The sequence below is a fragment of the Pinus tabuliformis genome, chromosome 4_1 (assembly GCF_031772625.1).
Source record: "Pinus tabuliformis cultivar Carrire ecotype Pingquan chromosome 4_1, CPIR1, whole genome shotgun sequence".
Taxonomy (NCBI): domain Eukaryota; kingdom Viridiplantae; phylum Streptophyta; class Pinopsida; order Pinales; family Pinaceae; genus Pinus; species Pinus tabuliformis.
Window position 1 is genome coordinate 959,360,605 of NC_142303.1, and position 144,179 is coordinate 959,504,783.

Sequence of the window (144,179 nt, forward strand, 5' to 3'; positions counted from 1 at the left end):
AGAGGTTGAGAAAAGCCATACTGGCAGGCTGATTGTAAGTCCTGGATGGGACAAAGTAGCCATATGAGGTGCACCAACATCTCCCCAAGAGGAGAAAGGACTAGGATTCCCCCAGAGGGGAAATCCTTGGTTGGTGGACTCCATTTTCTCAACCTAAGACCAATGAGGGAACAGTGACGTTATTCCGATTAAAATAAATTTTATGACGCTTTGACACAACTTGATTTTTCAATTTTTAAGAGTCGAGAAAAAGCTAAAGATGACTCTAGTCGCCTTCGATTTTTAATGAGCCTGAAGTGACAAGTGCTCAGATGGACCTTTTCTTTTAAGGAGTCTGAAAAGGAACGAAAGTGACTACTTTGGAAATCTAGACAGAGGGATTACCAACCAATCGAAAAACTGCAGAATACTTTTTACGGTACGACAGTCAATCTTCCTGAATGTTGTGTTCAGTGCATTGCGATCGATAGGGCAGCATACACAGCTTCCTAAGGATAAAGGATGTAGCCTATTGTGGTCTCCCAATATATACTCGACGGTACGTGGGAGCACAAGTCCGTACTGGCACTTATCGTCTCAAAGAGGAGGAATCACACAACCTACAATGAAAGCGATAGTTACCAGGCTTTACGACGCCAGAATACATCTCTAGCCTAAACTTCTAAATGTTGTGCGTTAGGTTCCAAAGCATTTTTATGTTCATTGAAGTTTATTTTACAGTTGATCTTTCTTAAGAAGTTTGCCTTTAAGGTTCACTGCATGATGTAGATAGACAAATCCTAAACATGCAATCTAAGATGATAAATAGTCGTTTACTTTCTTTTTGCAATGAAAATCCTAGCTGCTAAGGAAAGAGAAATAGAAATATTTCAAGATAGAGCAGAGAGCACACACTAGATGCACTGTTCCTAAATCAATTCTAGCATGCAGTCTAAATGCAAATGCACATGTATCTATTTTTTTTCAGTTTACTTAATGTGAGAATGACAAAAAGAAAACTAAGTACATATCTAAATTATTTTCTTTCAAAGCGACATTACTAGCAATTTTCTCTTCAAAAACGAAAGGAAGACTACAACGACACTTTGCGATTTTGAATTAAAACTACTTTCGACACTTGAAATACTAATAATTTCAAATCAAATACAATGGAAAAGTGTAATCAACTATCTAAAAGAGGAATGCTTTGCGACACTCTTTTTCTTGACTGAAAATGACACTTGCGACACTTTCAAATCAAAAGATGACAGTTCGATTAAGCTATTGTTTGCAAAGGAGAATTGTAAATGACGAAAAATACATAAAAACATTCACAATTCTTTATCAATGTAGGTTGAATAATGCAAAGGAAGAGACTTTCAACAATGATATACTGATCACAAATAGCAAAACTATTGAATAAAGCTGAAGACAATGAAGAGAAAACCAAAATCTGGAGGCAGAAACAGTCTTACCTAATCATTGCACCTGTAACACAGGGAAACAGGGATGCATCTCACCTTTAGCATCCGGGAGGTGCGATGCATCCAGACTCCCAATGAGAGACAGTGCAATGGTCCATGGATGAGACTGAGCTTGGTTTTTGCTCACAGTTTGCAGCTTAGTTCAAGGATTTACGCTGAGCTAATGATAGAAAGTAAACACAAAGTATAGGGGCTGATCTAATGAGGTTACTTGGGCTACCTCCAGGGCTCTTAGGATGTTTGCAAGTCAGTTGTTCAGTTCATAAACAAACCTGGAGATTGACTGAAGCAGCGTTGATCTACTTTGCACTTGCATAGCAAATGCAGTTTGAAGGCTAGCTGGCTTAACTTCAGGCTCCGTCTGTAGTTTATAAAGCAAACAAATAGAAACAAACAAACATACTATTCGCTCCCCAGTGGAGTCGCCATTTTTTTATTGGGAAAACTAGTGTCCATTTAGAGCTACTAGTCCCACTAAGACGGGTAGCTATCTTAGAAACAAACAATTTAAAGTCACTTGTGTTTTCCTTTATGAGAGATAGATGAGAGAGAAGCAGAGAGTACCAACCTCCGTCTTTCGCTTGGCTCCTTACTTGTTTTCTCTCTCCCTTGATAGAGCTTTCGCCACTCCTTCCTCACTTGTCTCGCTTCAAAGAACACCTATAGAGTCAAAGCAGCAAAATACCATCAAAGCATATAGATCTATAACCATAAACAATATAGAATCAGATGTATATTAACCATACAAATGCATACACAAATACAAGATTCAGAGATATACAAGTATATGGAGGAAAACTCAAATAGCTTTATTGATAGAAGTAGTAGAAGAAAGGATTACAACCCATTGGTCTGACCCAGTGCCATCCTCCCAGCATGAAAGCCCTCTTCACCTCATGAAAAGCTTAGATCACCCAACAATACAATGTTGCATAGAGAAACCAATAGCACTTCCTTACAAAATACAAAATTCAAGCCTCTAGATCTCTGGGATGAGGGATCCATATATAGATATTTGCAGGTGCGTGAGTTAGCTTTTGGGATTTTGATTAGTGCCATCCCACTGATAGTTCTTGGTTCCACTTGGAGATTTAATGATCTCTTACTCATCCCTGTGCGAATTCAGAGAGGCAAGTGTCAAATGAGTAGTTTCTAGAAGATTCTCTGGGTTTCCACCTAGCAAACTGCTTCTACCATTTGTCTGCTCTCTCTCATCACACCCTACAGAAGGGATTTCCAGTATGCATCACACTTTTTGCATGTAGCAGGTGAGATGCATCACACTTTTTGCATGTAGCAGGTGAGATGCATCACACCCTTAGCACTGAGCAGTCTGTATGGTCTAGTTTTGACCAGTTCTGAGTAGTTTTTCAGGGAGAACTTCTGGGAGATGATGTAATCCGCTGACGTTGTTCCTTTAGGGTATGAAACAACACTTTTAGGGGCTTAAAAGCCCTTGGTTTATGGACATATGAGATTGGGGTTGTAGTGCCCAAATATTTCTATAACAGTTATGACAAATCCATTGAGTGCTTGGATGACAATGGAGAACATAAAGTCTTATAGGGTAAGAAGAAGGCAAAATCAATCAGAATGGTTATAGCTATACAAGAAAATTGCAGTCACACAAAAGGGTGCGTGTAATTTGTAGTGAACATTTCTAGTGATAAAGGTAAGGAGGATGAGGATGTGGAGGTATTGAGTAGGTAAAAGATATTGCAGGAGTTTCAGGATGTGTTTCCAGTAGAGATTTCAAAGTTTCCGCCTCACAGAGAAGTATATTTTTCTATTGAGTTGGTACAAGGGGTAACATTAGCATCAAAGGCACCATACTGAATGAACACTCCATAGTTAGTAGAGTTGAAGTTACAGTTGAAGGAAATGCTTGACAAGGGATACATTAGTCCAAGTGTATCACCATGGGGTGCACTGATATTGTCTGTAAAGAAGAAGGATGGTACTCTTAGGTTATACATCGATTATAGGGAGTTGAACAAAGTGACCATCAAGAACATGTATCCATTGTCGAGGATTGATGATTTGTTTGATCAATTGAAGGGATCAAAAATGTTCTCAAAAATTGATTTGAGATCCTGATATCATCAGGTACACATCAAGGAAGAGGACATATACAAGACAACTTTCCAGACTAGGTATGGGATTTATGAGTTTATTGTAGCTCCATTTGGTTTTACTAATGCTCTAGCTACTTTTATGTGCTTGATAAATAGTGTATTGCGTCCTTATTTGGACAACTTTGTTATTATATTCATTGATGACATATTGATATATTCTAAAAATGAGGAAGAGCACGTTGAGCATTTAGTAGCAGTGTTGAGATTGTTGAGAGAACATCAGTTGTATGCTAAACTTAGCAAATGCAATTTATTTCAGACATAGGTACATTACTTGGGGCATGTGGTCTCCAAGGAAGGTATAACAATGGATCCAGAGAAGATAAGGGCTATCATGGAGTGGGCAGCTACTAGAAACATGGATGAGGTGAGATCATTTATGGGGCTAGCAAGGTATTATATAAGGTTCATCAGGAATTATCTCACATTGCATATCTTATTACATCATTGTAGAGGCAAGGTAAGAAATTTGAATGGAGGTAAGAATGTGCATCAAGTTTTGGGAAATTGAAGAAGTTGTTGACAAATGCTCCAATGTCAAATATTACAGATTCAGATAAAGAGTTTGTGGTATGTACAAATGCTTGCAAGAGAGGACTTGGTGGAGTCCTTATGCATAAACGACATGTAGTATGCTATGAGTAATGGAAATTGAATGGGCATGAGCATAATTATACGACACGTGATCTTGAGTTGGCAGTGATCATCCATGCTTTGAAGATGTGGAGGCACTATCTTCTTGGAAGGAGGTTCATATTGATGCGCGATCACATTGGATTGAGAAACTTGTTTGACCAACCGAATATGAATTCCAGGCAAGCTAGATGGTTGGACACAATTAGTGAGCTTGAATTTGAGATCAGGTACATCAAGAGTAAAGAGAAAAGGGATGGAAATTCTCTTAGCAAGCGGATATAGGTGAATCATATAGCAACTATGATTTCTTATGGGATAGAATTACAGGACTAGATCTTACAGGTAGGTCAACAGAATTATAAGTACATGGAGCTTATGCATAGATTACATCAGGGTACACGTGATCAGGATGTAGAATATCATCTTACAGTAGATGTCTTGATCAAATTTAGGGACAAGATATATGTGCCAGACAGTAGTGAGCTCAAGAAGACTATCTTGAGAGAGTTTCATGCGAAACCATATTTAGGTCATCCAAGATACCAGAAGACATTGACAACAGTGAAGAAGTTTTATTATTGGACGAATCCGAAGAAGGATGTGGCAGATTTTGTGGCCAGGTGTTTGGACTGTTAGCAGGTGAAAGTAAAATGTAGGCATCCAGGTGGACTACTATAGCTGATTCTGATTCCAAAGTGGAAGTGGGAGGTCATTTCTATGGATTTCATCACAGGTTTTCTGAGGCCATATAGATAACATGATTGCATCATGGTTGTGGTGGACAGGTTGAAAAAGGTATCACACTTCATTCTAGTAAAGTCTACCTATTCAACTAATGATGTATCACAGGTCTTCATCAGAGATGTGGTCATATTACATGGTGTTCCAGGGAATATTGTGTCATACAGGGATGCTAAGTTCACTTCCAGATTCTGGAAATATTTATTTGCAGGTTTGGGTACAGAGTTGGCCTTCAATAAAACTTATCATCTGCAAACAAATGGAGATACAGAGATGGTCAACAAGATATTGGAGGACATGTTGAGGATGCATGTGATGCATCAACAAATAATATGGGTGGAGTGCCTTTCATTAGTTGAGTTTTCTTATTACAATAGGTATCATGAGTCACTAACGATGAGTTTGTTTGAAACATTTTATGGGTGGAGTTGTAATACTCTCATCAGTTGAAGTGATCCATTGAATAGGGTGTTGATTGGACCAGACATGTTGGAAAAGGTGGAATAAGAAATGAAGGTAATCAAGAAGAGTATAAAGGAAACACACGATAGGTAAAAAAATTATCTAGATCAGAGTAGGTTGTTTAAGGAGTTTCAGGTTGGGGAAAAGTGTACTTGCACATCAAGCCAAAGAATACCTCCTTGAGTATTGGATTGTGTTGCAAGCTGGCACCTCGGTTTTGTGGGCTTTTCAAGATTCTTGAAAGGATTGGACTAGTAGCCTATCGACTTGCACTACCTCTGACAATGAAATTCCATGATGTTTTCCATGTGTCATTACTTAAGAAGTGTGTTAACATGTTGATCATGCGATTGACTAGCTTATATTGCAGGTGGAAAAGGATGGAGAATTCTAGCCGGAACCAAAGTGTATATTGCAAAGAAATATGCTCATGCTCTAGAACCAAGCAATTGAGCAGGTTAAAGTGAAATGGAAGCACTTTGGGCCAGATGAAGCTACATGGGAGGTGGCGGATCAGATGCGGGCTATGTATCCTTCTCATTCGCTGGTTGAGCAAATGTTTTCGTATATGTTTTGGTGTGATGTGTTGGTATATGTATGTATGTATATGGATGTAAATACCACCATGAGATGTGTTATAAAGCTCCAATAAGCGGTATGGGTGTCATTTTGTTATGGTTATTATGTTGTAATGTGTCATATTGGTTTACTTCTCAGCAAGTTGATCATTGTAAATATTGCATCGAGATAAGATATAAAGCTCCATGGGCACTACATTTTTCTTACACCATTTCTGTTGATTGTAGTCCTTGTTGAACATAGAAGACAATGTTTCCCCAAGGCGGAGTATCTGTAACATCCTTGGTGAAAATTCCATGTAAATAAAAGTTAATAAAGGAAAAATAATAACCGTGGTCATGGGACACTTATTCCAAGCAGAATGTTGGGAAAAACATCCTAGTGTGGGTGTTCATTTGGTTTATTATGGTTAAGGAAATTGGAAAAGGCAAAGGAAAACACTTTAGAAAGGCATGAGGCATTAATTAGCATTTTATTTATGAAAATAATGGAAATTAGGGGAAACAGAAGGTGAAAGGTCATAGGTTGCATGTGACAAGGAAAATGAAGGAAAATAATGGAAAATTGAAGAAAACAGAGGCCTAATTAATAAAAAGGCTTATGAGGATCATTTTATACCTTTTGTTAGTTTAACCTTTTGTCAATTATTTTTGGAGATCTCCATCTCTTCCCTCTCTCTCACACTCTTGGACACTTAGATTTTTCTGGAAACACTTTAGCATTGGATCAAGAAAAAGAAAATAAGGCAAGAGGAAGCAAAGATCAAACAAGGAAGAGCAGGATCAAACGACTATAATGGGAATATTTGCTGGTATCGAGTTGCATGTGTGATTTCCTTCCTATTTTTGGCATGCATGGTTATGCATGTGTGTTCTTAGTTCTCTTGCTATCATTGGCATGGGTTTTTTTAGGTGTGACTGTATTCTTCCTCCTTGCCTTGCCATTTCCCGATAGCCATAGTGTAATGGGGTTCTCATGTTTTGATTAATTTGGATTTCCAGATGGATTCGAAACTGAGTGAGGTGTCTCTGAAAGAAAGAACACATTGCCTAGTGAGCCCTAAATTAGATAGTGGATTGCAGTAAAGCCTTGGCCTAGTAACCTGTGGACCAGACTATGGGTTTCGATAAAGCCAAATTTTGTGTTACCTCGGTGGGCCTAGGAATCCTCAACTAATGAATGGCGTGATATATGATAAAGCCTTGAGACGGGTGCCCTCGACCAGGCCTAGGAATACTAGCTAGTGAATGGCAGGATATATGGTAAAGCCAGAGGATGGAGTCTCAATTAGGCCTAGGGATCCTCGACCATTGTATGGAGGGGTGTATGGTAAAGCCTAAAAGCTAGGAGTCAGGAAAATTTTCATGGTGTAGGTGGAGAAATATGGGGGCATCCATGCTTGTTTGAGGCCTAGTGATCCGGTGGGGATTGCGGTAAAGCTTGGTTATATTGATGAAGTTGAGGTGGTTTAGCCTCGGGAAGCCCTAGTTGATTTTGGTTATGAGTCCCACATTCATGCTTGGAATATAGCACAAGGGTGATTGGCTGAAAGAAAGATTTGGTTAAGCCAATCTATGGTCATGTGGTTTGTGGAAGTCCTAAACCCGGCTTGCTTTTGCACGCATTAATAAGAATTCATTCTCCTTGGTATTTCCTGTGTAAATGTATTGGTTTATATGTGGATTTTATGGGTGTTGTATCCTTGTCATTTCTGTTGTTTATATGCTGGTTATGAGTATGTTTAATGACAATGATGATTTATGGCTCTCATCATGTTTTGATTTGTAAATGAATGAATAATGAATATATGACCTAATAGATGATAATGTAGCTAATTTGATAGGGTATCAATGCTTCTAGAAATTCTTAGATAAGTATGAGGCACCTATTCTCAGATTTGTTGTTATGACCTGTAAAATGCATATTTTTGACATGTTTGATGAAATGTTTGTCATGGTTAGTATAGGTCAGACCAAGTCTTTGCTCAAGTATTTGCATTAGTATCACTGTTTGATGTTATTTTTCATTTCTGGAAGTTTCATGAAGTTATTGATAGTGGCCTTAGACCTAGCCCTGAAAAAATGGCACATAATTCGGGGTCGTAGGCTCAGAACCAGCTGAAAAAGTCCACAGTCGCTGGCATGCCCTTGTTGTGGGAGTGACTAGAGGGTCCCAATCACATACATTCCCATGTCATGGGAGCGACTGAGGCTCTAAGTCAATAAAATGTTAAGTTGCCTCAGGGGTTGGTCACTTGGAAAGGTTGGTTGGATCCTGAAAGTTCTGTAACATGTGTAGAAGGTTAGGTTGGTAGTGTTTCATCTGTTCCACTTCCTTAATTTTACATGGGGTGTTGAATCAAATAATAGTATCCTCTCATCACATGTTTACCCAAGTGGATAGGTTAACTTCGGTAAATGTGGGAAGAGGGTGTTACACAAATGAGGATGTTACTTGGGAAGGAGAGAAAGTTCTACAACATCCAACATTGTAGTTGCTTGAGGACAAGCAACATTTGGGATATGAGGATTGTCATGTCCCCAATTAAAATTTTACTAAGGGAAATACTAAATTTTGTAATTTTGGTGATTAATAAATAATTTTGGCACAATAACTTAGGAAAAGTGGGTTGTAGAGGCTTATTTTTTTTTTTGGAGCAAAAGGAAGTCTCAACTTAGGAAAACGAAAAATTAAAGTGGCAATAAGTTGTGGGGGTCACTCAAAAAAGGGAAAACAAACTCCTTAGGAAAATCAGACCAGAAGGAAAAAGGGGATGAAAAAGGGGGTCGAATTGGTGGAGCCCACAAGGAAGGGGTGAAACACAGTTATAAGAGGAAGGGAAGAGCCTCATTTTTGCATCTTTGGCATTTCATTTTCAGAATTGGAGAGTTTTCTTGAACAACCTAGCCAAGCCAACCAGTGTTATTTAGCACAAGGCATTTCTAAGCGGGAATTCCAACTCTTCTCCAATGAAATTTGAGAGTCACACTAGAAGAGATATTTTGAGAAGGGTTTGGAATTTTGGCAAATTATTTGCAGGTTATATTCAGCTAGTGTGAATTTCTGGAGGACGTAGTTGGAAATTTCATGGTGCTTTGAGGAGTTGGAATTTGGTGTCTTCTAGGCTAGATATTTTGTAGGAAATTCCTTTGGGAGGGACGAGTTTCTCTTAGGATTTTTCAAGACTGATAGTGTTGAAGATTGAAGGGCCAAATTTTCTCTTTCTTGGGCCTGTTTTGTGGTTTACTGGTTGTTTCATACGAAGAGGCCGAGTATTGGTGTTTTGTGGATTATCAAAGCCGAAAATTTCCAAGAATTAGAAGAAATTTTGTTGGGGTTTGGAGGAGCTTCCCTTTGGGAAAAATGTGTATTTTGTTGCAATTTGATTTTGCAACTCATTGGGAGACTGGGAAAAGCTACTCACATATTTTGGGGCTTTAGTGACTTGTGGATTCAGCTTGAGATATTTCTTGGTTTTGTTGGACTGGGTGTGAGGAGCCTTGTCTTAACTTTTCAGAATTTTTGGAGTAGATTTGAGGGGGTCATGTTACAATTTTCCTCTAGCAACAACAACAACAATGACATAAATTTCCGGGTAGTGTGTTTGAGCAGATTGGGTTAATTTTAGCTAAGGATCTTTCTTATTTTCCCACCTGGGTATTGCATGCTTGCGGAAGAAAGCCCAAGCTCTATCATTCCACTCTATTGTATTAAGCTCCAGTTGAAAATTAACAAAATGACTCAGATTTATGGTTGCTATCACATGGGTCACTGATTTATTTCTGCTTGTGTAAATTTATGCTTGCATGTTTGAATTTCTTGTTGTAAATTAGTGCATGTATTTGATATTCATCGTATTTACTAGTTTGGGACATTACAAAATCCAGAGAAATCTTACCTAGACACCAAACAAAATTGAAATGTAAAATAATGAGACTATTAGAAATGTTATAACTCTAGGATATTTTTTTAATTGCTTTAGATTATGTGTGTGTGCACGTGCTGATAGGCATGTGTATTTTGGAATAGAGATTTCATAATTTTAATTTTATTATAAATAGGCATGTGTATTTTAGAATAGAGATTCCATAATTTTAATTTTATTATAAATAATTGTTATGCAGGTGGTAGGATTTAACCTCTATATTTTTATTTTCTTTTCAATTAGATTCATTGAGTTGAGAGGTTCATTCTATAGTTTAGTATGAGGGGATGTATAAGTTTGTCCATTCATGGGTCCATTGAGTTGACAGTGCACCTATAAAATTAAAATAAATTATGCTCTTAGCATGTTTATTTCCGCTTATATATACTTAGTACTCAAAAATACAATTTAAACAATGAAAAATTACACATTGTATTTGCACTCTAAAGAAGTATGCAGTGAAGAAATTTGATCCCTCTTTGGTTATGTTAGGTCAGTATTTAAGATGGATCTATGCTGATTAATTAAAAAATGTCATATAAACAAGTGTTATATGAAATGAGCTATGGGTTTTTTGGCAAGTGGTATTGACAATCCACCGTATTGCCTCATGCTATTGTAACAAAGCCTATTTACATATTAAGATTCTCCATGATAAATTGATGGTGAATCTTCAAGGTTAAGAATCTTGTTACGTGTTCTTGTAAAATGTATATATATTTAACTTATATAATAATTGTTTTCATCATTAATAATAAATATTATTATTTTAAATAAAATTATAATTTAGATAATTTTTATAGTTTTATACTTTTAACAACTTGAAATGTATAATAATGATGTCTATCCACATTTATCACCCATTTATTTTTTATAGATACATAAGTATATAGATAATTGAATTAAAATATTTTATTTATAAGCCATATTATTCACATTAATTTTTTTTTATTAATATATTTTTGAATACATATCAATATTACTTATGGGCCTGGAGTATGCCCTAAAACTGCTTCTCTTTGGCTAAGAGCTCGTCTTCCTCGGACATAAGGAAACAGGTTAACGGCCCAAGACCCAGAGGCATCTTGCAGGAGTGAAAGCCCCTTACGGACTACCAGCGGGTTATTCCAGGTGGCGTGGTTTTCCTTGATAACAGTGATGCGTCAACTGACATTCGCGGATAGCAGCCAGAGATGGTTGTCCTCACTGTTGGTTTGACAACTGAGTTTGATAGGCTTTTCCACCTTTTGAAAAAAAAAAATATATCAATATACTTAAACATATATAATATTATTATTATGATTCAAACATTTGAATGAATTACATGTTTCCTTTTATTATTCTAAATTCAAAAAATAATTGAATTTTTTACTTTTAATTATTTTTTTTCAACATTTAAAATAATTTATTTTAATTATATATTTTTTTCCTTTTCATTATATATATAATTTTTTTTTTTTAATATTTTAAAATAAATTAGTTAATGCTTGCTAACTTATATGCTAAGAATGTTGTTCATTTGAGTGTAAAGGCGCTGTTTGGGGAGACATTGTTATCTTCCAAGGAGCTCCAGTTGTTCTAAATCTTGTTTTAGAAACATTTTGAGCCTAAGCTCGAGGATTGTTGTTGGAGTATTATTGTATGTACTGACATGTCTTAGGTCATTGGTTATTGATAAAAAATCGCTGGAAAGTTGTACGGTATAGGTATATTTTGATTTTATATGAATAGCATGTATATGATTTTTTCCATGGATATATAGGTAAGTAGGTCATGTATCTAAATATTAAAAAATAAAAAAATTTACATCTTCTTTATATCCAAAAGTGAAAATATTACATTTTTTACTTTTAATCATTTACTCTCTTTAAAGTTGATATGAAATTATTTTTCTTCATATAGACAACCAAATAATTAATTTATGCTTGAAAGTGAGCATAAAATATTTTCATATTGATATTGTTTTATTTAGAATCTATTGGGCATAGAATAGATGTTTACAGGGTGTTTTGTTAAGGCACTCTTTGATGTAAATGTATGTTTGGCAAAAATTTAATTGGGCTGGTGTGGCCCAAGTTAGGTGCAATTCCTTGGTGACTTAGATGCCTATGAGTCAGCTCCAATCAAGCCAAAAATTCTCTGTGGGTCACCACTAGAGAAACCAAATAGGTCAACTACTCAAACCAAAAATTAATAATATAATCTTCTCAGGAATTACACAAATTAATAAAAAAAAACATTATTTTATTTAGAAAATATTTATTTTTATTTTAAAAGAAAATTGAGGAAATACACTCACCGGCCCAGCTTTCACAGTGCACGCCTTCTTCAAAATGGATCCCACTCTTACCTGCAGATGGGTCTGTCTCACATTCATCACCCTGGTCTTCAGCCCTGGCACGGTTATATACACATAAACATGGAGTTGTCTTTAAAGAGGCTTTTTGGAAGCTTTTTCGGTGGGTTTTTCCGGTTAAAATCCGGAAGCAATTTATTGAAATCCCAAATTTAATAGCTAATTTCTGCACAATCAAAGCATCCCAAGGGTTTTTCAAGGTGCTGAATCTTTTCCGCCGAATTCCATCACCAAAATCTCCAAAAAAATCACACTAAAAACAACTTCCAACGTCATGATCACTATCTACATCTCACCTTATCCGCACTTTTAGCTGATGGGTACTCATCACGATGCTGAAAAATCGCAGTCCTCTGCAGCCCAAATGGAGAAAACTGACACCCAGTTGAATATATGAGAGAAAATTATTTAAAGGCAGAAGAATATTATTTAAAGGCAATCAATCGCCGCCACTTTTGAATATAATTTTGTGAAAAAGAGGATATGACAGGACATATGGATCTGTGAGAGCTCTGTGGAAGATAGGGCCACTTCCATATTTATTAAGAAAATGCCATATTGCTTGGCTTGGAGCTGAAGCTTCAGTACCATGATGATGAACTATTGGAAAGAGAAATAAATTAGTACTGGCCGCCAGTGCACCCATCTGTCCCGAAGGCCACGCCGAGACAAAAGTGTTGTCTTTGAATTTTCTTTTATGAGTATGCAATGACAAAAAAAATAGATGGTATTTTGGTAAAGTTTATTAGAGTGATAGTGGTGGGAAATAAATGTTTTAAAAAAGGTTTACCTTCATCATGATATTGTTTTTGGTGGGAATATAAGGTTTATCTTTATAAATTATTATATTTATTATAATAAATATAATAATGTTTATCAAAAATACATTATTATATTTATTATAATGTTTATTAAAAATAAATTATTATATTTCTTTTTGGTTGATAATTTTTGTTTTATAAAAATAAATTTTATATTTATTATAATAAAAAATAATGGGTAAGAAATAATGTTTTAATTTGTTTTTCGAAATAAATAGATATATTTATTATTTTCTTTATGTTTTCTTAATGTTCATGTAAATTAGGAATAAAAGTATTGAGAATTTTCTTGAAAGTAATTATGATATTAATGTTTTTTTTAGAATATGTTGATACTAGTTTACTTTGTTTCTAACAAATCTAATCTATCCTTTTAATGTTTGTTTTTTTTTTCGAGAAATGTTGGGATTAAAAACAAATACAATAGAGAAAATTTGGGATATATTTTCAACTCCATGATACTTTTTCATCCACAAAACTTATTTGCAATATATAAGATTAATTGGCTATGGAGAGAATAAAAGGTCATTCATAAGATGGGAGCTTCTCCAATGAGACTCAATTCAATGCTTAAATTTTAATCCCTTTTCATTTTCCATGCTTCATTCAAATGCCCTTTGTAGGGCCCACACAAAACCATCTAATAAAAGAAATCACATTTCTCAAGCATGAGTAATCTGACTAAAAAAAACCTTTTCTCATTTCATTCTAATTAACATGTAGCTAGTTCTATAACCTATGAAATCTACAAATCAGACAATTCAATGCATATCGACCTTAATGATATCTTTTCGAATACTACATGAAAAAATATCTAAATCTAACAAAAAAATTGGCAAATATAACTTAAAATTTCAATGCTACTTTCACCAATCAATGCTTCAATTTGGAAACAAATACCCCCCTCCCCACCCCAACTACTAAATACAAGTTTCAATTTCAAACCATATTGATAATGTATACCTAAATTTCAATTTGAATCCATGATGATAAGGTGCCATTAATGGTTCATAAAAATGGTTCTTAATGGCACATGTCTTTATTTTATCAAGAATGCAACAAGTTCATCATTGAAAATAAGCTTTCCATTCTCATTACCGATGAATTGTTAGATTAATTACAAGGAGTGGTTTTCTTTATTAAGCTCAATCTCTATTTGTAGTGTTCCTTTCCATCAAAATTGAAACTCAACTAGGTATATAGAAAATATAACTGTAGAATAATAAAAACAAGAGATAATAAGATAAAATCTATAAAAAAACTTTTGTATATTAATAATGTCAAGAAGGATAACAATACTCACTTTCTTCTTAAGGTAGCCTGGTGACCTTTCACAAAGTAGATATCCAAATGCATAACACAAGACAAACATTACAAAGTCTCCTCTCTTTCAATATTTTTTGAATAGAAAAAATCCTTAATCACTTGTGGTCCCATCACTAATGAGTTCCAACTAACTAGTGGGCCTTATAAAGTGACAAATTTACATAAAAATAATTATCCGATACTATCCAATAGGATTTATTCAAAGAGGATGGAAACATACAATAATTAACTACTAATTAGCCTAAAGTAAGCAAGTTAGGGTAGGGTACTAACATGCTGTCCTCCATTGAAATTAGCATTTTTCTCAAGGTTGGAGATGAGGTTATTGCCATAGGATTTTGGTTATTTTCCATGTGAATTCTTTGGGTGGAATGTCTTTTCACTGGATCAATATTTCACTATTCATGCAATGGAATTGACAGTCTCTAGTATCTAATATTGCTTCGTGGTGAAACCAAATGGATCCTTTTTCATCAAGCTCCAGTAAGCAAGTTTGCACTTTACACTTGGAGTGGGTTTGGATGGTGTGATTTTATGCCGTGTTTCCAATGCATTGGATGATCTCGTAGGGTCCATAGAACTCTGGTGCTAATTTAATTTGTGGTGTTTTGCCTTTGAGTGATGTTTGTTTATAAGGTTAGAGGTGAAGGAACACTTAATCTCTTACTACATGATGTTGGTCCACTTGTTGCTTCATTCTATTTTGATCCATAACCAAATTGTCCTTTAGTATGTAGAGAATGACTTCTTGAGTGTGGTGATATGCAATACCTAAACCTTAGAAGTGTCTCATAAATGTGAAGTGAAAAATATTGGATTTTGGCCATAAATTGATTCATATGTGGTCATTTTTCTAGTTGCATGATAAAGGTATTGTACCATCATTCTATGATGGGAAACCAGTGCCCATTGGTGTGGATTTTTTAAGGGAAAGCACCTCATATAAGTTTATAGGAGCTTGGTGATTTATTTAGTTTGACTAGCATGCATTTAGGGTAATATGTAGAGCTCATTTTTAGTTGGGTACCTTATAGTTTGAACAAATCCAACCAAAATTTTCTAGTGAAGTTAGGGTCTTGATATGAGACAACGAAAGTGGGTATGCCATGACACTTAAGAATATAATAAAAGTGGACTTATATAACTAATGAGGGGGTAAACAGGTGTGCTATGGCAAACAATGAGCATATTTGGAGAGACAATTGACTGCCACCATGATTACAAATTTTTTGCTCTCCCTTTGAAGTCCCACTATAAAATCCATAACAATGCCATCCCATATGTGTGTTGGGATTGGTAGTGGTTTCTCCACCTTGTTTCTTTGGAAATTCACATGTCTCCACAAAATCTTAGATGTTATTTTTCATCTCCTCCCAAAATAACAAGTACTTAATTCATTGAACATTCATATATGTTATGAAATCTAGTCTGACTTACTATAGGTGATGAATAAAATTCTTCTAAGATTATTTTTTTTAAGGAATATTAGTGTAACAATGTGTTCTTTAAAGCAAAATGTATCTATCTACCATGTATACCCTTTTGGAGTGTTAGGATCTTACTAAAGCCACTCTTGATAGGCTTCCTTAATCCAACTTGGGATAGGTAAATATAATGCAAAGGGTGATCCATCCTCTTGAAATCACTAGCATAAGGCATCAAATGCCTCATTTCCTTTGCCATTTTTATAGATAATCTCATTATCATGCCCTAGTAACTTGGTTACTTACTTATGTTGCTCTAGTGAGAATATTTTGTGTTTAATAAATTACTTCAAACTATGATGGTTAGTCTTGACTTGGAAATGTATCCCTATGAGGCATCGATGCCATGTATCTATTACATCCAAGATGATCATCATATCTTTCCCATATGTGGATTTACCCAAATTATGGTCACATAGATACATATTAGTAAATACCAAAGGGTACCCTTCCTGCACACCACTCCCAGATCTCTACCCAAGGCATCATTCTAACACAAAATTCTTAGTAAAATTTGGCACTACTATCAATAGAGTAGTACCCATGACATCCTTTAAAGCTAAGAAGGCCTATTCAAAGGCACCATTCCAAACAAAGGCATTTCTTTTAAGTAGTATTGTTAAGGGAGAAAAGTTTTTACCACAATTTTTCACAAACTTCCTACTGTAGCCTATACGTCCTAAGAATCCATGCAGCCATACCAATATCGTAGAGTTGCATCTTTCTTGGGACTTACTCTTACTTCCTTCTAACTTACAATGTGACCCTTGAATATTGAACCTATGAAGCTCAAAAAGCACATTTAGATATTTTTATGAATATTGTGTTATTTAGGACTCACAACGCTTTGTCAACATAACCTTTGTGATATTGCCATGCTTTTTTTAGATTAGAATATGATCAAAGAATACCAACAAAAAATTCCCAGGCACTAGAAAGTTTTTTATGTGGTCATTGTTCCCAGTTTATTATAACAACAAGATAACCAATCAATTGATCAAATGTTGGTTTGAGGTTTAGCTATAGGACTTTTAATATTCCCTAAGGTGTATTGATGTGATATTTCATATATAGGTGTTGTTTGATGAGATATTAATTGAAGGGGTATTAATAGATATTACAATGGTTTTCAACCAAGTAATTCCACTTATATTTCCTACTTGTATTATGCCCCAACTATATATTTACCATTGAACGAAAAATCACATGTTATTAAAATATGTTAGAACATATCTCTTGCTTGAACATAATTTCTAATAAAATTTGGAGGCATGTTGGCTTATGAAAGAGATTTCGGATACCACTTGTAGTGTTCCTTACCCTTGAAAGTTGAAACATGACCAAGTATACAATAAATATAATTATAGAATAACTAGAAACAAGAGACAAAAAGTTGAAATTTGTAATTATACACTTGTAATGTGATAATAAAAAGAAGGAAAAGAATGTTCACTTGCCTCTTAAAGTGGGGTGACATTTCATTGAGCACAACTCCAAATGTACAACATAAGAAAAATAATATATATTGTCTTATATCTCTAGACATATTTTCACCTAAACAAAACCCTAACTACTTGTGGTCCCATCAACAATGAGAAACAACTACCTAGTGGGACTAATAAAGTGGACCCTTGTACATTAAATACCTATAAACTAGTACCCAATGGGCCTTATTCAAAGAGGATTCCCATGTACAACAATTAACTAACCCCTAGGTATCCTAAAGTAGATAGGTTAATAGAGGACCCCAAAAACATTTTATAAATCATAATATTAGAATAAGAGAAGAAGACACTCCCAAAACAATTTTTAGAACACAATAAGGTCATTATGAGTTTTTGGTGATGCCTTTTTTCCTTACTAATGCACCTTCTATATTTTAGAGCTTGATGAATATTTTTCAAGCTCTTCTTTCAAAAATTTGTGCCAATATTTTTCAATGATATACTAATTTACAAAAAATGTTTGGAATAGCATGGATATCATGATAACAATACATTTAAAAGGAACACCAAAATTATGCGAAAGCATTCCAAGTTTTCCCTTAGCATTCAAGAAGTGAAATATTTTGGGCATAAAGTATCTCAAGAGGGCATTAAGGTGGACCCTAATAAAATTAAAACTTGGTGGAATGGAAAATTCATGAAACCTTGAATAATATTATGGGAATCTTAGGATTGACATGCTACTATCATAAGTTTCTTAAGAATTATTTTGGTTTAATACTAGTGCCTTTAATAATATTATTGAAAAACATGCATTTTCTTGGACTTAGGAAGCACTCTAACATTGGCCATACCCAATTTAATTAAAATATTTATTGTGGGGTGTGATGCCTCAATGCATATCACTAATGCAATTTTATGTAAGAGGGAAGATCCCTATTGTTCAAAAGCCACTATATTAAAGGAAATAACTTACTCTAACCCATTTATGAGAAGGAAATTTTGGCCATACCACAATGTAATAAGTAATGGTACTCCTACTTAATGGGAAGATACTTCAAGGTAAAAAAATATCATGATAGCCTCAAATACTTCATAGAAAAATGTCCTTCGTTGGAGGAGAAACAAAAGTGGTTCACCAAGATGCTAGGTTATGAATTTGAATGTATCTAAAGAAAATGGATTTTTTTTGGTAATTTATGCTTTTTGAAGGAAGGAAGAGTACACTAAGTCCTTAATTTCTTTAATTTCCATTATATAAGCATTTTGGGTCGTAGAAAAAAGGATTGATGGGTAGTGGGACTATACTACATGGAAACCCATTCAACAAATATAACATGACATATGTGCATTGGATAAATTTGTGTATAAAATTGATTTTCTTTAGCATAAAGACAACCTACTTTTATATAAGAAATCCCAACTCAAACAAAAGGTCCTTTTAAAACTACATTCTTCACCTATAGGCCAACACTCATATTTATGAAAACTTATCATAGAATCGAAAATGATGTTTTCTAAGATGGTCTTCAAATTGGTGTCCAAAAACTTATGGTGGACTATTTGTTTTGCAAACAAGATAATAGAAAGATGATCAAGACCCCATGTCTTCTAAAAGCCTTAGCCATAACAAGTCAATGTTGGGAAGAGTTCCCAATGGATTTTACTATGGGTCTAACAAAGTTTGAAGGGAATATTGTTATCATGGTGACGGTGGATTGACCCACACAATATGCCCTTTTTTTCTCTCCTTCTTTCATACTTTCAAAGAAAGTATGGTATCCACAAAATACGTAGAAATAATTCATAACCTACATCTCAAACATCAAACTATTGTAAGTGACAAAGATCCAATTTTCAATAGTAACTATTGGATTTATTTTTTTCTTGTTTTTATACTCAACTAGCTCATAACTCTTTTTTATAATCCCTAATCCGATGGGAATATTGAGATTTTTAATAAATTACTGGAATAATATCAATGTACTATGCACATGATTAGTAGTCACAATGGTTCAATTGGTTACATTTGAAAGAATGATGGCACAACACTTCCTTCTATTCTTCATGAAAAATGATCAAATCTAACGTCAATAAATTGTTCACCGTCTATCGAAGGACCACTTGGTTATAACAGAAAATAGAATGAAACAATAGATAGATCAACATTACAATGAAGACACTTTGTAGTGGGAGGTTATGTATTTTGAGGTTGCAAATATACAAATATTTTTCCCTAAAGTGAAAAAGAAGGAAAATGAATTGACACCCAAGTACCAAGGTACCTATATGGTGTTTCTAAGGATTGTGGGTATGGATTTCAAGTGGGAGTTGCCTCATTCTTCACATCATAATCCCATCTACATTGTTTCATATTTAAATAAGATAATTAGTGACATGTTTTAATTTCAAATTATTCTATTAGATTTCTCAAAAGATGTGAAAAATACAATTAGAACATACAATAGTCAATGAAACATAGGTCTATAAACTAGCTGCTACAAAAATTATTGAGTATCTAAATAAATGCAAGAGCTTAATAGAATATGTGATTTGGGAAGATGATTTCTTGATACATAGCATTTTTAACTAATCAATGTTCATGAAAACACTTGTTTGAATGGGAGGATCATGTTTAGCCCTTATTGTTATCCCTCATTAATCATTGTTACATTAATTATAGTGCTATATGATTAGTATTATTATAGGATGCCTTCTAACCCTCCTCCTCTCTTATATATACATCAAGGGAGTTAATTTAAATAGTAATCTTGCATCATATATTTGGATATATCATAGTAAGAGATTTTCCTATATAGTATACATATTATTTATTCTCTCATTAATCAACATCTAGACACGAAATTACTAAATTGGTTTTTATATTTTTTAATTGGTTAATAGCACTTGGAAAGTATTCCATTTCTATTTATATGTTTCTAGTCAAAACTAATAAGAAACACATCCAACTTGATCTATTCAATGAAGTAGAGATGTATTAATAGCTACAAAATTCACCCTTTTTCTAAGAGCCTACAAATGACGAGATATATATTTTCAAAACAACCTAGATTTGTAGCTAGCTTCAATTACAAACAAATGCATTAGTACACACTAGCATGACCAAAGACACATGCAATAAAGAGACTTCTATATTAATAAGTGAATAAGTTGAAATTAAATTCTTTTAATTTCCATATCCATGTGGTATCATATTATTATGCGTGGTCAATATGAGCCTATATGTGGTAGTGATAATGCAAGAGAAAGGGAAAAAAGGGCATGTGTTGATTTTGAAGATTATAACATAACAACTAGCATGATGAGCACCAAAGAAATGGGCGTTGAAATTTGAAATTGATATGTTACTTGATACCTTATAGCTAAATTTTTGGTATCACATTATGGGGGAAAGATTGGATTTTATGCCTTTCGATACATAAAATCGACAAGAAATCAAGCCATATTAAATTTTGGGGTTTGTGACTTTCATGTATTTTGTCAATTTATGTCTTCAAGAATTGCACAACCTTCCCATGGACCCAATGTTGATGAGACAATTTCATGCTCGATGTTTTTAAAACTTTATAATCAATGTTCATGAAAACACTTGTTTGAATGGGAGGATCATGTTTAGCCCTTATTGCTATCCCTCATTAATTATCGTTATATTAATTATAGTGATATATGATTAGTATTATTACAGAATTCCTTCTAACCCTCCTCTCTTATATATACATCAAGTGGGTTAATTTAAATAATAATGTTGCATCACATATTTGGATATCTCATAATAAGAGGTTTCCCTATATATTAGACATATTATTTATTCTCTCATTAATCAACATCTAGACATGGAATTACTAAATTGGTTTTTATATTTCTTATTTGGTTAATATCACTTAGAAAGTATTCCATTTCTATTTATATGCTTCTAGTCAAAACTAATAAGAAACCCATCCAACTTGAGATATTCATTGAAGTAGAGATGTATTAATATCTACAAAATTCACCCTTTTTCTAAGATCCTAAAATGATGAGATATATATTTTCAATGCGGCCTAGATTTGTAGCTAGCTTCAATTGCAAACAAATACATTAATACGTGCACTAGTATGAGAATGAGCACATGTCAATAAAGAGACTTCTATATTAATAAGTGAATAAGTTTACATGAAATTCTTTTATGAAATCCTTTTTATTTCCATATCCATGTGGTATCATCTTATTATGCATGGTCAATATGAGCCTCTATGTGGTAGTGATAATGCAAGAGAAAGGAACAAAATGGCATGTGTTGATTTTAAAGATTACAACATAGCAACTAGCATGATGAGCACCAAAGAAATGGGCGTAGAATTTTGAAATTGAAATGGCCCTTGATACCATATAGCTAAATTTTTGGTATCACATTATGGGGGAAAGATTGGATTTTATGCCTTTCGATACATAAACTTGACATGAAATCAAACCATATTCTATTTTGGGGTTTGTGACTCTCATGTATTTGGTCAATTTATGTCTCCTAGAATTGGATGACCTTCCCATGGACCCAATGTTGATGAGACAATTTCATGCTCCATGTTTTTAGAAATTTATAATCAATGTTCATGAAAACACTTGTTTGAATGGGAGGATCATGTTTAGCCATTATTGCTATCCCTCAATAATTATCATTACATTAATTATAGTGATATATACATCAAGCAGGTTAATTTAAATAATAACATTGCATCACATATTTGGATATCGCATAATAAGTGGTTTCCATAAATAGTAGACATATTATTTATTTTCTCATTAATCAACATCTAGACATGAAATTACTAAATTGTTTTTATATTTCTTATTTGGTTAATAGCACTTAGAAAGTATTCCATTTCTATTTATATGCTTCTAACCAAAACTAATAAGAAACACATCCGACTTGAGATATTCATTGAAGTAGAGATGAATTAATAGCTACAAAATTCACTCTTCTTCTAAGAGCCTACAAATGACGAGATATATGTTTTCAAAGTGACCTAGATTTGTATCTAGTTGCAATCACAAACAAATGCATTAGTACACACCAACATGAGCACGTGCACATGTCAATAAAGAGACTTCTATATTAATAAGTGAATAAGTTGACATCAAACTCTTTTATGAAATCCTTTTAATTTCCATATCCATGTGGTATCATATTATTATGCATGGTCAATATGAGCCTCTATGTGGTAGTGATAATGCAAGAGAAAGGAACAAAAGGGCATGTGTTGATTTTCAAGATTACAACGTAACAACTAGCATGATGAGCACCAAAGAAATGGGCATATAATTTTGAAATTGATGTAGGTTTTAACCTTGTAAAGAAATTACCTGCATACGAATTCTAAAACACAAAAAATAAACAATGCGAGAGCATAACACGTAAAACATATACACAGAAATTTTCCCCTGGATCCCAAAGCCGGGACTACCAGCTTGATTTTCCATTATGTTCTTTTCAATGTTATAATACATATTTATACATGCCGAAGCATCCAATACCATGGACCAAAAAATGATCGCATCCAAAACCATGGACCGAAAACCATCGCGTCCAAAACCATGTGCGGAAACCATGCACAAAACCATAGGTAGGTTTTCCCAACCTAACATAGGGTCCAAAACCAAAATTTTCTGGGGCGCTACCCCGGACCCCATAGAGTGGGGTTACCTGCACCCCTCAAACCCCCTGTGACGCCCCTGCTACGCAATCGGTGCAATGAAGGGGGGGGTATTCACCCCCCTTTTAACCCCCCAGTTAACTACGTGGGCTAGTCGTGGAAAGAATATAACACAACCCAACAATTGAAATGTCCCTTGATACCTTATAGCTAAATTTTTGGTATCACATTATGGGGGAAATATTAGATTTTATGCCTTTCGATACATAAACTTGATAAGGAATCAAACCATATTTTATTTTGGGGTTTGCGACTCTCATGTATTTGGTCAATTTAAGTCTTCAAGCATTGCACGACCTTCCCATGGAGCCAATGTTGATGATAAAAATTCATGCTCCATGTTTTTAGAACTTTATAATCAATGTTCATGAAAACACTTGTTTGAATGGGGGGATCGTGTTTAGCCCTTATTGTTATCCCTCATTAACTATCATTACATTAATTACATTAATTATAGTGATATATGATTAGTATTATTATAGGATGCATTTTGACCCTCCTCCTCTCTTATATATACATCAAGGGGGTTAATTTAAATAATAATCTTGCATCACATGTTTGGATATATCATAATAATAGGTTTCCATATATAGTAGACATATTATTTATTCTCTCATTAATCAACATCTATACATGGAATTAATAAATTGGATTTTATATTTCTAATTTGGTTAATAGAACTTAGAATGTATTCCATTTCTATTTATATGCTTCTAGTCAAAACTAATAAGAAACACATCCAACTTGAGATATTCATTGAAGTAGAGATGTATTAATAGCTACAAAATTCACTCTTTTTCTAAGGGCCTACAAATGATGAGATATATATTTTCAAAGTGACCTAGATTTGTAGCTAGCTTCAATTACAAAAAAATGCATTAGTACACACCAGCATGAGCACGGGCACACGTCAATAAAGAGACTTCTATATTAATAAGTGAATAAGTTGACATGAACTTCTTTTATGAAATCCTTTTAATTTCCATATCCATGTGGTATCATCTTATTATGAATGGTCAATATGACTCTCTATGTGGTAGTGATAATGCAAGAAAAAGGAAAAAACGGCATGTGTTGATTTTGAAGATTAAAACATAACAACTAGCATGATGAGCACCAAAGAAATGGGTTTAGAATTTTGAAATTGAAATGTCCCTTGATACCTTATAGCTAGGTATCACATTATGCCAGGAAATATGGGATTTTATGCCTTTCGATACATAAACTTGGCAAGAAATCAAGCCTTATTCTATTTTGGGGTTTGTGACTCTCATGTATTTGGTTAATTTATGTCTTCAAGAATTGGACGACCTTCCCATGGACCCATTGTGTGTGAGACAATTTCATGCTCCATGTTTGTAGAACTTTATAATCGATCTTCATGAAAACACTTATTTGAATGGGAGGATCATGTTTAGCCCTTATTGCTATCCCTCATTAATTATCGTTACATTAATTATAGTGATATATGATTAGTATTATTATAGGAGGCATTCTAACCCTCCTCCTCTCTTATATATACATCAAGGTGGTTAATTTAAATAATAATCTTGCATCACATATTTGGATATCTCATAATAAGAGGTTTCCCTATATAGTAGACATATTATTTATTCTCTCATTAATCAACATCTAGACACGGAATTACTAAATTGGTTTTTATATTTCTTATTTGGTTAATAGTGCTTAGAAAGTATTCCATTTCTATTTATATGCCTCTAGTCAAAACTAATAAGAAACACATCTAACTTGAGATATTCATTGAAGTAGAGATGTATTAATAGCTACAAAATTCACCCTTTTTCTAAGAGCCTACAAATGATGAGATATATATTTTCAAAGAAACCTAGATTTGTAGCTAGCTTCAATTACAAACAAATGCATTAGTACACAACATCATGAGCACGGGCACATATCAATAAAGAGTCTTATATATTAATAAGTGAATAAGTTGACATGAAATTATTTTATGAAATCCTTTTAATTTCCATATCCATGTGGTATCATCTTATTATGCATGGTCATTATGAGCATCTATGTGGTAGTGATAATGCAAGAGAAAGAAACAAAAGGGCATGTGTTTATTGTGAAGATTACAACATAACAACTAACATGGTGAGCACCAAAGAAATGAGCGTAGAATTTTGAAATTGAAATGTCTCTTGATACCTTATGGCTAAATTTTTGGTATCACATTATAAGAGAAAGGTTGGATTTTATGCCTTTGATACATAAAATTGAAAATAAATCAAGCTATATTCTATTTTGGGGTTTGTGACTCTCATGTATTTTGTCAATTGATATCTTCAAGAATTGCACGACCTTCCCATGGACCCAATGCTGATGAGACAATTTCATGCTCCATGTTCTTAGAACTTTAGAATTTTTGCAATGGACTTGACACCTATAAAGAGAGAACTTATTATATAAATTATATATTCCATTTTAGTAAGAGATGGGACATGCATTGATATGGAAAAGGGAGGGAATTATATGTGCAGATTCTAGTTTCTAGAAGGGCCACATCATGCAAATGATGTTGACAAGGTTTTTATTTGATGAGCCACTGAAATAGAATTCATTAATGTTTAGGTCCAAAGCACAATGACATTGGATTTGGAAAAGTAAGTCAAGGATTACACACACATTGGATTTCAATTTTGACTTTCATTAGTGCAAAGTGGCAATACATATGGACTAGTAGGATCCTACCATGATAAGGCATTGAAGTAGACTTCATAAATATTTTTTCCTAAATCCTAAACAAGTGAATTGCAATTCTTATGTTTTAGGTAATGCAAAGAAATTTCTATAAACATAACCCTAAGGAATACTTTTTCTTAGTATCATTTTAGGTTTACAAGGGTAATGGGCTCATGGGGAAACGGTAATGAGGACCATTGATAAAGGGCTAGATGACGAGTGTTGCATTTTCATTAATGAACTAACATGTGCATGCATCGACTATCTTCCAAATGGAAGTATTGTATCCAAGAATGGATCTTAGGATAGGCTCCTAATATAAGTTCTAATATATGGTGCAATTATATGTGTAATTCATATTGTTTGTCCCTTTTTAAGATAAACCCTTACATGGACCTATTTTTTTATTAAATTGGATACTAATATTGTTTCATGTTTGGGTATCCACATGAACTAAATTCATTATACTCTCAAGGTTGATAATACTCCTCATATAAGTAATGTTATGTTAAGTGAAACATGTTAACTTCAAATAATGCCATGTGGAAATGACATTTTTTCAGATCCTTGAATATTTCAAAGGTGTTTTTTTACTTGAAAATGGACATGTATTGAAGTCTTAAGACTTGTGCAAGTATTCCTACAAAAAGGTTTAAAATTTGTCTAGGTTTTTGGTAGGGTCAAGTAATTTAAATTTAATTAAACAAGCTTCAAGTTGATATGATAAGTTATGTGTCATACAATCTAAGGAGTGAAATCCTTCTAGGGTGCCATACTTGGATTAGAAATGAAAATGAATTTTAAAATTAGGTCTATATAGTAACTTATTCAACTCAAAGATCATGGGATGTGAAGTCTTCCCAAGCATCATGTACATAGAAGGATTTACAATTTTCACCTTAATACCTTTTTAGTCCAAGCATTCTTATCCAAATTTTTGAAGGAAAACATTCTAAGTATTTCAAAATTTCCACTATTGCATGACAACGCATATGCCTCCACATGTCTAATTTCCTTTTATTTTTTATAGCCTCATCCTATAAAATGATGATATTTGGTTGGACAATATCACACATGATGTCATTTATTATTTCAAAATTAATGGCATGGTGGATGAGTAAATTGTCGCATGGTGCAATAAAAAATCCTAAGCCTTCTCGCATACTTGTAGGTACTTTTCTTGTTTACATCTACAAACTACTTCATGAAATTGATAATCCTTTTAATAATAATTATATTATGTTGGTGTTTTGTTACTAAGTTATGCTAAATTTCCCTACTTATTAGTTGTGTAACCTAAGAAACAATACATAGTAACAAAATAAATATTTATTGTACCCTATAAAACAAGGGGTTTTACTGGAGAGCAATACCATACCACATACATTCATATTGGGGGATATATATTAAAGAAAAAATGATATAATATATTGAGCATATAATAGGGGGTAAAGGGTTTTTATATTGGTAGGTATAAAAGATAGAGCTCAAGGTTAATGACAAAAAATAAAGGGGTCTAAAAAATGTTAATGAAAAAATGGATACCTACAATATCTAGTGAAAGTAGGGGATTTCTAAATTGGGAAGGTATATTGTGTTCATATTAGTAGGGGGTTAAATAATGTGATTTTTAGTGGTATTGTTTAGTATGTTGTGAACGCATGTGATATGTCAGAGGTTCATTGAGTGAAGTCCCTGTGTTATAAAATAAATAAAATACAACAAAAAGAACGAGCATCTAACATCCCAAGCATAAGATGAAGTAAATAGTAGAGATTATTTTCATATGCCAATGAAAATAAGGACTTAGAAACAACACCAAGATAACAGTTATTGTAGAAAAATGAGCTCCAAACCCACCTTGATGGAAGATACTTTTCCTCCTTCTGTGAAACTTCAAGTTTGGTGGTAGAAGTGAAATCCTAAATGCTAGAAAGAATGTGATTAGGGAAAAAGCCTATCTCTAGGAAAGTTTGAGAGCCATGTCATCTTTCCTTGGCCCCTTTGCTTAAGACCATTGTTGCATCCATTGGCTATTCCTATTGGATATAATTTTGATGACCATTTTTTTCTTATACTAAACCCCAAATTCGGAATAATAATTCTACCTTACAACTCATTTTTCTTACTTTATCCTTATTTTAGTTCAAAAATAGATCAAAACTTTATTCAAGTCATTTTTATTAAATTATGATTTTTTATAGAAATTTGTGCATTAAAGAAAAATTCTAACCAGAAAATCAAACTTTTTGTAAATGTTCATTCATTGGAATGTGTGCAAGACAATTGGGAAAAAACTAAAACATGGGTTTTTTTCCTTTGTTAGGTCCCTATGCTACTAGTGTAGCCCCTTATTGTTATTAGTACAACCCTCTTATTGTATTGTTGTGCCCATGTAGTCCCCATATTGTTATTATTGTGCCCCATAGAAGCCCACTATTGTTATTGTTGTGCCCTTACATTATTATTGTTATGTCGGCTCTAATTATATTGTGACCCCTTAGACTCCTATATATAGAAAGGAGGTATTGTCATTTGTACCATCCAATAATTTTTCATTTGTGTAATGTAAAGGAGGTTTCCCCCTAGAAGAGGCTGATTTTGAAGTCATTAATCTATCTCTTTTTTATTTTGTGAACTGGTTGCATAACATTTGGTATCCGAGCTTTGGATTCTAGGGTTTCCCTACTTCAAACAAGTCATAGTGGAACATTCGCTATAACCTTTTTTTTTATGAGGCTTAAAATGCTAAAATTAAAACCCATTTGAGCCTAAATCGTGATGAATAGTGGGTCCAAATTTCATACCTTTTATCACTGTATTTTTGGAGATATGAATTGAGGAAGTTAGGGTTTTTCAAGCTCCAAAATTTGATCTAAAACAGGTGACCTTGGGAAAATTGTCATAACTATATCTATGAGCATAAAATTCAAATTTTGTAAAATGTGATAGAAAGAGAATACACTTGAGTTTGTTGGGTATCATTTTTAGGGTCTAAGGTTGAAACAGTAACATGTGACACTACATACAAGTTCGCTCTACGGAACAAGTCTATAACCAGGTCATCATGGAAGATTGTGCATAACTCTTTCTTGAAGAATCCAATATCGATCATACCTTTGGGGTTAGAAAGAGGACTTAGAAGGATACCATAGGAAGAAATTTCAAAACTTGGATACACGGAATTACTGAGTTACAATCATTTCAATATGGAGCTCCTAAAATAAAGGAAAATAATGACCCAAACCAAGAAAATAGAAACACCTAGTAATCAAAATTGGATGGACGATTTGAAGAATGCGATCGAAGCTAAGATAAATGATTTTATCTATGGAATCGAAGCTAATATTGATGGTATAGAATCAAAATCAAAAGGAGACATGGAATATTTGAAGAAAGACAGGGAAGGTTTGAAGGAAGGTTGGACAAAGTTGCTACAAGAAAGGTTTCCTAATGATGAAAAGGTAGATATTAGGAAGTTTGATGACAAGGATACAGTAACTTGGATACTACAGATGGAGCAATATTTTGATCTACATGACATTCAAAACACACAAAAGGTACTTACTTCATCTTTATATTTAGAATCAAATCAGTTTGTATGGTATAAAGGGCTTTGTTCTCATAAACCACTTCTCACCTGGTCAATTTTCATGGAGAAAATGATAGCACATTATGAGGATACAAAGAGCAACACCTTATTTTTCTAATTGATAAATCTCAAACAAAAGGGTTCAATGGAAAAGCACATTGAGGACTTCCAAAAATTGAATATAAGGGTAAATGATATTCTAGAGAAGTAGAGGATTTATGTCTTCATAGGGACTTTAAAGGATAACATTCAACATGAAGTTCATCTTTGGGAATTGATTAATTGGAGAAGGCATTCAGGTTGACAAGAAAAATTGAAAGAAAAATTATGACAACAAGGAAACTGACCACTCATAACTATAAATATGGAAGTGTTGTTGCTCCTAGCCTCCCACAACTTACAAGGCTGACATGACAACTATTGGAAGAAAAGAGAGCAAAATGGCTTTGTTACAGTTGTGATAGCGAATACACTGAAGGTCATAAGTGTGCTGAGATGAAATTATTTTACATAGATTGTGAAGAGGAGGAAGAAAAGGATCAAGAAACGCCAAAAGAAGAGGATATACACCAGGAAACAACCCCCGAGAGAGAAGAAATGAATCCGACCATGTCATGTAACGCATTGGCAGGAACTACCACTCCTCACGCTCTCAAGATAGGAGGACATATCAAGACAAAAAAGTTTAAAATAGTGAAATATCACATTGAGCATCAACAAAAAGTTCTCCAACTTTTAAAAGATAACCTCAATTTGGCAGAGAATCAAATGAAACAACAGGCAGATCAACATCGTAGCAAAAGAAGTTTTGACGTAGGAAACCGGGTATTTTTATGGTTACAACCATACAAAAATTTTTCCGTCAAGCAAGCTAAGAAGGATGATAAATTATCACCAAATTACTATGGTCCTTATAAGGTGTTGCAAAATATTTGTACTATGGCATACAAATTGGAGTTTCCTGCATCTTCCTGAGTGCACCTAGTTTTCCGTGTTTCATTCTTAATGAAGTTTATAGGTGACAAGATCCCATTTCAAACAATATTACTGAAACTTGATGAGGAAGGAAAAATCAATTTGTAACCTAAAGCAGTCATGGAAATAAGAACCCGACAACAATGAAATTGATCAATTTTAGAGTATCTCATCGAGTGGAAGAACTTAACCGCTGAAGATTCCATATGGGAGGATGATAATTTTATACAGAAGCATCTAGAACTACTTAAGCATTGAGGACAACACGTTTTTGAAGGAGTGGGGCATGTTAGGTCCCTATACTACTAGTGTATCCCCTTATTATTATTAGTGCAACCCCCTTATTTTATTGTTGTGCCCATGCAGTCCCCATATTGTTATTATTGTCCCCCATAGAAGCCCATTATTTTTATTGTTATGCCCTTACATTGTTATTGTTATGTCAGATCTGATTATATTGTGACCTCTTAGAATCCTATATATAGAAAGTATGTCTTGTCATTTGTATCATTCAATAATTTTTCATTTGTGTAATGTAAAGGAGGTTTCCCCCTCGAAGAGTCTGGGGAAGTCGTTGAACTATCTCTCCTTTTATTTGTGAGCTGGTTGCCTAACATCCTTGGGACCCACTGATGGATAAGTACTTATTCTCTTTTGATAGTGAATAAAATACTAATGGAGTGTTTGTCTTCTCTCACCAGTAGAAAAAGCCCTAGTGCATTACCAATCCACAAAACCAAACCTCTTAAAGAATTATTTCTAATTCTTGTCATTTACAAGCATTTTATTACGGTATGAAAACTTGCAAATCTATTGAACACGATTATGTAGAGGACTATAGTTGAACTTTTTTTTAGGACCTTAGTACATGCCCAATAATCCAATGGATTTCAAGTATGTATTCTTTAATTTCTAAGCAATGTGATTAGATTAAGTTTACTTTTCAAAGTTTTGTTTCATGCTTCTTTAACTTACTCTTTTAGAATTTTAGACCTTAACTTTTGCTAGCTGATTTTAATACTTAGTCTTAGACGTGATGACTAATCTAGCCTAGCTCCTTGCATATTGCAATGTGATTCTAAGTTTATTAACACCCAAATTGATATAAATATTATTTGCTGATCTATGCCCATAGATTAGCCTAATGATTATCGTGACCAATTATTTGATATGTCTAAATATAGGGATACGATGAGAGAATTATACTCTGTTATGAAACAAACTCATGCACATAAATTGAGCAACCCACTCATGGAATATGTGACACACTCATACACATAAATGTGCACCTAACATAAGAAACATATTCACACATAAATAATGAACCTAACGTAAGAAACACACTCAGTTGCATAAGTGATCCACTAAACATAAGTGATACACACATGCACATAAAAAATGCACCTAACATAAGCAACACACATGTACATATAATATGCACCTAACATAAGTGATCCATCATTCACACATAATATAAACACCTAACATGATACAATATGGCATTAATATACAAAAGAAACACACTCATGCATATATGTAACACTCCCAACCACACAATCAATGTGTACACTCACATATAAGTGACAAACCCACACACATAAGTGAAGCCTTCACACATAAGTGACACACTTACACACATAAGTGAATCTCTCATACATAAGCAATACATTGACACACCTACAAGTTTGGATAATTTGCACACCCACAAAAGCAACACAATCACTCATAGTTGATACACTCATGCAAAAAAGCAACACAATCACTCAGAGTTGATACACTCACATGCAAAAGAAACTTACTCACACACATAATTGATACACTGCACATAAGCAACATAGTCACATGCATAAGAGAGACACCCACACTTACGCATCAACCCACACATCCACATAAGTAATGCACTCACAAACACACACGTGACACACTCACATATACGTGATGCATATAAGTGAATTCTTATGTAAGTGTGAGTGCATTATTTATTCATGTGATTGCATCACTAGACCCATATATTAGTGATATTTAAATGTGTGATTGCATCACTTATATACTTTAGTGTGTCACTTACATGTAAGCACATTATTGATATATGTGTAAGTGCATTTCTTATGTGTCTATGCCTTTCTCATGTGCACGCTGATCACTTATGTGTGTATATAAACAACATATCTAGGTATAAGTGGTACACTTTCACTTTAAACCGCATACCCACATAAGTGACACACTCACACACATAGCCCACACGCTCACACACCTCACTACAGACCAGCATAAACCATACACTACATACATGACACCACACCCACATAAGTGATGCACATACATCTAAACCACCTACCAAATAATATACTCAAAGACATAAGAAATAAATGACATATGAGGCATTGAAAAGTTATTTATAACTCTTTGTAGTATAAATACAATAATATGAAAAAGAAAATACAAAATGGTAAACATACCAAAAGATAGAATATCAAAAATTAGGCACAAACATAAAAGAGATGAAGAACCTCTTATGATTTTACTCTTTTATATAAAATTAGATTTGTATGTATAATCACTCTTTAGAAATTTTATGAAGAATGAAAATGCAGTAACAAAAATAAAATAAAAATGTAATAAGTACACACTACAAGTACAGGTTAGATGAAAACACAAAAGTATCATTTGGTTTTGCAAGTTGATACAAAAGTTTTCTATTAATAAAAAGAAGGATTACATTGAGTGCATATAACCATCGACATTCCAAAGGGCTAACTTGGGAGAACATGTCTCCAATCAGGCAAAAGACACTAAGCACCATTTCTACCTATAATCATATGTGAAGACATAGGTTCTATAGAAATAAGGAACAAAATATAAGACCAAAAAGTTGACAACATAATATATCCATATGCCACTGCCATTTTTGCTTGACAAGGATTGAACCACTATAACAAGACCATACCAAGATTTCATCCATATGAAAACCATGAATAAACACTTCCAAATTCATAAAAAAATACACCATTTTGAAAACTTGCAGAGAGGGCGAGAGAGAAACATGCGCCATCCCTATGTAAAAAAATGATACCAAATTTCACGCCAAATGAGGAAAAACCATGATGTTGACCACCATATTTCCAGAGAAGGTACTAAGGGCACCCCCTAGAGTTCTAGGAAGTGATACTTCGAGAGGAATAAGAAAACCGATCCATCCAAGCTCTCATCGATATGATATAATAACTGGAGAAAGAGGAGATGAATTAGTAGATGGAGATGAAATAACAGGTGGAGAGGCAATAGTAGGTGGTGAATTTATAACTACATGGGGGTCATTGGGATCCTCCATCATAGACTCATACTTATAGAACACATACTTTTCAACCCTACTCAATCATGACAAAATATCATCCAAGCAGAAATGTACATTATAGAGAATGTTGGGTTGTGTTATATTCTTTCCATGTAGTTAACAAGGGGTTTGAGGGGCACCCGTAACCCCACTTTATGGGGTCCAGGGCAACACCTTAGAAAATTTTGGTTTTGGACCCTATGTTAGGTTGGGCGAACCCACTTGTGGTTTTGTGCATGATTTTCGCACATGTTTTTTGGACGCGACGGTTTTCGGTCCATGGTATTGGATGATTCAGCATGTATAAATATGTATTATAACATTGAAAGGAACAGAATGAAAAATCAAGCTGGTAGTGCCGGTTTTGGGATCCAGGGGAAAATCTCTGTGTATATGTGTTTTATGTGTTCTACTCTCACATTATTTATTTGCTGTGTTTTAGAATTCATATGCAGGTAATTTCTGTACGAGGTTAAAACCTACATTTGGTATCAGAGAAGATTTGGCTTCAAAAGGATGCCTTTGTTGCTGAGGGTTTTCGCTCGGGCCTGTCGTAGACCCTGTTTAGTGGGAGATCTGCGAGATCGATTCTGGTGGTGAAAGAAGATGGCGAGCAGTCGAAAGATAGAGATTGAGAAATTTAATGGTCAAAGTTTTGAGTTGTGGAAACTCAAGATGGAGGATCTGTTGGTGGATAAAGATCAGTGGATCGTGGTAGATCCGGGTACTAAACCAACAAGAGTGTCCGATGAAGAATGGAAGAAGTTGGATTGGAAGGCAAAGAGCACAATACGATTGTGTGTCTCAGATTCAGTATTACTTAATGTATCAGGGGAAGCTACGACGAAGGCTTTTTGGGACAAGTTAGGGACTTTGTACCAATCTAAGTCTTTGGTGAATAAACTGTTCTTGCGAAAAAAGTTGTATAACCCGAGGATGAAATATGGAGACTTGGTGATAGAGCATCTGAACGCATTGAATTTTGATGAAATAGTCTCATCCTTGTTGACGGAGGAGATGAGATAGAAAAATACAGAGAACTAGAATGGTGATGCCTTGTCTGTATGAGGACGGTCCCGGAACAGAAACAAAAATAAGTCATCGAGTGGGAGAGCGAAATCTAGAGGGAGATCTAAATGTCCAGGAAAACTTGTAAAGGTGGTGTACTGGAAATGCGGAAAGGAAGGGCACTACAAAAGGGATTGTAAATCTAAAGCTCCTAATAAAGGAAAGGGATCTGATGATGCTCCTTCTGCAGAGGTGAAAACCACTTCAGCTGAAGGTGGGGATGTGTACTTGGCTTCTTCAAGTACACATGTAGATCATGAGGCATGGTTGATTGACTCAGGTGCATCCTTTCACTTCACTCCCCATAGAAAGTGGTTTTGCGAGTATGAGAAATATGATGGTGGTGATGTCTTCTTAGGGGATGATAGGAAGGCTAGAATCATTGTTCGTAGAAAAGTAAAGTTGAAGTTGCAAGGTGGAAGGGTTAGAACACTTCTGGGTGTTCTGCATATTCCTGCATTGGCCAGAAATCTGATTTCTGTAAGCATGTTGGATGATGCAGGTGTAAAAATAGTGTTCAAGAAGGATACCTGCAAGATGGTTCAGGGAGCACTGGTATTGATGCAGGGAGTTCAGATTGGAACTCTGTACAAGTTGCAAGGTAGCACTGTTATTGATGGGTGCAACAGTTCTGTGGTTCCTGAAAGTGGAGCAGAAAATCTAGTGGTCTCTGGAGAGAAGACCATGTTGTGGCATCAAAGGCTTGGACATATTGGAGAGAAGGGCCTTCGAATACTTCATGGTAAAGGTATGGTAGAATGTATGAGTAATATCTCTCTGGATTTTGATTTCTGTGAAAATGGTGTATATGGGAAGCAGAATTGGGTGAGTTTCCCCTTTGGTAGTAAGAGGGTGAAATAGATATTAGAATTTGTGCACAGTGATGTGTTTGGACCTGTGAAGGTTCTATCACTGGGTAAGTCTGTGTACTATGTATCATTTATAGACAAGTTCTCAAGGAATACATGGATATATTTCCTTAAGAAGAAATCTGAAGTCTTTGACAGGTTTAAAGAATTTAAAGCTCTGGTGGAAAACTAGACAGAGAAGAAGATAAAGGTGCTGAGGATAGATAACGGTGGAGAGTTTTGCAGTAAGGAATTTGAAGAATTCTGCAATAAGTGTGGTATAGCATGGCAGAAGACTACTCCATATACACCTCAGCAAAATGGAGTTGCACAAAGAATGAACAAGACATTGATGGAAAGGGCAAGAAGCATGCTCAATGGTGCTAGGTTAGGACAGGAATTTTGGGCAGAGGCGGTGGATACTGCATGTTACCTGGGCAATAGGTCACCTTCATCAATGTTGGAGGATAAGACTCCACAAGAGGTATGGACTAGTAAGAAACCCTCTCTTTCACATCTGAGGGTATTTGGATGTGATGCATATGTACATGTTCCAAAGGAGAAATGAACCAAGTTGGATAACAAATTTGAAAAATGCAGCTTTATTGGGTATAAGGATGGTTTAAAGGGTTATAAGCTTTCGAACCCAGTAACAAGGAAGGTTGTGTACAACCGAGATGTGGTGTTCAGAGAGGTGAAAGATGTTATTAAACATGAAGTCCAACCAAAGGAACCTGAGAAGATAGAGTTTGAGCTAAAGGAGGAAGAATCAGACTCTACAACAGAGGAGGAATCAGAAGATGAAGAGCCACAAACTCCGACTGTGAGAAGATAAGTTCGAGAAAGAAGGCAGGCTGAAAGGTATAGTCCATCTACTTTCTGTTCAAATTTTGCTTTATCTATTACTGACGATGATCCCAGAATTGTGAAGGAAGCAGTAGATTCAAAGGATGGAAAAGTCTGGAAAGAGGCCATGGTTGATGAAATGGAATCTTTGCACAAAAATGAGGCTTGGGATTTGGTGGAGTTGCCGGCTGGAAGGAAACCCATTGGCAGCAAATGGGTGTTCAAGAAGAAGACAAATGCAGAAGGAAAGGTGGAGAAATACAAAGCTCGGCTGGTAGCAAAAGGTTATTCCTAGGTGTCGGGAATTGATTTTGGTGATATTTTTTCTCCTGTTGCCAAGGTAACTTCTATTAGATTACTTTTATCTGTTGTTGCTGCTTTTGATTTTGATGTAGAACAGATGGATGTCAAGACAACATTTCTTCACGGGGATTTGGAAGAGGAAATCTACATGAAGCAACCAAAAGGATTTGCAATGAAGGGTAAGAAAGAACTGGTATGCAAGTTAAAGAAGTCTATGTATGGGTTAAAACAATCACCAAGGATGTGGTATCAGAAATTTGATACATTTATACGGGGACTTGGCTTCACCAGAAGCAAAGCAGATCACTATGTATATTTTAAATTAACTGGTGACCGTGTTATTTATCTGGTCTTGTATGTGGATGATATGTTGCTGGTAGGAAATGACAAAGAAATTATCCAGGATTTGAAGATCCAATTGTCCTCCAAATTCGACATGAAATATCTTGGTGCTTCAAACTATATTTTGGGCATGGAAATTAAAAGAGATTTGACAAAGAGGAAGCTTTGGTTAAACCAGAGGAAGTATGTTGAGACAATATTGCAGAGGTTTAATATGCAGGATAATAAAGCAGTGAAGGTTCCTATTCCTATAGGTGTGAGGTTATCTGCTGAACAGTGTCCCAAGACACAAGAAGAGGAAGAGGACATGTCCCATGTTCCATATGCAAGTGCAGTCGGTAGCCTGATGTATGCAATGGTATGTATTAGACCAGACATTACACATGCAGTGGGAGTATTGAGTAGGTTTATGTCAAAACCAGGGAAGGAGCACTGGACAACAGTAAAGTGGGTTTTCAGGTATTTGTGTGGCACTAGTGATTATGGTTTGTGTTACCAAGGAAGACCAGAATTGGATAGAATGTTGGATATTCATGGCTTTGTTGATGCAGACTGGGCAGGAGATCTGGATTAGAGAAGATCTACAAGTGGGTATGTGTTTAACCTATTTGGAGGTGCAGTTAGTTGGATGAGTAAGAAACAATCTGTAGTGGCACTATCAACTACAGAGGTAGAATGCATGGCAACCACTCATGCAAGTAAGGAAGCAGTTTGGTTGCAGAGATTGTGTTCAAGTATGGGGTTAGTGTAGGAAGCTATAAGGATAGACTGTGATAGCCAAAGTGCAATTTTCTTGGCAAAGAACCCTGCATATCATTCAAAGACAAAGCACATTGATGTTCAATATCACTTTGTGAGGGATATGATAGAAGACAAAAAGGTGTTGCTGGTAAAAGTGGACACTTTGGAGAATACTGCAGATGCATTGACAAAATTTGTGAGCTTTGAGAAGTTCTCTTGGTGTAGAGAGACAATGGGCATTTCAGGGCTAGGAAAATGACTAAGCTCTCTTGTGGCCCCCTGTGGAAAGAAAACAACAAGTGGGAGAATGTTGGGTTGTGTTATATTCTTTCCATGTAGTTAATAGGGGGTTTAAGGGGCACTCGTAACCCCACTTTATGGTGTCTGGGGCAGCGGCTCGGAAAATTTTGGTTTTGGACCCTATGTTAGGTTGGGTGGACCCACCTATGGTTTTGTGCATGATTTTCACACATGTTTTTTGGACGCGATGGTTTTTGGTCCATGGTATTGGACCCGATGGTTTTCGGTCCATGGTATTGGATGCTTCGGCATGTGCAAATATGTATTATAACATTGAAAGGAACATAATGAAAAATCAAGCTGGTAGTCCCGATTTTGGGATCCAAGGGAAAATCTCTGTGTATATGTGTTTTATGTGTTCTGCTCTCGCATTATTTATTTTCTGTGTTTTAGAATTCGTATGCATTTAATTTCTGCACGGGGTTAAAACCTACAGAGAAGTCATTTGGTATCATCTTGCCCTGCAAAAAGTTTGTAATTATCCACTTGCTTATCATTGAGAACCATGCAGAAGAGGGTATCCATATGATGATGCACTACCAATGAATTTAGAAGGTGAATTATTTGTTTTCTAAATTTCCTTAGATCAGGGATCCATTTGAGCCCACCTCCTCCCACCTCGGAAATAGAGAAATAAGGACAACCACCAAAATCCTTTGATTCAAGGTGTAGAATTTCCCTCCTGACTTCAATAAGAACATAATCAAAATAATTTTCCACCAAATCCCACCCAAACAATCTACAATAGTGAGAGGTAGAATTGCTTGCACCTCCTCTACGGCTTTCCATAATATATCAAGGAGGCATAGTTACCGAGGGAAATGTGTAGCTCACACAAAGTTGGGAAACACAATAACCAACAAGAAAAGCAAAGTAACAAACCCCGAGCTCTACGGATCTCGGCCCAAGCTCAAGAAAGTCATCTCTAAAACCATACAAATGGAAACCACTACCAAGACATTATGGACTAGCCCAACAGACTGCAATTAGACTCCCCTTGACAAAGACTGCAACCATTAGCACTGTAAGGTAGAAAACCCACTACAGAGTAAAACAAAACACATACATAGTGCCTCTAATCTTTAGAGGGGTATAAAAAAAGGATTGACCCCTGAGACTTTATACACCTCAATTTCCAAACATAAAAAGAAACCAAAATTAACTGATACAAACAACAAAAGGACACCTGAAACCCATAAAAAACCTTACCGAACTAGAAGAGATATTGGAGTCATTAAAACCATATGGATAAATTTCCTAGATACCATACGCCATAGACCAAGACCAAATAATTAAAATAAATACTCTCGTGAAATCAGTTCATTGGAGTGCTGAGGTGGGTAGAACAACCACCAATCCGAAGTTCGACCCAGTTGTTGTGTTGTGCCAAAAAAAAAAATGAAAAACATTGACCCACTCCAATGCTCCCAGAACTGAAGGAAAATGGTTGAATGTCTGTTGTATTGTCGACAAACAGGAACTACTAGAAAATTTACCAAGGGAAAGAAATAAACATCCCAGATAGCTAAAGAGTACAAAATCTAAGAACCATACACAATAAGGTGAAGAAAAATCCTCCCCACCACCACAAATAATGTCTCAATGTCGCCACCCTACTAAAATTCCCATACATTTATTCAGAGAGGACGTCGGTTTATGACCCAAAGCAAGAGAGAATCTACCAGTGCACACTAGGTCCAGGAAAGGACATGTGTTAAACTCGGCATGCGTTTTAAAACAAACATTCCTCCTGTATCTCACGCGCTCATCGATGAGCTCATGGAACCCTCTGTCAGGTTCTCCAAATGCAAGGAAAAATCCAACTAGATATACTTGGTTCATTTCAATTAAAAAATTATGAGCGATGGTGTGAAAAATAACAACATACTTCCTCCTGATTTCGACCACCTTCGAGCATTTAAATTGAACGGACATGGGTTGGTGACCCCAACCATAGGAATGGTTTTCTTGACACGCGAGGATGAGGGATGGACAAATGTTGGTCATGGCACATGTTTTGAAGGTCGCCATCCTACTCAAAACTCGCTCCCCCATCAGGGAAATGGGTTAATTAATGTCATTACAAGAAGCACTGATGACACCCTCATCGAGGATACCTCCATCCTAGGAAGTTTTTTTTATTTCCACCCACTGATGTATGAGATTAATCTTGTCATGCATATGAAATATAGGCCATGATTCATCCAAATTAAGGTTTTGATACTTTCATCTTTTCTAGTAATTTTTCCACCCTATTCCCCTCCCAACGAGTATGATGAATTATAATATAATCGAACTTTGATATCAAAGCATTGATATTAAAACAATATCCTCCAACTGCCAACTGTGCACCAATTTGTTAACCAGTTTCCCATTTAAAAGTTTTAGGATACATTAAATTACTAACTACAAGTCACCATGCAATTGTAGTAATTGAAAACCTTCCAGAAGCAATAACTAGACCTCTCGCTACATCCAAGAATTCGGCTAAATTATTACTAGTAATCCCACATGACATCGAGAAGATTAATAATGGAAAATAATTATCATCCCAAAAAATCCCTTCACATCCAACAACTATGGGGTTCCCTTTAGAAGCCCCATCAAAGCTCAACTTAAAGAAGGGTCTCGGGGCTGGAGAATAGGAACTAGAAATAGAAGGACATATGATTTCGCAAAAATATAGACAAGAAGGGATCATAGAAGTAGACAAATTAAGGTTCTTTAAAATAACCTTTCCAAAATCCTCCACCTGCCAATTATCAATACTCCAAGGAGATGCAAGGATAGTTTCCCAAATATTCAAAACAATCACATCTTTTAGTACCAAAAATTATCTAATCTTTGGACCAAAAATTCAATAATTTCATTCTTTATATAAATTCCGAAGGATAAAACCTAATTCAAGCATCCAAGCACGGGAAATGATAGGGTTCTTAAATTTATCACGATACGATTGATATAACATCAAATGAAAATCCTCATAGAATGGACGATCTATGCAAAAAATATGAGGAAGGAGATCCCAAATTTCCACAAAAAAAGAGCATGAAAGAAAAATATGTTATGTTGTCTCTTCAACATGTAAACAAATATAACATAAGAACAAACCATCATATCCCTTTCTATAGATCTGATCACAGGTGAGGAGGAAAACCCAAGCAAGTAACCATAAAATGGTAGAAAGTTTTGGCCACCACGTAGCCACCCATATTTGAGTCCACAAAACTGCCTTCTCTGTGGATGAAATGTTGCAATAAGAGAATAAGTTTATTTGAAAGAGAAAGAGCCAATTGATTGTTGACCCCATCTTAAAACATTTCCCTTCATAGAAATCCTAATCTATCTTTCTTCTAGTGCCTTTTGAAAATCCTATCAAGGAAGGGTAGATGCATTAGGAGGCCAATCTTTTTTATATTTTCATCCACACCATAATATATTACCCTCCAATGGTTTCCAATAATCGACAACCCTTTCTGCACCCAATTCTTTAGTGAAAATTGTGATAGGACTAATACTCTATTTATCTACTAAATGAGGTAACATCCACCAATAATCCTCCCAAAAATAAGTTGTCTCCCGGCTTTTATAAACCAGAATGCATATTTACACACTACCTCTTTACAACTTTGTGCCCATTTCCAAATACCTGATCTTGTAATATAACCTTCAAAGCACAATCACTCCTCTTGTCTATCCAAGGGAACATACTTTCGGATCCATATGTGCTTCAATAATTAAAGATTTCCTTTAACCCAAAGACAACATAGTTTCACACCATAACCTTTACTAATCAATTCAGGGTCACGCAAACCAAAACTGACAATAGATTTTGGTCTTACCAATTTATCCCAACCTACAAGAGACCAGCTCGAAAATTTAGTAGAACCTCTCCAAAGGAAATCACACCATAAAGGCTGAAGACGATTACAAACTATTTCCAGAATTGGCATGATAGAGATTTGGCAGTTTGGAAATTCCTGCAAAATGGATTTAGTAAGCACCAATCTTCCTATGAAATTAAGAGCATGGAATGTCCAATTATTTACCTTCAAGCTAACTCTAGATAAAAGATTTTCCCAGCTGGATACCCAACTTTGGTATAACACCAGTGGACCCAAATATTTAGAAGGTAACTAAGCCTCACGAAATCCCAATATTCAAGTCAAATGACTCTAAATAGAATCTTGACAATTAAAAAAGAAGATATTGGTTTTATCATTATTTACTAGGGTTCCTGAAGCCTCCATAAATTTCTGTAGGATATTCATTATTCCCTTCACTTCCTTTAGAATGGGCAGACTGAAGAGAACAAAACCATCAATGAATTTTTGATGAGTAACTGATAGATCTTCTCCAAACAAACATAACCCAAAAATGTGACCCATAGAACATGATTTATTATAAGATATCCCAAGACCTTCCATACCCAAATTGAAGAGGAATGGTGAGAAAGGATCACCTTGCCGCAAACCTCTTGAGGACTTGAAATTAGAAGATGGTGATCCATTAATCAATATAGAGAAAAAAGTAGCTGATATTAAGCAGCTTACCCATGAGATTCACTGCCCTGAGAATCCAAATGCAACAAAAAACTATAACAAATAATCCCAACTTTTCCAATCATAGGCCATAGACAAATCTAGTTTAATCATCATACTTGGTCGTTTCGAGTAGCACAAGGAGTAGATGATTTCCTAAGTCGTAATTATAGCATCAGAAATTTGTTGGCCCTCAACAAAACTAGTATGTTCTAGGGATATTAATCCTTGAAATAGTGGCTTCAAGCAGTTCACTATTATCATAGATACTATTTTGTAGATCACTTTACACAAGGATATAGGGTGAAAGCCATTGGGCTCCTCGAATGTTCTTCTTTCAGTATGTGTGAAAAAAGTTGCATTAAGGCCCTCCCATAGCGACTGAGACTGTCACGATTCTTCCACCAATTCATGAATCTCCATACCTAAAAACCCCCAACATTCTTTAAAAAAGTCTAAGGTGAAACATCAGGTCTTAGTGATCTATTCATTAGCATATTCATAATAGCCATCTGGACTTACTAGAATTATATTGGTCTCATTAGATCTAAATTATGATCCCTACTAATAAGGCTAGGGATATTTTGAAGGACTATGTTAATAGCTATTGCCTCTTAAGAGAGGTCTCAGACAAAATATCATGATAATATCGAACCAATTCATTTTCAATTTCTAGGTGCAAAATCTTCCTATTCCCATTGACAAAAAGAATGGAAAAAACCTTATTATTATGATGACATTGAAGCATAGAGTTTTGGAAATTTTTGGAATTCCTTTCACCCTCCTTAAGTCATGGAACCTTAGATTTATGTTTCCAACAGATTTCCTCACATTTTCATCGTTGTTCTAGTTTATGGAGCATGATACCTTCCTCTATTATTAGTTGAGAAGATTCACCTTCTAAAATCATACGTTGTTATACCCTTCACATGTGATCGTCTAGTATAGCCTTTTCTTCAAAAATGTGGCCAAAATCAAGTTTATTCCACATTTTTATCTATTTTTTCAAGGCCTTAAGCTTTAATTGGAACATATGCATTTTGTCCTTACCTCTCACTGTAATGTCGAACCACCATTTTTTTAAATGGTCCACAAAACCAGGTACCTACAGTCGAAAATTTTCAAAGAGAAAGGATAAATTCAATGTAGTGTCATTCAAATCAACTCTAGCCTAATTGGCCAGTGATCGGACCCAAGACATTTTAATATTGCAGATTCTACAAAAATGTCCTTATGCAATACTTCTTTAGAGAGGAAAAAATGATCCAACTAACTTGAAATTTTATTTTTTTCACCCCATCTATTATTCCAATTATAAAGACAATTTATAGTTGGAATATCTATCAATTGTAGTTGCTCTATAAAGTTGCCAATGGAGGCCAATTCTAGGACAATTTTCGAACTCTTTTTTTCTCATTCATAGATATTATCAGATTGAAACCCCAACCGACAATCATAATGAGTTTATGAAATTCCTCTTAGTTAGAAAAAATTGTTCCAAAAAGTGAAGCTTATCCCTTGTCATAGAAGGACCATACACAATTGTCAAAGAAACGATTCTTTCATCTCAAGATAATGAAACCTACCAGTAAAAATCCCATCGGCTGATCATCTAGTCTGGACAAACCAATTCTAAGGGATTCCATAAAATTGCCAAGCCACCCACACTACCCTTCGCATCCAAAGCCATAGCTTGACGTCCCTTTAAAAATTTATCACAAATTGTGATCAACTTATCCCACATTAGTTTAATTTCTTGTAAAATTACAATCATTAGCTTCTCCTACCCAATCCTATCCATGAGGTATCGTTGCTTCCCTTTGTTGTTTAACTCCATGATATTACATGATAAAATATTCATGATAAATATTTTTGTGAAGGAGAAAAGAACTTTGGAATAACAGTTACTTTGCTAGAGTTAACTAATTCCTCCCCTATACTTTGCAACGACTCCTTCAATTTACACCCTTTCTTTTTGGGGTTTTTCATTTAAATATTGAATATAATGAACCCCATGAACTTCCCTAGAGGACATCCTTCATTTGGTCTTCCATTCAATATAATCTATTGCATATTGCTCCCGATTCTCCTTAAATAATTCAACGAGATCCTGCTCTACCCACTCATTCAAAATGCCAATGAAACATGTTCTTCTCCTATAAGTTAATCGAGATTTTTCTTTGTCAGTGAGATTACTTCCTCAATTCCAAGTAATTCAAAATAATTAGAGTATTCATCATGAATTACCTCTTCTGAAAATTTCCTCTTTTGGGGTTTTTAATCTTGTGATGGTGACAAGGAATGATTAGACATTGGAGTGTCTTCCTAGATGTTAGAGTCTTCCTCCATTGCCTCCAAGGCCAAAAAAGATTTCTTGTCCCCTAGTTGTTGTGAGGGATGTGAATTCTGACCACGTTGGTTACGTCGTCATGAAATAACCTTAGAGATCCCATCATTTCTTAACACTCCACTAAATACTTGATCCTTCCTTCACAACGGCCAATCTCAAAATAAATGACCATGCTCATGACAATGATGACATCGAAAAGGTACATGTTCATAATCAATTGGTTGTTTCCATATATCTCCCTGGTAATCCAGCTCTATAGATTCCGAAAAGGGTTGTGAGATATTCATGTACACACATCAATGAGCATAGGAAATTTTCTTGCCTAGCTTAGTCACCTTTGAAATCTTTACAAAACACCCTAGGGCATGCCCAATACCTTCCATAATTTCTGGAATCAAAAAATCAATAGGAAAGGAATAAAGTTTGACCCATACCAACACCGTTAGAAATTCCTCTTTATCTGAATCAAAGCAAGATTCCCAATGTCTAATATAGAGCCCTGCATTATTATAGAAATAGGGCCCTTCATCAAAGATTCTAGATTTGTCTTCCAGATTCGAAAAAATGACCATAAAGAACCCGTTTGTTCCTAATCTTAAGTCAACTGGAAATCCCAGAATAAATGACCATGCTCATGGCAGTGGCGACATCGAAAAGGTACATGTTCGTAATCATGTGGTTGTTTCCATATATCTCCTTGTTAATCCAACTTTATAGATTCTGACAAGGGTTGTGAGATATTCTTGTACATGTAGGTTTTAACCCCATACAGAAATTACCTGCATACGAATTCTAAAAACAGAAAATAAACAATGCAAGAGAATAACACATAAAACACATATACACATGGATTTTCCCATGGATCCCAAAATCGAGACTACCAGATTGATTTTTCATTATGTTCCTTTCAATTTTACAATACATATATATACATGCTGAAGCATCCAATACCATGGACCAAAAACCATTGCGCCCAAAACCATGTGTGAAAAACATGCACAAAACCATAGGTAGGTTCGCCCACCTAATATAAGGTCCAATTTTTTTTTCCCCAGGGCATTGCCCCGGACCTTGTAGAGGGGGGCTAATTGGCCCCCTCAAACCCCCCATCGTGGAAAGAATATAACATAGCCTAAAATTATCCCACTTGTTTTTTTCTTTCCACAAGGGGCCACAGGAAAGCTTAGTCATTTATCCAGCCCCGTAATGCCCATTGTTTCTCTACACCAAGAGAACTTCTCAGAGCTCACAGATTTTGTCAATGCATCTGTAGTATTCTTCAAAGTGTAAACCTTTTTGTCTACTATCATATCCCTCACAAAGTGATACTGAACATAAAAGTGCTTTGTCTTTGAATGATAAGCAGGGTTCTTTGCCAAGGAAATTGCACTTTGGATGTCACAATCTATCCTTATAGCTCACTGTACTAACTCCATACTTGAACACAATCTTTGCAACAAAACTACTTCCTTGCTTGCATGAGTGGCTGCCATGTATTCTGCCTCTGTAGTTGATAGTGCCACTACAGATTGTTTCTTACTCATCCAATTGACTGTACCTCCAAATAGGTTAAACACATACCCACTTGTAGATCTTCTCTGATCTAGATCTCCAGGCTAGTCTGCATCAACAAAGCCACGAATATCCAACACTCTGTCCAATCTTGGTCTTCCTTGGTAGAACAAACCATAATCACTAGTGCCACGCAAATACCTGAAAACCCGATTCATTGCTGTCCAGTGCTCCTTCCTTGGTTTTGACATAAACCTGCTAAATACTCCCACTGCATGTGCAATGTATGGTATAGTACAGACCATCACATACATCAGGCTACTGACTTTTTATATGGAATTTGCATCTACGGATAAACACATTTTCCCTAGTGGATAGCTAAACCTAGAACAACAAAAAGAAAGTAGTTTAACCTTCTCCTATAGTTGATAGATGAGATGAAGGAACTTACTTGTAGTCTTTCGCTTCCTTGATCCCCTTTGAATTGCTCCCATTGCTCCCACTTGAACTAAATCCGCTCAATTGGTACTTGTGTCAACAAAAACAGAAACAACAACGATCAAAGCATACATGATCTATCTACTATAAACTAATAGAATCAAAGACATTGAAACACATAATAATCATAGATATGAACAATAATATGAGAAAAGGAATAAACACTTTATTAATGTAGAAGGGAGAGTTTCACCTTATACAGTTCGATCCTGTGCCACTCCTCCAGCTTCAGTCCAACCCTTGCCACGTCAAAAGCACACCAATCTAGTAGCATAAATTGCTTGACATGAATTCAAATCTAAAACCAATAGAATTTCTCTACAAACTTTAGATTTTAGCCCCTTGACGATTATGATGAGTGCTCAATTTATAGGAAATGGAGGTGGTTTTGTCATAAATGAGGGTATTGAATGGCCTTCCAAACTTGGATTTAGTTTCTATGGAGTAAGGGATGAGAGGATAAGAGGTTAGTTGATCCTTAGTCTATCCAAATTTGAGGTCATAGGAGGAGATAAGAGATGGGATCCTTCTAGAATGATCTAGAATTAAGGAATATTCCCAAAACCCTATGCAAGTTTCGCTCAATCTCACCTAGCGCTGGTCAAAGAGGGCCTAAGTGCACTATAGTGCAGGCATGAATAGGCCTCCCTGCTCTGCAGCACAGTTACCCCTGACCAAGGCTGCTTTGGTGTCCCAAGGAGGCATTTCAGCAAGTCTTCAGGCAAGGAAACTTTCATGGAAGGAATCATTCAATGTGATGACTTGTCTAGGGCAAGTAACAACTGAATTAGGGTTTGATGAGCCCTAACTGTAATGATATGAATGTTCGGAGTGATGTGCCCAAATAGACCTATAACAGTTTCCCCCTAAAGCATGAAGTCGAAAATGATAATTTCGAGTGATATTCTTTACGATGTGTCAGGGAGGATGTGGAGCGGATGGTGACCTACATCGATTACAATACATAACATCATGATATTTTGAACTTTTCATTAATTGCTAAGGGAAGGCATTCCCATACTCAGCATATAAACTTTTCATTACATGTACATAGATAGTTGTCTATAGATATAGACCCATGATAGGATGACCATCTGTGTAAAGCCATTGTACAGATGATTTAGTACTCTCCTGAAATCGCAGCACGGATGGATGGAACTAGATATGGGGTCTCTTATCTCGTCTAGTCGTTTGCTCAGGTACGAGTCTAACCATGTGAATATGTTATCCAAAGTTGAACATGGGAAGACACTGTCTGATTACCAAACAATGATGTAAGTCGTTAACAGACGCAAGATAGATCACTAATAATGGTAATGATTCTCAAGGTACTTGTTGGGTGCAGGATCCCCAAAGGCAAGTTTTGGGGCTTAAAGCCCAAGTTTTGACTATGTCCGATGTAAAGACTCAACGATTTGTGGGTGCAGAGTGTGAAGTTGTAATTGAGTCATAGGGTTGTCCACCCTTACTTTTGTAATGTAATGTTGGCTTGAGAGTTCTACCCATGGTCCATGGACCATGGGATTGTATAAATAGAGCGAGGCTCTGAGTTGTAAAAAAAGATCAGATCTAAGAGAAGAATGATGAGGCATTGAGTCTAAGTTGAAGTGTAGAGTCGAGTCTTTTGGTTCATAAAGTAGGAGAAGGCTCTGAAGTTGAGTGCGCAAAGTACTAGTAGTCTACAGCTGAGTGTGTGGACCCCTGCAGCTGAGTGTGTAGGGAGAGTCGAGTTTGAACCATTGGAGAAATAATAAAGAGGAGTTTCTTATCATTATGTGTATCTTTTTCCTATTTTATGCATTGCAGTATCTTGGTATGAATTGCAAGTTTACTATTTATTTGCTGTGCGAACTTATATGAATGTGTTGAATAAGTGAATATAAGATAAGTATCTGTTTACGCGAAGGTAACTAACACTTACAAAAAGATAAGTAAGATCCGTAGTGGAACTTAGGGAAAGAGAATAGATCGCTGCCTTAGCAGCATGAAATCACTTCAGCCCTTAATTAGGGCTGCGCGAAGGTGATTATAACAGATAACGAAGATATCGCAGGTCAGGGAAGTTCGCGAAGTGACCTGCGCGAGGCCCCTAATTTTGAATTCACAGTTGGACTAAGTCAACCCCTCAGACATCTCAAGGGTGCAGAAACTTGGTTCTAGCATCCCCCCATACTGCTTTGGGTGAGACCTTAGTCTGCGCTCCATGGGCTGTTGCTGAAAGGGCTAGTAGTACAGGGATTTATTTGGCTAATTAACTCCGAACCTGGGTCAAGCCCCATCAAGCCAACAAATGGTTCCATTGTTAGGACCAGAATATGCATAGAGATGTCTAATGTCGCATCACTGGAATCCAACTAAGAAGGAAATTGAAGGCTGGTTGGATAGGAGAATTCACGAATTCGCGGTGCGGGATAATAGGAATCCATGATTGACAAAGGAAGAGTGGTTAGACTGCTACCTGTACACAGAGATCCATGAAATTTTCTTTGTGTCTTTCCTACTGAGTTGTATGGGTGGATCGCGAAGCTAGAAGATAGCCAAGGAAGGTGGAAGCTCGACAGTCCTATTATGTGGACCCCTGAATTGGTGTGTAGATTGGAAGTATAGGAGGATAAGATCGCGTGCACTGTTGATCACTGGATTGATCGGATTATAGGAGGATTCATTATTGAATTTGCGGTAGAAACTTCGGTCAACTATAGCGAGGCAGAGCGATGCTTTCTCAAAGGACCGCGAGTTAAGTACGTTAAGTCATTGAACACTTGGATTAAAATGCTACTGTGAGAAAAGTGGATTATGTAGTTACATTACTGTTCAGGGATACACGAAGTGGGAGAATTTATAGAAACAAAGGAAGTGCAGGACCAGAGACTAGCCCCTTGATTTCACCTCTACGAGGGGAGAAGGAAGAGCTTGCGAGGGTCTCTCCGCGAAGTGCGATCCATTTAATAAGGAAGAGGATTCCACGCATACCACCTCCACCCACACCACCGCCAGTTTCACCCCCATCACCTCCATATTTTCCATACCACCTCTGCCACCACCGCGTTTTAATATGGCAAGCTCAATAAAGTTTCATGTGTTCAAAGGATTGGGAAATGAAGATCCGAACAAGTTTTCATTCGTTGTAAAGGCTATATGGGAAGCATAGGGAGTTACAGATGATATTATCAAGAAAGTGATGTTGTTTAGCGCTTTGCAAGAGTGCGCACTGACCTGGTACATCAAGCACTCAAGTGATCATTCGAATGCGGGAATCGCAGCTATCCAAGCTGCGCTAACTAGGGAGTTTAGCAAGCCGAATTTAGAGGCATAGTCGATCATTGGGTTTAAGGAGATCATGATGCTACCAAGAAAGACTCCTTGGGAGATGTATCAGAGGCTGAAGTGCATGATTCACGAAGCTAACATGACTCTGACGGATGGACAACAACGCGAATGGTTTATAGCATCATTATCGCCGCATTTGAGGAACGTGTTGTCACAGTAGAGGTTGACAACTCAGGAAGAAGCTTTAGAGATCGTGATGAGGCTGCATGAGACCCCAATACAGCATCCTAACTTGGGGAGTTCAACAAATCCACGCGCAATTTAAAAACTTGTGCCTTGAGATGTAAAGTCTGAAATAGACAGGACAACTAGACTAGAAGTGTGTGAAGAAGTGTGGTGTGTAAAATGCAAGGGGCAAGGTCATGATAAGGACCACTGCCCAGTGTTTGCAAATTACCTCGTGGGAGGAGGACCGATGCCAGTAAGGCTGGAAGCAAAAGAAGGACCAAGCGCGGTGCCTGCTTTGTGGTGCGCGATTTTTCAAATAGGAGGAAAGCATGCTATTGACAGCTGCCATTTGTTGCAGAAGTACACGCAGAATTCGCAATAGTTGTTCTATAATCTATGTAGATCAGTGGGACACAATGAGCACACATGTGGAAGTTATGAGCTAATGATGGATAAAACTCCCACCTATAGGGTTCAGACTGAAACGTGGCCCCTAGACCAGGGTGCAGGGATGGTGTGCACCGGATTTCAAGGGTGTAGACGAGGCCAAGGTGGAGGAGGACCTGGAAGAGGTCGCAGACAACTAATATGCTACAATTGCAGAGTACCAGGGCATTATGCCTGTGATTGTACGAATCCGATGCATCCATCATGTCTATACTATACCTTGTTTGATCAAGAGACAGAAGATTGTCCTACGTTGATAGCTAGGATATGCAACAAGGGAGTGATACCACCTCCCCCGACTTAGAACCTGCAAATGATGAGGTTTGAGCCACGTGAAGAAGAGCCAAACATGAATATTGTGCTCCGAAGTGGAATTACGACAGGAGATGACAAAGGCAAACAACCAACAGATGTTACTTAGGTTTGCAAAGCTTTGATGAAGGAAGCAAAGTTTGATTTGGAGCGCACTCGAGAAACCTTTATGGAAGCTAAGAAGAGCTTCACTGATGCCTCCACTTCAGGAAGCAAAGACAGACCAGAGCTGGTAATGGACCCATTGATGCTCATGATGTTCCTGGAAACATGTATGAAACTACTGCATGACAGTAAGGTGGTAAAGGGATTATAGGAACTCATTAACAGATGTGCTGGGCCAGCGCCTGGAGAACCGCGTGTAGTCTAGAAGATTGGAAAGCATAAGACGAGGACAGGGAGAGAAATGATGTTAACCACACAGATTGGAGAATACAAAATGGACCAAGTAATTTTGGATTTAGGATCAGATGCGAACGTTCTGCCGAAGCAGACATGGGAGCGCATGGGAAGGCCTACGCTACAGTGGTCTCCTATTCAGTTGCGCATGGCAAACCAACAAAAGATAATACCCCTAGGGTGATTGTAGGGAATCACAGTGGATATTGAAGGAGTGAGCATGCTAGCAGACTTCGATGTGATAGAGATTGTTGATGACAACAAGCCTACCCTGCGCTCTTAGGAATCGATTGGGCCACTAACATGAATGGGGTGATTAACCTGAAGAAGTGCAAGATGATTTTTGAGAGGAAGTCTCTACGTGTAGTGATACCTTTGGACCTTGCTGAGGGATTGCACTACACTGAGCTAGTGCACGACTATGAAAGTGACAATGATTTGGACTACATCTACAAAATAACCACATAAGAGCAAGACTGGGTAAATCCCACCACGGATGGAAGAATTTCATGGGAGTGCAAAAGCTCCTATACTTCAGATTCAGACGAAGAAATAGAATGATGGAAAAATTGGTTACATGAGGGAACCATGCCTAACTGTAATATGATGACAAGGTCATTACGTTGTGTATCAACAGAAGTGAGGGATCTACCTAATTATGATGGATTAGGTGAGGTAGATGTCTTCTTGGATAGATTTGAAAGAGAGGTGCTAGAGAAGCAACGTTTCAAAGCCTTGAATTGGGTACTATGCGCTATACCCGCGAGGTGGTGGTGTACGCACAAAGGAAACTTTAATGACTGGAGCACATGTAGGAGGATGATATGCACATGGTTTGGGAAACATATAGGGTGGTCAACAGATAGATACAATGGCTGGGATGGTCCGCACGCGCATCTGTGCTGGTGGGTACAAGCATATGGTAAACAACCTGCGCAGATGCACATGAACTTCACGATGGGAAACATGGTCAATAAGCATGTGTTGGGGGGGCAAATGTGTGAAAATCTCCTTAAGTTGGAACGACAGAGTGTGGAAAGATCGAGCGCATAGAAGGTTATCCATGCAGAAGCCTTTAACAAAGTGTGTGAAGCACTGAACAAGGTATGAAATGCATAGTGAAGTGACTAGGACCTGCGTGTACCAGCAGCCCTATGGGCTTATAGGGTGATGTGCAAGAAACTGATGTGGAAGATTCCTTCTAGGCTGGTTTATGAAGCGAACACTGAAATTCCAATGAAGTATGTCATGCCTAGTCCGCGCATAGCAGCGCCCACGGATATGACGGATCACGGAGCGTTGAAAGAAGGGATTGTGCAGTTCGATGAAAAAGAATGCTTGGGGCCTGATGAAGAGATCCAGTAGGGTGATATTAGGCTCCAAGAACTCATGAATGAAAAATTTTGCTTGAGGGAGAAAAGTGCCATGGTAGAAGAAGAAGTCACGAAGCTAGAGGAAGGAATAAAAAGGGATTTTTTGGATAAAAGGACTGTGTTAACAAAACAGGATGCGCGTGATTACATTGATGAATTGGGAGACTACCTCCGAGAGTTGATCAGTTTGATGCCTTGGATTGGACCACATATTACCAAGGGGATCAGAGATGGTGGCGCAATGCAGATGGTAAAGTGCATGATGCAGGTATTGAAGTTAAAAGGTGAACTTTTTCCAGGAAAAGTAAATGATAGTCGGTTGAAGCCATATACAGTTGGCGTGGCCACTTGACTAGCCATGGGAAGCACAGTCTTAGCACTCCAGGAAGTTGAAAGGAGGTACGGGACTATAAACTACTCTACCCAAGAGCTGCACAATGATAGGACTGCGCGTAGGAGCGAAGTGTCACAGGGTCCGCAACAACGCACAGGTAGCTGTGCTGCAGCGCGAGTTGGCTGGAAAGTGACCGTTATAGTCACTATTCATGATGTGATGCTTGTTTTGAGACCAAATGGAATAGGCAGTAGGAAGTTAAGGCAGACTTTATGGGTGAGATTTTGGAAAATCTACCGCCAAAGGAGCATTAATGGAGCAGATTTAGGGGGAATGGTCGAATTTGAATTCGAAAAATGCTATAAATTGCGAAGGGCTGCCCAAAAAATAACACTTGGCCATTTGAGAATTGAGCTGTTAAGTGCCCAGAGTATTCTGAACGGAGACCTGTTTTCCCTATTGAGAGTGTTGTTTGAGCACTCGATTGAGCAGTTGAGAGAGTTTTGCAAAAACAAGATGGCAGCGTCTGAAGAAGCCAGGGAAATCAGAGATATGACTGCTGAAGAGGCTGCGCAGGCCATGATAGTAGAAGATGCCCCTGATAGCGCTGGGATAGTTGCAGAAATCCATAAATCACCATGCATGCCAAGAGCTAAGAAAGATAAACAACCCATAATTCCAGTGCTCGTGTTCCCTAGAAACTCGCTGCGAACTAAATTGACCATGGAAGAAAAGGGGAAAGTGGTTAATCTGGAAACCGATGAAGAGGAAGAAGACCTGAGGACATATTGATAGAAGAGGATGAGGATGAAGACATGGAGGAAGAGATCGAGGATGCGAACCCTCTAACCAGGCTGCCCACATATGTTCCTCCGCAGAAGGGGAAGGCAAAGGTGCGCAAGGACCTGGATGACAGTAAAAGCCCTTTGCAGACTCTGCTGCTACCCAACGATATTACTTTTGAAGGAGCACACCTGGGATGGGTGCTGAGTTTAATGTTCGAAGACTGGGATCTTGTTGACCATGAGAAATTTCCACACTTGGCGTCCGCACAACTCATGAGGCTGAAGAAAAATAGGATAGCAAGAGTCATCAAGTTGGAGCCACACCAGTGGTTGCGCGGAGTCAAAAAGGCAGGGTTGGTGAACTTGCTCTAGGTGCCGCATTACCATCACGCCCCAGTGACTATCTTCATCATCAGGCGGCTGCTTTGCTTGGTGCATGACGGGTGTTTGTGGCTAGAGGAGCCAATCCCCATCATGGAACACCTGATCCATAGAATTACCCGACTCCCTTGCAAAGGGAAAGACCTAGCAGACATTTTGGAGGGTAAAAGTAGTGATTTGGCCATTGCGGAGGCCATGAAAAATAAATATAAGTTGGAGAAGAAAAAAGGGGCTACGCGATCTCTAGTATTAACAATAAAGCAGTCAGAGTTGCAACACAAATACTGGCTGGCAAAGTTATGCAGAAGTGATGCATGGATGAGGTGCCCGCGCTGGTGGTTGCACTTGCCGAGTAGTGCACAAAAGGGGTCCAGTTTAACCAGTCCGAGTACTTGTACGAAGAGTTCCTGGAGAACTGTCGCGAAGCATAGGAACAGGGGAAAACCTTCCACTATGCATGGCTTCTACTGTCCATAGTGATGGTGGCTTGGGAACTGCATGAGAACAGCCAGTTCCCCCCATTGCGCAAGATCTTCTGGAGGCTACGAAGTACGCTTCACTATGGGCCACTAAAGACGCACAGAGGATTTGAGACAGTAACAGATTCTGGGTGTTCATGGAGATGAACATCAGAATGGGGATTAACCGCAAGTCGTGGTTATCGCCCACTGTCTATAATAGTTTACAAAGCTTCATAGAGTTCAAAGCAAACTTCCATCATGTCTACATTAGGGCGCGCAAGGACCCCGCGAAGAAGTGGAATGAACTATCGTACTTGGCCACGGATGATGTTATCCTCGATGTACTTGAGTCGTGGCCGCCGGAGTGGCATGCTCCAGCCATCTCCATGGTGGAAGTAGACAAGTCTGATGCATAGAAAAAGAAGGAGGAAAAATTGTGGGTGGCACCGTTGGCAGAGAAGAGAAGAAAAGAGGCAGTAGCAACAAATGCGTAGGAGGCGCTGGACGCTGCAAAGGTAGCAATAGAACAACAAAAGGCCACAACGAAAGCACAGAAGGTAGCAAAGAAGAAACATGAGGTCCGGAAGTCACCCTCACCTGAGCAAGAACAAGAGATGGAGACAAAGATAGAGGAGGGTGGTGTGGACCCACAATCAACGTCAAAACAGTTGAAGCGCAAACGACCGAGAGAGCAGGTGGGGCCACGAAAGAAGTCGAAAGCATCTAAGACTTCTTTCGACCTGATCACCCTCACTGAGGGATATTTGCATGATATAGGGTGTGTGATGTCACCACAAAGGCCCTCTAGCAGTTCACGGAGGAGAATCAGATTATGTTGGGGGCCCTCCGGGCATAGATTTAGGAGTTTTAGGTGCACACTCCTTAGGCTGGTACTCTCTCGACCAGCCTCGCAGTAGGAACATACGCAATTAAGTAAATGTTGCATGCCCGTATGACCAACACAATAGTGCTACCAGAGGGAGCACTGGTCCCAGAAAATGAGATCGACAGGCCTATGGTTAGTGCGTTGAAGAGAGTATGGTTCAACATTGTTGCGCTCCCTTGGGAGACACTTTATGTCCTATAGGATGAAGTGACTGTAGAACTGTGGGTCAGGGAGGGCCGCGCGCTATAGGTAATAAGTGAACTAAGAATCAACATGGAGCAATTGAGCCTACAATGCGATGAGGTAGTGGCGCAGAACTGGCAGATGGTGCAGGTGGTTGAGGAGGCTTGTTAGATGGTCTCTGAGTTGGCCATCCTAGCAAAGGCACCAGCAGAGGTGCACATATAGAGGTTAGAAGCAGGGGTGCATGAGGCACAAGAAGAGGTGGCCAAGGTTCAGCTAGAGCTGAACCTCCAGATAGTAGAGCTATGGTTGAAGGCACAACCTTCAAATCCTCCAGAGGTGGGGGAATAGCGCGCTAGTGCCATCACAACAGGCATAGAAGAGATCAACAGTGCAATGAAAGACTACACCAAAATGTTAGAAGAGTCGTTCGAGGTCCTCATTGCTCTGCAGGAGGACCCGAACATACAACGCTTGGAAACAGAGGTGCGTGAGCTGCAGCAATGGTATGAAGAAGTCAAAGGGACCGCATAGACAGTGGCGCTTACACAGAGGCTCGTGCGAATGTAACAGGAAAAAGTGCTTAAGGAGTAGGTAGACGCGTCGTGGCACAAAGAAGAAGTTTTGAAGGCATGTGTCCAACCATGGATTGATGAGGCCTTCATCATGACAACATCAATTGAAGGCAAGCTTGAGTAGATGCAGGGGATGTAGGAGTAGATACAGGGAAGCAGTTTAGATACCACGGTCTTTGAACGATGCATCCAGGAGATACAATAGGCAGCCGCTCAGTGCGTTGCCAACCTTGCAGTAGTTCGAGCATAGTTGGGAGGCCTCCGCACGAAGATCTCGACACTGACAGAGTGACTCGAGGGCAAGTCACAATGTTTGTGTTGGGGGCCTGTTGGGCGCGGGATTCCCTAAGGCAAGTTTTGGGGCTTAAATCCCAAGTTGTGACTAAGTATGATGTAAAGACTCTACGATTTGTGGGCACGAAGCACAAAGTTGCAATTGAGTCATAGGGCTATCCACCCTTACTTTTGTAATGTAATGTTAGCTTGAGAGTTCTACCCATGGTTTGCGGACCATGGGATTTTATAAATAGAGCGAGGCTCTAAGTTGTAAAAAAAGATCAGATCTAAGAGAAGAATGATGAGGCATTGAGTCTAAGTTGAAGTGTAGAGTTGATTCTTTTGGGTCGTAGAGTAGGAAAAGGCTCTGCAGCTGAGTGCGCAAATGCCTAGTAGTCTGCAGATGACTGTGCGGACCCCTGTAGCTGAGTGTGTAGGGATAGTCGAGTCTGTAACCATTGAAGAAATGATAAAGATGAGTTTCTTATCATTCTATGTATCTTTTTCCTGTTTTATGCATTGAAGTATCTTGCGTATGAATTGCAAATTTACTGTTTACTTACTGCGCGAACTTATATGAATGTGTTGAATAAGTGAATATAAGATAAGTATCTTGCGTATGAATTGAAAATTTACTGTTTACTTACTGCGCGAACTTATATGAATGTGTTGAATAAGTGAATATAAGATAAGTAACTGTTTACACGAAGTTAACTAACACTTATAAAAAGATAAGTAAGATCCATGGTAGAACTTAGGGAAAGAGCATAGATCGCTATCTTAGCAGTGTGAAATCACATCAGCACCTGATTAGGGTTGTGCGAAGGTGATTATAACAGATCACGAAGGTATCACAGGTCGGGGAAGTGTGCGAAGTGACCTGCGCAAAGCCAATTCATAGTTGGACTAATTCGACCCCTCAAACATCTCAAGGGTACAGAGAGAGTTGGTTCCAACATCCCCCCATACTGCTTCGGGTGAGACCTCAGTTCGCACTTCGCGGGCTGTTGCTGAAAGGGCTAGTAGTATAGGGATTTGTTTGGCTAATTAACTCCGAACCTGGGTCAAGCCCCATCAAGCCAACAGTGCTGCAGTACATTCTACATGGTGTGAATAGAGTTTTTGATGTCGAACACCATACAAAGTCTTTCAGTCAAAGGCCAGTGATGTCAACCTAACGTCAGAAGCGAGAAACTTGCCATTGATGTATGCAAGCCTCAAGGTACTGGAAGGGTGTTGCTAAGTAACTTCTTGGATAATGTGCTGGTTTCGACAAAAAGTGACTCATCACAGGAGGGCTTTGATGTATCCCCCATCAAAAACACGAAATGAGTGTAATGATTTTGAAGACAGAATTTGACTGACGACACAAGGTTCAGGAATGGTGGTCATGAAAATGAAGGTTTATGAGTATTGCAAAGGATGAAGTTTACTGAGTGACTTCTCTTGAACATGTCGGTGACATTGAATGAATTGGCAGCATTGACCCAAAACCAAAGTAATGGATGGTGTGATAGACCATAGGTATGATAACCATCAAGTAGATAACCCAACCTAAATAGTCACAGAGATGAAGTGAAAGTGTCATGTTCAAGAGTGACTTGCTACCATAAAGTGATTTACCCCTTTTCCCATTTTCCCCAGGCATTGCTGACCAGTAACTCTTTATTTTTTAACAAGCTTGAGGAGGATAACATATGCTTGTAGTATAATTCCACCGTACGAGTGAATCCATTGCTATGTGATGTTTTAACGAGCCTAGCGAAGGTGAAACTTGGTCTTGTCATGATGGACAAGTTTGTTGCTATTTGATGTTTTAATGAGTTTAACGACAATGAGAACTCAGTCTTTTTCATGTTCAGAGAGTTCGAAAAGGGACAAAAAGAAAACTCCACAAGATATTTTTTGTAAATTTGTCTCTCAAGTCTGAAAAAGTGTAAAATAATACAAGAGAGAACCTATTGACCATGTTTGATCAACTTATTCCTTTTTCGTAAATAATCTATCTCAGTCCAGAAAAGGGTTAAACTTACACTGAGTAGATGTCGTTTCCAATCCATTAACGAGCTAAAAAGGATAAGTGCTCAACAATCTTTTCATATTTAGAGAGTTTGAAAAGAGATTAAAGAGGACTCCAGGGGGGTTCCTTTTTTGATGTTTAACAGAGCTCGAAAGAGAGATAAAAGTATGCTCTGTGGTCAAAATTATAATTCACGATCATGCATGTCAAATTCAATATATCAGCGGTAAACTTGCTTAAAGAACCACCAAACAGATTAAACATACCCGTTTCATTGGTAAAAATAGGTAAAAACTATAGTTTATTCATTTATGAACATGAAATAACCATAAAAAAATAATTTACCAAATCATTTTCACCATTTGATATTTACCATTCATTTTTGTGCTTTGAACCAGTTTTTACCTCGAACTTCAACAGTTGATTGCGAGAGATTTTGTGGATCATTTTTTGCACCGTCAAGACCAAGTAGGAGATATACCTTTTCTCTTCCATTTAAGTTCATTATTTTGTAGTTTCAGGAAATTTTTTTAGGGTTTTGAGGTCCCTAGGGAAAATATACCTCGCCCTAGGATCAGCGTAGCCTAACACATCAAAAACTGTGTTGTAGTGCACCCAAGTAGAAGGGTACCTGCGCTGCAGCACACTGTCTCAAGGCCTGGGCTGCGCTGGTATAGTTGAGAAATTTGTTTCTCTTGTTTTACCCAAAAATCCTCCAGCCTTTTGCATGAAATGGATCCTAAATAAGCTTATGGTTTGATTTCAGACTTTGATCAGATCAGAATGACTATTACATGGCGTGAAAGAGAACATGAAGAATAGGATATGGTTTCCTTAAATGATCCAGGTACTTTTGAGGCCCTCAGAGACTGTGGGTTACTCAAATACTTCAGGTTTTCCAGGATGAGGCAACAACTAGAACTATTACAGTTCTTAGTTCATTCATGGGATCCAGAGGATTAGGCTTTTCACATAGGGGGAAAAGTGCTCCCTATATTGATCGATGATGTTTACTTCCTTACAGGATTGTCAAGACATGGTGCTCCCATATCTCTTTCAGGTTCTGCCCATGGGGGTGAATCAGTGAGGGACTACATTCGACAGTTCTGTCAACCAGGTACGCAAACTAGAAAAGATGGGAATATAAATACCAGGGATGCTCGTGATTTTCCCTTGCGAACAATCCTTTTCACTATCACAAAGTTGGCAGGTAGTGCGACACTTCATCTGGCAAACAGATCATACATGTAGTTTGCGCTTGAGTGCCTTGAGCCAACTACATTCAATTGGTGTGAGGCAATTCTCTTTGATGAAAGAGCAGCTGACCAAAGTAAAGAGCAGTAAGACGAATACTTTTAGCTATGGTTTAATCTTTATTGCCTTTACCTTAGAGAGAATTCCATTGATGCAACCTCAACATGTGTCACTGAGTTTGACTGGTCCTAGAGATCCACAGATGCAGAGATGGGTTGATTTGATGGCTCGACATGCTGGTCAATCATCAATCTCATTTCCTCCTGCATTCTTTAGTTGGCTCAGTCGAAAACACATTGTCATCGAGGAGCATCCACATGCGGGGATGGATTTTTGTGGAGACCCAAATTTGAAGTTACCAGTGGGTGCTCAATGGGGTGCTATAGGTAAATTGTTTTGACCATGTGTTTTTAATTTTTTAAGTTTCTACATGTTTTTGTGTTTTTTATGTTTCCAAGAATAAACTAAAAATGTTCTCATGCATACAGATGTTGGTACTATTCGACTAATGGGTCATCAATAGGAGGCGGGTGAACCAATGCGGAGAAATGTCAAAAGAGTAGTTCTCTAGGATTTGGATTTGACCGAGACACTGGCAGAGTTACAGGATCATAAAGAGGAGTTAACCCTTAGTATTCCAGATGTCTGAATCAAGGAGTTACCGATGAGGCTACAACGCCATGCTATTGGTGTACCTAGCCATTGGATGAGGCTATTGCGCATGATAGCTCAGGCTGTGACCTGTTATCATGAGCATCATTAGGTCTACTTAGGATGTTTTTCTATATTCTTTTTGAGTTTCGAGGTCAGATGACCAATCATGTCTTGGAAACAGATTTGTAAAAACTTTAAACATCTATCTATTTTACTTTCAGCGTTTTTATATGGTTATGTGCAATCCTATTCAACTATTGATGTGAACTGAAAATTTACTTTTTACATGTATCGTAAATGTCTGTTTAACACATAGTTTGCTAATGAATTAGTCAATGTGTTAAAGTTCTTGGAAATGTGTTGATATTGCATGTAATCAAAATGTCTTTCCAAGAGATGAACTCTAAGGAACGTACTATAAACAGTTGGATTTCAGACGATATAAACATTTGTAAGTTGCAGTACGACAAGTTGTGAGTCCAACCTAATGATGACTCGGCAAATTCTAAGCAAAATGGCATCAAAGAGGAGTTCGATCAATGCACTATACTCAGTGATATTGTTCATAGAACGAACAATACAAATCCCTTGAAAAATCACTATCTCGCTATTTGGAGCGAATATGGCCCATGCTGCAGAAGATAGGTTCTGCATACTATGACTAGCACCATCAGCATAACCAACAAATGGTTCCAAAGATTTCGACATCTGCAACAAATGCAAAGCGGATTACTTAACCACATAAAAACTCTAAAAGTCACATTGTGACATAGACACACACAATCAAAGCATATATACAGTGTTTATTACTACGTAAAATCAAGCATAGTAACGTTTCAAATACAACCCATTTTGGGGTTGCGAGAATGGAATTCCATCATAATCAACTAACTCATAAGCGCCTTTTGCCAAAACACGCTTGACAATATAGGGGCCCATCCATAATGGTTCAAATTTCCCTACTCCTAGTTTATCAGCTTCCTGATCATAAAGTAAGGCCAGGTCTCCTTATGAGAAAATGCGAGGCTTGACATTTCGGTCATATTGCACCTTAATTCGTTTCTTATGTGCTTCGTTGGCCAATGCGGCTTCACGATGCGTTTCATCTAGATGGTTGAGTTCTAATAAATGTGCTTCTTCATCAGAATTGTTGGGTAACAGGTCAATCGCGAGTTGTAATGATGAAATTTCACATTGTACGGGAAATATTGCCTCCAGACCATACACCAATTGAAAAGGTGTGAATCCAGTTTCATTTCTTATAGGATTAAATTCCAGTTTCGTTTATGAACTCCTATCATTCGTTGAAGCATTTGCTTAACGATTTTGTTGATGGATTCAACTTGTCCATTAGCTTGTAGATAATAAGGAGTAGAACTATCATGTGAAAGTCCTAACTTGGCAGTCAATTCAGTCATCATATGGTTGTGAAAATGTGAACCATGATCTGTAACTATAGCTTGTGGTACACCAAACTGTGCAACCACATGGTTGAAGAAAAAAAGAGCATCCGTCTGACCATTATTGTTTAATGTAGGCATGGCCTCAGCCCATTTCGTAAAATAGTCCACGATGACAATAATATAGCCATGAGCCCCGACAGAGTTAGGGATGTCATCGAATCAATGCCCCATTTTTCAAATGGTCCAACAACGATGATAGGATGTAGTGGTGTAGGTGGTAATCGAGTTTTACAGTAAAAAATCTGGCATGCATGACAACTTCTGAAAGCAATAATGCAATCATTGAATATAGTTGGCCAGAAGTAACCAACATGTAAAACCTTCTGTGCGGTAGCATAACCAGATAAATGTCCACCACAAGAACCAGAATGGAAATCATTCAAAACTTTCTCGGCTTCCTCATGTGTGAGGCACCTCCATAAAATCGTATCGACACCATGACAATAAAGGGTGTCGCCAATGATCATATAATCTTTGGCTTGATATTGAATATGTCACTATTGCGAGCGAGAGGTATTGGGCTGGAAAGTTTGGGTTTGGAGATAGATTAGTATATCTCCATACCAAGGGTCAGATGATGAAATAAAAAATAGAGACTCATGTGAAATTGATGGTTCCATTGTTGAGTCGATATCAGTAGAGGGAAGGTTGCAAAGAATATCGGAAAAAACTAGAGATTTCTTTGACTTGGATTTGATGAATTCCAAATCAAATTCCTGAAAAATGATGATCCATTTTGAATATTTTCCCCCAAGAAATTGACGAGACAAGATGTATGTCATAGGGTTGCAATCCGAAATGACACTAGTCTTTCAAAGCAGGATATAGTGGAAAAATCTATGTACATCTTGAACACCAGCCAAAGCTAACTTTTCAACATAAGAGTACTTAACTTCCATATCATTGAGATTGCGACTCAAATAATAGATCAGATGTGCAGTCCCATCTTCTTCTTGGACTAAAACCATAGCAATGGTTGTATCTGTAGTGACGAGATACAAGAAATAGTCGCTTTGATAATTAGGGGCATACATTAATGATGCTCAAATCAGGGTATCTTTGAGAGCATCAAAGGAAGCTTTCATAACCTGGGCCCAATGGAAGGGAATCCCCTTTTTCAATAATGAGTAAATCCTTTAGCCTTTTCAGCATAGTTGGGAATGAATCTCCTTAGAAAGTTAGCCTTCCCTTGGAGTCTCTGTTCAACTATACTAGAATCAATACCTGACATTTCCTCATATGAATAGGTAAATATATCATGGAATTCACAGAAAAGAGCACGGTAAGTTTCAAGTTCTGATGGAGAACAAGATTTGCCAACATGGATATTTTCTACAATTCTAGGTTTGGTCGAAATGTCGATAGAAATGGTTTCTTCAATATTTGATAAGCTTCGTTCATAATCGACTGTCTCTATAAATATAGAATTCAAAAGGAAATCAATAATTGAAGGGTGATTTAGTTCGTTTGGAATATCTTCTATGTGATCTGGAAGATGGGATCAATGATGATAATCTGCCCTCTTCTTCTGTCATCATTGATTGGATGATTCCTTCATTGGCAGAAAATGTACGTGAAAAAGGATCAGAGGAATTACCATATTCTAACGAATGATCAAGCCATACAATTGGTGATGATGGATTTGGATTTGCTGCACAAGCCAAAAAGATTAATTGCTATGCAAGCTCAATGGGGCTTAGTAGCATGGTTTCATTATGCATATCAACTTTAGAATTATTGGAAATCTTCCATGAATTAGATGAAGTGGAAGATATCATGTTACAAGTCTCAACTTTTGCAACTTCCACCATTTGTGATGGTGACGGTAGCGAAAAGGTACCCATTAGGGAAGAATCTTTGAAGAGACCTACTCCAACGTTTTGAAGAGATATCAGGGGTTCGTGAACTAACAGAATGCTTCCAGTTTCCTATGACCTAGAGGCGAAGAAGTTGAGTTGATCAATTTTTTTGATTCCGCCTTTATGAGGGAAAACAATCATATGAAAGTATACCGAAACCACAACAGCCATAAAATAAACCCATGGTATTCCTAGAAAAATGTTGTAGTCAAGTGACTCGTCAATGACCTCAACTTCAATAGTTACAATTTCCCCCCTAGTTCTATTTGCAGGTTACTTAAAATTCCACAAGGTGTATAAGTGCGATCATCAAAAGCTTTTAACATTGTAGGTGACAGTGACAAAGGCAGTGACCCAAGTGTGTTATAGACATATTTGGGCACTGCAACCCCAATCACATATGTCCATAAACCAAGGGCTTCTAAACCACTAAAAGTGTTGTTTCATACACTAAAGGATCAAGGTCAACTAATTACATCATTTCCCAGAAGTTCTCCCTGAAAAACTGCTTAGAACTGGTCAAAACTGGATCATCTCACTTGCTCCATGGCCAGGGTGTGATGCATCTCACCTTGTACACACAGGAGGTGCGATGCATACTGAAAAGGCCTTCTGTAGGGTGCGATGAGTGAGAACAGACAAATGGCAGAGACAATTTGCTAAGTGGATGATCAAGGAATCTTCTAGAAACTTCTCATATGACACTAGCCTCTCAGAATTCGCCCAGGGATGAGTAAGAGATCAATGAAATCTCCAAGTGGAACCAAGAACTATCAGTGGAATGACACTAATCAAAAACCCAGAGCTGACTCACACCTCTGCAAATATCTATATATGGATCCCTCATCTTAGAGATCCAGAGGAAAAAGGTTGGAATTGGGTAGTTTGCAAAGAGGTTCTGTTGGTTTTTCTTTGAAGACATTGTTGGGTGATCTTGCTTTGTGTGAGGTGAAGAGGGCTTTCAAGCTAGGAGGATGGCACTGGGTTAGACCAAGTGGTTGTAATCCTCTCTTCTATGACTTTTACTAATAAATCTATTTGAGTTTTACTCCATATTCTTGTGTATCTCTGAATATTGTGTTGATATATGCATTTGTATGGTCAATATATATCTGATCCTATATTTTTTATAGTGAAAGATCTCTATACCTTGATGGTATTATGCTGCTGTGAATCTACAGGTGCTCTTTGAAGTGGGACAAGTAAGGAAGCAGTGGTGAGATTCTATCAAAGGGGAAAGGAAACAATCAAGGAGCCAAGCAGAAGACTGAGGTTGGTACTCTTTGCTTCTTTCTCATATCTCTCTCGTAAAGGAAAAACAAGTGACTTTAATCTGTTTGTTTCTAAGATAGCTACCCATCTTAGTGGGACTATCAGCTGTGAATAGACACTATAGTTCCCGATAACAAAATGGTGACCATACTGGGGAGCGATTAGTTTGATTGCTTGTCTCTATTTGTTTGATTCATAAACCACAGATGGAGCCTGAAGTCAAGCCAGCTAGCCTTCGAACTACATTTGCTATGCAAGTGAAAAGTAGATCAACGTTGCTTCAGTCAATCTCCGGGTTTGTTTATGAACTGAACAATTGACTTGCAAACATCCTAATTTCCCTAGAGGTAGCTTGAGTAACCTCATTAGATCAGCCCTATACTTTGTAGTTACTGACTATCATTTGCTCGGCCTAAATCCCTGAACTAAACTACAAACTGTGACCAAAAACCAAGTTAAAGTCTCGCTCTTGGACCATCGCACCCTCTCCTTTAGGCAGACTGGATGCATCGCACCTCCCGTGTGCAGTAGATGAGATGCATCCCTATTTCCCTATGTTATAGGTGCGATGATCAGGTAAGACTGTTTTTACCTCTAGATTTTGGCTTTTTCTTCACTGTCTTTAGTGTTATTCAAGAGTTTTGCTGTCTATGATCAGTAGACCATTGTAGAAACCCCCTTACTTTGCATCATTCAGCCTCCATTGTACAAAGATTTATGAATGTTTTTATGTATTTTTCGCCATTCATAGTTCTCATTTACAAAATAGTATCTTGATCGAACTGTCGTCTTTTGATTTGAAAGTCTCGCAAGTGTTGTTTTCAGTCAAAGAAAAGAATACTTCTATTTTTGATAATCGATTACACTGTTACTCTTGTATTTGATCTGAGTTTATGAGTATTTCAAGTGTCGAAAGCAGTTTTCAATTCAAAATCGCAGAGTGTCATCTTGCCTTCCTATCTTTTTCTGAAAAGAAAATTGTTAGTACTGTTGCTTTTAAAGAAGAGATAATTCAGATTTGTATTTAGCATTCTTTTTGTCATTCACACATTAAGAAAGCGGAAAACAAATACATGCACGTGCATTTTCATTTAGACTGCTTGTTGATTTTGATTTAGGACAGTGCATCTAGTGTGTGCTCTCTGCTCTATGTTGAAAGGATTTCATTTCTCTTTCCTTAGTAGCTAGGATTTTCATTGCAAAAAGAAGATTAAACGACTGTTTATCATCTTAGATTGCATTTTAGGAATTGTATATCTACATCACACGGTGAACCTTAAAGGCAAAATTCTTAAGAAAGATCAACTATAAAATAAATTCAATGAACATAAAAATGCTTTGGAACCTAACGCACAACATCTAGAAGTCTAGGCTAGAGATGTATTTCGGCATCGTAAAGCCTGGTAACTGTCGCTTTCATCGTAGGTTGGGTGATTCCTCCTCTTTGAGACGACAAGTTCCAGTACGGACTTGTGCTCCCACGTACCGTCAAGTATATATTGGGAGACCACAATAGGCTATATCCTTTATCCTTAGGAAGCCGTGTCTACCGCCCTATCGATCGCAATGCACTAAACACAACATTTTGGAAGATTGACTGCCGTACCGTAAAAATTATTATGCAGTTTTGTGATTGGTTTGGAAATCCCTCTGTCTAGATTTCCAGAGTAGTCTCTTTTGTTCCTTTTCAAACTCCTTAAAGGAAAAGGTCCATCTGAACACTTGTCACTTTAGGCTCATTAAAAATCGAAGGCGACTAGAGTCATCTTTAGCTTTTTCTCGACTCTTAAAAAGTGAAAAAGCAAGCTGTGTCAAAGTGTCTAAAATTCATTTAATATGGAATAAAATTTTCCCCTCTTATTTTGAATTGATCAAATAATCTGTAATCATGGAAGAAAGTCAATCAAAACCCTGTCGTTCATGGAGACTGACGATTCAACCGTCTTTGACTCTGAAAACCAAACCATTCCGGGCCAAGCGAACTCGTTTAACTGGGTCAAAGTCTCCTGGTTTGTTTGAAACTTGTGTTTCAACATCCTTTGAGACTCCAGTTACTCCAACCATTTCTGGTATCCCTGCCTCTACAGAAGAAGTTCCGCAGTTACAAGAGGAAATTGGAACTGACCCTAGTGTAATAGTAAACACTTTGACTCCTGAACCAGCTCCATCTAGAGTTTATTCGGAAGGTGTTACCCCTTCGGCATCTGTCGCTGCAGAATATATACCCTCTTTGGCACCAACAATATTTTATGGACCTGACGGTCTGCCTCTTCCACCCGGATTGATTGCTATAGAAGAGATTACGGAGGATCTCCTATCTAGTATTCCATCGCATTTTGGGACTGGGATCCACCTATATCCTTCTACTTCAGAAGTTAATACCCCTTCATCGCAAGTTCCTGTAGAATCATTGGGAAGTATTTTGGATAGACTCGATATGTCTGGACAACCATCAACATCTAGGACTGTCTCGTCTGATACAGTGGTAGCAGAACCTCCTACTCCGACGATGTTTGCTGGTATACCATCTGTCCCAACTAGCTCTCAACCGCTAGAAGGAGTCCACCCAGGGACTATTTCGACAGTATGGTCTATTCCCGTTTGTTCATCCGGAATAGTATCTGGAATCTCTTATGTTGAATCTCAACAAATTGATCCTTCACAACAATATCAATTTGGGTAGTCTGGTCTCCAAAGGCCAATCATTCCCTTGAGCACTGGATTGTTGCCATATGGAGGGCACTACACCCTTTCATTGTTCCCTCTGGGAGAACAACCATATGAGAGTTCACAACCAAATTCAGGTCAAATTGGAATCACATCCAGCGGTTGGGTGCCAATACTGCCTCAACAACCAAGAGTTGTATACTCAATGCAACCGAGTCTACCTGTGTCGAATATCCCCACTACACCAGCTATTGTGATAGTGTCGCAAGTACAAGCATTGCCTGTTGTATGCCAACCTCAAGTTTCTCAGGTCGTTGTACAACAGCTTCTTGTCTCCACAACACAACCACAATCGCCAGTTAGCGGCTCCTTAATTGGAGCGACTCAGGCTCAAACGGGTACTATTGCCCCTCATCTTGGTCAAATGTCCAGTATTGGGCAACAGTAAATGGTTTCATAACCATGGCTAGTGCAACATCAACAACCGCAATTCCAACAAGCTTACCAAGGACCTGAGCAACACAAATTTGCAGGTAATGGGCAGTCGTATATTCAAAACGGTTATCACCAATCATCTCAAATTGGTTATGCCCAACCACCTTATCAAAGTTATTAGCATCAAATACATTATGCTGGTATGCAAAGACCTATTGCTCAGGGGATCCCATCTTATCCTGGGTATGCTTCGTCAAACCTGAATCAACAGTTGCCCTTCGTGGCGACTCTAGAGTTACGAGATCTAAATCGGCTAACGAACGATCCAATCACTTATGCCCCTTGGTGGCCGGTGATTCCACACAAACTTCCGCCAGATATTCCTAAATTTAATGGAAATCTAGGTGAAGACCCATCGAATCATGTGATGACCTTTCATCTGTGGTTTTCATCCAACACTCTCAATGATGATTCGATTTGGCTTCACCTTTTTCAGCGAATGTTAACTGGTTCGGCAGCAAAATGGTATATCGAGTTGCCTAGAGCTTCATTTGATAGCTTCAACACCCTTGCCACAACCTTTTTAACCCATTTTCAATTACCAATAAGGTATGAAACAGGAACAGAACTTCTTACCAATTTCAAGCAAACAACGGCCACTCACATATCCGATCATATTCATGAATGGCAACGTTGTCATAGAATGGTGACAACATATGTTCCTAATTAGCTGCTAGCCGAATGGTTTATTAAGTCATTGTTACCTTCTATTACAGAAGATGTGGCAAAGGGAGGGGTCGTCACTGAAGAGCAGGTTATTGCTCATGCGCAATATCTAGACTTGATCTATACTCATTCTAGAACGCTCTATGACAAAATCCTCGATGCTCCCAAACCGAAGTTTTCCGTTCTTCCTCCTCCTAAATCAAATAAAGACTCTCATGCCGGCGATGGCATGATAGGTATGACGAGCACGAAATCGACAAAGGCTACATCTAAGAAAGCCCGTTAGATTTCTGATCAAAATGCAAATGAAGAAATTCTAGCCTCAGAGGTTAATACCGTGTCAACTGAAAAAGGCAAAGAACCAAAGAAACCAGGAGGCAAGAAGAAAGGGAAGAGCAAAAAGAAGAAACAGGATGATTCGTCTCCTGAAAAATCTTTTGCAAACCCTTCTGGGAAAAAGAAACCTACTCAGCCATGCCTCATATGCGATGAGGATCATTGGACGAGAGATTGTCCATATAAAGCTGAAGTTAAGAAATTCTTTAAGAATTCAAAAACCTTAGCAGTATTGACTGATCCGTTTCCAAACCCAGGAACCAATCTGGTTGCTAGTGACAATGCTTCCCCATCCCAAGTCCTTATGCTTTCCATTTTGAAACAGAAAAATGATGCTTTGATATCGACAAGGAATAAAGATTATGGGAATCCACAGCTGTCGAACAACAACTTCGGCTGAAGTTGTGCCACCCATCATTCCTGAGCTAAAAATAAAGCTGCCAAAGGGAGTAGTACACAAATCGACATTTAATCCTCATGCCAGAGCAACACAGAATTATAATATAGTAGAGGACCTAGCCCAATCATCATCTGCTATGTCGACACTTGAAGTACTACAAAATTGCCCCTCCCAAAAGCAGGTTCTATTATTAGCAATAGGTGGGATTGACCCAGCGGATTCCAATCTTGTGGCCTTTAATCATAAAGGATATGAACCTCAGTTACCAGCTCAAGTCGCTTTCCTCATTCAAGTGAAAGCCCTTAACAAAACTGTTCATCGAACAATTATTGATGAGGGGGCATCTACATGTATTATGTCAATGAGTTGCTAGAAAAATTTAGGATCACCACCCTTGTCGTGATCATCAACGACGTTAAAAGCATTCGATGGACGAACATACACTCCATATGGGATTTTGAGTAACTTGCAAGTTGAACTGGGGGGGAAACAATAGAAATTGACGTCGAAGTTATCGATGGAAACCTCGATTGCAACATCCTACTGGGAAGGCCCTGGATTTATGCTATGGCTCTTGTTGTGTCAACATACTTTAGAAATATTGCATTTCCTTTTCAAGGAGAATTACGATTGTTGACCAACAAACCTTTCTCCCCAACAGTTCACAAGTTACGGGAAGCATTCCAATGATCCATGGAAGCTCTCAATCACTTCAAAATGTCAGAGTAGGCCTCCTAAAAGACCTTGCCTTAATGGGTACTTTTGCCCTATCGCCTCAGAGTAATCTGGCAGAAGTGGCCACGGTGGAAACCTGCAGTATGATATCTTCTATATCTAAAAGATTTAGAAGATTCTTTGTCAGCATGGATCATCGCCATTTTAGAAATATTTTAGCAATCATTTTTCTTGGCCTCGGGGGCAAACCCAAATCAACGCTCATCGAGTGTTTGGATAGATAGGTCTAAGGAATATGGCACCTCTTCAGATCCTTGGTCACATGTACATTCTACAGATGAAGGAATCATTCAGTGAATGATGATAGGAGAGGCACCATGGGAAGATTACCACCATCGTTCCCATCTTCCGAATCACCACGAAGATTATTCTAGCAACCTTAATCATCCTTCAGTTTTTGATTTTCTATCAAATACTATAAATACGGTGGATTATGAGGATAGTTCTTTTACTGTGTCAACCTCATTAAAAATTGAAACAACTCCCTTTCCAAATCGAGTCTTTGATTACGATCTCATAAAATCCAAGTTGAGTCTTTCAAAGATCTCAAAGGTAAACCTTCATTCCAACCACCTCGTTGAATGCAATGAAGCTTGGGGGGCATGCATCTCGATTTGTGTCACTATGTTGGGGGCATGCGAACTTATAACAAGCATAGTTTCTCATTTCAAGCTTGTGTCAACATGAAACCGAATCTGTGCATATGTTGTCACATGGTTCAAACTCATTAGAAAATGAACCAGGCCATGAGCAGTTTTATGCGAAGTTCAAGCTCGTTAAAAAATAAACCTAGCAACGAGCAGTTTTACGCAAAGTTCAAGCTCGTTAAAAATTAAACCTAGCAATGAGCATATGTTCCACCAGAGTTTAAGCTCATTAAAAAATGAACCCACCTCCAGTAAATAACCATTGCGAACACATTATCATCAACTTTTGAGCCTTGGTCGTGTTCTTACTATCACCTCCACTCTATTTTAGCCAATCATTCGCCTCCATTTGCTTGTTTACCCCTTTTGAGGAATAGCTGCGACGAGTGATTCTATTAGCCATCTTCTTAACACTACCGTGATTGGAAAGTTCCAACCCTCACCTGGAACCAGCTGCTACCCGAAATATCACCCGTTCCTAAAAAACGTGTCTCCTTTAAGCTCTTTTCATCTGACTCGTAAAATATGAAATGATTGTCAAGCAATTGGCCTCTCCAGCTCGTTAAAGTGATTGGAAGTGCCATCCCTCCTCTATATTTTAATCTTTTTGGACCTGAGGGATCATTACACAAAACAATCGAGCGTTTGTCTTGTTCGGCTTGTTAAAACTATCGAAAAGTCATCCCTTTCGCATTGTTTTATACTTTTTTGGACTTAAGGGATTATACTATCAAAAAGGAATATTGGAGTTTCCTTTCCGTCTCTTTTCAGACTCTCTAAAATTGAAAAGGACCGAGTTATCCTTGTCGTTAAACTCGTTAAAACAATAGCGACAAACTTGTCCATTCAGACAAGAGCGAGTTTCACTATCGCTAGGCTTGTTAAAACATAGTGATGGGTTTGCCCGAAGGGAAAATTATAGAACAAGCATATGTTATCCTCCTCAAGCTTGACAAAAATAAAGAGGTACTGGTCAAAAATGACTGTGGAAAATTGGAAAGAAAACTTGAAGAAACTTTATTGGTAGCAGGTCGCTCTTGAACATGACACTTTCACTCCATCACCATGATTGAGACGGGTTGGGTTATTCTGTTCGCCGGTCATATCACCATTGGTCCACCGTACCATCCACTTTTGGGGTTAACGCTACCAATCCATTTCAGTGTTGCCGATATGTTCAAGAGAAGTCGCTCAGAGAATTCACCTACCCAACTTGTGTCTCATCCGCTGCAATACCTTCACGCTTCATTCTTTCATGACCGCCACCCTGAACTTTGTATCATCAGATTGTTTTCACCTCCACAAAATCATTTGCTCCGTTCCATGTCATAGATGTGGGATTCATTAATTCCCTCCTACAACGGGTCACTTCTTGTCGACATCAACTCATTATCCAAGAAGTTGACCTAGGAACAACCCTTTTAGTACTTTGAAGCTTGCATGCCTCAATGGCAAGTTTCTCACTTCCGGCGACAGGTTTACATTAATGGCCTTCGACCGAAAGATTTTGCGTGGTGTTCGACATCAACTCATGTATTCACACCATGTGAATTGTACTGCAGTACCTTGAGGGTCATCATCATCATCGGTGATTCCTCTCACGCCTGTTAACAGCTTAATCATTGGCTGGTAATCAGGCGATGTCTTTCCATGTTTGACCTCAGAACATCTTTTCACATGGACCGACTTGTACTTTTGGGTGAAGATTGAACGATTTTTGAAGACCCCGGATCTAGTTTCATCCATCCGGGCTGCGGTATATTCAGGAAAATAAAGACATCAAATGTACATCATTGCTGCACAGATAATCATCCAAACTAAGGGATGATGGCTCTACCAGAATCATAAGTCTACACACAGACCGTTGTCTGTCCTATGTACATGAAAATGAATTTATCAAAGCTGAGCATGGGAATGCCCACCTCAGCTAGATCATGAAAATATTATGAAGATAATGTATTAGGGGGCAACTGTTATAGACATATTTGGGCATTGCAACCCCAATCACATATGTCCATAAACCAAGGAATTCTAAACCCCTAAAAGTGTTGTTTCATACACTAAAGGATCAAGGTCAACTAATTACATCATTTCCCAGAAGTTCTCCCTGAAAAACTGCTCAGAATTGGTCAAAACTGGATCATCTCACTTGCTCCATGGCCAGGGTGCAATGAATCTTACCTTGTACACATGGGAGGTGCGATGCATACTGAAAGGGCCTTCTGTAGGGTGCGATGAGCGAGAATAGGCAAATGACAAAGACAGTTTGCTAAGTGGATGATCAAGGAATCTTCTAGAAACTTCTCATATGACACTTGCCTCTCAGAATTCGCCTAGGGATGAGTAAGAGATCAATGAAATCTCCAAGTGGAACCAAGAACTATCAATGGAATAACACTAATCAAAAACCCAGAGTTGACTCACACCTCTGCAAATATCTATATATGGATCCCTCATCTTAGAGATCCAGAGGAAAAAGGTTGGAATTGGGTAATTTGCAAAGAGGTGCTGCTGGTTTCTCTCTAAAGACATTGTTGGGTGATCTTGCTTTGTGTGAGGTGAAGAGGGCTTTCAAGCTGGGAGGATGGCGCTGGGTCAGACCAAGTGGTTGTAATCCTCTCTTCTATGACTTTTACTAATAAAGCTATTTGAGTTTTCCTCCATATTCTTGTGTATCTCTGAATATTGTGTTGATATATGCATTTTTATGGTCAATATATATCTGATCCTATATTGTTTACAGTGAAAGATCTCTATGCTTTGATGGTATTATGCTGCTGTGAATCTACAGGTGCTCTTTGAAGTGGGACAAGTAAGGAAGAAGTGGCGAGATTCTGTCAAAGGGGAAAGGAACAAGCAAGGAGCCAAGCGGAAGACTGAGGTTGGTACTCTTTGCTTCTTTCTCATCTCTCTCTCGTAAAGGAAAAACAAGTGACTTTAATCTATTTGTTTCTAAGATAGCTACCCGTCTTAGTGGGACTAGCAGCTCTAAATAGACACTAGATTTCCCGATAACAAAGTGTTTTCCAGCAATTCATTGACATGATGCAAGTAGATGAACCCTCGTCAACAATGGTTAGGTGAACAAGTTTATTCAAGGCCTTTACTTAGATCAAGAAAGCTAATTGAGCTGGTAATTGTGGTGTATAGCCTGCATGGTTAAAAGTCACAATATTGGAACCCGTTGGATCAATTCCACCAATCGCTGGCAATAAAGCCTGTTTTTGGGAGGGATAGTTTTGAAGCACCTCAAGCATCGACATAGCAGAAGGTGAATGAGCTAGATCTTCTACTATGTTATAATTTTGCACTGCTTGAGCTCGAGGGTTGAATGTAGATTTATGTACATCTCCTTTAGGTAGTTTTATTGTTAATTCTGGTGTAATGGGCAGTGGAATGGGATAAGACGAAGTCGAAGTCGAAGTATTTGGTTGATCTTTAGCTTGGTTATTCAACGATGACAATGGATTACCATAATCTTTACTTCGTGTAGTCACAAAAACATTAATCTTAGGCTTAGAGGTGGATAACATAAGCACTTGAGAAGTGGAAGCATGATCTGTAGCAAAAAAATGAGTCTCTAGATTTGGAAAAGGGTCTGTCAACACAACGAATGCACTAGAAGTATTAAGAAGTTTTGAGACTTCAGAGCGGTGAGGACATTCTCGTGTAAAATGCTCCTGATTACATATTAAACATGGATAATGAGGTTTCCTAGTCAGAGAAGAGGAATCAGATGATTTCTCTTGAGGGGGGGGGGAGGGATTTTTTTTTAGCTCTCCCATTCTTCTTTCTTCCAGGTTGCTTTTGATTTTTACCTTTGTCAGATGACACGACAATTATTTTTGGAAGTAGGAGTATTATCGGATGCACTAGAAGTTTGATTGGAAATAGAAAGTATTTGACCAGATGGTCTACCTGCTATTTCTGTGCTTGAAGAACCAATCACAACATCACTGGCATGAGAGTCCTTACTAGATGAAGGTGGTGGAATAGTAAAAGCTAGTCTAGGTGCATTTGGAATTTTGTCATAGAGTGTGCTAGATTGAGTGTAAATCAAGTCTGAGTATTGGGCACGAGCTATTACTTGCTTTTCGGTAACAACTCCTCCTTTAGCCACATCCTCGATGATAGATGGTAACAAGGATTTTATAAATCACTTAGCTAAAAGCTAATCAGGAACAAAATTTTTAACCATTCGATGATGATGATGCCACTCATGAATATGATCAGAAATGTAAGTAGTCTATTTAAAGTTGGTCAGCAGTCCTGTTCTAGTTTCATACCTGATGGGTAACTGGAAGTGGGTTAAAATTGTGGTGGCTAAGGATGTAATTTTTTCAAATGAAGATCGTGGTAATTCAATATACCACTTTGCAGTCGGACCAGTAAGCTTCATTGGAAAAGACATAGTCTAACTGAATCATCATTCAGGGAGTTGGATGAACACCATAAATGAAAAGTCATAACATGGTTGGATGGATCTTCTCCAGGGTTTCCATTGAACTTGGGAATGTTAGAAGGAAATTTATGAGGAATCACCAACCACCAAGGGGCATAAAGAATTGGATCATTGGTAAGCCAATTTAAATCCGGTAATTCAAGTGTTGCGACAAAAGGAAACTGTTGGTTTAAGTCAGGTTGGGTGTAACCAGGGTAAGATGGGATTTCCTGGTTAATTGGCCTTTGCATACCACCATAAGGAATCTATTGCTGGTAACCTTGATAGGGGTAAGTTTGTTGAGCAAATATGAGATAAGGTGGTTGTTGGGCACCAGGATAAATTTGCTATTTACCAAAACCAGCATAGGCTTGTTGACCAAGACCTGGGTAAACTTGCTGTTGACCAAACCAAACATAGTCTTGTTGACCAAGTCCAGGATAAGTTTGGTATTGTTGGAATTGTTGTTGTTGATATTGTGGCTGCCACGGTTATTGATGTAACAGTTGTTTCCCACCAATGTAAGTTTGACCAGGTTGTGAATAAATTAAACCAGTATAATTCTGAGTCATTCCAGTAAATGGTAAACTAGCCTGAGGTTGTTGGATTCTAGGCACAAATGGTTGTTGTAAAACGACCTGAGAAGACTGAGTTTGTAAACCTAAAACTTGAGGGTCAGAGGTTGAAGGACCAACCTGCAAAGGTTGAGATACAATTAACTAAGCTTACGATTGTGGTAAAGTCATAACGACAGGCATAGTAGGTATGGATGAAACATATTGCATTGGTTATGATGGATACACAAGCCTTGGTGAATGGGAATTGTAGGTTTCCACTGACAAATAGTCATTCCGAGCTGACCTAAAGATGACAGTATACTGCCATATGATTTCCCCCTAGAAAATGGAGGATAAGCAGATTGGGAATATTGTTCTCCATATGGAGGTAATACAATGTAAAGTGGATACATTGGATGATAACCATATGAACTAGCTTGATATTGACTTGATGGATCAAACTATTCAGTATCCGTAAGTGAATAACCAAGTAAAATTCCTGTGGACGACATGGGTGAATACCATGGACTAGAAGCAACACCTGAGTGAGTTCCAAATAAAGATTAGTAACCTGGTGGGACAGACAGAACACCATACAAATGTGATTCAGGTGTTGTGGTAAAAATTGAAGAAGTAGTTACAGTAGATTCTTCCACAACTGTAACAGATGGTATAGTCTGGGATGTTGATTCAGCCATAGTCAAATGACCCAATAAGTGTCCTAAAGAATCAACGAGAGTTTGAAAGTAAATAGGATCAAAAGGAGTAGTAAAATGAGGAGTATGAGGATAAAGATAAAGCCCGGGTCCAAAATGAGTTGGAGTTCTTGGTGTTTCTTCTTTAGATTCCTCTTCAATAGAAATCAAACCAGGTGGAAGGATTTCACTATCAGGTCTGTAATAGATTTCCAGTGTTTGAACCTATCGTAAAGGGGAAGTCTCAATAGTTATAGATGTATTAGGATAAATCGGTCGATCGTCTTTCGGTACAGGAACAAATTATGATTGTTCAACTTCAATATCCAAGTGTTCTGGTAAAATAACAATAGTTTCAGGTTGAGCTTCTTGAACAACTTCTGGTTAAACTGTGATAGGTTTAGGATCAACTTCTGGTTGAATAGATTCAAGTTTAGAAGTAATTTCTTGTTGAACAAATTTGGTTTGAGAATCAACTTCTTGTTGGATAACTTGGGTTACTGTTTCACTAAGTTCACTTTTAGTTTCCTTAGGTAATTGTAAAGGTTCCATTTCAGTAGCACATGTACCAGTAATTGTAGGAGTAACTGGGGTTACAGTACTTACCGGTATAGTTGACTCTGGTAATTCAGATGAAGAACCAGAAGTTTGTAATGTACTGGACTCAATTAAACGAGGCCGCTTTTTTCGACTAGGTGTAGCTTCAGGGGGTAAAGGTAGTTTACTCATTGTGATAGCGAATGACGGGGTAAAGGTTGATGTTCCTCCATGATTGTTGATTGATTTTATTACAAAAATAAAAACAAAAATAGGGTAATCTGGGCAAAAGGATTACCAAGTAACTGTGAACTGCAATATACTACCTCAGTAAACCAAGGATCTAACATATGTGCAGGAAATCTCCCCGAATGCTGTGTTCGGTGTATCATAGTGTACAAGGAGGCCGACTCAGTTACCTAAGGATGGATAGCAACCTAATGTAGTCCTCCCATATACACCCGAAAATACGTGGAGGCCCAATCCATGTTAGCGCTGTCTAATGCGAAACTGCACTGTGAGAGAATTCCTTCATACTTTTTGTACTATAACACTGCCCTATATACCCGAAGGTATGTGGACGAACTACGATATACTTATGTACGTGGAATGAGGTATCACACTTGGAATGTATCATAGACAATTAACAACAGCTACTATGTTTTATGACGCTGGAACACGTCTCTAGCCTAGAACCTCTAAATGTTATGCGTTAAGTTACAATGCTCCATTAGGTTAATTGAGATAAATTTTAAGTTGATCTTGTTTAGAAGTCTATTTTTCAGGTTCACCATGTGATGTCCTTGAAATTCCTAGAATGCAACTATGATGAGAAACATTCTTTTCATTTTAATCGAATAATGAGAACCTTAACTACAAGGGATAGAGGAATTCGAATCTTTAATCAAAGAGCATAGAGCACATCTAATGCAACTTTCCCTATACTATTCCTACAAGCACACACAAACCTCTAAATGGATAATGCATGTTTTTTTTTTTTCATTTCCCTTAATGTTTAGATGAACAAAAGGAAACTAAATGCAAAAAAAATCAATCAATACTTTTCACAAGAAACGAAGACTACGACAGTTCCTTTTTCAAAGAAATGAAGACTTTACGTCACTTCCTTTTCAGAAAAGATTAATCGATTATAAGCTAACTTTCACAATGAATTGGTAATGATAAAGAAATCACTTAAGAAACACTAAACAATCAAGGCCAAAGTAAGGCCAGGAGGAGAAATACAAATTGATTTCATAACCATACGAAACATTGATCTTTTAGCAAACAAAATCAAAAGCAACTTTGGAAAAATCAAACCAAAGGTGGGTTTTTTAGCCTAAGAGGGATAAACGTAGGCTAGAGTGGAAGACAACGCACTGTCTCTAAGCTAGGGCTACTCTGCAGCTCACTGTGTCAAGACCAACACTACGCTGGTGCCAGAGAGTCAAATCAAGAGACATTCAAGCACACTTTTTGACCAAAAACACTTCAAAATGACTGAAATAAGATCAATGAAATCATGCAAAGTCTACTAGGGTGTAATATGATGAGGATAAACTACCAGGAACAACAGTCGTCCTGAGCGGAGTCGCCAATTTGTTATACGGATAAACACATTTTCCCTAGGTGGGTAGCTACACCTAGAACAATAGAAAGAAAGTAGTTTAACCTTTTCCAATGGTATATAGATGAGATGAAGGAACTTACTTGTAGTCTTTTGCTTCCTTGATCCTCTTTGAATTGCTCCTGTCACTCCCACTTGAACTAAATCCGCTCAATTGGTACCTGTGTCAATAGAAACAGAATCAACAATGATCAAATCATACATGATCTGTCTACTATAAAACAATGGAATCGAAGACATTGAAACACATAATCATCATAGATATGAACAAGAATATGAGAAAAGGAATAAACACTTTATTAATGTAGAAGGAAGAGTTTCACCCAATACAGTTCGATCCTATGCCACTTCTCCAGCTTCAGTCCAACCCTCACCACATCAAAAGCACACCAACCCAGTAGCATAAAATTGCTTGACATGAATTAAAATCTCAAACCAACATAATTTCTCTACAAACTTTAGATTCTAACCCCTTGATGACTATGATGAGTGCTCAATTTATAGGAAATGGAGGTGGTTTTGTCATAAATGAGGGTATTGAATGGCCTTCCAAACTTGGAGTTAGTTTCCATGGAGAAATGGATGAGAGGATAGGAGGTTAATTGATCCTTAGTCTATCCAAATTTGATCTCATAGGAGGTGATAAGAGATGGGATCCTTCTAGAATGATCTAGAATGAAGGAATATTCCTAGAACCCTAAGCAAATTTCGCTCAATCTCACCCAGCACGGGTCAAACAGGGCCTAAGTGCACTGTAGTGCAGGCCTAAATGGGCCTGCCTGCTCTGCAGCGCAACCCCTGACCAAGGCTACGCTGGTGTCCCAAGGAGGCATTTCAGCAAGGTTTCAGGCAAGGTAACTTTCATGGAAGGAAGCATTCAATGTGATGACTTGTTTAGGGCATGTAACAACTGAATTAGGGTTTGATGAGCCTTAATTGTATTGATTTGAATGTCAGGAGTGATGTGCCCAAATAGACCTGTAACACGACTATGCTTGCATATGGAACACAGGACATGTCCTCTTCCTCTTCTTGTGTCTTGGGACACTGTTCAACAGTTAACTTCACACCTATAGGAATAGGAACCTTCACCGGTTTACTATCATGCATATTAAACCTCTGCAGTATTGTCTTGACATACTTCCTCTGGTTTAACCAGAGATTCCTCTTTGCCCGATCTCTTTTAATTTCCCTGCCCAAAATGTAGTTTGTAGCACTAAGATCTTTCATGTCGAATTTGGAGGTCAATTGCGTCTTCAAATCATGGATAATTTCTTTGTCATTTCCAACCAACAACATATCATCCACATACAAGACCAGATAAATAACATGGTCACCAATTAATTAAAAATACACATAGTGATCTGCTTTGCTTCCGGTGAAGCCAAGTCCTCGTATAAATGTAACAAATTTTTGATACCACGTCCTTGGTGACTTTTTTAACCCATATAGAGGCTTCTTTAACTTGCATACCAGTTCTTTCTTACCCTTCACCGCAAAGCCTTAAGGTTGCCTCATGTAGATCTCTTCTTCCATATCCCTGTGAAGAAATGATGTCTTCACATCCATCTATTCTACCTCAAAATCAAAAGCAGCATCAATAGCTAAAAGTAATCTTGTAGAAGCTACCTTGGCAACAGGAGAAAAATTATCACCAAAATCAATTCCCAGCACCTAGGAATAACCTTTTGCTACCAACTGAGCTTTGTATTTATCCACCTTTCCTTCTGCATTTTTCTTCTTCTTGAACACCCATTTGTTGCCAATGGGTTTCCTTCCAGCCGGTAACTCCACCAGATCCCAAGCCTCATTTTTGTGCAAAGATGCCATTTCATCAACCATGGCCTCTTTCCAGAGTTTGCCATCCTCTGATTCTACTGCTTCCTTCACAGTTCTGGGATCATCATTAGCAATAGATAAAGAAAAATTTGAACAGAAAGCAGATGGACTATACTTTTTTGGCTGCCTTCTTTCTCAAACTGATCTTCTTACAATCGGAGTTTGTGGCTGTTCATCTTCTGATTCCTCTTCTGTTTTAGAGTCTGATTCTTCCTCCTTAAGCTCAAACTCTATCTTTTCAGGTTCCTTTGGTTGGACTTCATGTTTAATAACATATTTCACGTCTATGAACACCACATCTCGGCTGTAAACAACCTTCCTTGTTATTGGGTTCCAAAGATTATAACCCTTTAAACCATCATTATACCCAATAAAGATGCACTTTTCAGATTTACTATCCAACTTTGTTCTTTTCTCATTTGGAACATGTACATATGCATCACATCCAAATACCCTCAGATGTGAAAGAGAGGGTTTCTTACCAGTCCATACCTCTTGTGGAGTCTTATCCTCCAATGCTAATGAAGGTGATCTGTTGACCAGGTAACATGTAGTCTCCACCGCATTTGCCCAGAATTCTTGTCCTAACCCGGCACCACTGAGCATGCTTCTTGCCCTTTCCATCAACGTCTTGTTCATTCTTTCTGCAACTCCATTTTTTTCAGGTGTGCATGGAGTAGTCTTTTGCTGTGCTATACCACACTTCTTACATAATTCTTCAAATTCCTTCTTGCAATATCTCCACCATTATCTCTCCTCAGCACCTTTATCTTTTTCTCTATCTAGTTTTTCACCAGAGCCTTAAATTCTTTAAACCTATCAAAGACTTCAGATTTCTTCTTAAGGAAATATATCCATGTATTCCTTGAGAAGTCATATATAAATTATACATAGTACATAGACTTACCCATTGATGGAACCTTCACAGGTCCAAACACATCACTGTGCACAAGCTCTAATAACTATTTCGCCCTCTTACCACCAGAGGGGAAACTCACCTGATTTTGCTTCCCATATACACAATTTTCACAGAAATCAAAATCCAGAGAGCTATTAGTCATACCTTCTACCATACCTTTACCATGAAGTATTCGAAGGCCCTTCTCTCCAATATGTCCAAGTATTTGATGCCACAGCATGGTCTTTCCTCCAGAGACCACTAGATTTTCTACTCCACTTTCAGGAAGCACAGAATTGTTGCACCCATCAAGAACATTGCTACCTTGCAGCTTGTACAGAGTTCCAATATGAACTCCCCACATCAATACCAGTGCTCCTTGAACCATCTTGTAGGTATCCTTCTCGAACATTGTTTTTACACCTGCATCATCCATCTTGCTTACATAAATTAGATTTCTAGCTAATGCAGGAATATGCAGAACAACCGGAAGTGTTCTAAACCTTCCACCTTTCAAATTCAACTTAACTTTTCCGCGACCAACAATTTTAGCCTTCCTGTCATCCCCCAAGAAGACATCACCACCATCATATTTCTCATACTTGCGGAACCACTCTCTATGGGAAGTGAAGTGAAAGGATGCACTTGAGTCAATCAACCATGCCTCCTGATCTATATGTGTACTTGAAGAAGCCAAGTACACATCCCACCTTCATTTGAGGTGGTTTTTGCCTTTGCAGGAGCATCATTAGATTCCTTTCCTTTGTCAGGAGATTTATATTTACAGTCTCTTTTGTAGTGCCCTTCCTTTCCGCATTTCCAGCACACCTTTACAGGTTTTACTGGAGATTTAGATCTTTCTCTAGATTTAGATCTCCCACTCGATGAATTATTTTTGTTTCTATTCCGGGACCTTCCTCATATAGACAAGGCATCACCATTCTGACTCTCCATATTTTTCTGTCTCATCTCCTCTGTCAGTAAGGATGAGACTATTTCATCAAACTGCAAGGCAGTTGCATTGTTACCTATTGCAATAACCAGACTATCCCATGAATCTGGTAGAGAACACAACAAACTGATGCACTTATCTTCCTCTAAAATTTTAATATCAATAGATAATAATTGACTTACCACATTATTAAATGTGTTCAGATGCTCTATCATCGAGTCTCCATATTTCATCCTCAGGTTATACAACTTTTTCGGTAGGAACAGTTTTTTCACCAAAGACTCAGATTGGTACAAACTCCCTAACTTGTCCCACAAAGCCTTAGTCATAGCTTCCCTTGATACATTAAGCAATATTGAATCTGAGACACAAAATCGTATTGTGCTCTTTACCTTCCGATCCAACTTCTTCCATTCTTCATTGGACACTCCTGTTGTTTTAGTACCTGGATCTATCATGATCCACTGATCTTTATCTACCAATAGATCCTCCATCTTGAGTTTCCATAACTCAAAACTCTGACCATTAAATTTCTCGATCTCATATATTTCCATTGCTCACTGTCTTATTTCACCACCAGAATTGATCCCGTAGATATCCCACTGAACAGGTCTACCATAGGCCCGAGAGAAACCCCTTAGCAACGAAGGCATCCCCTTGAAGCCAAAACGGCTTTGATACCAAATGTAGGTTTTAACCCCGTACAAAAATTACCTGTATATGAATTCTAAAAATAGAAAATAAACAATGCGAGAGCATAACACATAAAACACATATATACAGAGATTTTCCCCTGGATCCCAAAACCGGGACTACCAGATTGATTTTTTATTATGTTCCTTTCAATGTTACAATACATATATATACATGCTAAAGCCTCCAATACCATGGATGGAAAACCATCGCGCCAAAAACCATGTGCAAAAACCATGCACAAAACCATAGGTAGGTCTGCCCATCTAATATAGGGTCCAAAAAAAATTTCCCTTGGGCATTGCCCCGAACCCCGTAGAGGGGGGCTAACTGCCCCCGTCAAACCCCCCATCATGGAAAGAATATAACACAACCCACCAGTACACACATAAACGAGCATAGGAAATGTTCTTTCCTAGCTTAGTCACCTTTGCAATCTTTACAAAATGCATTAACGCATGCCCAATACCTCCCAGAATTTTTGGAATCCAAAAATCAATAGGTAAGGAATAAAGTTTGACCCATACCAAGACCAGTAGAAATTATTCTTTGTCTGGATCAAAGCAATATTTCGAATGTCTACTAGCATTATTATAGAAATAGGGCTTGTTGGTGCACTAAGATGTCTTTTTATAAGCAATCTTAATTTCTACATTAATTGTCAACCCAAGGCAAGTCTTTTTATTTCAAGAGTGTTAGCACTATATATGCAATGAATTCAGAGGTTAACTAATAATAAATCATTACAATTGCTAATGCCTATCTCTTCAAACTCAATCCAACACAATTATGAAAGAAGTAACTCTAAAAGAAATTCATAACATACTTTTCAATTCTACTTAACCTATTGTGAAAGCAAAGGAATCTGAATACAACTATAAAGAATCACACTTGGCAGTCTTAAATGGAATTCAAAATAACTCACTCAATCATTAAAGAGAACTATGACAATTGAACAACAAATGATATCTGAACAACAAATAACTATATGAACATAAGTATGGGGGTTTTACGCAGTGCATTATATTAGATATCATTTTGGGATTCAACTGCGTTAAGTAAGTCATTCACGTATGACCATTTCCATGAGAGGTAGTCGTAACTGACTAATTTCTCATGATTTTTGAATAGTTCACTTAGCACTCATTGCATCGGGTGATGCTCACAGGGGTGAAGAAGTAGGATTGAAACTAGTGAAATGAATTAGTTTCAATCCTACTTCTTCACCCCTGTGAGCATCACCCGATGCAATGAGTGCTAAGTGAACTATTAAAAAATCATGAGAAATTAGTCAGTTACGACTACCTCTCATGGAAATGGTCATACGTGAATGACTTACTTAACGCAGTTGAATCCCAAAATGATATCTAATATATGAACATATTACGAAAAGCAATCAATTCTATATCTGAAATCTATGATAACATTACTTGGAATGTGTTAGCAATCTCATGCTGGAACTAACATAACCAATTTAATCAAAATCATTACTCATATATAGCACATGGCTAAATATGAATCTCGAATGAACAACAAAAAAAATCAGAATCGACAATCCTCATGGTAATCAAAATGATATTAACTTAACATTAACAAACAATAAAGAATAAATAGAAAAGATTATAACACATACAAAGCAGTATATCTTCTCTTGACTGGGCCTAGAGTTGCCAGAAGTCTCCGCTATGAGATACTCAGAATATAATTATGAATTAAACACGGTCTTCTTCATTAAAACAAATAAATGAGTTATAGCATCACCAAAGTAGTAGTATTATATGTCCAAAAGAATAATTATAAACTGTGAATTTCTAAACTAGTCGTGCAGTTTGCCTTTCGGCCTTATATATAACAATTAGAAAAGTAAATAGATAAAAGTGAATCCTCAGGATCAGGTGTTGGGTATCGAATCCCCCATAGCATGTTTTGGGGCTCAAAGCCCGAGTTTTGGTCAAAAATATTGTAAAGACTCCACGAAGTATGGGCGTGGAGCGCGAAATGTATAGTTGAGTCATAGGGTTGTCCACCCTAAGTAATGTAATGTAATGTCGACCTACCCATGGTCTGCGGACCATGGATTGTATAAATAGAGCGAAGCTCTACATTATAAAGAAGTTAGAGAAAAGAATAGAAATGAAGAATCACTAACATATTCGAGATAGTCTAAGTCTGTAAGTGTAAATTCTTCGGTCATAGTGTTAGGAAGAGGCTCTGTAGCTGAGTGCACAAACCCCTACAGCTGAGTGTGTAGGGTGGAGTTGAGTTTGTAATCGAATAAAGGAATAAATAAAGAGAAGTTTGATTTCTATCTTGTGTATTTGGTCTTATTCAGTTTCTATAAAATTATGCTGATATTATTTATTGCGCGCACTGATATTAATACTGAACTATGATGAAGATAATTGGGTTAACACATATAAGCTAAGGAATTAAGTAATAATAATGTAAATATAAGGAACTGGGATAATAACTTGATCGTGCTAGAAACAGGGCCGTGCGAAAGTAGCCTCATCGGCCGCGAAGGAGAGATAATTATGCGAAGCAACATGCATGCAAGGGGCAAACCGCAAACCTCCACAAATCATCAGACATCTCCAGGGTGTGGAAACCTAGTTCTAGCATCCTCCCATACTCCCTTGGGTGAGACCTCAGTCTGCGCACTGTGGACTATTGCCAAAAGGTCCGGCAGTACCAGGATTTGTTTGGCTAAATCACCTCTGAACCTGGGTTAGGCCCATACAAGCCAACAAATGGTTCCGTTGCCGGGATCGAGATATGCCTAAGGGATGTCTGATGTCGTGGCATTGGAATCCAACGAATAAAGAAGCTGAAGAGTGGTTAGACAAGAAGATTCACGAGTTCACGACACAGGAAAACATAAATCCACGAGTATCTAAGGAACAGTGGTTGGAGCGCTACTTGTATACGTAAATTCATAAAATTTTCTTTACTCCCTTTCCTTCTAAGCTATATGAGTGGATCGTGAAGCTAGAAGACAGTTAGGGAAGGTGCAGGCTTGATAAACCAATAGTGTGGACTCCAGAAGTGGTGTGCAGGTTCGAAGCCTCGAAGACAATATCGCATGAGTCGTGGACCATTGGCTCGATCCAATTATAGGAGGATTCATCACTTAGTTCGCAGTAGATACGATCGTCAGTTACAATGAGGCAGAGCAACGCTTCCTCAAGGGATCGCGGGGTAAGTATATTAAATCTTTGAACACATGGATTAAAATGATATTGTGTGAAAAAAGGGTTATGCGGTTGAATTAATGGTTGGGACTACGCAGAGTGGAAAGACCTATAGAAATGAAGGTAGCATGGGGATAGAGAATAGCCCCCTAATTTTGCCATGACACGAAAGCGAGGAAGAGCTCGCGAAGGTTTCACTAGGGAGAGTGGTTGGTCTGATAAAACAAAGGATTCCACATTTACCACCTCCATCCACACTGCCACTCATCTCACCATCTTCACTTCCATCTCCACCCACCCCACCTCCGCAAACCTCGCAGTTTGGTATGCCAAGTGCGATCAAACTCCCGATATTCAGAGGAGTAGGAAATGAAGACCCAGACCAATTTTGGTTCGTCGTAAGGGCAGTATGGAAAGCACAAGGAGTTGTTGATTACCATATGAAAAAACCTACATTGGTAAGCGCATTACAGAATTGCGCCGTGACATGGGACATTAAACACTCAAATTATCATCCAAGTGTAGGGATTGCAGAAATTCAGACAACGTTGAATAGGGAATTCAATAGGCCAAAATCAGAGACACAATCAATTATTGGGTTTAAATAGATTGCGATGATCCCAGGCGAGACTCCCTAGGACCTGGATCAAAGACTGAAGAGCATGATTCATGAAGCTAACATGACATTGATAGATGCGGAGCATCACACATGGTTTGTAGCATCATTATCACCGCATTTAAGGATGGAGCTGTCACAACAAAAGCTTTCCACACAAGCGGAAGCATTGGAGATGGCAATGAGATTGCATGAGACCCTTATACAAGATCCTGGTTTAAGAGTCTAACAAATCTACGCACAACTACAAAACTTGTGTCTAGAAATGCAAAGCTTAAAACAGGATAAAATACCTCGTCCAGAGGTGCGCGAGGAAGTTTGGTGTATAAAATGTAAAGGTCAGGGGCATGATAAGGACCACTGTCCAGTTTTCGCGAACTACTTAGTGGCAGGGGAGGCGATGCCGTTAAGACCAGAGGGACAAGCAGGTCCTAGCACGGGGCCTACACTATGGTACGCAATTTTATAGATGGGGGGAAACATAATACATATAATTGTCACCTGTTGCAGAAGTATACACAGACATTGCAACAATTGTTCTGTAACTTTTGTAGGTCGGTAGGCCATGGCGAGCATACCTGTAGAAGCTATGAACTAATGATGGACCGAACTTCGACCTATATAATGCAGATATAAATGAGAGCCCTTGATCCGAATGCAAGAATGGTGCGCGCTGGATTTCAGGGGTGCGACCGAGGACGATGAGGAATGGGCCCAGGAAGGGGTCGCGGACAACTAATTTGTTATAATTGTGGAGGGCCAAGACACTACGCCCATGATTGTACAAATCTGACCAAGCCATCCTGTTTGTACTGTACTCAGTTTGATCATGAGGCAGAAGACTACCCTACATTGATAACAAAGTTGCATGAAAAGGGGTTACTCTAGCCTCCGCCAACTCAGAATGTACAAATGATGAGGTCGGAATCGCGTGAAGAGGACCCAAATATAAACATGATGCTTAGAAGTGGTAGCACAACTAGAGATGATAAGGGTAAGCAGCCTGAAGAAAGCGCGTGGGTTCACAAAGCTCCTGCAAAGGAACCTGAATTTGATTTAGAGCGCGCAAAGGAGGCATTCATGGAAGCTAAGAAGAGCTTCATGGAGGCCTCCACTTCAGGTAGTAAGGATCAATCAAAATCAGGGATGGATCCTTCAATGCTCACTACCTTTCTGGGGACATGCATGAAATTACTGTACGACAGCAGGGTGGTAAAAGGACTACATGAACTTATTACTAGGTGCGCGGGTTCAGGGGAACCGCGCGTGGTCCGGAAAGTTGGAAAGCATGCATTTCATACAGGAAGGGAAATGAGGTTGACTGCGCAAATTGGAAAATATGAAATGGATCAGGTAATTTTGGATTTAGGATTGGATGCAAATGTACTAAAAAAACAGACATGGGAATGCATGGGCAAGCTTGCGTTGCAGTGGTCTCCTATTCAATTACGGATGGCTAATCAGCAGAAGATCCTACCAATGGGAAGACTGCAAGGGGTGACAGTAGACACTGAAGGTGCGAGCGTGCTGGTGGATTTTGAAGTGATAGAGATTGTCGATGATAGCAATCCCTATCTCGCGCTACTGGGCCTAGACTGGGCCACTGAATGAATAGAGTCATAAATTTGAAGAAGTGCAAAAATATTTTTGAAAAGAAGTCACTACGCATCATCGTACCGATCGACGCTGATGAAGGAGCATGATACACTGAACCAGTGCGTGACAATGATAATGGCGATGAGCTCAATTGAATTTACAAGATAACTACACAAGACCAAGTTTGGGTGAATCCAACGGCAGATGGTAGGATCTTGTGGGAGCGTGAAAGCTCCTACACTTCGGATTCGAATGAAGAAATAGAATGATGGAAAAATAGGCTGCACAAACTAAGAATGCTAAAATGAAATACAATAACGCGATCACTGCACTGTGTGACAACAGAAGCGAGGAATCTACTTATGTATGATGGGTTGACAACGGTGGAAGAATTTATGAGCAAATTTGAAAGTGCAGTACCATAACAGCAGTGGTTCGATGCGCTAAAATGGGCACTGTGCGCTACGCCCGCAAGATGGTGGGGTACACATCAAGGAAGTTTTGAGATCTGGCGTAAATGCAAAAGAATGATGCGCCTATGATTTGGAAAACTCCAGATAAGGATAAGAGCCAGTTGCAAGGGACAAAATAGTTTGCATGCCCACCTTTTCCGACGGGTGCATACCTCTAACATACATCATGCCCCAGCACACACCAGTCTCAGAATAAAGAATCGGAATAGACCACAAAGGCAGGAAGGGTGAGGCATGTTGCGGGTTATACACGAAGAAGCGTTCGACCGGGTATGCGAAGTACTAAACAGGGTCCACCAAGTGCGATGTACCGACTAGAACCTACGCATTCCAAAGATCCAATGGGCCTATAGGGCGATGTGCAAAAACCCGAGCGTGAAGCCAATCCTAAGGTTGTCGAATAAAGAAGAGATTGTAATACCTGCAGAGGTGGTAAAAATGAACCCGCCTGGAATAGCACTTGGAGGCGTGATGGTGCACGAAGGCCAGAATGAAAAAATCACATAGCTACACGAGGTAGAGTACGAAAGACTTCAGGAAGCCATTCGACAAGGGAACTGTAGACTTTGTGAAATTGAAGAAGACTGGGTACAGCTAAAAAGGAAAGGCATGTTGATGGACGCAGAGGCCTGAAGGTTGGAAAATGAAGTAAAGTAGGATTTTCTCATCGAAAAACCCAGGGTGGTATGGCAAGGTGCACACAACCATGGTGATAAGTGAGATAACTATCGTCAAGAATTAACAAGTCTGCTACCATGGCTCAAATAGCACATCATACAACACAGAATTCACGAGAGCGCACTACAACTAGTAGTGCGCGCGGTAAGAACAACGAAGGATTTTCCACGAACCATCCTGAGGGGCGAAATGGAGCTCCGCAAGGGTGGTGTGACCACCTGACTGACCGTTGGAAGAACAGTCTTAGTGCTCTAGGCAGTTGAAAGAGAGCACAAGACTATAAAACAATCTGCCTGGGAACTGTGCGACAAGGGAGGTGCGCGTAATGTCAGTACGTCACCAGGTTCGCGCCCGCACATAGGAGGGTGCGTTGCCATGTGGATAGACTGGGAAGTGACAGTTGGTGTCACTATTCATGACAAGATGTCCGATTTAAGGCAAAATGGACCGGGCAGTGGACAATTAAGACAACAGTTATGGGCCAGATTTTCGCAAATCTGCCGCCAAAGGAGCATTGATGGCCTGGATTTGGGGGGAATGGTTGCATTTGAATTCAAAAAGCACTATAAAACTCCCAGTGCTAGCCACGAAACAACACTTGGTTATTTGATATTTGAGCAGAGCAAAGAGCACCATGCGATATCAGAGACTTTACGTTCGCGAAGTATTATATCTAGAGCAGACAAGATGACAGCTACGAGGCCAGGTGTGGGATTTGTAGAAGAAACCGTTGATGAGGCTGCGTAGACCCCGATGACTCAAGAAGCTCCTGAAGTTGCACCAGACATTTTGAAGTTGCCTCGGACGCCGAGGCCAAAGAAAGATAAAAAAACTGCAGGACCAGTCTGCATGTCCCCGAGGAATCCGCAGTTCACCAAACTGTCCATGGAAGAAAAGGCGAAGGTCGTCACCATTAAATTAGATGAAGAGGAGGAGGAATTATAGGTTCTGGTAGCCGAGATAGAGGAAGGAGAAGACGTGGAGGAGGACATCCCGCTGATGAGTTCTGCAACGAAGTTACCCGCATATGTCCCTTTGCGAAAAGGGAAGGCTAGGGTACCAAAGGACCTGGAGGCCATGAAGAGTGTGCTCCAAACTCCACTCCTCCCTGATGGAATTACAATTGAGGGATCGCTCCTAGGCCGTGTGCCTACCCTCAAATTTGAAGATTGGGACCTTGTGGATAGCGAGAAGTTCCCGCACTTAGGAACGGTAGGCCTGATGAAACAGACTGCCGAAGGGCCAATAATCACATTGGAGCCACGAATGGCTGCACGATGTGGAGAAGGCTAGATTGCTTCACCTACGATGGATACCCCATTTCCACCATGTACCCATCACCATTTTCATCATCAGGCAGCTGCTTTTCCTGGTGCATGATGGGTACTTATGGCTGGAGGAGCCTATTCCCATCACGACCGACCTCATTCACAGAATTTCTTGGCTTCCCTGTAAGGGAAAGGACCCCGTAACAATAGCAGGAAAAAGTAGTGACTTGGCTCTCGTGGAAGCCATGAAGACCAAGTATAAGCTGGAAAAGAATAAGTAGGGCTATGCAATCGCCAACATCAAGGATAAAGGGGTGCGCGGTTCTACCCAACTCCTGGCCAACAAGCTAATGAGAAAATGCCGCACTGATGAAGTACCAGTGCCACTGGTTGCGTTGGCCAAGTAGTGCACGGAGGGGGTCTAGTTCAACTGGGCTGAGTTCCTCTGTGAGGAATTTTTAATCAGCTGCAAGGGGGCTCAGGAGTAGGGTAAGACCTTCCACTACGCATGGTTTCTCTTATCAATTTTGTTAGTAGCAGGGGAACTGCTGGAGGACAGCCAGTTCCTAAGCATTGAGCGTGACTTACCAGAGGCTGCGAAGTACGCTTCGCTCTAGGAAACCAAGGACGCGAAAAGGATTCGCAAAACTAAGGTCCTTTGGGTGCTCATGGAGGTGAGCATCCAGATTTGGATTAACAGGAGGTCGCACCTGTCCCCCACGGTGCATAACAACCTGTAGAGCTTTGTAGATTTCAAGGCGGAGATGCACAATATTCATATCAGGGCGCGCAAGGATCCAACACAGTAGTGGATGAAGTTTCCATTTATCACCACTAACTACATGATCTTCACAGTGTTGGAAACCTGGCCTCTTGAATGGCGTGCCTTGGACTTGGCCGAATTGGAGAAGGCAGCAGCGTAGAAGCGGAAGGATGAAGCTAAGCTGTGCATCACAAAGCTCGCCGAGAAACGACGCAACGAAAAAGCCACCGCGGAGGTTAGGGCAATTCGCGAAGCGACAAGGGTAGCTGTGGAGCAGAAAAAGGCCGATGATGCAACAGCAGCAGTGCAGAAAGAAGAGGCTGCAACAACAACCGAGGAGGGCTTGGAAGTGTCTACAGGGTAGGAGGTAGAGGACATAGACATGGCAGAAGAGCGCACGGACCCAGAAACCACATCAGCTGAACTCAAACGACCATGTGTATCAGAAATATATGGTCCCTAAAGGAAGGTCAAGGCGTCAAAGTTGTCCATTGACCCGATCTCATTGACATAAGATGACCTGTATGACATCAGTGAAACGGTTCGCGATGTCACTAAGGATGCACTCCAAGAAGTCATGACGGAGCAGTATGCTGTGTTGGGGGCACTAAGAGTGCAGTTGTAGGAACTATAGGTGCGACCCCCACAGGAAGGAACCGTGGCTACATACGTCACGGCGGGCACATCAGCGGCCGATCAAATGATGCTCGCAAGGATGGCTAACACTATCGTGTTACCGGAAGGCACGCTAGCAGCGACAAGTGAAGTTGACAAAGCCGCGGTGGGTAGGATCAAGGGAATGGGCCTAAATCTGGCTGCCCTTCCATGAGATACTCTGTACCAACTACAAGATGGAGTTACAACAGAGCTTCATGCTAGGGAAGGCCGCACGCTACAGATACTGAGTGAGTATAAAATCAACATCGAACAGCTCAGCCTGCAGCGTGATGAAATTGTGGCACAGAAATAGGGATTGGAACAGGTGGTAGACGACGCATGCAAAGGCATCCTAGAATTGGCCATTCTGGAAGATCTAATAGCCATGGAGTAGATCCACAGACTGGCAGCCAGTATCTGCGAGGCTAGAGTAGAAACAACAAAGGTTCAGTTGGAGCTGAATCTGCAAATCACTGAGCTACGGTTGAAGGCGCAACCTTCCATGCACCTGAAAGTTAGAGAGCAGCATGCCAGAGCTATCCAAGCAGGGTTGAAAGAGATTGGACGAGAAGTTCAGGACTATACCGATATGTTTAACCAGGCCTTCAACATCCTCACATCTTTGCAGGAGGACCCCAACATACAATGCTTGGAAACAGAGGCACGTGAACTGCAGGAGCAATATGACAGTGTCCGAGGGACTATGTAGATAGTCTTCCTCACTCAACGGCTTGCAAAGATGCAGCAAGCAAGTGCACTGAAAGAGCAGGTGGACGCCACAAGGCAAAAAGAAGAAGTTCTTAAAGTGCACGTCCAACCATGGATTGACGAGGCCTTCACTATCACGACAGATATTGAAGGTAACTCACGCAAATGCATGGGGTGTATACACTGAGGTAGGGATTTGATCTAGGTAAAGAAGTCTCAGAGATACGGGTGCAGCAAATCCAATAGACAGTAGAACAGTGCACTGCAGACCTACGAGCAGCGCGGAACTAGCTAGAGTGACTTCACGCCAGGATTGCAGCACCGACAGTGACTCAAGGGTGAGTCACGATGTTTGTGTTGGGGGCTTGTTGGGCATAGAATCCCCCACAGCATGTTTTGGGGCTCAAAACCCGAGTTTTGGTTTAAAAAATTGTAAAGACTCCGCGAAGTATGGGCGTGGAGCGTAGAATGTATAGTTGAGTCATAAGTTGTCCACCCTAAGTAATGTAATGTAATGTTAGCCTACCCATGGTTCGCGGACCATGGATTGTATAAATAGAGCGAAGCTCTACATTGTAAAGTAGTTAGAGAAAAGAAGAGAAATGAAGAATCACTAACATATGCGAGATAGTCTAAGTCTGTAAGTGTAAAGTCTTGGGTTGTAGTAGTAGGAAGATGCTCTGCAGCTAAGTGCGTAGAGGCCTAGTAGAGTCCGCAGCTGAGTGCGCGGACCCCTGCAGTTGAGTGTGCAGGGCTTAGTAGAGTCTGTAATCGAAGAAAGGAATAAATAAAGAGCAGCTTGATTTCTATCTTGTGTATTTGATCTTATTCTATTTCTATGAAATTGTGTTGTTATATTTATCACGCGCACTGATATGAATACTGAACTATGATGAAGATAATTGGGTTAACACATACAAGCTAAGGAATTAAATAATAATAACATAAAGATAAGGAACTAGGATAATAACTTGATTGCACTACAAACAGGGCCGCGTGAAAGTAGCCTCGCCTGCCACGAAGGACAGATAATTGCATGAACCAACATGCGCGCAAGGGGAAAACCGCAGACCTACACAAATCATCGAACATCTCCAGGGTGCAGAAACCTGGTTCTAGCACCCTCCCATACTACCTCAGGTGAGACCTCAGTCCGTGCACTACAGACTATTGCTGAAAGGGCCGGTAGTACTAGGATTTGTTTGGCTAAATCACCTCTGAACTTGGGTTAGGCCCATACAAGCCAACATCAAGAGATCCTAAGGATTTCATAATACTCAATCTAATTTTGTCATAAAATAACATCGGTCTACCCGGTCTTCCACTATCCTGCCTTGCCTCTGACATCGTCTTTTTCCTTTATGAGATGCTGTTGTTCTGTTGATTGAACAACTCTCGTCCAATTCACGTCTTCTACACATAAAGATAGTAAAAATCAGTTTTTCCTACTTAGATTCGTATAATTAGTTACTGATTACCTTTACCCAACTTTAGTTGTTATTTCCTCTACTTTTATCCATAAACAAAGATAATCATATGAGGATGAGTGATAAATAAATATATTAACAAGTAGAAAACATACCTTTTTCTTGACCCAACATACTCCCCAGCTTACCTTGTTTCATGTAGTCATGGAATTAAATGGTTTAGGTGCAGTTGTGTTAGGGAATAGGAAGGATATACTTCCTCCTTATAAACTCTGAAGCCATTTTTCTTCTTAAGTACAACGAAAGCCTAGTTTACTTCTTGATCCTTCAAGTTGTAGTCACTGCGATATTTATCAGGAGGATACCATATGATTGGGGTTCTATACCGACATCCTATCCATTCAGGCCCCATGGTGACGACCATGTTAGTGTATTTATGGAAACGAGAGGAGGAAACTTTAAAGTTCTGGTATCCAAATGGTTCTTTATTTCTAACAATATTTCTGGAGACTTCCCACCTTTGTCTGGTTGCAGATAAGGCTTCTTCCTTGATCTCTTGGAAGTAGTCCTTCCCAAATTGTATAATATCTGTGTCGAATGGCCCTAATTGGCCCACAACACCATAATTCACACTTTATAAAAGTATTGTGAGCCTTGGCTCACTTGAGTTGGTTAGTAGCAAAAGAAAGAAATGTCTGGAATTGGACATCCCCTATAAAGGAGTCAGGGTTGCTGTCTCTGTCATCCTCTAAATTGAAATTATGCATGTAAAGTTCACAAATGAGGCGTTGTACCTGCTCATTCTGCTCTATGAAGCACTTAACAAAATCCAAGGTAGTTTTTATTTCCACAGACTTTCCAACCTTAACAACTTTGATTTTGAGTAGGAGGTACCTTTCTAGGAGGAATAATGCATAGTTTGTAGGCTTGGCATGACAGGGTGTCTAAATAAAGAGAGCAGATAGTCTCCAACTGCTCTTTAACCTTTTGTAATTTTTCCTGTGCTTTCTCAACCTTTTTCTGCTTAGCCTTGTACTAAGCGAAGGTCTCATCCTCAGTAGCTGTGAGTGCCTCAAACTTTTTACTTAATTCTTGATGTATACGTAGGGGCACTACTTCCACTTTGTGCTCAATTAATTCCTGCTGAACCTTAAATAGTTCATTATGAAATCTCCTAATAAATTCCTCCCTTACTAAGGGAATGTAAGAAAGTGTCTCCTTTGTTTGGGCTTCATTATCTCTTGTCTCCATAGGCTCAGTTTGGACAACAGCCTCGACTACTTCTTGAATTATGCAAAAATCAATTAGGATGCTTTCTTCAACATCAATTTGAGCGACAACGTTAAGAGTAGGGTAGTCTGTTTGGGTCTCTTGTGGGCAAACAGAGGGGTCTTCAGTTTTCATTTCACTATCTTCTACAAGACATGGCTTTGTCTGTGTTTCCTTTGAACAGACCAAAAGAATCTCAGTTTGGGTTTCAGCATCTTTTCCAGTACAATGTTTTGTCTGTGTCCCTGTGGTCTCCATTTCCACTTTCAATTTTCTGGCTCTGATTTCACTTTCGCAGTTTAGAACAAAAACACAGAACATTAAAGCAATTAACAAGAAAAAGCCATTGTTTTGGGAATTAACATCATATACAGTCAATTCATTTGTCTCGTCAGCAGTATTTGACGCATGCTCATAATCAATCTGCATGCCATCGATAATGGTCGTTGTCTTTTCTCAAATCAGAAATACTTTGATAATTATCACGCATACACAATCATCATGCAGTCCTTTACTCGGAAATCAATTTAATAATTATCACAGAATTATCCATAACTATCACACATGTTGTTTATATGCAGATCATCCCCCCTCCAATGAGAAAAGGGTGTCCATGTCTGCCAAGCAGGTGAAGATAAAGAGAAAGAATTGGTCATAAATGTACGTAACCAATCCATAAAAGTTGCACGATATATGACAAAGCAATTAAAGCAATACACGTATTAGAGGTGAAATGACTAAAAAATAAAAACAGAGATTTAAATCATTATGTCAAAAGATTTTCACCTTAATTGGTATTAGTAACAAACACATAAATGATAGTAAGTATTAATGACTGTCATAAAGTGATTAGACAAATATAATATAATGAATATAAATAATAAGTTACCATGGAAGTTGGCTTGTAATAGTGTTGTTCAAATGGGAAATTTCCTTTAGAAATGAATCCATAGGTGGTAAAGAATAAAGAGAATTTGGCAGTGTAAGATAGTACTCTGATACCACAAGCAGAACCACTGCTACCAGCAGGCGTTCATAGCCTTGACAGGGTTGCATTTTAACCCCACAAATGAGCCAAAGTCCTCCTTTTGGTATGTAGATGATTCTTTCTTTTCTTGTCATAAAGAGACCACTATGCTGGCATGGTGACCAGATAATCATGGTGCCATTCACCAGGATATAACAAAGTGATCAGGTTGGCTTGTGATGAGACCCCCTGTCCTCCTTACAGTTGTAATTATCAAGAAGGTCATTAACTTGGTTTGGTGGCCAAAATGGAATGTTACCTATCACATCCATATGATCATGGTAGGTTGCCTCGTGATGGGACCCCCTATCCTCTTTTGTTGCATTTTCATCTTTCATTATTTTCATATTTTGATCCTTTTATTATAATAAGAGGGAGGCTCATTTACTCCTTAAGAGTAAGGGATGGTGTAAAAAGTAAGAAAAATGCCAATGAAAGCTTATACTTTTACCCACATATCATCATATCAAAGAGATTTATGTTGGAAATACCGAGAGGGGGGTGAATCAGTGTTTTCTTTCAATTGTTATTATAACTAGTTAGATTCTTCACAATTTTAATCAAAGAACCTATAAGAGTAATTTTATTGAATATAAAAATAGATACAATGTATGATAATTATTCCAAAGCACCAACTTGGTTTTGATGAGGCTCTAACCTCTAGGGCTTCGATCCTATCTAATACAAGGCACCTACCTTGTGTTTAGGAGCACCATCTCCAAGGACACCAATCCTGTTTTTTAATAGAGAATGTGTAAGGTACTTACTACACTGTTCTTGGTATATTCTTCAATGTCTTCAGTACTTCAGAAACAATAAAAAAACTTTGGATTTTCTTTGTACTTCCCCTTGATTTACTTTACTGTCTACTGTCCAAGAGAGAACACTTCATTGTTCAAAGGTGGATTCTACAAAATCATTGTACAACTTCTTTGACCTAGTTTGAAGTGTAGTTAGAAAATTTCATTTGCAGGCTATCCAAGGTGCTGTTCTGGTCCGATGTGTGCTAAAAAACTCTTATCCGCAGGCTGTCCAAGATGATGCTTGTCCGATGTGTGCTCAAAAACTCATCCGCAGGCTATCCAAGATGCTGCTCTGGTTCGATGCGTGCTCAAAATCTCATCTGCAGGCTATCCGAGTGATCAGAAAATACATTCATAGGCTATCCAAGATTTCAGAAACCTCAACCGCATGCTGTCTGATTTTTCACGCTAACTGTATGGTTCACGAGGTTGCCACCATGTCAAGGTTTTTTCCCGCTGATTGTAACTATGGCTGACCCAAAAAAAATGGTATGCGTTTACCATAATTATTCTAGCTAAGTTCACGAGATGTGAACCTCGTTGACTGTGCTTTGTATCACTTCATGAAAAACCTTGACTCATCAAATCAGCTTGTGTCATAATATGTATACGTAAAGAAATTCACGTGGAGCTGACCAGTCTCGTTTTTGGAAAGCCGACAGAAAACAGGTTTTAGTTTAATTATTTGTGCGTATTAGCGAATAAAACTTCCCATGCCACTTTTGTTGTTCATTTTTTAATTAACGCAGATGTGATGACCATCGAGGAGGTATGACGTGAATAGGTAGGAGTTGCACCGTTCAACGAGTGAGGATATTTATATAGTTTATATCATATCATATATATATATATATATATATATATATATATATATATATATATATATTATGTGTTTTTGATATATATTTTTTTTAATGTCAAAAAATAATTTTGTAGGATTTTTTATCAACACTCTTTCAACAAATTAAGGTTAGGGTTTATTTTCAATAAAAACTAGGGTTTCATGATGGGTTTGAGGAATAGACTTAGAATTAGGGTCTTCTATTTTCAGGTTTTGCATAATGAGGATAGGCAATATCTCAAAGGATAATGCATCACAACAATATTTTCCATCTCAATGATGCCATATTGACATCAATGCCAACCTTGATTAATAATTTATCCATTGAAAGTGTGAAAAATAAGCTAGCATGGTTTTAAAATAATGAATCATTTTATGATGTGTCCAAAGAAAAGATGTTCAGCCAGTCATTATAGAGATGCATCATGTTAGCTTTTGAATAAAGATAACCATCAAAAGGCTTCATATATCATAATGATATTAACATTACTATTTTTATTTATGTTAGGCATAAATCCAATCAGATGGTGTTTATTCAAAACATGAAAGAAAAAGAAAATATGGCAAAATCACTGGTGATGAAAGAGTAAAAGAGATCACAGTTCTTCCTACAAAAGCACAAAAAGTGTTGTTCAATTGATTAAACAAAAATCATTCAATAGATTGAATAACAAAATCGAAAAGAAAACACAATTGTTGTTCAATTGTTTGAACAAAAATCCTTCAATCGTTTCAACAACAAATTGAAAAGAAAAAAATGCAAGTGTGTTGTTCAATTGATTGAACAACAATGGTTCAATCGTTTGAACAACAAAATAAAAAACGTAAAAGTGATGTTCAATTGATTGAACAACAATCTTTCAATCGTTTGAACAACAAATTGAAAAGAAGAAAAAAAATGCAAAAGTGTTGTTTAATAGATTGAACAACAATTGTTCAATCATTTGAACAACAAAAATCGAAAAAAAAACGCAAAAGTGTTGTTCAATCGATTGAACAAAAATCGTTCAATCGTTTGAACAGAAAAATTAAAAACGTAAAAGTGTTGTTCAATCGATTGAACAATAATCGCTCAATCGTTTGAACAACAAAAATCGAAAAGAAAAAAAATGTAGAAGTGTTGTTCAATCGATTGAAAAACAATCGTTCAATTGTTTGAACAGCAAAAATCGAAAGGAAAAAATGCAAAAGTGTTGTTCAATCGATTGAAAAACAATCGTTCAATCGTTTGAACAAAAAAATTAAAAACGCAAAAGTTCTATTCGATTGATTGAACAACAATCGTTTGAACAGAAAAATTAAAAACACAAAAGTGTTGTTCAATCGATTGAAGAACAATCGTTCTATCATTTGAACAACAAAATCGAAAACATAAAAGTGTTGTTCAATCGATTGAACAACAATCGTCTAATCGATTGAACAACAATCGTTCAATCTTTTCAACAATAAAATTTAAAACGTAAAAGTATTGTTCAATCGATTGAATAACAATCATTCAATCGTTTGAACAAAAAAATTGAAAATAAAAAAAAAGATACAAAAGTGTTGTTCAATCGATTGAACATCAATCATTCAATCATTTGAACAACAAAAATCGAAAAATGAAAAAAGTGTTGTTCAATCAATTGAACAACAAAAATAAGAAAAAAATAAAAAAAGTTGATGTTCAATTGATTGAACAACAATTGTTCAATCGATTGAACAACAACACACACAAAACATAAGTGTTGTTCAATTGATTGAACAACAATCATTCAATCGATTGAATAACACTTACCAAACACCTAAAACAAGAAAAATTTCATATTTACATGGTGATACTTAATTGCAATTAATCAAAAGAACATACACATTATTTACAATTTAAAGAAAATCACAATTTTATGAAAGAAAAGCTACGAGCTCATCACTCCCTACAACTAATATTTGCATGGAGGGGTCCTCACATACTTGCTGGCAGAAATACTCCTTGGTGATTGGTTTGTGGTAGAGATGCACCCGATGCCCATTCACCTTGAAAGAATGGACATGCCCCTCAATGGTAGTCAAAGTGAGAGTACCATTGTTATGTACTTCTTGAATTTCATAAGGGTCGAGCCATCTTGTTTGTAACTTGCTTAGAAAATCCTGGAATCTGGAGTCATAGAGGAGTGCCCAATCCCTTTTTTGAAACGTCTTTTTTTTATAAGGTTGTCGTGCCACTTTTCCATTTATTGCTAAGTAATTGCAGTCCATTGCAGAGCAAGCAGTTGAGCCTCTTCTAATTTGTTGATTTGTTGAAGTCACTTGGTTTGGGCTTCTGTTAAATCCAGTCCCACTTCCTGAGCCATTCTTAGAGTCTTTATTTTGAATTCAATCGGAAAAATAGGTTCTTTGTCGAACATGAGTTGGTAAAAAGAGTATCCAGTAGTATTCCTCCAAGTCGTGCGATAGGCCCACAAGGCCTCTGGCAGTCTAGTAGTTGAGTCTCATCGATGTGTTGAGACTATCTTGGTCATAATTGCTTCAATGACATTATTGGTACTTTCGACTTTCCCATTCGCCTACAGGTGATATGGGGAAGTGATCATGTGTGTAATGTGATGATTTTTGGGAGTGGTTGTAATCTTGTGTCCTACATATTACCCTCCCCCATCTGTTATCACTTCCCATGGTAAACCATACTGCGCGAATAGCCCAAAGAGGAAATTAATCATAGCTTCCTTTGTAGCTCTTAGTAAATCTACTGTTTCCACCCATTTCGTCACATAATCTGTGGCAACCAGTATGTAGGATTTCTGATTTGATGGCGGATGGAATGGGCCAACAAAGTCCAATGCCCATCGTTTGAAGGGTTCTATGACTAGTTGGGGCTGCAATGACATTTCATCAGATTGGCCAGGTTGGCCCATCCTTTGGCAGTTATCATAAGCATGGGCATATTTCTTAGCATCCTTAAAAATAGTGGGCCAATAATAGCCCATATGTAGTACCTTATGCCCTGTCCTTCCATCTGTGGAGTGTCCCTCGTAGGGCTCGTCATGGCAAGCCTTCAAGATGTCATAAATCACATCCTTGCGAATGCATCTACGTATACACGTATCAGATCCTGTGTGAAAAAGATATCCACCAATCCAAGAGAATCAGACACTGCACTGAACAAACTGTTTCCTTCCCTTGCTGTCAAATTCCTGGGCAGCTTCCCCACTACCAGATAATTTGCCACATCTATGTACCATGGCATCTTAACTACTACGACAAACATATGTTCATCTGGAAATTGATCCTCTACTTCCAGTGGATCGTTTAGCTTCGGAAATTGGGATAGAAAATCAGTGACTGGGTTTTCCTTACCCAGACGATCTTTGATTATGATGTCAAACTCCTGCAAGAGCAATAGCCAACGAGTCACTCGACGATTTGTGAAAGGTTTGTTAGCTAAATACCGAATGGTAGAGTGATCAGCATAAAGACAAACTAGGTAGGCAGTTATATAATGTCTAAATTTGTTTATGGCATAAATGACAACTAAGAATTATTTTTCTGTTACTGTATAATTAAGCTCTGCAGCAGTAAGAATTTTGCTAATATAATATATAGCATAAGGTTTTCTATCCTCCTCCTAGCTGAGGATAGTGCCTATCGTTGCATCTGATGCGTTTATGGATATGTGAAAAGTTAGCTCCTAGTTTGGTCCACGTAATACTGGTGCCATCGAGACTAGTTTCTTTAAACCTGTAAAATATGTGTCACATTTGTCAGACCACTTGAAATCAACATTTCCAGTTAAAGCATATAAAGGAACAACAATTTCTGAAAAGTTTTTAATAAGCCTTCGATAATACCTTGCATATCCCAAGAAGTTACGTACCTCCGTCTGAGTACAGGGTGTAGGTAGTAAAATAATTACCTGTATTTTTGCTGGATCTACCTATATCCCTGATGCAGAAATATAATGTCCCAAGATTACACCTTAGGTCATCACCATGTGACAATTGACAGTGCTTAAACATAACCTAGTAGCAATGCATCATTCTAAAACATTTTCTAATGTTTGTAGTGCTTGATCAAAGTCATCCCCATATGGAGTAAAGTCATCCATATATACTTCAAGTCCTTCATTTATCAGGTTGGAAAAAATGTTGAGTATAGCTCTTTGAAACGTGGTTGGGGCATTGTATAAGCCAATGGTAACACTGTGTAAGTGAATGTACCCCAGGGACAGGTGAAGGTTGTTTTGTCTTAGTCTTCATGGGCGATTTGAATCTGATTATAGCCACTAAAGCCATCTAAAAAGGAAAAGAACTGCTTCCCTGCCAAAGTATTAAGGACCTGATCAATAAAGGGAAAAGGGAAGTGATTTTTCTATGTTGCCTTTTTCAATTCCCGATAATCCACACAGATAAGCCACTTCCCATTTTTCTTGGGGACGACCACCAATGGAGAAACCCATTTGCTATCCGAAACATGATAAATGAAATTCACATCTAGCAACTTTTGTAACTCTTCTTTCACAAAGTCCTTGAGATGTTGATTCAATCTCTGCTTAGGTTTCCAGATAGGAAAAGCATCCTTTTCGGTATACATGTGATGTGTACACAGTTGTGGCTCTATACCCTTCATGTCAGGATAATCCCAAGAAAAAACCCCTTTATATTTTTGTAAGACTTGAATGAGCTTTTGCTACTGATCACTGTCCACGCTATCATTAATGTTTAAAACTTTGCCTGGTTCAATTTCCACAGGCTTGCTGTTATGAACATCAGTTGTCTGGATGTGTTGATCATCGGTATCCTTCAAGGGATCTTCCAAGGCTTCATTATCCAGCATTTATTTTAACATTTGACACTTTACATTGCTTACATTAGTTGGATGATTGATAAATATGTTGATAACATCATCTTTAGTCTGATCTTTGAATTCAAGTGTCTCTGCTACTATGAGTGGTGAACAGATGCTTTCTTCCAGGTATGTTGGTGGTTGTTTACATATTTTTACAATGGGCAGACTTTGTTTGGCAGGGGGATATAAAAAAATATTTTTTACAGCATCCCCCTTTGCAATAGTCATGCTGCCCTCCCGACAACCTATATATGCATCAGCTGTCGCCAACCAAGGTCAGCCCAGAATCAGAGGGTGCCCATCCAATCAACTCTTTGAGTTTATAACAAGAAAATCTACTGGATATTCCCACGAATCAACAGAAACCGTAATATCTTGTAAAGTTCCTTTTGGCCTTACCACCGAACAATCAACAAGTTCTAGTAAGGTGGTGGTTGGTTCCAAGGCTATAATACCAAATGTTTGACAGGTTTTTGTTGTTAAAATGTTAATGGCTGCTCCCAGATCAACTAGTATATTGGCAAAAGAGTGGCCATATATTTGAACTGTCACTATGGGATTCCTAGGATCTTCATACTTTACGGAGTTTCCCCTCCCAAGAGTACATTAGATAAGTTTCTTACAACATGAATGGTGGGTGAAGTTGTTGCTTTCCTAACAGGCTCATTTACACATAGCTCTTTAATTGTTTTAGCATAGATGGGAATGTCCTGAATGGCCTGGAGGAGCGGAATTTTTATACAAAGATTTTTTAGTTCCCCTACAAGATCAAAATTTGGGTAAAAAATTGGCTTAGGTATCGTTAACCTTTCAGGGAACGAGGGTGAAGTGACTATGAGTTCCTCAGGATCTTTATGTTGATTTGTCTCTTCTCCTTGTTTTATTTCAATATCAATTACAAGTGGTGGTATATCTACAGGTGGTGTTTCAATCTCTCTTTATGGTTGGTCCCTATTTTCCCGAGGGGTGATGATATTTCCTGACCTAAATCTTAGCTCATTACATTCTTTTTGTTCCATCTCATAGTCTGAGATTTCGATAATCCGCACTAGCTGAACCAGTATGTTATTGGGATTCAGATTCAGTTGAGCTGGCAATTGAGGGCATTGAAGAGGCTAAGGATTTTGTTGTAATGGATAAGGAGCTGATAATGTAGGTTGAGGTTGAGGACCTATCCCCATAGGAGTATTGGATATTCCCAAAGGTCGCTTCCAATTTGTAAACTAGTTCAGATTTTGAAAAGTGGAGGCAGGCCACTGGGATGGATAGGGATTACCTTGCCAAACAAGAAAGAAAGGAGAATTTGGCCAGCCATTACCCAGAAAGGATTGACTTGACCACGGTGTCATAGGGAATGGCTGAGGTTTCTAATTTGAGTAAGGTGATTAGCCTTACCATGCTTCCCCAGGGTTCTATTGCTGATTAAACTATGAAGAAGGAAAGAACTGGGATGCATCTTGTGACATACTTGTAGGTTTGGCCTACCACTGTCGACGTTGGTTCATTAGATATACTGGCTCTGTCTCTTCTTCTGCTTCCTTGAACACTACTTTCAGCCTTGGCAATGATGGACATTGTTCAGTGGCGTGATCCTTGGTACAGATTGTTGGAAATAATACTGAGAGGGGGGGGGGTGAATCAGTATTATCAGATCAATAAAACTTTTCAAATTTCATGCTCAGAAACATATACGCTACTTCAGTTAAGTGAACCAGCGTGTACACGCTACTGTGTCTAAAGCAACTAGCGTATATCCAGAAATCTTATGATTCAGTTAGCTTATCTTCAGTAAAAGCATCAGAACATTATTAACCACATTGACAGTAAACAGGTGTAGTATAACAGAACAGATCATCACATAAAAGCCACACACATGAACACCATGATATAAGGTGGAAACCCAATGTGGGTGAAAACCACCTGCTGCAAGTCGTCTATTTCTTTCTTTAATAAGAATCTTCAGTTTACAATCTTTTGTACTGGTGCAGCCTTATACCAGTACGCAGGCTACAACCTGCAGAGGGCTACAACCCTCTCTCGTTTTCCAACTACTTTTGGAAGGGAGCTACAACCCCCTCAGCTCTTGTACTAGCCGATCCATTTACTAGTACGTAGGTGCTGACCCTACATAAGGCTACAACCTTCTTTCCTACAGGGACCACGTTTCATCAATTTTCAGACTGGATCCATGAGTATAAAACAAACACTACTGCAATACAATCATCAACTTATACTTGCATCACAATTCTCTAGATCACCCAATACTGAATCACTGAAACCCTGTCATCAAGAACACAGAACACAAACCAGAGCCCAGAACTCTGCAACAACCACCAGAATCAACAACAACCTGAAATATCAAATCTTTTTATGCATACGCTACTTCGATATACCAAAACCGCGTGTATACGCACTTTCTCCAAAGGCAACCCGCGTGCAGATCTAGAAATAATTACTTATACCTTCGCTGTCAGATCCGACCCTTGCCAAGCGTCCCGAAAAGATAACCAGCAATACCAGATCTTCTCACTTCATCAAACACACATTGCTTACACCACTTTGCCTAATGATCTTCTCCTTATATAGCCTTAGGCACTTCACAATACCACGGACCAAAACCATAGTAACACAATACCATCAACTTCAAAACTAGGGATCGACACGCCCGTCGAGACACCATGGTCCAAAACCATAGGCACAACTTCCAAGGACTAACCGCCACAGACCAAAGGTACTTTTCACATGTACGTGCTTTTCCTGAAGCCAACCTGCGTGTACACGCCGATTTTCCTTAATGAACCTGCGTATATCTCTTTCTTGTCTTGCTATACTGAGATCTGTCCTCTGATCAAGTTGCCATCACTTGTACCTGTCTCTGAGTGAGTTGCCATCAAGGACAACACTTGTATCATAATGCCAACAATCTCCCCCTTTGGACTTGATGGCAACCACCACACCAAGTCACTCTCCCCCTTTGACATCAAGGGCAAAGGGCGGACCAAGATATTCTCTTCTTTGGTATACCTTCTGCTGTCCATACTCCCCCTGAGTACTTGCTGAAATCTCCAAATGTGCTCCCCCTTTGTGTATGCAAAAGTGTACCAATCTATCCATGCTCCCCCTGAGCAGATGCAGGTTCTAAGACCAGCAATAACTAACATTTATCATATATGATCTGTACCATATGCATAAGCCTGCAATACCATTCCTTTGATCAAACAACAAGATGTATCATTTAGTTTCATTAGCAACTTCCAACCATAATGCCAACAATGAATAATTTGAAGTATATGCTCCCCCTGAGCGTGAGCCAACCATGACTGAACCATTTCTTGAGTCTGTTCTGCTGCCCTTTATGCTCCCCCTGAGCCTGAGCCAACCGTGACTGAACCATTTCCTGGGTCTGTTCTGCTGCCCTTTCTTCATATACGCGACTTTGCAGCCTGTAACTCGCATATATACGCGCCTTGTCTTCATTATATCAGCGTATGCAAGATGGAATACTGAAATTCATCACTTTCAGATTCCCCTGTGTCTGTTGTGTCAGCTGTCTGAATTATGCCACACCTTTCTATCTCTGTCTTCTTCAATTCCTGGAACTGTGATGATGTATGGTCCTCTTGTTTTGAATTTTGAAATCTGCTCCTGCATTCCCTTGCTTTATGCCCATAGTTGTTGCATGTATAACATCTTACATATTTCATGTTCCTTCTATCGTAATCAATTGCTTTGTGTCCATATGCATTGCAGGCAAAGAAATATCCTCTGAAATACCTGGGATGCGATGATCTTTTTTAATGGTCTTGAACCATTCTACTTCTACATCTGGCTGCAACATGTCCAAGATTATGACATACATAACATTCAACATTATTCAGTGGAGGAAATAATCGTCTATCACGTCCATAGTTAGGAGTAAAGGATCTTCCTTGAGGAATTTCTTTCCTTGGTTGTTCCTTGTTGAGCATTTCAGATTTCTCATTAGAGTTTCTTGCCTCACCTTGTGAACTAGATTCACCTTCAACATATTCATGAAAACCAAGGCCAGTTTTGATAGCAGGAGACCTTTTACTATTAAGAATATCGTCCAAGACTTTAGTACTATCTTGAAATCGTAAAAGCTTATCCTTTTCTTATAATTTACCTTTCAAGATATTTACCTCAACTTGATGTTGTTCTTCCTTTTTCAGATATTGATTCCTTAGGTCTTCTTCAGCTTTTCTTCCTTCTTCCACTTGTTGCTTTAGTTTGATCACTTCATGTTCTTGATCTTCAAGGGCTTCTCTGTTCTGTTCTCTTGATTTTTTAAGATCTTCTTTTAGAGAGAGGATCTTTGATTCAAGTCTCTGAATAGTTATGCTATGATCCTTTACTATATCCTGCAATTGCTCCCTTACCCTGGTTTCTGTCTCCAATTGTTCGTTTAATTTGGTAACTTCTTCAGTTTCTGCATTCTTCTGTTCATGTGCCATGAGACTTCTAATATCTTCACTATTATTGGATGAAGTATTCTTCTTTTCATGTGCCATGAGACTTCTAATATCTTCACTATCATTGAATGAACTTTTAATATGGGTATAATAGCTTCTACCATTTTCTTCAGATATCTTTCCTTTGTTATGAGGGCATCTAGCAGCATAGTGACCAACTCTACCACATAGAAAACATTTGAAAGGTAGCTTACCTTTGAACCGTCCAGTTCCCCGTTCAAGATTCTTAACAAAATTTACCTCATCTTCTTCCTCTAACGCTTCGAATGCAGCTTCTGATGGTACCTCTTGTCGCATTTCAAAAGCAGTTAAGATCCCGTGAAGCTGTGACATGGTGATTTTCTGCACATTCTCCTTTTCTTCTATGGCAGATACTTTAGAATCAAATTTAGCAGACAGAGATCTCAAAACCTTTTCAACTAAGACAACTTCCTCAAATTCTTCACCTAGATCCCTCATACAATTTACAATCTCATCCATACGCAGGAAATAATTAGCTATGCTTTCATTACTATGCATCTTAAGAGTTTCATACCGGATTCTGAGAGTTTGAAGCTTTGCTCTTTTTACCTGATTATCTCCTTCGTAGCTTGTAACGATTTTGTCCCATATTTCCTTGGCTGATTTGAAATGCATGATCTTCATAAATTCTGATTGTGTCAAACTACTCAATAGGACAGTAACAGCTTTGGCATTGAGCTCATATTGCTTTTTCTCTGCTGGATCTATAGGAGTTGCTGATGGGAATTTGTATCCTCCTTCTACGATTCCCCAAACTTCTGCCCCAAGAGATTGTAGATATGTAGTGGTTCTTATCTTCCAGTGGGTAAAATTGTTCCCGTCAAAGACTGGTGGCCTGATGTGTGCCTCTCTTTCTGGATTAGCCATTCTGATGGATCTTTTCCTTCAAGCGATCAAGCTTCCTCTGAAGGACCTGCTCTGATACCAGTTGTTGGAAATAATACTGAGAGGGGGGGGGTGAATCAGTATTATCAGATCAATAAAACTTTTCAAATTTCATGCTCAGAAACATATACGCTACTTCAGTTAAGTGAACCAGCGTGTACACGCTACTGTGTCTAAAGCAACTAGCGTATATCCAGAAATCTTATGATTCAGTTAGCTTATCTTCAGTAAAAGCATCAGAACATTATTAACCACATTGATAGTAAACAGGTGCAGTATAACAGAACAAATCATCACATAAAAGCCACACACATGAACACCATGATATAAGGTGGAAACCCAATGTGGGTGAAAACCACCTGCTGCAAGTCGTCTCTTTCTTTCTTTAATAAGAATCTTCAGTTTACAATCTTTTGTACTGGTGCAGCCTTATACCAGTACGCAGGCTACAACCTGCAGAGGGCTACAACCCTCTCTCGTTTTCCAACTACTTTTGGAAGGGAGCTACAACCCCCTCAGCTCTTGTACTAGCCGATCCATTTACTAGTACGTAGGTGCTAACCCTACAGAAGGCTACAACCTTCTTTCCTACAGGGACCACGTTTCATCAATTTTCAGACTGGATCCATGAGTATAAAACAAACACTACTGCAATACAATCATCAACTTATACTTGCATCACAATTCTCTAGATCACCCAATACTGAATCACTGAAACCCTGTCATCAAGAACACAGAACACAAACTAGAGCCCAGAACTCTGCAACAACCACCAGAATCAACATCAACCTAAAATATCAAATCTTATTATGCATACGCTACTTCGATATACCAAAACCGCGTGTATACGCACTTTCTCCAAAGGCAACCCGCGTGCAGATCTAGAAATAATTACTTATACCTTCGCTGTCAGATCCGACCCTTGCCAAGCGTCCTGAACAGATAACCAGCAATACCAGATCTTCTCACTTCATCAGACACACATTGCTTACACCACTTTGCCTAATGATCTTCTCCTTATATAGCCTTAGGCACTTCACAATACCACGGACCAAAACCATAGTAACACAATACCATCAACTTCAAAACTAGGGATCGACACGCCCGTCGAGACACCATGGTCCAAAACCATAGGCACAACTTCCAAGGACTAACCGCCACGGACCAAAGGTACTTTTCACATGTACGCACTTTTCCTGAAGCCAACCTACGTGTACACACTGGTTTTCCTTAATGAACCTGCGTATATCTCTTCCTTGTCCTGCTGTACTGAGATCTGTCCTCTGATCAAGTTGCCATCACTTGTACCTGTCTCTGAGTGAGTTGCCATCAAGGACAACACTTGTATCATAATGCCAACAATATCGCATGTTTGAACCATGTCTAATGGACACTCTCGTTGGCTGTGCTTCTTTCGACAGTGTGGGAAAAAAATGACCTAGTTTTATTTTGCTAAGGCTTGTTTCTGTTTAGCTTGTAGGATGTTCAACTATGTCGTGAGGGTTCCCAGGATATCTGTCTTGAAATCTTCAAGGAGGTTACCGATTTCCATTCATGTTATGCCTCCATTGTGTGGTTTTCTTCCCCTACTCATGGGATCTCGGCTTCCTGCTCCTGTGATGTGCTTCCTCAAAAACAACTGATACACAAGTGAACAATTTCATCATAATCTTCTTGAGAAATATCACCTTTCCCCATTAATTTTAGAGTTTCTATCCACTTTTCTTTCATTCCTTTAACTTAGGACTTCTTTTGGTAAGGTGGTGTGTGGAGATCTTTGCAAATTATAATGAAATTGTTCGACATATTATTCTAGAGTTTCATTATCCTTTGTAGCCATATTAAAGATTTCATCTTTTAGCTCCCTAGCCTTGCAAAAGTCCTGGTATCTTGTGAGGAATGAAGTCTTCATATCATTCCAAGAATTAATAGTACATCCATCCAAACCCATGAACCATCTTAAAGCTGCTCCTTTCAGAGTAGAAGGGAATAGTTTTAGTTTTTGAGGGTCATTGGTGTAGTCATACCCTCTATAGAGGACATGAAATTCAAACAGGAAGGCATCATGATCCTCCATGATCATCCCATGAAAAGTTGGGATGCTCTGTAGAGGAATAGCCTCCATGGGGGCATTAGCCACTTGGTTGACTACGGGGTATTCCAATGTTGAGGTTTGACCTTGAGTGGTTGATTTTCCATTTGGTTAAAGATGTGCCAATATCCTTCAGGTATTTCAAGGGGTACTTTTTGAGTAAGCGGAGGATTAGCAATCTGGTTTGGTTTTGTGGCACTGCCTAGATCTGGAATCATAGGAGATCCTTGTTCTGACAACTGGGGTCTTGCCTTAGTAGTTCCAGTGGTTTCTCCCTCTCCTTCTCTTATGTTACACGATTTTCCCTCTTGTAGAGGATCAAAATGTAAATTTTTTGTAACCTAAAGAATCTGTTCAGATCCTCCAATTTGGCTTAGAATCTTAGTGTAAGCTATAGACGGTGAACCTGCTTCCTGAGGGATTATAGTAGGATTTTTTCCAGATACAACGTGGAATCCTACTGATGCTTGAGACTCTGCTTTTCTTACAATTTCATCTATAAAGGTCGTTCTCCCAAGGTTCACCGATCCCTTGGGTTTTGTGGATTTAGGTGGGGGGTTCTGATATTTTTCTTTCTATTCTTAGTCATTCATACAAACCTATTCCTATTTAACCTCTAAGATTTTGCTGAAAAATGGGCCGGTAAGCAAGCACTTTACTTACTAGGTACGCAGGTTCTTACCTCTCGTTTTTAAAACCGAATTCTTTTGTAGCAAGATAAAAAGGAAATCACTTTGAAACATTCTCCCCAGCAACGACGCCAAAATGTTGGTGCACTAAGATATCTTTTTACATTCAATATTAATTCATACATTAATTGTCAACCCAAGGAAAGTCTTTTTATTTCAAAAGTGTCAGCACTATATATGAAGTGAATTCAGAGGTTAACTAATAATAAATCATTGCAATTGTTAATGACTATCTCTTCAAACTCAATCCAAACAATTCTGAAAGAAGTAACTCTAAAAGAAATTCATAACATACTTTGCAATTCTACTTAACCTATTATGAGAGCAAAGGAATCTTAATACAACTGTAAAGAATAACACTTGGTAGTCTTAAATGGAATTGAAACTAACTCACTCAATCATTAAAGAGAACTACGACAATTGAACAACAAATGATAATTGAACAACAAATGATATCTGAATAGAAAATAACTATATGAACATATTATGGAAAGTGATAAATTCTATCTCTAAAATCTATAATAACATTATTTGGAATGAGTCAGCGATCTCATGCTAGAACTAACATAACCAATTTAGTCAAAAGCATTACTTATATATAACACATGGCTAAATCTGAATCTCGCATGAACAACAAAAGAAAATCAGAATCGACAATCCTCATGGTAATCAAAATGATATTAACTTAACATTAGCAAACAATAAAGAATAAATAGAAAAGATTATAGCACAGACAAAGCAGTAGATATTCTCTTGACTGGGCCCAGAATCGCCAGAAGTCTCTGCTATGAGATACTCATAATATAATTATGAATTAAACACACTCTTCTTCATTAAAACAAATAACATAGTTACAACATCACCAAAGTAGCAATATTATATGTCCAAAAGAATAATTATAAACTGTGAATTTCTGAACTAGTCGTGCAGTTTTCCTTTCGGACTTATATATAAAAATTAGAAAAGTAAATATATAAAAGTGAATCCTCAGGATTAGGGGATCCTGAGGATTTCACAATACTCGATTTGATTCTATCATAAAATAGCATCGGTCTTCCCGGTATTTCGTTGTCCTGCCTTGCCTCTGACGTCATCTTTTTCCTTTATGAAATGTTGTTGTTTTGTTGATTGAACAACTATCGTCCAATTCGCATCTTCTACACATAAAGATAGTAAAAATTAGTTTTTCTTGCTTAGATTCGTATAACTTGTTACTAATTACTTTTACCCAACTTTAGCTATTAATTCCTCTACTTTTATCCATAAAAAAGGATAATCATGTGAGGATGAGTGCTAAATAAAGCTATTAACAAGGAGAAAACATACCATTTCCTTGACCCAACAGGGCCCTTCCTCAAAGATTCTAGCTTTGTCCTCTAGATTTGAAAAGATCACCGTAAAGAAACCCTTTGGTCCCAAGCCACCCACACTAACTTGTGCATCAAGAGCAAAAGATTGACATCCCTTCCAACATTTATCACAAATTGTGATCAACTTATCCCACATTAGTTTAATTTCTTTCAAAATTATAATCATTGGCTTCTCCTACCCAATCCTATCTTTGAGGTATCATTGTTTCCCTTTTAGTTTAACCCCCTGATATTCCATGATAAAATCTTCATGATAAATATTTTTGTGAAGGATAAAAGAACTCTGGAATAAGAGTTACTTGGCCAGAGTTAACTAATTCCTCCCATGTACTTTGCAATTACTCCATCAATTTACGCCCTTCATTTTTGAGGTATTTCGTCAAATATTTTATTAGGATATATTTATCTTTCTCCCTCAAATATTGAATAGAATGAACCCCATGACCTTCCCTAAAGGACTACCTTCATTTGGTATTCCATTTAATATAAGCTATTGCATATTTCTCCCAGTTCTCCTTAGATAGTTCAACGAGATCTTGCTCAGCCCACTCATTCAAAATGACAACGAAAACTTGTTTTTCTCCCACAAGTTCATCGAGGTTTTTCTTTGTCAGCGAGATTACTTCCTCAATTCTAGGTAATTCAAAATAATTAGAGTCTTCATCATGAATTACCACTTTCGACAATTTCCTCTTTTGGGGTTTTTTATCTTGTGATGATGCCAGTGAATGATTAGACATTAGAGTATCTTCCTAGGTGTTAGAGTCTTCCTCCATTTCCTCCAAGGCCGAAAAATAGTTCTTATCCCCCAAATGTTGTGAGGGGTGTGAATTTTGACCACGTTGGTTATGCCATCATGCAATAACCTTAGAGATCCCATCATTTCTTGATTCTTCGCTAGCTATTTGATCCTTCCTTCACAACAACTAATTTCGGAATAAATGACCATGCTCGTCGCAATGACGACATCGAAAAGGTACATGTCCATAATCAATTGGCTGTTTCCATATATCCCTAGTAATGTAGCTCTATATATTATGACAAGGGTTGTGATATATTCATGTACACATATAAACGAGCATAGAAAATGTTCTTGCCTACCTTAGACACCTTTGAAATCTTTACAAAATGCCCTAAAGCATGCCCAATACCTTCCAAAATTTTTGGAATCCAAAAATCAATAGGAAGGGAATAAAGTTTGACCCATACCGATAGAACAAAGTTTGACCCATACCAACACCACTATAAATTCCTCTTTGTCTATATCAAAGAAAGCTTCCCAGTGTCTAATATAGAGCCCTGCATTATTATAGAAATATGGCCCTTCCTCAAAGATTCTAGATTTTTATTCCAAATTCAAAAACATGACTGTAAGGAAAGCCTTTGGTACCAATATTAAGTCAACTTATCCCTTGGGCTACCAAGTTTGTTGAATCCACTTACCAAATCTCTCTCAGTAGGACAACCTCTAATAAATTCACAAAAAAGCATGATATCGCATACACTTATTAAGATCATCCAAGCACTTAGAAGGTATTACAAATATAGGGTTTTTTGAAGTCTTCAAAATACCAACGTCCCCTTAATCTCACTTTCCATTTATCACCAAGAATAGTTGACTATTGAGATTCAGAATTACCTCTGAAAGGGTTCATTTTATCTCCCAAATGACCTGAATTACTAGCAACTATGTCTCAGAAGGAGGGGTATCCTCCCTACTTTAACACTCATCCCAAATTCATTCACAATCTACAAAGTGAAAAAAAATAGAGAAATACGAACTAGACAAATCCCTAAGACCAGAGATCGAAACTCCTTAAAACACAAAAGTATCATTATTTTAAATACAAAAAGGTGAAAAAAATACAAAATGAAATACTAAATTATCACATTCTTGATTTTTTATTGTTTAAAATGCATTTTTGAATAAATATATGGATTAAACACCCCAAAAAACCCTTAAAAACTCAAATTTTGGAGATTTTGTAGCTTATATTTGTGATTCCAACAAATCTCTACTAAATTCTAAGAAAATTCACCCAAAAAATATGCCTAGACAAACTCCGAAATGTATAACAACTAGATTGCGGCCTATCACTTCCTATTTTTCCATTTACATGTCCCATCCTATTCATGGTTTTGGGAAAGATAAATTTACCTTATATTTAATGTTGGCATTATGATACAAGTGTTTTCCTTGATGGAAACTCACTCACAGGTCAATTCAATTTTGGTAAAAGGCAACTCACAGTAAAACAGGTATATTAAGAGGTAACAGGGTAGTGGTACATAAGAACAGGAAGACAGAACTAAGGTATACTGATCAGAATAAAGAAGGTAAAGGAAAAGGTTGATGTAAAGTAGTTTAAGAAGTATACGCAGGTCCACTTAGTCAAAACAACATATACACGCTGGTCCATAGAAAAAAAAGAGTGTATACATATACACGCACTCCCACAGGAGGAAAAGTGCACACATGTTGGAAAACCAAGGTTTTGGTTCGAGGTATTTGGTCCAAGGTTTTGGTCAAAGGTATTTGGTCCAAGGTATTGGTCCTAAGTGGTTTTGGTTCGAGGTATTGATAAAGGATCTAAGTATATAAGGAGGAGACGATCAAAGGGCTAAGTGCACAAGGAATGAATACCTTATGAAGTGCTAAATAAAAAGAAAATGTGCAAGTGTATGTGTTTCTAAGGAATACTTCTATCTGAAGTATATTTTATGTTGCTGGGGCTATGTTTGTGATTTGATCTGAAATACTTTGTGCACCTTGAATTCAATATTGGATCAGGATCATGAGACCTGAAATGACTTAGTATTGAATGATCTGATATTGGTTGTGCTAGATCTGACTATGTACACCTGTTTTATTCTTTAAATATCGTGATCTGGGTTTGTCCGAAGTCTAGAAGTGCAACGAAGCTATGAAGTAAGTATTTGCAGATCTGTACATTGGTTCGCTTTGGTGAAGGTGCATATACACGATTGTTCGGCTCTTCCAAGTAGCGTATGCAAAAGAAAAGCTTGATGTTCAATGATGACTGATCTATTAGATCTGTGTTGCTGTTCTACTGTTGTCTCTTAATGAAGTCTTCTTAGATCTGAATGTAAAACTAAATGAATAAGGAGTTTGATATTTTATTGACTGATTGTATAAGTGAGAAGGGTGATCTCTATTGCTACCTTTGTAAAGCTATGTAAATAGACATTAGATGGTCAATATATTGCTGTTTGGTACAGACTTGATTCAAAAGTTCAATGTTTCAGTAGTTTTGAAGGTATACGCAGGTTTGATTACAGGAAGTAGCATATACACACAGTTTGGGCTTAGTAAAGTAGCATGTACATTCCGATGAATGATTTTTGAGGTCGTAGCTAATTCTTGGGTTCAGCACAATGTTCTGGTGATAGTGATCTGATTGTTCAGATTAACTGATTATTGGTTGATGCAGTTTGAGTTTCAAAATTTCTGATGGGTCCAATATGAATATTTGATGAAACGAGGCCTTCATGTGTATTGTTGTGTACTAGGAGCATCTTGTATAAAAATTTATGGAACATGGTCCCTGTAGGAAGAGAGAAGGTCATAGCCTTCTGTAGGCCAGTGCTTTCGTACTAGTAATCACATTGGCTAGTACAAGAGCTAGGGGGTTGCAACTCCCTTCCAGTAGAAGCTGGAAAACAAGAGAAGGTTGTATCCTTCTGCAGGTGGGTGCATGCGTAATAGTATGAGTCTACGCCAGTACAAGATTGTAAACATATTTTCTTATTATTAAAAGAAAACAGAGACGACAACAGATGGTGGTTTTCACCCACATTGGGTTTCCACCTTAAATCTTGGTGTTCATGTGTGTTTCTTATGTGTGATGGTTTATTCTATTTTTACTGCTCTGTTTAATAAGTTACTGATGCACTGGTTAAAGATCAACACATGATAAATTGTCTAAATCACAAGTTTTCTGGGTGTACATTGGTTTCTCTAATCATAGTTGCGTGTACACGCTAGTTCACTTTACAAAAGTAGCGTATATAAATTTGGTTGATAAAAGAAAAATTATTGATCAGATAATACTGATTCACCCCCCCTCTCAGTATCATTTCCAACAATTGGTATCAGAGCAGGTCCTTTAGAAGAAGCTTGATCACTTGAAGGTAGATCTTTCAAGATGAATAATCACGAAGGCATGGGATCCATCAGACCACCAATCTTCAATGGGAGCAACTTAGCATATTGAAAAAAAAGAACCAGAGCCTATCTACAATCACTTGGAGTAGATGCTTGGGAAATTATGGAAGGAGGATATCTATTCCTAGCAGCAATTCCTACAAACACTACAGGTAAGAAGTTATATGAAACCAATGCCAAAGCATTCAACACATTATTGGGAAGTCTATCTGAATCATAATTTTTCAAAGTCATGTAGCTCAAGATAGCCAAAGAGATATGGGACAAAATCATTTAGAGCTATGAAGGAGACTCTAAGGTAAAACTTGCTAAGCTTCAAACTCTCAGAATTCAGTATGAAACTCTTGAGATGCGTAGTGATGAGAGTATTGCTAGTTACTTTTTACACATAGATGAGATTGTTAATTGTATGAAGAATTTGGGTGAAGAGATAAAGGAAGTTACTTTAGTTGAGAAAATTTTGAGATCCTTGTATTCTAAATTTGAGTCAAAAGTGTCTGCCATAGAAGAAAAAAAGGATCTTTAGACTATCACTGTGACTCAACTTCATGGAATCCTAACTACCTTTGAAATGAGAAAAGGAGGTCCATCAGATATGAGAGAAGCCACATTTAAAGCATCAACAATTGGAAAAGAAAAGGAAGAGCACCATGAATCATGACACATTTCAGAAGAAGAATATAAGGTAAATTTTGTCAACAAGGTTCAACGGAGTTTCAGAAGATTCAGAGGTAAGCTACCTTTTAAATGCTTTCCTTGCGGTAGAGTTGGTCACTATGCTTCCAAATTTCCTTGTTGGAAATAATACTGAGAGGGGGGGGGGGGTGAATCAGTATTATCAGGTCAATTAGTTTTCATTTCACAATCAGATTTGTACACGCTACTTCAGTTAGTGAAAATCGCGTATGTATGCAACTATGGTTAAGGAAACCAGCGTATAACCAACAGACTTGTAATTTAAATTATTCTTCAGATGTTGATCATTAATCTGTGCATCAAACCATATAAACAGTAACCAGGAAAAGTAAAATAGAATAGGTAGTCACACATAAGAACACAAGATATAAGGTGGAAACCCAATGTGGGTGAAAACCACCTGCTGCAATTCATCTCTATCTTTTTTAATTAGAAACTTCTTTTTACAATGTTTTTGTACTAGTGCAGTCTTATACCAGTACGCAGGCTGCTACCTGTAGAAGGCTACAACCTTCTCTCGTTCTCCAGCTTCTCTTGGAAGGGAGCTACAACCCCCTTATCTCTTGTACTATTTGAGGTACTAGTACGTAGGCGCTGACCTACCGAAGGCTACAACCTTCTCTTTTCTTCCAGGGACCATGTTTCATAAATTTTTAGGCTGGATCCATGAATAACATCAATCAAACATCAAGTATATCAGCATCAACCAATCTCCTTTGCACCAAACAAAACAGAATCAAATAGTCACCTCTCTGAATGCTGTACCTAGAAAATAGTAACAGTAACCAGACACCAATTCTGAACCCAGAAAACTGTAGCAATAAACAAAAGTAGCTAAAACATATTTCAAGAGACGTACGCTACTTCAATGTGTACCACTTGCGTGCATACGCTTATGAATTAAGGCCAACCTGCGTATACGGTATTTTGAATTACCAAACCAACGTGTATATGTGACTTTGCTTCGCTGAACCTGCGTACAGATCTATAAAAGATAATTTATCCTTTTCACTTATTCAAACATCAGTTATACCCAAATTATCAGATTTATAGATCAAGTCAAGCGTCGAATACAACAGATCAAAATCACACAAAGATACTATTATTCAAACCTTAGGATCTTGACCCATCAATAGAACTTATCCTTTTCCTTGCGCTTAGGTTCCTCCTTGATTTAGATCTAGCTATGCACCATAACCCAATGACCTGTGTTCTAGATCTTGCCTTTCATAAGATATTCAATGCTTTAGTGAATGCCTTTTCCCAATGATCTCCTTCCCCTTTTATAGTCTTAGGCCTTACTCAATACCATGGTCCAAAACCACTTTAGAACCAATACTTGGGGCGTAATACCTGGGTTTAATACTTTGGACGAGATACCATGGTTCAAAACCATAGGTCCAAATACCAAGGACCAAATATTATGGACTAAAATAAGTTTTCCCACATGTATGTGCTTTTTCGTGCGTGAAAGTGCGTGCATACGCATACGCGACTTTTGATTGGCAATCCCATGCGTATACGCAACTTCGTCAAAGGGAACCTGCGTATACCTATTTTTATTTCATTCTGAGAGTCTGAACAGTGATTTGCCATCTGAGTGAGTTGCCATCAAGGACCAAACCTGTGTCATAGTGCCAAACCAGTGTCATAATGCCAACAATCTCCCCCTTTGGACTTGATTGCAACCCCAAGTCACTCAAAGTCATTCTCCCCCTTTTACATCAAGGGCAAAGGGTTCTGCTCCCCATGAATACATGTTGAAATCTCTGCTCCATGCTCCCCCTGACTGAAGGCAAGGTCTGCAAAAAAAATGTTCTACAAGAAGAAACATGACTTTATACATCATAAATGACCTTCCTATCACCAAAGACTTATACATGCATCCATCTCCCAACCAAGTGGGGATATACCAATATTGACTCATCCACCCAACCAAGTGGGGATACACCAAAAGTTTACACATGATAAAACAAGAACATTACAAAATCCATCCCAGGCATAGTGGGGAAACCAAAAAGGCCGTTACATGACCTTGATAAATACATGACATAGAGACGAAATATCTACAACAGGACTATGATAGTCATCAACAACTATCATCAGCAACATCTGTCAATCATCATGCAGACTGGTAACCATGATCTTCTTCTGCACCTGTTCCACCTGAACAAAAACAGCTGTGAAATTGAACCAAGATCTTCTAAGATAATGGCAACAATGCATTATTAGAAGTATATGGTCCCCCTAAAGCTGTGCTAGAAGGTCTCTGTTAGACCCATATCAGACTCTTTCCATCCTGAGTCTGGCCCACTGATTTCCTTCAAACCAACATATACGCGACTGTATCCACAGAAACCGACGTATATACGCGGATGATCCTCATAAAACTCGCGTACAACCACTTTTCTCTAAAACAGATAAGTTTCAACAGCAAGATGATGCATCAAATACTCCCAGCTTCTGTCTGAGGTATTCAAATGTCTACCTGGGCAATGGTTTGGTGAGTATATCAACAACTTGTTCTTTGGAGGGGACATACTCCAATTTGACCTTTTGTTCAAGCACTTGTTCCTAGAGAAAATGATATTTGATAGGTATGTGCTTGGTCTTCGAATGCATGACTGGATTCTTTGAAATATTGATTTCACTTGTATTATCACAAAAAATGGAAATAGGTGGAGTACAAGTGATTTGAATGTCTTGCAATGTTTGCATCATCCAAAGGAGTTGTGTGCAGCAAGATGCAACAACCACATATTCTGCTTCAGTTGTAGATAATGCAATTGAACTTTGTTTCTTGCTGAACCAAGATACTAATATGGAACCCATAATGAATGCACCACCACTAGTGCTTTTTCTGTCATCCATGCTTCCTGCCCAACTTGCATCTGTATATGCATGAAGTGTGAGATCTGTATTTTGAGGATAACATAAGCCATAGTTTTGAGTTCCTTGAAGATACTTGAAAATTCTCTTAACTGCCTGAAGATGAGTTTCCTTTGGATTTGCCTGAAATCTTCCAACTATTCCTATTGCATACATGATCTTTGGTCGGGTACCTATTAAATAAAGCAGACTTCCAATCATGGATCTATAGGTTGGTTGATGCACTGCTGCTGATTCATCATTTGCACTGAGGCTGCATCCTGTTACCATAGGGGTACATACTGGTTTCGAATCCTCCATCCCATATTTCTTCAAGATCTGCTTGAGGCACTTGGTTTGTGATAGAAAAATACCGTCTTTGTTTTGTTGGACTTGTAAACCAAGAAAATATGTGAGCTCACCAAGCATGGACATTTCAAACTCTTTTTGCATCACCAAGGAAAATTTTTGACTCATGTCTTCTTCATTTCTACCAAGGATGATATCATCAACATACACAACAAGTATTAGCAACTTATCATTGTCAATTTTTATATATAGATTGTTATCTGTTGAACCTTTTGTAAAACCTTGTTGATGGAGGTACTTATCCAAGCGATAATACCAAGCCCTTGGAGCCTATTTAAGGCCATAGAGAGCCTTTTTGAGTCTACATACAAGTTTTGGAACATTTCCAAGGATAAACCCATCTGGTTGCTCAATATACACTTCTTCTTCTAAGTATCCATTTAGAAACGTAGATTTCACATCCATTTGATATACTTTGAACTTCTGAAAGCTAGAAAGAGCAAGGAACATTCTTATGGCATCAAGTCTAACAACTAGTGAAAAAGTCTCTTCAAAGTCTATACCTTATTGTTGAGCATACCCTTTGCAAACAAGTCTGGCCTTGTTTCTAATAACATATCCATTCTCATTCAGCTTGTTTTTGAATATCCATTTTGTCCCTATGACATTCTTATCATTTGGTCTAGGAAACAACTCCCAAGTATTATTCTTTTCAATTTGATCAAGCTCCTCATTCATGGCCTTGACCCAGCATTCATCTTTGCATGCTTCACTACATTTTTTGGTTTAGTGGAGGAAAGCAATGCTAGATAGCTTGAAGCTTCTGAGATATTTCTTCTTGTTTGTACACCTACCTCTTTCTGCCCCAAAATTTGAGTTTCTGGATGATTCTTCTGAACGTGCCTTGATGGAGTTTTCTCTTCTACCCTTATCTGTTATTCTGGTGCCTCATGGGCTTCTTCTTCATCATAAGTCTGATTTGGTGTTGAAGGATAGTCCTCATCATCTTCAAAATCTTTGGATTTTACCTGCCTAGGAATGTTTCCTTCTTCATCAACCACTACATCAATACTTTCAACAAATTTTCCCAGTCTTTTATTGTAACATTTATATCCTTTGCTGTGAGGAGAGTAACCAAGGAGAATGCCTTCATCTGCTCTAGGTTTGAACTTGCCAAGGTTTTCATCAGTCCTTTTGATGTAACATTTGCTTCCAAAATTTTTGAAGTATTTTACCGTAGGAGTCTTACCATACCAAAGTTCATGAAGAGTTTGAGTGTTGTTCACTCGGACGTTTGTCTTGTTGAGAATAGTAACTGCAGCAAATGCAGCTTCACCCCAGAAGGTTGCGAGAGTTCTAGACTCATCTAGCATAGCACGAGCCTTTTGTTGAACTGTTCTGTTCATCCTTTCCACTACTCCATTTTGCTGAGGTGTCCTTGTAGTAGAGAATTCCCTTCTTATTCCATGTTCTTCACAAAAATCAAAAAATTCATTCGAGTTAAATTCCCCTCCTCGATCAGACCTGAGGCATTTGATTCTGTGATCTGATTCGTTTTCAACCAAGGCTTTGAATGCTTTGAATTTTTCGAAGGTTTCATCTTTATTCTTTAGAAGTCCTATCCAACACATCCTGGAAAATTCGTCAATGAACAATATGAAGTATTCTTCTCCTCGAGGTGACCTTTTCCTAGATGGACCACATACATCAGTATGGACAAGTTCAAGTGGCCTACTAGCTGATCCTTCCTTCTCAGGGAAATTAGTTCTGGTTTGTTTACCAAACTGACATGATTTGCATATTGTATTGTCTGGAATTCTGATGTCAGGGAGATCACAAACTGCCTGATATTTGCATGCTTTCCTTATCTGAGAGAAGCTTAGATGCCCCAATCTTCTATGCCATAGCCAGTGTTCATCATTCTTGCTTAGATAGCATTGTTGTTGTCCTCCCTTGAGTATGTATACGTTATTTGGAGTTCTTATGCCTTTGATTACTGTTTCTCTTGTATCAAGCTCACGAACAATACATCCATTTGATCGAAATATTACCTCATTTCTTTGATCACACATTTGACTGACACTTAATAGATTATGCTTTAAGCCATCAACATACATAACATTTCCAGCTTTGACCTTTTCTTTCAAAAGAACAGAACCTTTACCTTTTATGAGTGTAGGGGTGTCATTTCCAAATGAGACCTTTCTTTCCTTTTCTAAGGCACTATATGACTGAAGTTTTTCTTTATCACATGTCATATGCTTCAAGCATCCACTGTCGATGTACCACTGATTTTACTGTCCTTCCGCATATAAGGCTATCCCACATCTTTCTGGTTGTGATTCTTTATTTCTCCATGTTTTGGGACTCAATGAAGCTTGCTCCTTCTGAGGCTTTGAACGTGGCTTCTCTCCTATTTGATGGTCCCCCTTTTCTCATTTCGAAAGTATTTAGGATTCTGTGCAGCTGTGACATGGTAATGCTCTGTAGATTCTACTTTTCTTCTATGGAAGAAACTTTTGATTCAAACTTAGAAGACAAAGATCTTAGAACCTTTTGAACCAAAGTAACTTCTTTTATTTCTTCACCCAGGTTTTTCATACAATTAACAATCTCATCTATACGTAGGAAATAGTTAGCCACACTTTCATCATTGTGCATTCTGAGATTTTCATACTGAATTCTGAGAGTTTGTAGTTTTTCCCATTTTACTTGATCATCTCCTTCATAGATTAGAAGGATCTTGTCCCATATTTCTTTTTCGGTTTTGAGCTGCATAACCTTGACGAATTCTGATTGAGATAGACTCCCTAATAGAGTATTGACCTCCTTTGCATTTGTTTCATACTGCTTCTTACCAGCCATATCTGTAGGAGTTGTTGATGGAAATGTGTATCCTGTTTCCATGATATCCCAAACTTCAGTACCAAGAGATTGAAGATAGGCTGTGATTCTTACCTTCCAATAGACGAAGTTGCTCCCATCAAAAATTGGTGGCTTGTTCGATGCCTCTTTTTCGTAGTTGCTCATGATGATAGAGCTTCCTTCAAGCGATCAACCTTCTTCTGAAGGACCTTCTCTGATACAAATTGTTGGAAATGATACTGAGAGGGTGGGGGGTGAATCAATATTATCAGGTCAATTATTTTTCATTTCACAATCAAATTTGTACATGCTACTTCAGTTAGTGAAAACCGCGTATGTACGCAACTATGATTAAGGAAACCAACGTATATCCAACAGACTTGTAATTTAAATTATTCTTCAGATGTTGATCATTAATTTGTGCATCAAACCATATAAATAGTAACTAGGAATAGTAAAACAGAACAGGCAGTCACACACAAGAACACAAGATATAAGGTGGAAACCCAATGTGGGTGAAAACCACCTGCTGCAATTCATCTCTATCTTTTTTAATTAGAAACTTCTTTTTACAATGTTTATGTACTGGTGAAGTCTTATACCAGTATGTAGGCTGCTACCTACAGAAGGCTACAACCTTCTCTCGTTCACCAGCTTCTCCTGGAAGGGAGCTACAACCCCCTTAGCTCTTGTACTAGCTGAGGTACTAGTACGTAGGCGCTGACCTACAAAAGGCTACAACCTTCTCTTTTCTTCCAGGGACCACGTTTCATAAATTTTCAGACTGGATCCATGAATAACATCAATCAAACATCAAGTATATCAACATCAACCAATCTCCTTTGCACCAAACAAAACATAATCAAATAGTCACCTCTCTGAATGTTGTACCCAGAAAATAGTAACTGTAACCAGACACCAATTCTAAACCCAGAACACTGTAGCAATAAACAGAAGTAGCTAAAACATATTTCAAGAGATGTACGCTACTTCAATGTGTACCACCTGCGTGCATACACTTCTGAATTAAGGCCAACATGTGTATACGCTATTTTGAATTACCGAACCAACGTGTATACGCGCCTTTGCTTCGCTAAACCTGTGTACAGATCTATAAAAGATAATTTAACCTTTTCACTTATTTAGACATCAGTTATACCCAAGTTATCAGATTTATAGATCAAGTCAAGTGTCGAATACAACAGATCAAAATCACAAAAAGATACTATTATTCAAGACTTAGGATCTTGACCCATCAATAGAACTTATCCTTTTCCTTGCACTTAGGTTCCTCCTTGATTCAGATCCATCTATGCACCATAACCCAATGACCTTAGGCCTTACTCAATACAATGGTCCAAAACCACTTTAGAACCAATACTTGGGGTGCAATACCTGGGTTTAATACTTTGGATGAGATACCATGGTCCAAAACCATAGGTCCAAATACCAAGGACCAAATACTATGGACTAAAATAATTTTTCCCACATGTGCGCGCTTTTCTGTGCATGAAAGTGTGTGCATATGCATACATGACTTTTGATCGTCAATCCCGCGCATATACGCGACTTCGTCAAAGGGAACCTGTGTATACCTCTTTTTCTTTCATTCTGAGAGTCTGAACAGTGATCTGCCATCTCATTGAGTTACCATCAAGGACAACACCTGTGTCATAGTGCCAAACCAGTGTCATAATGCCAACAGTCCTCATAAATATAAATATGAAAAATGGAAGGAATATGTAAAAGGCAATAGAAAACAGGTTGTGAATAGGAGTTACTATACACATGAAGATAGTGATGGTTTATCTAATAGTGATGAAGATGAAACTAAACAAGATTATAGACTTCTCATGGCCTATGAAAATGATAACTTTGTGGATGCATTAGAAGAGGAATATTTTCTTAAAGAAATCACTAAACTCAAAATCTGTCTAGAAGAAAAGAATACAGTCATAGATACTTTGACACACCAACTTGTTGAAAGGGAAAAACACAATGAAAATCTAGAATGTGAAATTGTGTGTCTAAGAAAAGATCTTGAGTAGAAAATATCTCTCAATCTTATATTTGCTAAAGGATCAGAAATTTTAAATGAAATCATCAAAGTTCAGCGTTCTCCTATGATAAAGATAGGTCTTGGATATACTGAGGAATCATCTCAATCACAGAAGCTGTCATCCTCCACCAAAATCTATCTTGATGCAGCAAAGATGAGTAAACAATATGTCAATCATCAGCAAAGGCCTAAAAATACTCATCAGGTAAATCATACTCAATTTACTCCAAGGATGAATATTAGTAGAAGTCGCAAGCAATAGGTAAACAATGTCAAAAGATTCTATGATTGCAGAAACTTCTTTAATGAGCAATGTTTTTCATGTCATAACTTTGGACACAAGGTTTCTCAATGTGTTTCTTAGAAAAATATCATGAATAGAGAAGCACGAAATTAAATAAGTACAACAAGAATCAAGAAAAGTTCCTATAATAACTTTTCTCCTCTTGAAAATGAAATAAAATGCTCGATTTGTAAAAACTTTGGTCGTGAAGAATTTGAATGCAGGATTTCAGCCAACATTTCAAAAGGAGAAAACACCATTAAATACCAAGATATGGAGAAGGAAGGAACCTTAATCAGAAAGATGTGGTATAGCTTTGTATGCAGAAGGACAAGAAAATCAGTGGTACATAGACAGTGGATGCTCCAAACATATGACAGGTGATAAAGAGAAACTTCATTCATATAATGCTTTAGAAAAGGAAAAGAATATCTCATTTGGAAATGACACTCCAGCTGTCATTCAAGGTAAAGGTTTTATTTTCTTGAAAGAAAAGGTTAAAGCTGGAAATTTCATGTATGTAGATGGTTTAAAGCATAACCTGTTGAGTGTCAGTCAAATGTGTGAGCAAGGAAATGAAGTGGTGTTTCAATCAAACGGATGTGTTGTTTGTGAACTTGATACATGAAAGACCTTGATTAATGGTACAAGAACTCCAAACATATTATACATACTCAAAGGAGGACAACAAGAATGCTATATAAGAAAAATAGATGAAAACTAGCTGTGGCATAGAAGATTGGGACATCTAAGCTTTTCTCAAATAACAAAAGCATGCAGGCTCAAGGCAGTTTGTGATCTTCCAGATATCAGCATCCTAGAAAACACCATAAGAAAACCATGTCAAATCGGTAAGAAAACTAGAGTTCACTTCATTGAAAAGGAAGGATCAGCAAGTAAGCCTCTTTAACTCATCCATATTGATTTATGTGGACCAACAAGGAAAAAGTCACCTCGTGGAGAAGAATACTTTATTTTGTTTATTGATGATTTTTCCAGGATGTGTTGGATAGGTCTTCTAAAACATAAAGATGAAGAATTTGAAAAGTTTAAAGCCTTAAAGCTTTAGTTGAAAATGAATTAGATCAAAAAATCAAATGTCTCAGATCTGATCGAGGGGGAGAGTTCATATCAGATGAATTCCTTGAATTTTGTGAACAACATGGAATAAAAAGGCAATTCTCCACAGCAAGAACTCCTTAGCAAAATGGCGTGGTAGAAAGGATGAATAGAATAGTTCAACAAATGGCTGGAGCTATGCTAGCTGAATCTGGAACTCTTGCAACCTTCTGGGGTGAAGCTGCATTTTCTGCCATGACTATTCTCAACAAAGCAAATGTTCGAGTAAATAGCAATCAAACTCCACATGAACTTTGGTATGGTAAGCCTCCTATTGTAAAACACTTTAGAGTTTTTGGAAGCAAATGTTTTATTAAAAGGACTAATGAAAAACTTTGAAAGCTTGAACCTAGAGTAGGAAAAGGTGTTCTTGGTTATTCTTCTAGAAGTAAAGAATACAAATGTTATAATAAAAGACTTTGGAAAATTGTTGAAAGAATTGATGTTGTACTTGATGAAGCATGCAAAAATCCAGAATAGATGAAATCAACATAGGAACATGACAATGAGGAAGATGGGGAATGCTTTCCCGCATCAAATCAAAATGATATTGAAGAAGAAACCAATCAAGCATCAGAAGAAGATACAATAGATAGAGAAACGACTCCATCCAAGTATGTACAGAAGAATCATATAGAATCTCAAATTCTAGGAGAAAAAGGGTCTAGAGTACAGACAAGAAGAACTCTTATAGGCACCTCAAGTTATCTCACATTACTATCCTCCACAGAACCTCAAAATGTACATGAAGCAGGCAAAGATGAATGTTGGGTCAAGGCCATGGATGAAGAACTTGAGCAAATTGAAAAGAATGATACTTAGGAATTATTTCCTAGACCTCATGCTAAAAATATTATAGGAACAAAATGGATATTTAAGAACAAGCTTAATGAAAATGGAGAAGTTATTAGAAACAAGGCCATACTTGTTTGTAAAGGGTATGCTCAACAAGAAGGTATAGATTTTGAAGAAACTTTTGCTCCTGTTGCCAGACTTGAAACCATAAGGATGTTTCTTGCTCTTTCTAGTTTTTAGAAATTTAAAGTATATCAAATGGATGTAAAATCAGCCTTCCTTAATGGAGATTTAGAAGAAGAAGTTTATATTGAACAGCTAGAAGGATTCATTCTTGGAAATGATGAAAAATTTGTATGCAAGCTCAAAACTGCTCTCTACATTCTGAAACAGGCTCCAAGGGTTTGGTATTACTGCCTTGACAAATATCTACAACAACAAGGCTTTACAAAAGGTTCCGCAGATAGGAATTTATACAGAAATATTGAAAATGATAAATTGCTAATTATTGTTGTTTATGTTGATGATATCAATTTTGGTAGCAATGAAGAATCCATGAGTCATAATTTTGCTTCAGTAATGCAACAAGAATTTGAAATGTCTTTACTTGGTGAACTTACTTATTTTCTTGGTCTACAAGTTAGGCAAACAAAAGATGGTATCTTTCCTTCACAAACCAAATATCTCAAGCAGATCTTGAAGAAGTACGAAATGGAAGATTCTAAACCAGTATGTACTCCAATGGTAACAGGATGCAATCTCAACTCTAATGATGAACCAACAACAGTAAACCAACCAACTTACAGATCTATGATTGGAAGTTTGCTTTATCTAACAGGTACCAAACCTGACATCATGCATGCAGTAGGAATTGTTGGAAGGTTCCAAGCAAATCCAAAGGAATCACATCTCGATGCAGTCAAAATAATTTTCAAATATCTTCAAGGAACTCAGGACTTTACACTATGGTATGCTAAAGATACAGACCTTACTCTTCATGCATATATAGATGCAAATTTGGCAGGAAGTGTTGATGATCGAAAGAGCACTAGTGGAGGTGCATTTTATATGGGTTCTCGGTTAGTATCTTTGTTTAGCAAGAAACAAATTTCGATTGCTTTATCTACAAATAAAGAAGAATATGTGGTTTCTGCATCTTACTGCACACACCTACTTTGGATGATGCAAACTTTGCAAGACATTCAGATCGCATGTACTCAACCCATCTTCATTCTATGTGATAATACAAGTGCCATCAATATTTCAAAAAATCCAATCATGCACTTCAAGACCAAGCACATACACATCAAGTACCATTTTTTATGAGAACAAGTGCTTGAAAAAAAGGTCAAATTGGAGTATGTTCCCTCCAAAGAATAGGTTGTTGATATATTCGCTAAACCACTGTCCAGATAAACATTTGAATTTCTTAGACGAAAGCTAGGAGTAGTTGCTACATCATCCTGCTGTTAAATCTAGTTTTTTAGAGGAAGGTTATTATACGCGGGTTTCATGAAGTATAGTCATGTATACACGCGGGTTTCTATGGCTAAAGGAGCGTATATGTTTTTCTGATAGAAAAATAGTGGGTCAGTCTCTGATATGTGTTCTCTGTATGATGTTGATGATTACAGTCAAACGATATGCTTTTTTCATTGATTTTTATTTGACTGACAAAGATGCCTTGATGAATGACTTGTTGACAATGCATAGGTAGCACAAGTTCAGTGGGAGCATTAGCCTTCACACACATTTTTCATTGTTGGCATTATGGTCGCTGAGTCCAGCTATGGATTCAGATATTTATACCATTTGTTGTTTAATTCATGTAAAGGTCTAGGGTGTGATATGACTTCTCATATATTTGAATGAGCCTTATTGGACAAATGATGTAATTTGTATCCCCACTTTGCATTTGATGGATGATGTAATATTTATTGTATTTCTGTCATGTATAAACAATTGGTATATCCCCACTTGGTTGGGTGGATGAGTCAAATGTGGTGTATCCCCACTTGGTTGGGTGATTGATGTATAAATGAGTCATTGGTCATAAGGAGGTCATACTCACTTAGTTGAGTTATCAAGTCATGTTATTCTTTTGAATCATATCTCTGCAGACTCGGCATGTACTTGGGGGGAGCATGGAAAACATAATGTATATCAATGGAGGAAAGTTGTTTGGTTCACACTTTGCCCTTGATGTCAAAGTGGGAGAGTATTTTCGTGTTGCATGTTATCTCTAACAATTTCTACAGTTTGCAGTAATCAACACCATCATGGTTGCCATCAAGTCCAAAGGGGGAGATTATTGGAATTATGATACAAGTTTTTTCGTTGATGGAAACTCACTCATAGGTCAATTCAGTTTTGGTAAAAGGAAACTCACAGTACAATAGGTGTATTAAGAGGTAACAGGGTAGTGGTACAGAAGAATAGGAAGATGGAACTAAGGTCTATTGATTAGAATAAAGAAGGTAAAGGAAAAGGTTGATGTAAAGCAATTTAAGAAGTATACGTAGGTCCACTTAATCAAAACAACGTATACATGCTGGTCCATAGAACAAAAAGAGTGTATACATATACACACACTCCCATGGGAGGAAAAGTGCGTACATGTTGGAAAACCAATGTTTTGGTCCGAGGTATTTGGTCCAAGGTATTTTGTCCGAGGTATTGACCCTAGGTATTTGGTCCAAGGTATTGGTCCTAAGTGGTTTTGGTCTAAGGTATTGATAAAGGATATAAGTATACAACTAGGAGAAGATCAAAGGGCTAAGTGCACAAGGAATGAATATCTTATGAAGTGTTAAATAAAAATAAAATGTGCAAGTGTATGGGTTTCTAAGGAATACTTCTATCTGAAGTATATTTTATGTTGCAGGGGCTATGCTTGTGATTTGATGTGAAATATTCTGTGCACCTTGAATTCTATATTGGATCAGGATCATGAGACCTGAAATGGCTTATTGTTGAATGATCTGATATTGGTTGGGATAGATCTGATTATGTACACCTGTTTTATTCTTTAAATATCGTGATTTGGGTTTATCTGATGTCTGGAAGTGCAGCGAAGTTATGAAGTAAGTATTTGCAGATCTGTACGCTGGTTCACTTTGGTGAAGGTGCGTATACACGCTAGTTTGGCTCTTCCAAGTAGCGTATGCAAAAGAAAAGCTTGATGTTCAAGGATGATTGATCTATCAGATCAATGATGTTGTTTTACTACTGTCTGTCAATGAAGTCTTCTTAGATCTGAATGTAAAACTAAATGAATAAGGAGTTTGATATCTGATTGACTAATTGTAAAAATGAGAAGGTTTATCTTTGCTGCTCCTTATGTAAAGCTCTGTAAACAGACAATAGATGTTCACTATATTGTTGGTTGGTATAGACTTGATTCAGAATTTTAATGTTTCAGTAGTTTTGAAGGTATACGTAGGTTTGATTACAAGAAGTAGCGTATACACACAGTTTGGGTTCAGTAAAGTAGTGTGTACATTCTGATGCATGATTTTTGAGGTCGCAACTGATTCCTGGGTTCAACACAGTATTCTGGTGACAATGATCTAATTGTTTGTAGAAATTCCCACTGCAAATCACCTGGTAATGCAATGTACTAAAGCAAAACACTTGATCTACTTCTACAAACAATTTAGCGGAAGCTTAATCAAACATGAGAACATCAATAAGAACACATATAACTGATAAGAAGGAATCAATCACACATAACACAGAAGATATAACCTGGGGAAAGCCTCAGCCTAAAACCCCACTCTCTATATTATCATACATAGGATTTATACAAAGCCTTAGCTCTCACACAACTAGCCAACTCTCAGTACAATTCTCACCAATGAAGGTGGAAATACATCAGGATTACACAAAGCCTTAGCTCTCACAGCTAGCCAGCTCTCAGTGCAATCCTCCTGGATGCTAACAGGAAATCAAGACTTCTCCTAAGCCTTCTCGTCTACCCTCCAAGCCTCCTATTTCCTTGCACATATTTTCCTGGGTGTTCCTCTTGTTATCAAGTGTAACACTGATCTCTCACATTGATCTCACACCCTGTAAAACTTCACAATCCTCAAGGAACCTTAATCGTTCTTCTTGGATGATTTTCCTTTATAGAAAAAATCCATCCAACTGATAGTACACTATCCCTCCTCTGATCTCAACTGGGTCTTTCTCTAAACTGACATGCATGAGTTATTCATGAGTGAATACTCAAGTTATCTGAAATACAGTAGTTACATGCATGCAAGCATTAACTAACTGAACTCTCATTAATTTAACAAATTGTTATATTAATCTAATTGGACTTGACTCAGTTAACTGAGCCAACTAATTACAACTCAATATTACAACTCATCCTTATCTCTTTAACTAATGGATAAATTCATCAATTAATAGATAAATTGTTGCATGTGCTCACATAGACTTCAAGTTTGATTTTCCTTAACTAATTAACTCAAACTGAATTAATTAATTAATTTCCAAACTGTTGTTGATATCAAATTCGAATTTTACTTCCTATTTCTAGTCCATGGATTGACTAAAATAGGAATCCACACCGAAATGCTAAAAATAGAACTTCTATTTTTAGCACTTCCATTTTTCATTCCCTGTTGCCCAATCCAGCACTGGTACCCAAACTGCTATTTTTAGCACTTTTATTTTTAGCATTTCTTGTTGCCATTTTCAACATTGTTCAGATTAACTGATTGTTGGCTGATGCAATTTGAGTTTTAAAGTTTTTGATGGGTCCAATATGAAAATTTGATGAAACGAGGCCTTCATGTGTATTGTAGTGTACCAAGAGCATCTAGTCTAAAAATTTATGAAACGTTGTCTCTAGAGGAAGAGAGAGGGTCATAGCCTTCTGTAGGCCAGTGCCTATGGACTAGTAATCACATTGGTTAGTACAAGAGCTAGGGGTTGCATCTCCCTTCCAATAGAAGCTGGAAAATGAGAGAAGGTTGTAGCCTTCTATAGGTGGGTGCCTGCGTACTGGTATGAGTTTGCACCAGTACAAGATTGTAAACAAATTTTCTTATTATTAAAAGAAGATAGAGACGACAACATCAGGTGGTTTTCACCCACTTTGGATTTCCATGTTAAATCTTGGTGTTCATGTGTGTTGCTTATGTTTGATGGTTTATTCTATTTTTACTGCTCTGTTTAATACGTTATTAATGCATTGGTTAAAGATCAACACATGATAAATTGTCTAAATCACAAGTTTTCTAGGTTTACGCTGGTTTCTCTAATAATAGTTGCGTGTACACGCTAGTTCACCTTACAAAATTAGCATATATAAATTTGGTTGAAAAAATAAAAATTATTGATCAGATAATACTGATTCACCCCCCTCTCAGTATTATTTCCAACAATTGGTATCAGAGTGGGTCCTTCAGAAGAAGCTTGATCGCTTGAACTTTCAAGATGAATATTCACGAAGGCATGGGATCCATCAGACCACCAATCTTCAACGGGAGAAACTTAGTATATTGGAAAATAAGAACCAAAGCCTATCTACAATCGCTTGGAGGTGATGTTTGGGAAATTGTGGAAGGAGGATATATATTCCTAGCAACAATTCCTATGGACTCTGCATCTAAGAAGTTAGACGTAACCAATGCCAAAGAAGTCAATAGATTTTTGGGAAGTCTATCAAAATCAAAATTTGTCAAAGTCATGCAGCGCAAGATAGCCAAAGAGATATGGGACAAAAGCATTCAGAGCTACGAAGGAGACTCTTAGGTAAAACGTACTAAGCTTCAAACTCTCAGAATTCAGTATGAAACTCTTAAGAAACATAGTGATGAGAGTATTTCTAGTTACTTTTTACGCATAGATGAGATTGTTAATTGTATGAAGAATCTGGGTGAAGAGATAAAGGAAGTTACTTTAGTTGAGAAAAATTTGAGATCCTTGTCTTCTAAATTTGAGTGAAAAGTGTCTGCCATAGAAGAAAAACAGGATCTTCAGACTACCACTGCGACTCATCTTCATGGAATCCTAACTGCCTTTGAAATGATAAAAGGAGGTCCCTCAGATATGAGAGAAGCCGCATTTAAAGCATCAGCAAAGGGAAAAGAAAAGGAAGAGCACCATGAATCAGGACACATTTAAGAAGAAGAGGATGAGATAAATTTTGTCAGGAAGCTTCAATGGGGTTCCGAAAGATTTAGAGGTAAGCTACCTTTCAAATGCTTTTCTTATGGTAGAGTTGGTCACTATGCTGCCAAATTTCATCATAATGATAAATATGAAAAAGGGGAGGAAATGCAAAAGGAAATAGAAAACAGGTTGTGAATAGAAGGAGTTAATATATGCATGAAAATACTAATGGTTTTTCTAATAGTGATGAAGATGAAAATGAACAAGATTATAAATTTATCATGGCCTATGACAATGATAACTTTTTGGATGCATTAGAAGAGGAAGATTTTCTTGAAGAAATCACTAAACTCAAAATCTGTCTAGAAGAAAAGAATATGATCATAGATACTTTGACACACCAACTTGCTGAAATGGAAAAACACAATGAAAATCTAGAATGTGAACTTGTGGGTCTAAGAAAAGATCTTGAGGAGACAAAATCTCTCAATCTTAGATTTGCTAAAGGATCAGAAAATTTAAATGAAATTATCAAAGTTCAGCGTTCTCCTTTGATAAGGATAGGTCTTGGATATACTGAAGAATCATCTCAATTACAGAAGTTGTCAACCTCCACCAGAAGCTATCTTGATGCAGCAAAGATGATTGAATAGTATTTCAATCATCAGCAAAGGCCTAAAACTACTCATCAGGTAAATCATACTCAATTCACTCTAAGGATGAATATCATTAGAAGCCGTAACCAACAGGTAAACAATGTGAAAAGATTCTATGATCACAAAAACTTCTTTAATGGGAAATGTTCTTCATGTCATAAATTTGGACACAAGGCTCCTCAATGTGTTTCTTACAAAACCATCATGACTAGAGAAGCATGAAATAAAATAAGTACAACAGGAATCAACAAAAGTTTCTATAATAAATTTTATCCTCTTGAAAATGAAAAAGAATGCTCGATTTGCAACAACTTCGGTCATGAAGAATTTAAATGCAGGAGCAAATTTCGGCCAACATTTCGAAAGGAGAAAATGCCATTAAATCCCAAGATATGGATATGGAAGGAATCTTAATAAGAAAGATGTGGTATAGCTTTGTATGCAGAAGGACAAGAAAATCAGTGGTAAATAGAGAGTGGATGCTCCAAACACATGACATGTGATAAAGAGAAACTTCATTCATATAATTCTTTAGGAAAGGAAAAGAATATCTCATTTTGAAATGAAACTTCAGCTGTCATTAAAGGTAAAGGTTCTATTTTCTTGAAAGAAAAGGCTAAAGCTGGAAATGTCATGTATATAGATGGTTTAAAGCATAACCGGTTGATTGTCAATCAAATGTGTGATAAAGGAAATGAGGTGGTGTGTCGATCAAATGGATGTGTTGTTTGTGAACTTAATACAGGAAAGACCGTGATGAAAGGTACAAGAAATCCAAACAACTTATACATACTCAAAGGAGGACAAAAAGAATGTTATCTAAGCAAAACATATGATAACTGGCTATGGTGTAGAAGATTGGGACATCTAAGCTTTTCCCAAATAAGAAAAGCATTCAGGCTCAAGGTAGTTCGTGATCTTCCAGATATCAACATCCTAGAAAATACCATATGAAAACCATGTCAAATCGGTAAGAAAACCAGAGTTCACTTCATTGAAAAGGAAGGGTCAGCAAGTAAGCCTCTTGAACTCATTCAAACTGATTTATGTGGACCAACAAGGAAAAATTCACCTCATGGAGAATAATACTTTATTTTGTTTATTGATGATTTTTCTAGGATGTGTTGGATAGGTCTTCTAAAACATAAAGATGAAGCATTTGAAAAGTTTAAAGCATTCAAAGCTTTAGTTGAAAATGAATCAGATCAAAAATTCAAATGTCTGAGATCTGAACAAGGGGAAGAATTCATATCATATGAATTCTTTGACTTTTGTGAACAACATGGAATAAAAATGCAATTCTCCACTGCAAGAACTCCTCAGCAAAATGGTGTGGTAGAAAAGATGAATAGAGCAGTTCAACAAATGGCTCAAGCTATGCTAGATAAGTATGGAACTCTTGCAACCTTCTGGGGTGAAGCTACATTTGCTGTCGTGACCATTCTCAACAAAGAAAATGTTCGGGTAAATAGGAATCAAACTCCACATGAACTTTGGTATGGTAAGCCTCTTACTGTAAAACAATTTAGAGTTTTTTAAAGAAATTTTTTTATCAAAAGGACTGATGAAAAACTTGGAAAGTTTGAACCTAGAGCAGACGAAGGTATTCTTCTTGGTTATTCTTCTAGAAGTAAAGGATACAAATGTTATAATAAAAGACTTTGGAAAATTGTTGAAAGCATTGATGTTGTAGTTGATGAAGGATGCAGAAATCCGGAACAGATGAAATCAACATAGGAACATGACAATGAGGAAGATGGGGAATGCTTTCTCGCATCAAATCAAAATTATATTGAAGAAGAAACCAATGAAGCATCAGAAGAAGATACAATAGATAGAGAAACGACTCCATCCAAGTATGTACAGAAGAATCATCCAGAATCTCAAATTCTAGGAGAAAAAGGGTCTAGAGTACAAAAAAGAACTCTTATAGGGACCTCAAGTTATCTCGCATTACTATCCTCTACAGAACCTTAGAATGTACATGAAGCATGCAAAGATGAATGTTGGGTCAAGGCCATGGATGAAGAACTTGAGAAAATTGAAAAGAATGATACTTCAGAATTATTTCCTAGACCTCATGCTAAAAATATTATAGGAACAAAATGGATATTTAAGAACAAGCTTAATGAAAATGGAGAAGCTTTTAGAAACAAGGCCATACTTGTTTGTAAAGGGTATGCTCAACAAGAAGGTATAGATTTTGAAGAAACTTTTGCTCCTGTTGCCAGACTTGAAACCATAAGGTTGTTTCTTGCTCTTTCTAGTTTTTGGAAATTTAAAGTATATCAAATGGATGTAAAATCAGCCGTCCTTAATGGAGATTTAGAAGAATAAGTTTATATTGAACAACTAGAAGGATTCATTCTTGGAAATGATGAAAATTTTGTATGAAATCTCAAAAGTTCTCTCTACATTCTGAAACAGGCTCCAAGGGCTTGGTATTACTTCCTTGACAAATATCTATAACAACAAGGCTATACAAAAGGTTACGCAGATAGGAATTTATACACAAATATTGAAAATGATAAATTGCTAATTATTGTTGTTTATGTTGATGATATCAATTTTGGTAGCAATGAAGAATCCATGAGTCATAATTTTGCTTCAGTAATGCAGCAAGAATTTGAAATGTCTTTACTTGGTGAACTTACTTATTTTCTTGGTCTACAAGTTAAGCAAACAAAAGATGGTATCTTTCTTTCACAAACCAAATATCTCAAGCAGATCTTGAAGAAGTATGAAATGGAAGATTCTAAACCAATATGTACTCCAATGGTAACAGGATGCAGTCTCAACTCTAATGATGAATCACCAGCAGTAAACCAACCAACTTACAGATCTATGATTGGAAGTTTTCTTTATCTAACAGGTACCAGACCTGACATCATGCATGCAGTAGGAATTGTTGGAAGGTTCCAAGCAAATCCAAAGGAATCACATCTCTAGGCAGTCAAAATAATTTTCAAATATCTTCAAGGAACTCAGGACTTTGGACTATGGTATCCTAAAGATACAGACCTTACTCTTCATGCATATACAGATGCAAATTAGGTAGGAAGTGTTGATGATTGAAAGAGCACTAGTGGAGGTGCATTCTATATAGGTTCTCGGTTAGTGTCTTGGTTCATCAAGAAACAAAGTTCGATTGCTTTATCTACAGCTGAAGCAGAATATGTGGCTGCTGCATCTTGCTGCACACTACTAATTTGGATGATGCAAACTTTGTAAGACGTTAAGATCACATGTACTCCACCCATCTCCATTCTATGTGATAATACAAGTGCCATAAGTATTTCAAAAACTCCAGTCGTGCGCTCCTAGACCAAGAAAATACCCATCAATTACCATTTCTTACAAGAATAAGGGCTTCAAAAAAAGGTCAAATTGGATTATGTTCCCTCCAAAGAACAGGTTGCTGATATATTCACTAAACCATTGCCGAGAGAAACATTTGAATATCTCAGAGGAAAGTTGGGAGTAGTTGCTGCATCATCCTGCTCTTAAATCCAGTTTTTTAGAGGAAGGCTATTATATGTGGGTTTCATGAAGCATAGTCACGTATACACGTGGATTTCTATGGCTGAAGGAGCGTATATGTTTTTCTAATATAAAAACAGTGGGTCAGACTCTGATATGGGTGCTCTGTCTGATGTTGATGATTACAGTCTGACGATATGCTTCTTTCATTGATTTTTATCTGACTGACAAAGATGCCTTGATGAATGACTTTTTGACAATGCATAGGCTTAGGGGGAGCATTAGCCTTCACACGCATTCTGCATTGTTGGAATTATGGTTTCTGAGTCCAACTATGGCTTCAAATATTTATACCATTTGTTGTTTAAGTCATGTAAAGGTCTAGCGTGTGGTATGAGTTCTCATATATTTGAATGAGTCCTATTGGACAAATGATGTAATTTGTATCCCCACTTTGCATGGGATGGATGATGTAATATTTATTGTATTTCTGTCATGTATAAACAATTAGTATGTCCCCACTTGGTTGGGTGGATGAGTCAAATGTGGTGTATCCCCACTTGGTTGGGTGGATGAGTCAAATGTGGTGTATCCCTGCAGACTCGGCATGTACTTAGAGGAAGCATGGACAACATAATGTATATCAAAGGAGGAAAGTTGTTTGGTCCGCCATTTTCCCTTGATGTCAAAGGGTGAGAGTATTTTGGTTTTGCATGTTATCTCCAACAGTTTCTATAGCTTGTAGTAATCAACACCATCATGGTTGTCATCAAGTCCAAAGGGGGAGATTTTTGGCACTATGATACAAGTGTTGTCGTTGATGGCAACTCACTCTCTGGTCAATTCAGTGTTGGTAAAAGGAAACTCATAGTACAACAGGTATATTCAGAGGTAACAGGGCAGTGGTACAAAAGAACATGAAGATTGAACTAAGGTCTACTGATTAAAATAAAGAAGGTAAAGGAAAAGGTTGATGTATGCAATTTAAGAAGTATAAGCAGGTCCACTTAGTCAAAACAATGTATACATGCTTGTCCACAAAACAAAAATAACATATACGTATACACACACTCCCATAGGAGGAAAAGCGCATATATGTTGGAAAACCAAGGTTTTGGTATGAGGTATTTGGTCCAAGTTATTTGGTCCGAGGTATTGACCCTAGGTATTTGGTCTAAGGTATTGGTCCTAAGTGGTTTTGGTTCGAGGTATTGATAAAGGATCTAAGTATATAAGGAGGAGAAGATCGAAGGGTTGAGTGCACAATGAACGAATATCTTATGAAGTGTTAAATAAAAAGCAAATGTGCAAGTGTATGGGTTTCTAAGGAATACTTTTATTTGAAGTATATTTTATGTTGCAGGGGCTATGTTTGTGATTTGATTTGTAATACTTTGTGCACCTTGAATTCAATATTGGATCAAGATCATGAGACTTGAAATGACTTATTATTGAATGATTTGATATTGGTTGGGCTAGATCTGATTATGTACACCTGTTTTATTATTAAAATATCGTGATCTGGGTTTGTCTGAAGTCTGGAAGTACAACGAAGTTATGAAGTAAGTATTTGCAGATTTGTACGTTGGTTCACTTTGGTGAAGGTGCATATACACGTTGGTTTGGCTCTTCCAAGTAGTGTATTCAAAAGAAAAGCTTGACGTTCAAGGATGACTGATCTACTGTAAATAGATAGTAGATCAATATATTGCTGGTTGATACAGACTTGATTCATAAGTTTAATGTTTCAGTAGTTTTGAAGGTATACACAGGTTTGATTACAGGAAGTAGCATATACATGTAGTTTGGGTTTAGTAAAGTAGCACTTACATTCTGATGCATGATTTTTGAGGTTGCAGCTAATTCTTGGGTTTAGCACAGTGTTCTGGTGACAGTGATCTAATTGTTCAAATTAGCTGATTGTTGGTTGATGTAGATTGAGTTTCAAAGTTTCTGATGGGTCCAATATAACAATTTGATGAAACGAGGCCTTCATGTGTATTGTTGTGTACCAGGAACATCCAGTCTGAAAATTTATGAAACATGGTCCCTGGAGGAAGAGAGAACGTCTTACCCTTTGGTAGGCTGGCGCCTACGTACTAGTAATCACATTGGCTAGTACAAGAGCTAGGGGGATGCAGCTCCCTTCCAACAAAAGATGGAAAATGAGAGAAGGTTGTAGCCTTCTGCATGTGAGTGCCTATGTACAGGTATGAGTCTGCACCAGTACAAGATTGTAAACAAATTTTCTTATTATTAAAAGAAGACAGAGACGACAACAGCAGGTGGTTTTCACCCACATTGGGTTTCCACCTTAAATCTTGGTTTTCATGTGTGTTGCTTATGTGTGATGGTTTATTATGTTTTTACTGCTCTGTTTAATGAGTTACTGATGTACTAGTTAAAGATCAACACATGATAAATTGTCTAAATCACAAGTTTTCTGGGTGTACGATGCTTTCTCTAATCATAGTTGCATGTACATGCTAGTTCACTTTACAAAAGTAGCGTATATAAATTTGGCTGAGAAAAGAAAAATTATTGATCAGATAATACTGATTCAGCCCCCTCTCAGTATTATTTCCAACAATTAGTATCAGAGCAGGTCCTTCAGAAGAAGCTTGATCACTTTAAGGTAGATCTTTCAAGATGAATAATCATGAAGGCATGGGATCCATCAGGCCACCAATCTTCAATGGCAGCAACTTACTATATTGGAAAATAAGAACAAGAGCCTATCTGCAATCACTTGGAGCAGATGTTTCGGAAATTGTGGAAGGAGGATATATATTCCCAATAGCAATTCCTATAGACTCTGCAGGTAAGAAGTTATACGAAACCAATGCCAAAGCAGTCAACACATTATTCAGAAGTCTGTGAGAATCAGAATTTGTCAAAGTCATGCAGCTCAACACAGCCAAAGAGATATGGGACAAAATCATTTAGAGATACGAAGGAGACTCTCAGGTAAAAATTCTTAAGCTTCAAACTCTTAGAATTTAGTATGGAACTCTTAAGATGCATAGTGATGAGAGTATTGCTAATTACTTTTTATGTATAGATGAGATTGTTAATTGTATGAAGAATCTGGGTGAAGAGATAAAGGAAGTTACTTTAGTTGAGAAAAATTTGAGATCCTTGTCTTCTAAATTTTAGTCAAAAGTGTCTGCCATAGAAGAAAAACAGGATCTTCAGACTATCAGTGTGACTCAACTTCATGGAATCCTACTACCTTTGAAATGAGAAAAGGAGGTCCATCGGTTATGAGAGAAGTCACATTTAAAGCATCATAATAGGGAAAAGAAAAGGAAGAGCACCATGAATCAAGACACATTTCAGAAGAAGAAGATGAGGTAAATTTTGTTAAGAAGCTTCATCAGGGATCTGGAAGATTCAGAGGTAAGATACCTTTCAAATGCTTTGCTTGTGGTAGATTTGGTCACTATGCTGCCAAATGTCCTCATAAAGATAGCTATGAAAAAGGGAATGAATATGAAAAAGGCAATAGAAAGCAGGTTGTGAATAGAAGGAGTTACTATACGCATGAAGATAGTGATGGTTTATCTAATAGTGATGAAGATGAAACTGAACAAGATTATAGAAATCACTAAACTCAAAACCTGTCTAGAAGAAAAGAATATGATCATAGATACTTTGACATACCGACTTGCTGAAAGGGAAAAACACAATGAAAATCCAGAATGTGAAATTGTGGGTCTAAGAAAAGATCTTGAGAAGACAAAATCTCTCAATATTAGATTTGCTAAAGGATCATAAACTTTAAATGAAATGATCAAAGTTCAGTGTTCTACTCTGATAAAGGTAGGTCTTGGATATACTGAAGAATCATCTCAATCACAGAATCTGTTAACCTCCACCAGAAGCTATCTTAATGCAGCAAAGACGAGTGAACAGTATGTCAATGGTTAGCAAAGTCCTAAAACTACTCATCAATTAAATCATACTCAATTTACCCCAAGGATGAATATCAATATAAGCCGCAACCAACAGGTAAACAACATCAAAAGATTCTATGATCGCAGAAACTTCTTTAATGGGAAATGTTTTTCAAGTCATAACTTTGGACACAAAGATGCTTAATGTGTTGCTTATAAAACCATCATGACTAGAGAAGCACGAAATCAATGAAGTACAATAGGAATCAAGAAAAGTTCCTATAATAACTTTTATCCTTTTTAAAATGAAATAGAATTCTCGATTTGTAACAACTTTGGTCATGAAGAATCTGAATGCATGAGAAAATTTCGGCCAACATTTCAAAAGGAGCAAATACCATTAAATCCCAACATATGGAGAAGGAAGGAATCTCAATCAGAAAGATGTGGTATAACTTTGTATGCAGAAGGACAAGAAAATCAGTGGTACGTAGACAATGGATGCTCCAAACACATGACAGGTGATAAAGAGAAACTTCATTCATATAGTGCTTTAGAAAAGGAAACGAATGTCTCATTTGGAAATGACACTCTAGCTCTCATTAAAGGTAAAGGTTTTGTTTTCTTGAAAGAAAGGGTTAAAGTTGGAAATGTCATGTATGTAGATGGTTTAAAGTATTACCTATTGAGTGCCAGTCAAATGTGTGATCAAGGAAATAAAGTGGTGTTTCAATCAAACAAATATGTCATTCTTGAACTTGATACAGGAAAGACTGTGATCAAAGGTACAAGAACTCCAAACAACTTATACATACTCAAAGGAGGATAACAAGAATGTTATCTAAGCAAATAGATGAAAACTAGCTGTGGCATAGAAGATTGGGACATCTAAGCTTCTCTCAAATAAGAAAAGCATATAGGCTCAAGTCAGTTCGTGATCTTCTAGATATCAGCATCCTAGAATGTACCATATGCAAACCATGTCAAATTGGTAAGCAAACCAAAGTTCACTTCATTGAAAAGGACGGGTCAGCAAGTAAGCCTCATGAACTCATCCATACTGATCTATGTGGACCAACAAGGAAAAAGTCACCTCATGGAGAAGAATACTTTATTTTGTTTATTGATGATTTTTCTAGGATGTGTTGGATAGGTCTTCTAAAACATAAAGATGTAGCATTTGAAAATTTTAAAGCCTTCAAAGATTTAGTTGAAAATGAATCAGATTGAAAAACCAAATGTATCAGATCTGATCGAGGGGGAGAATTCATATCAGATGAATTCTTTGACTTTTGTGAACAACATGGAATAAAAAGGAAATTCTCCACCGCAAGAACTCCTTAACAAAATGGTGTGGTAGAAAGGATGAATAGAATAGTTCAACAAATGGCTCGAGCTATGCTAGATGAATCTAGAACTCCTGCAACCTTCTGGGGTGAAGATGCATTTGTTGCCGTGACTATTGTCAACAAAGAAAATGTTCGCGTAAATAGCAATCAAACTCC